This window comes from Bubalus kerabau, chromosome 9 (genome assembly GCF_029407905.1).
Source record: "Bubalus kerabau isolate K-KA32 ecotype Philippines breed swamp buffalo chromosome 9, PCC_UOA_SB_1v2, whole genome shotgun sequence".
Lineage (NCBI taxonomy): Eukaryota > Metazoa > Chordata > Mammalia > Artiodactyla > Bovidae > Bubalus > Bubalus kerabau.
In genome coordinates this window covers 103,605,922-103,716,841 of record NC_073632.1, presented here as the reverse complement: position 1 = coordinate 103,716,841, position 110,920 = coordinate 103,605,922, and the positions used below count along the sequence as shown (strand labels likewise).

The window sequence follows — 110,920 nt, the reverse complement described above, 5'->3', positions numbered from 1 at the left end:
CACCCTGATCTTAGATCACGGAGCTCACAGGAGTTGTTCTCAGTGTTGCCTCTCTCTATGCTATGCTTATCCGCTCAGTCATGTTCAACTCTTTGTGACCCCATGGACTGTAGCCCGCCAGGCTCCTCTGTCCATGGGATTCTCCAGGCAAGAATACTGGAGTGGGTTGCCATGCCCTCCTCCAGGGATCTTCCAGACCCAGGAATCGAACCCAGGTCTCCTGCATTGCAGGCGGATTCTTTACTCTCTGAGCCACAAGGGAAGCCCTGCCTCTCTGTACCCTTACCTTATTTTCTCTTCTCCCCAGTGCTTTAAACCCTGTGTGTGCATTCCATAGGCAGACATCAGGTGCATCCACTCTAATTCTGTGTGATTGAAGGAGCCCGGTTGTGGGGAGGTGGTAAAAATTGGGGTGAAACAAGGGCTCAAAAAGTATCATCTTCGAGTTGCAATTGGCAGTTTCAGAAGTTGGCCCAGGCCGTGTGCTAAGAAAATACGTATCTGGCCACGTTCCACCTGCCTTTGCCTGACCCCATCTCATACCCATGACTGAACAGTTACCCAAAGATATTTCAGGCTTGGTATTTTGTATTTCTGCTTTTTTTTCTGTCTAGTTTTTCTGAAAGACTGCATTACATTTATTCCAAATGCTAGTGGCTTAAAGCAACACTCACAGAGTGTTCTTCATAGTATCTGTGGGTCGGGAATCTGGAAGCAGCTTGGTGGGGTAAACACGTCCTCTGGCAGGTGGACTGAGGAGCCGCACCCCTCACAATCTACCCCCGTCTTGGCTCCGATACCCACTAGATATGGATGCTGCTACCAGACCAGGGCTCATTCATCCATTCAAGCCTGAATTATGCATTCAAGATTGAAAATGTCAAGTTGTTTAGACTGTGATGTGTGTAAGGGATTAAGCGATACAGTTTCGAAGGCAGGACACGGGTGGTAACAGAAGGATGTAAAGGCAGCACTGGGGCGTTTGGATTGGCTCTGAAGGCCAGAGGAGGGCACTAAACAGAAAGTGCGCCAGCTGATCCGCACGCGCTGTGCGGCACAAGAGAGACAACCCCAGCGGCGCTGTCAAAACAGTGGCAAGCAATACAGTCTTACAGGGGTTACGCTATAAAAGCAGAATTGCACTCTAGAAAGATGAATCGGATTGGATGGGGAGGGACTCAAGGCAGAGCGGCAGCGAGGAGGCTACTGACACAATCCAGGAGAGAAAGCATAAGGGCCTGGATGAGGGTTTCGGGAAAGAGGTAAATGCATAGAGGATACTGTGAGAATTAACAGAGTGTGGTATAGGGGTGATGGAAAAGAAGCTTTTATGGGGCCCCAAGATTAATCTTTGGGCTTACCGAAAGGCAGAGATTAAATTCAAGTGCCCCCAACCACTACAGCAGCCTATAGTTAGAGATACCTTCCATCTCTACAAAACAAACCAAAACCTCTCCAAACAAAAATGCACCCCAAACACCCTGAGAAGAGTCAGCAGAAACAAGACTTAGGCTCCTTAGTACTTTAGATATTAGATTATTAGATTCAAAATGTTAAATGATTATACATGATATGTTTAAAGAAGTAAAAATAGAATAAAAAATAATGATTTGATCAATAGCCAAAACAACTCATAAATGAAAGACACTACCATGGATAATAAAAGCTGAGTGGATAGTTAAAGAGCAGATTAGACATAGTAGAAGTGACAATTAGAGAACTAGAAGACTGGTCGGAAGAAGTTACCAAGATTGCAGAGCACGGACACAGAGAGGGAACACACTAAGAAGGAGAGCACCCCCGAGAGGGCCAAGTCGAGGCGCGGTCTTAACAACAGGAGCCGGAAAGAGAGCACCCACAAAAGGGCCAAGTCGAGGGGCGGTCTTAACAACAGGAGCCGGAAAGAGAGCACCTACAAAAGGGCCAAGTCGAGGGGCGGTCTTAACAACAGGAGCCGGAAAGAGAGCACCCACAAAAGGGCCAAGTCGAGGGGCGGTCTTAACAACAGGAGCCTTCCAGGGAGAATAATATCTCTAGACTTTGAGAGAAAATGACCTCAAGTCTAGAATTGTGTGCCTAGCAAAATTATCTTTTAAGAATCAAATCAAATAATGGTGTTTTCAGACAAATAAAAAGGAAACAAGGCACAAATAAGAGTAAATAGGAGTTAGGAAAAGAAGACACCATTGCATAAACAGCAAATATTAAAAGCAAAAGAAAATATTATGAATTATACAGTTATTTTATCTGTTCATCATAATTACTTGATCTCATAAATATAATGGTAATACATTTGAAAACTTACATGAAATAGATTCCTGGAAAACTATCTTACTAAACTTGACTCAGGGAGAAAGAGAAGGTCCAAATGGTCCTACTGAAACAATTATTAGAGGAATTTAATCAGTTGTTTAAAATCTTCCTGTAAAGAAAATAGCAAGGTCAGCCAATTTTATGAGCAAATTCTACATAACTTTCAAGGAAAAATTGTTCCTATCTTCTAGATAGAAAATGAGGAGCTGCTCCTCCAGAAGAATTCGATGAGGTTAATATAACCTTAATGTCAAAACTAGACAAAAATGAAGTGAGAAGAGAAAATTAAAGACATTATAATGGATAAACATTGATACAAAAATCCTAAGAAACATTAAAATACCAAATTCGGTCAAGCACAAAAACAAAAATATATCTTGTCCAAATATGCTCCATCCCAGGGATTCAGGGGGAGGTTTAACATTAGGATAAATATTGTCATTCAGTTGCTATGTCGTGTCCAACTCTTTCCAGCCCCACGGACTGCAGCCCACGAGGCTCCTCCATCCTTCACTATCTTCCAGATAAATATAATCTATCACATTACTAGATTAGAGGAGAAAGAACATATACTCTTCTTATCTGACTCAGAAAAAAGTATTAGATAAAACGTAATATCCCTTCATGTATTAAAAAGTCTTAAGAAACTCAAAACACAAGGCAGAGTCCATAAACTGATGAATATAAAGATCCTCTTGGAGTTACCCAGTTTTCCTGGGTCTCTCCCACAAACACATGCTATTAAATTTTTGCCTGATTTCCTCTTGTTTAAAAAAAAAAAATGAAAAACCCCACACAGCAAACACCTTCCTTGATTATGAAATATAAGAAGCATGGGGTTTCCATTCTCATCAGCTCTCTATACGGGCAGACTTGGCAACTAACCTTCATCTATTTCAGGCACTTGGCAATTCCTCGGCTGTCAGTTGCACTGCTTGTCATGTGAAAGGCAGTCTTCTCCCCGTATCTTAGTAACAAGACAACACAACTTCATCGCCCAAGTGATCCTCCTTTCTAAGATCCTATATAACACACAGCAGTCATCAATTTAATTTTGCTTTGTATATTCACATACAGTTACCATACTGGCTGTCAAATATTTTGAATAGTACTCCAGCTCTTACGCAAAACCTTGCAAAGCCCTGTGCCAGCATTATAATTCTCTCTCCTCTGGACATTTTCCATTATTCTCTAAATTTCAAAAAAAGTAGGTGGAGAGAGGAGAGGAGATAAAGTCAAATGTGCTTTTCCCCTATTCACGCTGCAGAATGTTTCAAGAAGTTGATGGTGGACATAACTTCAATTTCTGCATACTCTCCCTGGTATATCCAATTCCTGGTCGTTAAGTTCTCAATATTGTTCAATTCTATTTATGGTTCCCATTATCCATAAATCACCTGCGGCAATGAACCCCATGTGTATTGCTTTTACTGATGGAATTTGCCCACATGGAGGATCTGATTTTTTTTATATGCCTTCAAATTCATATGCCTTCTGCTTCTACAGACAGTTTTCTTAATATACATTTAAAATAAGAATAAAGTAATTGGCAAACATGATGTGAATTAGAGGAACTTTTTGTACAATACTTGCCTGTTTTTTTTGCTGATACTTGATGATTATGTCATTGTTTACAGTTGCTAAGGTGACCGTGTGAGAATATTCAGTTTTGGAATACTTCAAGTCCAAGTTTGTGGTTCATATCCTTTGTGAATCACTCCACTTATAAATAAAATTAATTTGACCCTGGGCCATTTCATCAGCTACACTTCTGGCAAGATAATACAAGTCTGTCGCATTCTAGAAATAATAAATAAGTTATTTATTGGCCAACCCACTGGAGAAAGTGACATTTCACTTACTTGTTTGGAAATAAAATCACTCTATCAGGAAATCAAAGTGGCACTGTGTCAGAAAAACTGAGTAACACCACACAACTGTTCAAAGAAAATCAAAATGAAGTCCCAAAGCCTCCAACTGTTGGTGGAAGTTTAAACTGTTACTTCAGCTTGGAAAGCAACTAGAGGCATTTGTCAAAACATTAAATACACATATTCTATTATTGACAAACAAGAAAGACATGCCCAGGCTAGATTTGAAAGAAAAACAAGAAAATATAGAGTTAGGAGAATAGGATTAATAACAAGTTCTCGCTTTTGAACTGTGGTGCTGGAGAAGGCTCTTGAGAGTCCCTTGAACTGCAAGGAGATCCAACCAATCAATCCTAAAGGAAATCAACCCTGAATATTCATTAGAAAGACTAATGCTGAAGCTGAAACTCCAATACTTTGGTCACCTGATGGGAAGAGCTGACTCATTGGAAAAGACCCTGATGCTGGGCAAGATTGAGGGCAGGAGGAGAAGGGGATGGCAGAGGATGAGATGGTTGGATGGCATCACCGACTCAGTGGATATGAGTTTGAGCAAGCTCTGGGAGTTGATGATGGACAGTTTCAGAAGTTGGCCCAGGCCGTGTGCTAAGAAAACACGTACCCTAGTCCATGGGGTCACAAAGAGTCGGACACGACTGAGGGACTGGAAAACAACAAAAACGGGACAGTAGAGCCTTAGGACAGAAACATTTAGGCAGATTCTTCAAGGTACCCCTTTTGGCACAAATCATCCCCACCCATTTTCCATTTTTTGTGTTTCCCAGGAGGCAGCACCTGATTGGCTTGGTTGGGTCACATGACTCCACCTCCCCACAAGAGGACAGGATGCCAAGCTTCTTCCCCAGACAGGGCAAGCACAGCCCCCACTGTATTTGCTTTTAAATAACAGCAGAAGACAAACATTTGAGGTGTTTTCTTAATACATCTCCATTTCCCCAAAGGAAAACAGGGATGCTATTATCAGAAAGAAAGAGAATGAAGGCTTCAGTTCAGTTCAGTCACTCAGTCTTGTCTGACTCTTTGCGACCCCAAGGACTGCAGCACGCCAGGCCTCCCTGTCCATCACCAACTCAAACTCATGTCCATTGAGTCGGTGATGCCATCCAACCATCTCATCCTCTGTCATCCCCTTCTCCTCCCGCCTTCAATGAATGAAGGGGCAGAAGAGCAAAACACACCAGATCAACCTGTGTTCTATGACAGCAGCTCCATGTCAGTCATCCGTCCAGAGAATCTATTCGTAGGTGTCACGGAGATGGTAAACAATATTTTTGTAATACTATTCTTAGTAGTAGTTAATACAAATAATAGGAATAAAAGACTGGTTCAAGATTGTAAATCCAGACCCCAGAATTCCAGGCAGCAAAGAAAATCAATGGATTGAAACGAGACTGACTCAGGGTGATGTCTCATACATGCTGGTAAGTGACTAGAGGATATTTCAAAAGAGTGTCGAAAGTATAAAAATGGTGATGTAAAAAAAAAAATGTTAAGATGTATATGGAACAGGGAAGCCTCACAAGGTTTGATAAGAAGATGACTTTATTTTTGTCTTCCACTCTTTAAAATGTCTGCAGTGAGATCAGGTCTTCTTCTGTCTCAGGGGGAAGACTCAGGCAGGGTTATGACTTCTGTGAACTCTCAGTCTCTGTCTCTCTGTGTGTGCCTGTCTGTCCATCTGTGTGTATTTCTTTCTCTCTCTCTCTCTGTCTCACACACACACACACACACACACACACACACGAGTGAGTGAAGTCTCTCAGTCATGTCCAACTCTTTGTGACCCCATGGACTGTAGCCCACCAGGCTCCTCTGTCCATGGGATTTTCCAGGCAGGAGTACTGGAGTGGGTTGACATTTCCTTCTCCAGGGGATCTTCCGACCCAGGGATCGAACCCAGGTCTCCTGCATTGTAGGCAGATGCGTTACCATCTGAGCCACAAGGGAAGTCCACACACATATACACACACCCTAATCAAAGCTTATGTATGTGTATGTATACCCGCACGCACAGTCTCTCAGTCATGTCCGACTCTTTGTGACCCCATGGACTGTAGCCTGCCAGGCTCCTCTGTCCATGGGATTTCCCAGCCAGAATACCCCTCCAGGGATCTTCCTGACCCAGGGATCAAACCCACCTCTCCCACAGCTTCTGCACTGGCCAGCAGATTCTTTACCACTGAGCCACCTGAAAAGCCCATGTATATATATAAAGTTGTTTAAAACAATGTGGAAGGACACAGTCTGTATCCACCAGGGGCCTGGAATTAGAAGATAATTTGTCTGAACAGACTACTTATAAAAGGGAGGGAAGAATTGGGGGAAAGAATGGGGTTTAACACAGGACCAACAAGAGCAGGGAACCATGGAGCGCCAGGGACCTGGAGAAGGTGGCTTTTGGAGTAGTCAACTTCTGGCATTTGGTGGAGATGCAACCAACCCACAGTGACCCAACAGGGAGGAAACGGGGAGGAGTAAAAACCGTGCCATCAGCACCTCCCACCCTCCAGCCTCCTCAAAGGCTGGAGAGTAAAGCAGTGGTCCCCACCTCCAGGATCTAGTGCCTGAGGTAGAGCAGACATAATAATAATAGAAATCAAGTGCACAAAAAATGGAATGTGCTTGAATCATCCTGATACCATCCCTCCCTCGCCCAGTCCGTGGAAAAACTGTCTTCCATGAAGCTGGTCCCTGGTGCTGAAAAGGTTGTGGATGGCTGCCCTACATTGCTCAGTAAGTGCTCACCAGTATTTAGAGCTAAGTAAATCTCAGTGACATGTATAGCTAAGCATAGGCCATTCAGGGCTCTACACGGGAGTGTGGCAGAGACAGCTGAAACCCACCCCCTGCTGTAGAAGAACAATGACCCCCAAAGATGTCCTCATCTCCTGAACCTGTGAATGTGACACCTTGCCGAGAGAAAACAGATCCTGCAGGTGTGATTAACTAAGAATCTTGCGATGTGAGAAATACTCTGGATTAGTTACTTGGGCCCAATGTGATTAAGAGGTCCTTAAAAATGGAAAAAGGAGGCAGAGAGTCAGAGAATGATGTATGACAGGGGAAGCAGAGATCAGAGTGATGCGACCATAAAACAGGGAATGTGCACAGCCTCTAGAGACTGAGAAAGATTATTCCATTGAGCTTCCAGAAGGAGTGAACCTCTGCCAAAACCCTGATCCTGAGACCCCCTTCCAGCTTCTCTGACCCCTGGGCCAGAGTGACTAGCTGAGTGACAAAGGGCCCAGACCCTGCAGGGCCCCACACCATCAAGGTCTGAAGCCCTGAAAATGGATACAGCTTCCAGTGTTGCGTCCTTGGCTTCCAACTTGCTCTTGGTTTCCAAGATTTTACATCCATCTTAAGTTCCCTGCTGCCTGCCTTTCAGACTTCAAGCTCTAGCATCACACATAGGCAACAGTTCCAGAAAGATCATTGCAGTAGCTCCCACAACTGCCTGTGGTCAAAGGTCAAATCTCTCTAACTGAGCCCTTACGATTTATGTATCTATATATCTATTACTCTATCTGTACGTATGTGTAGTTCTATATCTATAGATGGGCATCCATAAGTATACAGACAGATGCTAGACAGACAGACAGGGAGATACAGTTATCTCCCCTAGAGGGTCTGCTTCTCTGCTCAAACCCTGACTGACACAAGGGGCTTGTCAACAAGTCATTGTTAATATCGCTGTTGACATTATCCATCATAAAAGCCTTGGTTTTCTCAGGTTGTGCTCTATACTAGCCAAAGTGCTTAAAAAGAGTCATCTATTTCCTATTCTTAATAAGTAGCAAGGCAAATAACATCCCCCTTATACTACCAAGGCAATGGCACCCCACTCCAGTACTTTGCCTGGAAAAGCCCGTGGATGGAGGAGCCTGGTAGGCTGCAGTCCATGGGGTAGCTAAGAGTTGGGCACGACTGAGCGACTTCCCTTTCACTTTTCACTTTCATGCATTGGAGAAGGAAATGGCAACCCACTCCAGTGTTCTTGCCTGGAGAATCCCAGGGACGGGGGAGCCTGGTGGCTGCCGTCTGTGGGATCACACAGAGTCGGACACGACTGAAGTGACTTAGCAGCAGCAGCAGTATACTACCAATAGGAAAAGAACTTCGTAACAGAAGTCCCTTAACGAACAGTGTCTGACACACCCACCTTTCATCCGTGAAGGAAAGACAAGGAGGAATAACTATCTGGGCAAACAGGTCCCTCCCCCTTTTCTACCTTGAAGAGGTCACAGGGCCATCACAGCTCTGGGCCAGTTCAGGAACTCAGTAAGTAGGATGCCTTTATGTGCATAAGAACTAAATCCTTTGAATATTTTGCTGTGAAAGGGCTGACCTCCCTCTGCTTTGTTAGACAAAACTCTTGTGATTAGTTCTAACCAGGCTTGAACTGGGGATTACCTGGCCTTGGACAAGCTGAAAAGTGGAGCAAGTCCAAGCAAAGCATACCTTGAGGGGGTGATTTTTGCACAGAATTTTTCCTACTTGTTGGTTTAACCAACTCTTTAACGTCCCTGAAGGTCTAAGATAGACTTTCTAGAACACACACGCATTGCAGATCCTCCTTACACCCATACAAGTGGCATATGCTCAACGTAACAGCTGCCCTCAGCATCATCGATTGGGCGCTTGTCCCCGTGGTGGTGCTGCATATGGATCTCAATTCTTCTTTTCTGTAGGTCACCTGGATTTCTGTTTTGATGCCTCCTCCTATCAAGATGAAGGGTCATAATCTCAGTTGCTGCTGCTGCTGCTGCTAAGTCGCTTCAGTCGTGTCTGACTCTGTGCAACCCCAGAGACGGCAGGCCACCAGGCTCCTCTGTCCCTGGGATTCTCCAGGCAAGTAGACTGGAGTGGGTTGCCATTTCCTTCTCCAATGCGTGAAAGTGAAAAGTGAAAGTGAAGTCGCTCAGTTGTGTCCGACTCCTAGCGACCCCATGGACTGCAGCCTACCAGGCTCCTCTGTCCATGGGATTTTCCAGGCGAGAGTACTGGAGTGGGGTGATAATCTCAGTTAACTCCCCTCATTTCCCGAAGTTTAGGAAGATCGGAGGCTGCACCATCTATGGGAAGATGCCACCTGGCTGTTTCATCTAACCTCACGAGGGCCCACTGAGATGTCTCACATCCCTGACACACCATCCTTCATACTAGTGGGTCTTCCTGTGAGTTCTGCACCACACTTGGGACACAGGGACCACTTGGCTCCTCCAGCACGCCACAGGTGGGAGTGAAACAGGAGGGAAGTGGGCAGGCCACAGCCTTAAAAAGAATGATATAGCCGTAGGACATGACAAAAACTGGTTAGAACCAACTAGGTCCAAGATGGCAGAAGATTTGACTTCTAGGAGACCTTGAGCCTCATTGTAATACTTTAGCTAAATGACACTCCCCCCTCACCCCCAGTGCCATGACAGTTCTGAGCCTGACTATAGTAGGCCAATGCGGAAGGAAATGGCGCCCCACTCCAGTACTCTTGCCTGGAGAATCCCTTGGACAGAGGAGCCTGGTAGGCTACAGTCCATGGGGTCGCAGAGTCGGACACGACTGAGCAGCTGACACACACATAGTAACCAAAAAGTGGGCAGTGCCCCCTTTCTGGAAATCCCTGCTCCTTTCCCAAGAGAGTTGGAGACATTTTCCCACTCATTAGCCTGTAAAGTTACCCAGACCATAAAAACTAACCACGCCATACTTTGGGCTCTCTCACCTGAGATGGCCCACGCTTTGTCTGTGAAGTGTGTTTCTTTCTAAATAAATCTACTTTTTACCTATTACTTTGCCTCTCAATGAATTCTTTCTGCGACATCAAGAACCTGAGCTTAAGTCCAGACACCAGGTGTGTCAGAGCTCAATTAAAAGCCCGTGGTTCAAGTCCCAATCTGGATTGCATGCTTTCAGTAAGGGCAGATGGCAAACAATGACTGGAGATGAAAGCAAAAGATGGGCAAATGCATCTTAAATTATTTGCTGCCCCCAAGTCTTATGGAATTTTATTCTGTATGCTGTGTGTGTGTGTGTGTGTGTGTGTGTGTGTGTACACATGCTCAGTTGTGTCCGACTCTCTGTGGCCCATGGAATTTTCCAGGCAGGAATACTAGAGTGGGTTGCCATTTCCTGCTCCAGGGGATCTTTACTTACCTGCATTTGCAGGTCATCTCCTGCATTTGCAGACGGATCCTTTACCCACTGTGCCACCTGGGAAGCCCGTGCTTTACATGTCCCATACAAGATTTTGATTCCCTCCAGGCCATCAGCTGCGCCTTATAGCTCTACATGTCCTTACTGGTCAGCAGAGGACCAACCAATGCATTTTTAACTTTGACCATAATCCTGTGTAGATTACATATGCTTAGGTATGTCTGATGCTTTCACCATGCAAGGACCTGTGACTGGCAGAATACTCCAGATGTGGACCCCATGGTGAAGACTCATGTGCAAGAAATGTGCTGATTGTGAAAGTAGTTCTCCCAGGGCCAACTGGGAAGTGTGGAAGGCAAGACAGGGGTGGGGGGGCGGGCCAGCAAAGGCTCAGTCTCAAGCCATCACACACAGAGGCTCGCCGCAGCCTGATCCCTCAGAAGAACCTCGGAGGATAAATTACACCTCAGGGTGGTCCCACAGGAGCCATGGAGCTGGGTCTGTGAGTATCAGGGCTAAGCTGCTCCCGTAGCCAAAGGCAATCCTTTAAAAAGTGTCAGGAAGCCCACAGGCATGGAGGGAAAGGACCCAGGAGGATGTGAGCAGAGCCTGGGCACTGACCAGTGTAGGGCCCCCCACTGACCTGACAGGGGGAGCGAGAACTTCTGAAGGCAAGTACCAACAACGAAGCGCTCCACGGCTCAGTGGCTGTGAATGTAAGACAAACAGAGGGAAGAGAAGAAACTGCTTAAAACACTTCAGACAAGGGTGTGCACCCCTCCGGTTCACTGAGATCTTTTCATGTATCATGTCAGCAGTACTGTGACTTTTTGAGCCATGGATTCAAGCCAAGAATTTATCAACTAAAACTGCAAAATGTCACATAATGCAAATCATGGTTGTCAACACACACAATGTCAGCTGGCAGGTGCTAGGACACAAAGTAGAGAAAGAATTTTATCTGCAATTCAATTTACAGGAAATTGGAAATATTGATAGTATGTAAATAATATTTATTCATGCAAATATGCTACATAGTTTAAGAAAAAAAACTGGTCTCATAAAAAATTCCGGAATTCTTTTACAATATTTTATCTCTAATATTTTAAAGGAGCGCTTTTTCTAGATAACTTGGAAAAGTTGGAGAGAAGACTATTACTCCTAACTTTGAAACACCTTTTTCCTAATTTAGAACAATGGTTCTCAAACTGATATCAGGGTGCTTCCAGGTCAGCAGCAACAGGTCACCCGAAAGCCTGTTAGAAATAAAGGTTCTCAGGCCCCACCCCAGACCTGAAAAGTGAAAGTCTGTCATTCAGTCCTTGGGATTCTCCAGGCCGGACAGGATTGAGTAGCCTTTCCCTTCTCCTCGGAGAAGGCAATGGCAAGCCACTCCAGTACTCTTGCCTAGAAAATCCCATGGATGGAGGATCCTGGTATGCTGCAGGGGATCTTCCCAACTCAGGGATCGAACCCAGGTCTCCTGCATTGCAGGCAGATTCTTTACCAGCTGAGCCACCAAGGAAGCCCAGACCTACAGTCATAAATGCTGAGGGCTGGGAAAGCCTGTAGGGGGAGCTGTCACCCCCCACCATAAGTTTACCCCACTGCCTTATTATCGGGCTTCCCAGTTGGCACAGTGGTAAAGAATCTGCCTGCCGATGCAGGAGGCCCAAGAAACGCAGGTTCGATCCCTGGGTTGGGAAGATCCTCTCGAGGAGGAAACAGCAACCCACCCCAGTATTCTTGCCTGGAAAATTCCGTGGATAGAGGAGCCTGGCAGGTTACAATCCATGGGGTCACAAAGAGTCAGACACGACAGAGCACGCACACACATACTTAGTACTGGGTACATAAGCTGTTTCCAACACTTCACTATTTAAAAAAAAATATTTATTTGGCTGCATCTTCATTATGGCCTGGGGGTGGAGGGGGGAGTCTTTAGCTGCATTCCGCAGGCTCTAAGTTGCAGCATGTGGGATCTAGTTCCCTGACCAGGGATCGGAACCCAGGCCCCCAGCATTAGAAGTTCAGAGTCTCAGCCACTGGAAGTCCCCATTCCCCAATTTCGAACAGTGCGTCAGGAAGCATCCTTATGCTAGATTTTTTGTGCAATTAGTTGAGTAGATATTTCACAATCTCCCCTCTCCCTCTCTTTCTGCCTCTCTCAAACAGAAGCTTTAAAAATGAGGAAACTGTCTTGCCTCCGCGGCTTTCTCCCTCTCTTACTCACTCTATGCCAAACCCCAGAATACATGCCAGGAACACGGGCAGGAGGGGAACACAAAAATAAGAAAAGATGGTATTAAAAGCACTTGTTCCAAAGATTATATTAAGAACTCTAGCTTTTGATCCATCCCCTTGTATTTTCTTTTTTACCTCCTATGGAAAAATCTTGCCTGCCTCCCTGGAAAAGCAGCCCATAATTTTTCCTGAACTGAACCGCAACTGATCCTGTCCATTTCTGTTCAGAGTTTACGGATAGAACTCACAAGGGGGCAGAAAGAGCTACGTCCCCTTTTAGGGTAAAGCCAGGGAGAGGAAAAGGAACAGGGGGAAACTGAAGAGAGGAGAGGAGCAGAGCGTAAAAAGGGGTGGGAAAAGAGGTGGGGACCTTTCACAGGCTTGGGTCCTTAGGTGCAGAGCGAAGTAAAGTTGCCACCTGGTGCCCTCATCCCTGGAGCATCCGTTATACATACTTTACAGAGATACCCAGGCAATGTGTGCTTTCATAAATCCTCCAGCATTTTTTCTTTACAACCTCAAACAAAATTCCATTTCTGCTACTGTGGCTGCCGGCCATCATAAATACATCTCCAGTAATTTCAGCTCCTGATATTGGCAGTGTCCTTGGGCTGAACTTAATCTGAAAAGCTGAGGTTGCAATCTCCTCAGCAGTAGAAGTGTTTTCCCTTTGACCACATAATTGGGATAAAAAAGGTAACACCCATGGGAATATAAATGTGCCTCTGAAATTGAAAAAAAAAAAAAAGAAAGATTAAATGAATTATCCATAGGCCAGTGATACAAATTCATCCACATATTTTCCATTCTATTGTGTCACTTGCACCGCTAAACTGCCAACTGCACAGCTTCCCAGTAAACTTGCTGGGGCTATTATAAGTAAAATGTCAAGCGTTACCTGAGCAAGAATGTGAAAGTGACTAAAAATAATATTACTATGCTACCACCCTGTCTGCAGTGACGTCAATCGGCTGTAGATGGTGGCTTCACCTGCCACCTCTCCTCCTTGATACCCACCAGGCTCCCCCTGGGCCACCCCCCCAACCCCAGACCCCTCACTGTGCAGCTGCTGGTCCTGGAGATGCCGCCCCGCTCAGCTGCCACTGTCTCCGCCTTGCAGATCACCTTTCCGGGGCTGCCTGCTGGGGCCTCCGCCCACCGCAGGGGGGCTCAAGGTGGTCACTTCTGGGTTTATTCAACTCTGACACTGGATGCCTGTGTATCTCCTGCCTGTGCCCCCACCCACTCAGACCCCGAGTCCTGTGAAGATGGGGCCAGTGTCTTTGTCCCTGCTTTTTGGATGTGGGGGAGATTTCCCCCAGAGTCCTCAAGCCCTGGACTCACACACCTTCACGCTGTGAGTTTGCAGTTGCTTTCTGCCGGGTCAGGTGGAGTCTACTCACCACGTTGACGCTAGGCTTGGCCACGTGATGCATCTGGGCCAATCGGACATCAGCAGAAGGAGCCCAGGCCAGTCTGGCAGAGGACAACATATGATAGCATCTAATGGATGGCTCAGGAGGGAATCTACCCTAGACCAGTGGGAGGAGGTGAGTGATCATAAATGTCCATGTGTGGAGACCAGTGGCTAATTTACACATGAAAAGAACAGGGACTGTCCTAGTTTTCACACACTTTGCAACCTCTGCTTGTTGTTGTTCAGTCACTCAGTCGTGTCTCTTTGTGGTCCCATGGACTGCAGCACGCCAGACTTCTCTGTCCTTCTCAATATCCCAGAATTTGCTCAAACTCATGCCCATTGAGTCAGTGATGCTATCCAAAACCATCTCATCCTCTGTCGCCCCCTTCTCCTCCTGCCTTCCATCTTTCCCAGGATCAGAGTCTTTTCCAATAATTCAGCTCTTCGCATCAGGTGGACAAAGTACTGGAGCTTCAGCTTCAACATCAGTCCTTCCAGTGAATGCTCAGGGTTGGTTTTCTTAAGGATGGACTGGTTTGATCTCCTTGCAGTCCAAGGGACTCTCAAGAGTTTTCTCCAGCACTAGAGTTCAAAAAAATCAATTCTTTGGCGCTAAGCCTTCTTTATGGTCCAACTCTCACATCTATACATGACTACTGGAAAAACCATAGCTTTGACTAGATGGACCTTTGCTGGCAAAATGATGTCTCTATAATACTGTCTAGGTTTGTCACAGCGTTCCTTCCAAGAAGGAAGCATCTTTTAATTTCATGGCTTCAGTCACCATCCACAGTGATTTTAGAGCCCAGGAAGAGAAAATTCTGTCACCACTTCCACTTTTTCTCTCTCTATTTGCCATGAAGTGATGGGATCAGATACCATGATCTTAGTTTTTTGAATGTTGAGTTTTAAACTAGCTTTTTTACTCTTCTCTCACACCCTCATTCAGAGGCTCTTTAGTTCTTCACTTTCTGCCAATAGAGTGGTATCATCTGCATATCTGAGGTTGTTGATATTTCTCCTGGCAATCTTGAGTCCAGCTTGTGATTCATCCAGTCTGGCATTTCACATGATGTACTCTGCACATAAGTTAAATAAACAGGGTGACAGTATACAGCCTTGTCACACCCCTTTCCCAATTTTAAATCTCTACTTATACCCTTCCATATGTTATAGATACAGAATCTGTGCCTGTAGGCCCTGGTGAGATGGCGCCACACTTTTAAAAGTCACTTACTGACTTTACAGCTAATTAATTTGGAATTAGCAAACACCACACACCTGTGTTTGGGTATTCAGGTTGGAGTCACAACACTTCTGGAGTTAGGAATGCCCCATTCGGAACTCAGGGTCCCTGATGGAGTCTTTCTCAGGGCCTGAAAAACCCAACCTCTAACCAGGTCGGCTCTACGCCCCGAGGTGGCCAGGCGCAGGCCACACCTCCCACAAGCCGGCCTCACCCTCACAAGCAGCCAGGCCTCTCAAGAGCCGGCCACGCCTCCCAAGCGCTGGCCACACCCTCACAAGCTGGCCACGCCTCCCATGAGCTGGTTACCACCTCCCACAAGCCTGCCTGTGGGTACCTTCCTGCACCTGTACACACTGAGGACAAGGGCCATGGGCCAACCTGGGGAGCCTGCAGATTTCTTAGCCAGGCGGACTGGGCCATGTGATGGCAGAGGCGCTGCTGATAGGAGACTCATCCTATCAAATCCAGGGGCCTGGGTTCTTCCGGAGGAGCCTGGCATGCCATCAGACGTGGTGAACAATGGGTTTACCAGACACTGAGCTCCCCCTGGAGGCCAGTGGGCCTGAGGACCACTACCGGACCACTTCCGGATGACAAGAGAGCCCTGGACTGATGCACCTGAGGTACCAAGGCGGGCGGAGGTTTCATTCTCAGCTTCCCAGGAGTCTTAGCAGAAAGGTCACTGCTGGGCTGCAGGGAAGGAAAGCAGTGTTGAGGGTCACCTCGCAGGTGGGACCAAGGGAACAGTGTCTGCTCCTTGACTGCCCTGCTTTGCTGCCCTGCATTAATTATTTTAAAATCCCACATATGTCTTTCCCTACAGTTTAGTTTTAAACTGTTCTTGGGCAAGGATCACATGTTACACTTTTTAAAGCGCTAAGGAAAGTGCTATGAGCAATGTGAAATACATTTTGACTTGAATTAACATGAAAAGGAGGAACATACCCCAATATCTATTATTTTAAAATGATTAGAGATCAGGTCTCCACTGACAAGGTGAAGCAGAAAGCAGAGTTTCTCTATAGCAAAGTAGGTTTTTAAAATCCAGAGGATTCAAGTCTGCTGTGGGGAGCACACAGAGCTGAGTCTGAACGGCGAATACCTTCTGGGTGTTTCTGGCTCTGCCCTCGACTAACTGCTGGATGCTGGGAGAATGACTCCCTCACCCAGGCCCCAGTTGGGTCATCTCAACATGCACAATATTGGGGCCACTTTTAAAGGGAAAATGTGCTTCCCCCCCCCCCACAGTGGATTGCTTCATATTCTAGAATAACACATAAATATACACAATGATAAACACAGTGTAAATCATTTAAGACTTTCCTGATGGCTCAGATGGTAAAGAATCTGCCTGCAATGCAGGAGACCTGGGTTCGATCCCTAGGTCAGGAAGATCCCCTGGAGAAGGGAATGGCAACCCACTCCAGTATCCTTGTCTGGGAAACCCCATGGACAGAGGAGCCTGGTGGGTTACACTCCCTGGGGTCGCAGAGTCAGACACGACTGAGGGACTAACACACACAAAGCACCTGTTGTTGTTGTTCAGTCGCTAAGTGGTGTCTGTGTCTTTGGGACCCCATGGGCTGCAGCACACCAGGCTTCCAAACACACGTCTAAAACATTTTAAAAATAAACTGTAGCAACACCACAAGTCAGTAGAACTCAAACGGTAAAACCGACGTGAGAGAAAATGTTGTATTTCTGAACCACACTGCCTCTCGCCACGCCCCCTTAGCTCCAAGTGCAGTGTGGACGGCACAAACCTTTTATACCGGCTTGCTTCTACTGTAGTTGCTGCTGTTGAGTCGCTAAGTCGTGTCCTACTCTTTTGCAACCTAGTGAACTGTAGCCTGCCAGGCTCGTACTGTCCATGGGATTTCCTAGGCAAGAATACTGGAGTAGGTTTCCATTTCCTTCTCCAGGGAATGTTCCCCCAACCAGGGATCGAACCCGGGTCTCTTGCATTGGCGGGTGGATTCTTTACCGCTGAGCCACCAGTAGCTGCGTGAAAACCTTGTATGGGTGCAGGGAGCCTGAGTCTCATTGGGTCTCCTTTGGCCTCGCAGTAATACCTGGCACCAGCCTGACCAAAAGCACAAGAACAAATGAGAAAACAGTACAGTCAGGTCATGCTTAGAAGGGGGCCAGCCACGTAAGAAGTTACTGGGCCGTCCACCAGTAACTTCCCTGGTGGCTCAGAGGATAAAGCATCTGTCTACAATGCGGGAGACTTGGGTTCGATCCCTGGGTCAGGAAAATCCCCTGGAGAAGGAAATGGCAATCCACTCCAGAACTGTTGCCTGGAAAATCCCATAGACAAAGGAGTCTGGGAGGCTACAGCCCATGGGGTCGCAAAGAGTCAGACACGACTGAGCGACTCCACTATTCACTATCTCCACGTAATACAGACTATGCTCCTGTTTTAGATTGCCACTGAAGTCAAAACGAAGTCTTAATCTGATAGAGAATTCAGAGAGACTTTCCAAAATGTGTCATAAACGCTAGCTGGATAAATACTGGAATCAAAAACCTCTAACAATCCTTAAAGATTCTAAAGTCCCTTCCATTCAAATCTAACCCTGGGCCTCGGAAACATCAGTTGCAGCGCACAGACCTGCCACCAGAGGGAAGTACAGAGCCATCCCGGTAAAGAAGAGGCAGCCGGCAAGCCGCCGCCTCCACCATTTGTGGGAGCAAAGAGCTCGTTGGCAATTGCTCCTCCTTCTCTTCCCATGAGTCCCAAAGACAGGGTAGTTCAACCGAACTAAGCATGATGGGGCTCAAATAATACGAGTGCGTTCTTTTACTCAAATAAGAAGAGTTTTCTCTTTTTATTAGTTTTCTATTTATTTGTATCTATTGAACAAACTTTCGTCAAATGCCTACTATGTGCAAGAAAAAGATATGTGAGAAGAAAAAGTTATTCACAGAACTCTAAATACACTTCCAGCATAAGCCGAATTGATAGCTCTCAAGAGATTCTCTCCAGAGAAGGCAATGGCACCCCACTCCAGTACTCCAGTATTTTCCTGCCTGGAAAATCCCATGGACGGAAGAGCCTGGTAGGCTGCAGTCCATGAGGTCGCGAAGAGTTGGACACGACTCAGCGACTTCACTTTCAATTTTCACTTTCATGCATTGGAGAAGGCAATGGCAACCCACTCCAGTGTTCTTGCCTAGAGAATCCCAGGGACGTGGGAGCCTGGTGGGCTGCCTTCTCTGGGGTCGCACAGAGTCGGACACAACTGAAGCGACTTAGCAGCAGCAGCAGAGATTCTCTCTGCAAAATTCACTAGTTATGGTCTTCAAGGAGCATACAGAGTGTACAGTAGAAGGAGAAAATGATGCCTTGTTTGAAAATAACAAAGTACCACCACTGACATCATCGACTCAGTGGACCTGAGTTTGAGCAACCTCCAGGAGATGGTGAAGGACAGGGAAGCCTGGCGTGCTGCAGTCCATGGGTCGCAAAGAGTCAGACAGGACTTAGTAACTGAACAGCAAAGAATACCACGGGTGGCTGTACTCAGAAGAAAACGCCCTGCTTCCTGCCCACAGGGCCGATCTCTGTAGAAAATCACTGTTTCCAGCCATTCACTTAGGGAGCAGACAATTCTGGAACATCAAGCTGTGTGCTGGCAGCCCAAGTCCATGGGGTCACCAAGAATCAGACATGACTGAGCAACTGAGCCCACATGCACTCAGAATGTGCTAGATGTTTTTGGTATTGAAAAAGAAAGTGAAACTGGGTCCCCCTCCACAAGACTCCCTCATAACCTAGAGGAGTAAACAAAATTAATATGCAAGTCGAGAGAGAAGCAAGGACTAAATTGAGGGATGGGAAAATAAATGAAATAAGAGTTGGAAGGAAGGGAAAGACACTATTGTTAATTATGAGGGACGGGACCCTTGGAGGAGGCGCGGGAGGAAAGGAGAAACGGGGCAATCATACCTGAAATGCAGGCAGCTCAAGATGGTGTGAAGTGATGTGGCCTTATCAGATATATCTCTAAGACTATTTAAACTATCCTAGCAAAAAAAATTATATCCTCTGTGGAAGGGAAGTGTCCCAGGGCCTCGCTTTGCTGAAGAGTGAGGCTCAAAGGCACTGGGACCACCTCCCTGCCTCTCACCCCAGTCTGTTCTGCCCACAAGTGTGTGATGGCATCTCTACCTCCCACATCCTATGCCTTGGGCTTCCTGCTGCTGAGCTGAGCATGGGGTAGGAGGGGAAGGGAATGGTCCCCTAATTATTTGGAGGATTGAGCTTCTGTGCCCCCAGAAGCCACATCACCCGGGCTGCAGGTCACAGGAATCAGCTCCACTGACCTGCCAGCACCTGCCTGCAGCCTCTGTCTCTAGAAAAGTCCCCATAGTCATCCTGCTGGCGGCCTCCTCTCTCCACCCAGACTGCTCCACCCAGACCCTCTCGCCTCTCTCCAGCCACAAAAGGAAACCTCATCTCCTTTTTAGCACACGAGGAGTCACGCACTAGCTTGTTCTTCTGTGTGACCCTTGGGAAGATGGCTGATCCCGGATTCTGTAAATGACTCTGACCTTGACAGGAGTGTGTGCCCTGTGAAAGGAGCCAGGCAGAGAGGCCAGGGTGAAGAATCAAAATCTGTGTAGGGCTAGCCTGCTCCAAGAATGATGGCAAATCTAGTTTACGCACAAAGTTTTGCATCAGGAGAGAAATCCTACCCGTTGGGTAGGAAAATTTGATAATGTTTAAATTGTCAGAAATTATGGTTTTACTTCTATAAACTTGAACTTTCAATTCTCTTCTGACTATACATCCACCCATTCTTTTGAAAAAAAAAAACAAAAAATTGTGTATTTACAAAATGCCAGTCACCCTGCTGAGTCTGGACCTACAGAGAGAAATACAGCGTGGTCCCCATCCCGGAAAATGCAGCGGGTCAAGGAGGCAGTGAAGTGTGTTAGTCGCTCAGTCGTGTCCGACTCTTTGCAACCCCATGGGCTGTAGCCCACCAGGCTCCTATCCTTGGGGTCACTGGGGCCAGTAGAAATGAAGGCAGCACCCTGAGGACTTGGATAAGAAACATTTAAGGACAGACAATAGACGAAGGACCCCACACAAGTGAGTTGTGAATAACAGCTGTGGTATCCGAGGAAACCCCGCAGGGACCGAGAGGAAGGGACCAGGGGCTGCTTGTCAAACCTCCTGCATCTCTGTTTAGTAGTCAGGGGAAGGGGGGAAGTCACGCCTAACCAAATGACAAAACATGCCAAGGAATGGGTGGTATAAATAACAAAGACCTGGCTCATAATTTGGGCTTAGGGATAAGCAAAGCGTGTTCAAGAACCCGCAAAGCCGACAGCCTGGCTCCCCTGCAGAAAGATGGCCCAGGAAGCAGATCAGATTGGATAGTGGGTTAATCCACTCGGCTACCACAACAGACTACCCCAGACAACAGACGTTTGTTTTCTCTTGATTCCAGAGGCTCAAAGTCCAAGATCAAGGTGTCTACTTGCTTTCTCACAATGGCCTTGCTCCTTGGGGTGTAGGTGGCCGCTTTCTCCCTGTGAATTCACATGTTCAAACTGTGCACCCTTAGAAAAAGTCTGTAAAAAGTAATTAACTGCTGTCTGGGTAAATGCCACCTGTAGGTTATGTCTTTTTTTGTTGTTGTTTAACCTCACAAAGAAAAGTTTTTGATTTGTCTTCCACATCTCCTTTAGCAGAGAAATCCTTGTACAAACTAGATAATTTTGTAGAAATCAGCCCTAACCCCTCTACTTCTATGATGATTTATGGGAGTTAGGGATGTCAGTTTGCCGGGAGGATTCTGGAAAGACTCACAAAACCCAAAATCAGAAAACACGTGGGCCGGGACAGGCCACTGCCATGAGGGTCCCCACCTCGCGCCCGCCCTCTCTGTCCGCCTCACTCTGCTTTCCCCTTTGCAGACTGGCTCCCTCCTCTTCCCCAGAACACATGGGTGTCAGTGGTCCCTTGAAACACCCCTAATTTTCCCTCTCACAGTCCCTATGCCCATGAGGTGGTTTCTTCTCCTCAGATCATTTGCAAATTTCCTGGGAAACAACTCGGTCCTATTTTGGGTCTGGTGGTTATTCCTGGAGCGAGAATTGATTGTGGCCAGGAGCCGTGTGGAAAAACTCTTGGCCCAGCCAGACCCGACCAGCCACAGCAGCAGCCAGGTCAGAGAACAGCTGCTCCCGCCCAACCTGGGGCACGAGCCCCAAAGAACGGGATGGAAATGCTATCCCAGAATAGATGCCGACACAGACTAATTGGCCAGAGGCAACATTTATTTCAGATGATCTCACCTTTCAGTTGATAATCTCATGAATACTGCCATGTGGAAAAGGCTGGAAGAGAAGCTGTTTAACTCTCAGAACTGAGACCCTGTCCTAGTTCACTCCAGTTTCTCTTTTCCCGCACTGACATTGCTCTGTTCCTCTCACATTATTTCAATGAAGTTAGAAGGGATAGGCCACCCACTCCATTATTCTTGGGCTTCCCTTGTGGCTCAGCTGGTAAAGAATCGGCCTGCAATGCGAGAGACCTGGGTTCAATCCTTGGGTTGGGGAGATCCCCTGGAGAAGGGAAAGGCTACCCACTCCAGTATTCTGGCCTGGAGAATTCCAGGGACTGTATAGTTCATGGGGTCGCAAAGAATCAGACACAACTGAGCGACTTTCACCTTCAGATGGATGAGGCATGATGCTTTCAATATGCAACCTTAACACAGGGGCTTCATTTTAAATATTTAATAGATCCTCTCTATTTTGAAACTACTATAATGGGTGTAAATCTCTGCAAAGATAAACATAGTGGTGTCTGCCCTTGCTTCATGCCCGTCCTTATGTACAGCACACAAACTACACTGGCATGAAATGCTCCTTTTGCACCAAATCCCACTGACGCACGCAACAGCAGAGAGTATGAAATAACATGCGGGTAAATGGTAGCAGCCAAAACCAAATCAGGCTGCTCGGAGAACTTGAAGAAATTATTGATTTTGAACCTTAGTTTCTTTATTTAGAAAATCGGGAGTTGGGACCAGGTTATCTTTCAGGTTGCCACTAAACCCTAAATTCTGAAGGATCTTCTGAATGACTGTCATAGTTACTGACAGAAAAGTCTTAAGAAATCCCTGTGTTCCGTTGATCACCAATATGAATGGATTCAGCCAAAAAGGGGATCTTCACCAAGAAAAAAATTTTTTAATTAACGCTCTCAAGTTCTCAGAAGAAAGCAAATCATTCGTTCAAGCTTCTATTCTCTCTGAAAATGTTTCTTTCTGCAAAGGCGGGGAGCCCAGCCCTCCGCCTTCACGAGGGGCTTGTACCGGCCACCTGTGCACGCTATAAAAAGCAATCGCTCCAGAGCCACTTCCTACTGGACACGCAGGGGACCCGTGCACTGCTTTCCATTCACTGGTCTGCACTGTTCTTTTGGGTAAGAGTGGCCAACAGTCGATGGAAGCTTCTGCAATGAGAGATGCTGGGCGACCCGTTTTGGGCAAGTCACATTTGCTGAAAACAGACCCTTGTGGCATGAAGTTCTTTAGAATTCGGCAGGTCAGACCAAGTGCAGGGTGAAAGAGACAGAGAGAGAAAAGGAAGGAGCGAGAACTCGCAACTTTCTAGCCAGTTGGCAGATAGAGTGAGTCCCCGAGACAAAGGGCAGGCGCATGCGTGAAGCGCCTGAGTCCTCGGCTGGGAACAGCGCTTCTGACCGCACCGCCGCCCGGAATGACCAGCGTGGGTCCGGGCTGCTCAGGTCCATTGTGGTCGTGAGACTCTGAGCTCAGCTCCTGGCTCTCCTGGAGCTGCCCCAGCATGCCTGGTCCCCAGGCTCCGAGAGCACCCCCAGGGAAAAGCCGTGATGGGGTCCCCGCTGCAAAAAGCATGGTGAGTAGGGAGGCTTAAGCCTGAAGGTCCACTGGGAACTCAGATACTAAGGGGAGTCGAATATAGTAAGTCTTCCCCCCGCCAAAGGGGACTAAAAATAGACTCCAACTTAAAGGTCATTATTCAGAACAGTATATATTGGTTGACCCAAAATTGGTTTATGTAGCTATCTAGAAGAATATACTAATATGAAGGTCTGAAATAATCTCTACTGGAATGTTAAGCATGGTTAGTTTACATGTAAGAATTTTTGCTGATTGTGCATTTTCACTATTTATGTATTACCCATATTTTCTGTTTTTCTACAGCGAGCATATATTTCTTATTTTATTTTTAAAAGAGATATTTATTTAGAAATCTCGAACTAAAACTCTAGGGGGAGGAGGGGGCCATTTGTTGAGGCTCAGGGTTGGTATTGTATATCCTAACCCCCAAATCTACACCTCTCCTCATTATGTTGTTGGTGTCTTCTGCCCTTTCCTGTTTATTGTTTTTAGCTCTTCCTCTAAGTACTGGCGGTAGGTCGCACTAGATAGTGTGATAAAGGGCTCTCAAAGTGATTTTTTTTAATTCACTTTAAAAGAAACATTTAGCATAGAAGAGAAAAAGCAAGTCTTCACATTTTCAGGAACATAAATCTCTGAATTTAGCTTACAGTCAAGAACAGTCATAATAATGTGTACAGAGCACCAGCCCAGGCAGTAGGCATGATGTTAAATGATTGTGATTTGTCAATTTATTTACAAATGATGTTAAATTGAAATCAACAGTTGCTTGTTGATGCTAGATCAATTTAACACTTGTTCAGTGAAATGAAACTTCTGTTTATTCAAGGAGTGGATATCTTTCTTAAAGATGACTCTGTAGTGTTCACATGAAATGATATATCTTGGAGCAAAGGGAAGGAGAAGGGATAAGAGGTTTAAATTTAGACCACCTCAGCCAAATTTAAAGGGGCCGCAGGAGCACTTGACCTTGGCCCAGATTCAGGGCAGAAGTCCTTAGGGAGAAACTCAACCACCCCGTAAGAGACAAGGCTAAGGATTTGTGTCACCTCTTGGGACAGCAAGAGCGTGACTCCGTCTGAAGTAGACCCACCAGGAATCTTCCATCTCAGCTGGCCGGTGTTCTTGGAAACGAAGCTTTAGGGGTTGTTTCTTCTTTGTAACTGCACTTAGCAGCTGCCCTCTCCACATAGACACTTGTGCAGGTGACAAGCATGGATCAAATGCAGGCACGTGGAGGACCTTGGGCCAACCAAACAGAGGAGTCCATGGCTGGTGGAGAAGCCCAGCACAGACTCTGGACAGTGCAGTGAGGTCGCAGGTGTCAGGGGAGTACAGAGACGAGGCCTTCCCCATGGGGGCTTCTAGAAGAGATGCCCTGGGCCAGGTCTTGCAGGAAGCATAGGAGTTTGCCAGGCAGAGAAGGGACTTGCAGGCAGAGGAACATCCGGCCACAGACCTGGATGGAAGGTGTGTCCAGGATGTGCTGTTGGGATGCAGGGCCTGTGCTCCAGGTGAGGACTCACAGCTCTACTGCAGGAAAGTGGCGTGTACAGATCTGTGGTTTAAGTGACAACCTGAGGGATTTCCCTGCAGTCCAGTGGTCAGGACTTCACATTCCAATGCAAGGGGTGTGAGTTCAATCCCTTGGCCTAGGGATTGATCTAGGATCAATGATCCTAGGATCTAGGATCCTACCTGCCTCTCTTGGCCAAAAAACCAAAACAGGAAACAGAAAAGATATTATTAAAAAATTCAATACAGACTTTAAACATTGTCCACATAAAAAAAAAAATTTTTTTAAGTGACAATCCGGCAACAATAGAGAGCACGAGTTGGAGGGGGTGGAGAGCAATGACAGGAACACCTCCTGGTCTTAATGTTCCTGCAAAAAGAGGGGCAAGAAAGATGAGGGCCTGTGTGGGAGCCCAGAGGATGGGGCATTTTGTGGGACATTCTGGAGGCAGAAGTCAACAGGGCTCACTGTCAGGTGAGGAGGAGTGGATGTGGGAAATGGGCCACCGTGCATGCACAAAGCTTTTGAGGGGAAAAGGTTGAAAAATTGATTATTAGTTAATAACAAAACTTCTCATTTGCAAGAAAAGAAAGACCGGTTAGAGTTCAACTTTTTAAATCATAAAGCAAAAGTAGCCTAGGGCCTGTAATTTCAGGAGCATTAGTTCAAACAGGCTTCTTTTAAGAACCTTCTGGACGCTGTGGTCCCAATATTTGAGTGGAAGCAAAAGCGAGCTAAATTTTTGCTTTTCCTTCTTTGTCTCTAAACGGTTTTTTTGTCGCTGAGGATAATGACCTCAAAATTGCAACAGTATCAGATTCTGGAAGAAAAGACAGGGGGACCCCAGGGACACGTGGAAGCCTGTTTGCTTTGAAAGAGCTCATTCAGGTCACCAACCTGCAGCGGCAGCTCGTGTACCCAGCCCAGCCCTCACCCTCCACCCTCCATTCTCCACTGCCTGGGGGTCAGCATGGGGTGGAGGGGGGAGCCTTGCCCCTTCTGCTGTTTCTCTGTAATGATGAACTCTGGCTTTTCTCTTTATTGCCTAGTTTCTTTCCATTGTGTGTAGCCTTTATTAAAAACAAAGGCCACGATGGCTACAGGGAAAGCCAGTGGAAGCCACCAAGGAAAAGGTCTGATGTTCTGTCATCACCCCGGGCTGGGGCCCTCCTGGGGATCGTGAGCTGCCCTCCCAGCGCCGCCTGGTGCCCCCGCTGGTTGTAGCCAACCACCTTGGATCAGGCTGTGACACACCCGTTAGGCTTCACCACAAGCGAAGGCCACCATCCCAACGCTGGGTCTGGGGTTGCGCCTGGTCCTTGATCCCATTTCCAGCTTCATCAGCCAACATTCCACCAAAGAGGGCCTGACATCAGCCTTCTGTCTCTGCTTCTCGCAGCCGCCCTGTTGACTTGACTCTGGGAACTGGCTCCTGTGAGCCTGAGCATGTAGTCCCTTGGGGACACCCAGATCCAGCACTTCCCTCACTTCCTCCGATGTTTGGTGGCTTGCCGCCCACCCCATGACCCCAGATTCCATATTGTCAGTGACGATGACCTACAGAGGCATGGTGGTGGTCCTGCCAGGACCTGACTTCCTGTTAGCACACACCACAGCCCCTGAAACATCACTTCCGTATGAGTGAAGGCCTGAGATCGCAATGAGCACTGTTGCTGGGCGGTTTGTCTGACATCCAAGCATGGCTGGTGGGAACTCAGAGTCAGGCTATGGTGCTTCAGATGGATTGCTCTGCAAATCCACAAAGGGAAGAGCCCTTGGGCTGTGTCTTAGAAAAGAAGCCGTATTTCGTCAAAGGCTTTCTAACTTGTGATCCTAACTGATTTCATAGCAATGCCACGTGCCCTCAAAGAGGTGGTGCTGAGTGACCTGCGGGAAAGTCTCTGCTCCCTTCTCCTTGCCAATCCTCCAAACACAGAAAGCCCTGGGATTCCTGGTTGGGTGGACTTCAATCAGCAGGGCCCTCGTGGGTGTGGGACATGCCCTTTGTTGTTCAGTCTCTCAGACGTGCCTGGTTCTTTGCAAGCCCACAGACTGTAGCCCACCAGGCTCCTCTGTCCATGGGAACTCCCAGGCAAGAATACTGGAGTGGATTGCCATTTCCTTCTCCAGGGGATCTTCCCAACCCAGGGATCAAACCCGGGTCTCCTGCATTGGCAGGCGGATTCTTTACCACTGAACCACCTAGAAAGCCCAAGACATGCCCTTACACAGTTACAATCCTACAAAGGTAGTAATGCATCCGGGCCCTGCTGAGCCGCCCAAACCACCCACACTTCCACCTCCTCTGTAGGGAGCTGGCCCATATTCATGGATTCTGAATTATCCGCTCAAATCTAAGGGTTGGCCTGGTTCTCATGCCCAAACTGTAACATCATAGAAACAGGCTATGTGAGAAAGGCAGCCTTGCTCAGCAAAATCGCATCTCTGTACCCTCCACCCATACAACCCATTTCCTTCAGATGCATTTAAAATTACAAAATTTTTGCCCATTTGGAAACTTTCTTTCCAGTGGGGCACAGAATTAAGATAAGATTCAAAGTGTAACAGTCCTTTTGTTAACTTGTAACAAACATGCTCCAGGCTCTTCCTAACAGACAAACATGGGCGAAATGTGAAATAAGCAACCTGAAAGAAAACAGAATGTAATTCTTTTCCTCAGTAAGCTTTTCAAAAAGGTACACCTGCTAGCAGTCCAGAGTCTATAAAATCTCAAGCACATATACAGCATAGCCCTCAGTAAGTGCCCGGCACTGTTCTGAGCACTCTGGTTAAAAACAGTTCATCCAGGGATTTCCCTGGTGGTCCCGTGCTTAAGACTTTGCACTCCCAGTGCAGGGGGCATGCGTTCATTCCCTGGTCAGGGAACTAAGATATGCCTCATGCATGCGTGCTAAGTCCCTCCGGTTGTGTCCGACTCTTTTTGACCCCATGGACTGTAGCCTGCTGGGCTCCTCTGTCTGTGGGATTCTCCAGGCAAGAATACTGGAGTGAGTTGCCGTGCCCTCCTCCAGGGGATCTTCCTCCGCCAGGGATGGAACCTGCGTCTCATGTCTCCTGCATTGCCAGGTTCTTTATCACTAGTGCTACCTGGGAAGCCCAAGATATGACTCAGGTGCAGCAGGAAATTTAAAAAAAATAATAATCCAATACCCATAGTAACGCTGCGGGGATAGTTATCATTATTTCATTTTACATTTACATGTGAATCACTTCATAATTCAATAATAATTGTCACTGTTGCCATTTTACAAGTGAAAGAGAGAGGCGTGGGGGTGAAGTAACTTGCCCAAGGTCATGGCTACTCCGTGGAGAGCTGGATATGAACCCATTAAAGCACAGGCTCTGCTCTACAATCCTGGTCCTCTTTTAATGGTAAATAACAGAAGAAGTCGTCTATTATAAATTACTTTGTGACTCAGCAGAGGAAAAACAGAGGCATCTCAAAACTTCTCAACCAGTGTCCTCTGGAGTGACCCCCATGGGTCCTGCAGTAAGGGTCCTCCGTCCCACCTCACAGACCCAACCCCAGCCTCCCAGGCACCAGCCCACCTCGAGGTTCCCCCATCAGCCAAATCCACACCTCCCACGGCAGAGTTCCTTTTCTGGGCCCTGACTCCTTTTCCAAACAGCTGTGCTCTCAGCGTTGACCCTTGTGGGAGGTTAGAAGAATCTCTCTAAGGCACAACTGACCGAAGGCTTTGGTAAAGCGTTTGCCTTTTTAAAGAGAAGCTTCTCTGGTGAGTAGAAATACAGGCTATGTGGCAAAGAGAATAAAGAATTCAATTGGGACATCATTTTAAAACAAGCATTTTAATTGAGTTATCATTCACATGCTCGGTGGTTCAGCCATCGCCACTAACTCCAGAACATTCCCATCACCCAAATCAGAATCCCCAGACATCAGCAGGGAACCCCCATCCCATTCTTCCCACCTCCTGGCAAGCATTAATCTACTTCCTGCCTCTAGAGATTTGTCTATTCTAGACACTTCCTATCGGAGAAGGCAATGGCAACCCACTGCAGTACTCTTGCCTGGAGAATCTCATGGATGGAGGAGCCTGGTAGGCTACAGTCCACGGGATTGCAAAGAGTCGGACACGACTGAGTGGACTTCATGTCACAGACACTTTCTATAAATGGAATCGTATAACACGTGACCGGCTGCTCTCTCCTAGCACAATGTCTCCCGTGCGTATTGTAGCTACATAGTACTATGTTCCCTCTTACGGCTGAATATTATTTCATTGTGGGAATAGACCACATTTTGTTTATCCACTCATCAGTTGATGGACATTAGGTTGTTCTCTTTTTTTTTTTTTTCTTTTTTTGGTGATTGGGAATAATGCTGCTATGTACATTCACATACAAGTTTTTGTGTGGACATAGATTTTCGTTTCCCTTGGGTAGATACCTAGGAGCAGAATTGCTGGATCATAGGATGACAGAATGTAATATTTAAAATGGGAAATTTAGAAGAACCTATGAACTCATAGCATGTAGGTGGCTGCCCACAGCCATCCCAGCGCTTACAGCTGTGGGAGCTCAGGCAAAGCACGTGGCCTCCAAATTTCAGGTAGCTGTTTTGCTCTGTCTTTACTGTTACTCTTGTTTTGCATGTTAAATGTCTTTGGAAACACATTTGGCTCTCAGTTGTGTAGACAAACTAGGATGTATACATAAACGTGTTTATAAACAGTGCATTGTGAGGTTGCTGAGCTTTCATCCCCACAGTCCATGTCAGGCAGGGTGGCCATTGACGTGAACCATCCTGCATGCTGGTGTTGGGAATCAGGGCAGTTCAGTTCAGTCGCTCAGTCGTGTCCGACTCTCTGCGACCCCATGAATCGCAGCACTCCGGGCCTCCCTGTCCATCACCAACTCCCGGAGTTCACTCAGACTCATGTCCGTTGAGTCAGTGATGCCATCCAGCCATCTCATCCTCTGTCGTCCCGTTCTCCTTCTGCCCCCAATTCCTCCCAGCATCAGAGTCTTTTCCAATGAGTCAACTCTTCGGAATCAGGGCAGGCAGCCCCAAAATGTGCCTCAATGACATCTCGGTTATTTTGAATTCAAGTTACTTAAGAAATGGACAATGCAAGACGGAAACCCAACCCTGTGTTTCTTTGTCCTGCCAACTCCTCACAAATGCATTGCTTCTTGGTCTAAAAAGTATAAAAACTAAACCTGCTCTCATTTCTGTGGGACCTCTATGCCTGTGAATTAAAATGGGTTTTTATTTTCTCCTGTTAAACTGTCTTGTATCAATTTTACCATTAGTCCAGCCACAGGAACTGAAGAGGGCTAAGGGTGGGAGGGCCAGCACATCAGGGGATGGTTTGTTTATAGTGCCCTTTGAGGGTCTTTGCAAGTGTTACTGCAGTTTAGGTACCTTCTGCTAAGTCGCTTCAGTCGTGTCCAACTCTGTGTGACCCCATAGACGGCAGCCCACCAGGCTCCGGCGTCCCTGGGATTCTCCAGGCAAGAACACTGGAGTGGGTTGCCATTTCCTTCTCCTCTCCCTAAAACTGGTCTTGCTCACGATTTTGTTGCACTAACATATTCCTTGCTTCCATCATTCTCCTGATCCAGAACTTTCCATGTGTATAATATAATTTGAATCCTTAACCCCTTAGCCATCTGGCCATCCTTACTTTCCATTCTTACCTACGTTCTCACTCACCCACTGACTCCTGGACACCCTCCGATTTCCTGCCCCACTGCCTTTGCTAGAACTTCTCCCCCTACCAGCGCATGCCTCTCCCCACCCATGCCTGCCACCATCTGCATCATCTACCCCAACACCAGCCCAGATCAAAGGTCAGGTCACCCTTCCAGCAGGTTCTATCAGATCTGCTCCCACCAGCCCCAGCTCCATTCCAGAAATGACGTTTCCTCCCTGTGTTCCCATAGCAGTCACAGCATTCTTCTAGAACATTCTTTCTGTGTTGTGATTATTTGAATACATGTCTTGTTACCACACTGTGAGTTTGTTATTGTAACACTGTCCTTCATGATGTAGCATTGCTAGGGCCTTGCAGATAGTAGATATTTAAAGTTTTTTGAGTTGGAACAATTTGTACCCTTCAAAACAATGGGGTTTTCATAATATGTCCTTAAATAACAAGTATCACCATGCTACAAATCTGTAAAAATAAGAACTGTAAGTCCTGCATTCTGTTGTTAAGAGTCAGCTCATGTCAGCAGGCATACCTTGGTTGATTGCTGGTTATGTAAACTTGGGCAAATTCTGAATTCTCGGTGTTTCGATGTCCTTTTGGTAAAGATGGGAATAATAACTACCACCTCCGAGCGTAGCTAGGAGGAAAACAAATGGGACCATCTACACAATCCCCTGGGAAGGTGCCTGACCTGCAAGAAGTCTTCAGTAACTATTAACTGTTACTCACCCCAAGGGGAATTTCCACTGGACTCTGCCGAGAGAAGTCTGGAAAATGGCCCTTTGGGTGCCGCAGTTACCAACTCTGACCAGAAGAAGGCGCCCACCTCCAGAGCTGTAATCATTTAGAGTCCAGCTAGAGCCCCGCAATAGAGAATTCCGTCTGGGGGTGGCGGGTAGAGGTGTTTAGAAACATCAAGAAAGCCTCGGATTTTAAAGGTCACCACAAGGGCGCTTGGCAAGTCCCACTGCGCCTCCATCTCCACCCACCACCTGCTTAGAAATGGCAGTGGTGCTGAGGTGTGGGCCCAGGGACCCGCCAGGAAGAAGCTGGGTCTGAAGCTGAGGACACATACATATACTGGTTTTGAGATCATGATTTCTTCCAGGATTAGCTAAAGTGTATCTCATGCCCACAGCTTCCCTAATGAAGCTGGGTTTCCCTCTGCCGCTACTTTGCCTTTCTGGAAAGGGCAGCAGAAAAAGAATGACAAGATTTTGGGGAATCTTCCAAAGAGGCCTTGCCTGACCCCCAGAGCTGGATAGAGCAGACAGAGATGTGAGGTCGGACCTTCTTGGTTTGCAGAGTAGGTTTCCAGCATCTTCAGATTCACCCTACTTCCCCTCTTAGGAAAACCTGCTTTTAGGGAAAGAATAAATCACAGCCTGGAGGTTTAAATGAGTACGAGTGTCTTGTAATGTTATCTTTTATCAGGGGGCAGAAACCCTTTTGGATGGGAATGACTCTACAGGGTTGGCTTTTAGGCATAGCTGGGACACAGAACAGGTACTTCAGAGAAGAGAGCCCCCCCTCTTCACTCCCAACACCAGGCGGGTTAGAAGCCACTTCCTTTGTCCTTGTTCCAGTTCAGTCAGAAGGTTCTTCACGTACCTGCCACATGGTACTCTGGGGAGAGATGGCCCAGCCCACCAGCATATCTGGGGACCATTCGCCTCGATTTTGCCATCTGCCTCCCTTCGTTCATACACATGTGAACTCCTCATCGTCCCCATAAGTTCACCCAAAGCTAGAAAGCCATCCCCTACCCCCATCACTCTACCCTGCAGGGTCAGCGTGGTTGATGACCATGAACTTTCTGTTTGACCTTGGAATGAGTTTTTGCATGTGATTATCAGAGAGTGGGTCCAATATTTAGATTTCTACCTGTAGTGAGATCTCATGACACGGCTAGAAAGAACCACATCACTAAATGCTGAGCCTAGACTGGGAAGGCCTGGTCACTGGACACCAGGAAGACACGCAGTCCCCTCTGCTCCTGCACTAGCCGCCTGCAATTTGGGAATGGCAGGTCCCCCTTCCCTGCCAGAGATCCCTCAGTGCCTACAAAGTGGGAGGAAACAAAGTGTGTGTGCGTGCATGTTGTCCCTTCAGTTGTGTCCAACTCTGCGACTCCATGGACTGTAGCCCGCCAGGCTCCTCTGTCCATGGGATTCTCCAAGGAAGAACACTGGAGTGGGTTGCCATTTCCTCCTCCAGGGGAGCTTCCCGACCCAGGGATCAGACCCACATCTGCATTGGCAGGTGGGTTCTTTTCCACTGGCGCTGTCTAGGAAGCCCCCAACAGAGGGTGTGAGATTTTTATAAGCACAATAGATTGGAATAGAAGCCCCACACACACAATTAAAGCTGAAATGTGGCTAAAGTCTTTAATTGTGTGAATCACAACAAACTGGAAAATTCACTGAAGAGGTCAACAGGAGCTGGTTGGATGGCATCACCAACTCAGTGGACATGCGTGCGTGTGCACTTAGTCATATCCAGCTCTTTGCAACCCTTCTGGACTGTTGCCTGCCAGGCTCCTCTGTCCATGGGGTTTTCCAGACAAGAAGAATGGAGCGAGTTGAGTTTGAGATGGAGATGGTGAAGAACAGAGACGGCTGATGTGCTGCAGACCATGGGTCTCAAAGAGTCGGACACAACTTAGTGACTGAACAACGACAACAGTGTGGCATAAATCTGTGGCCTTTCTCAATAAAGTGCAAAACAAGACTCCTTCACACACATGCAGCTGGGTATCATTGAGAAAACACTGCTGCTACTGCTAAGTCACTTCAGTCGTGTCCGACTCTGTGTGACCCCATAGATGGCAGCCCACCAGGCTCCCCCGTCCCTGGGATTCTCCAGCAAGAACACTGGAGTGGGTTGCCATTTCCTTCTCCAATGCATGAAAGTGAAAAGTCAAAGTGAAGTCGCTCAGTCGTGTCTGACTCTTAGCGACCCCATGGACTGCAGCCTACCAGGCTCCTCTGCCCATGGGATTTTCCAGGCAAGAGTACTGGAGTGGGGTGCCATTGCCTTCTCCAAGAAAACCCTGGGGATCAGTATTTTGCAGAAATAAAACCAAAGTGCTGCTTATGGGTTGTTGAATTGCCACCTCTAAAAGAGGCTGTGTATACAACTTCAGCATCGGTGTCTCTAAATTGGGCCCAGGAATCAAGCCTCTTGACTGTATCAAATGGGCAGAAGACCTCTGGAGGGGTCATTGTGGGCAGAGCCTAGGCAGGGACTCAGAGACCCGGCCTGACTGCACAGAGAGGGTGGTGGGGCGGGGGAACTGGTGAGAAGCCCCCCTGCACCTGCTGTGCCACAGGAGAGGGTGCTCAGGCCAGCTCCACCCGACGGTCCAGGTGTGGAGGTGCGGCCTCCCCACCTCCCCTGCTCCAAGGACTTGGTGTTTCCTGAGGGTGGCACTTTCCTTACGAAGGGGCAAACCAGGGCAGCCCCCTCTCTTTGGGTTCTTTGCACATTTTGGCTTTAATGAAAGATATTTCTATGGACATCTTTTGCAAGAAGACTTTGTGGATGCCTGTTTTCCCTTCTCTCGAGTATATTTGTACAGATGGAAGTTCTGATTATGATATTGTAATTTGTGACATGTAGATTTGGTCCTTCAGATGAGTAATGCAGGACTTCCACTCACACGCTGTTTGGCAAAACTGATCTCAAGGACTTGTCTAGCAACACGGTGGCTGAGAAATTAGAGGAACATGTGGCTATTAATGTAGAGCTATTAAGAGTGAAGAAAGAATTGTTGTTGTTGTTGCTAAGTTGCATCCAACTCTTTGCAATCCCATGGACTGTAGCACACCAGGGTCCTCTGTCCTCCCAGAGTTTGCTCAAATTCATGCCCACTGAGTCAGTAATGCCATCCAACTATCCAATCCTCTGTCGTCCCTTTCTCCTCCTGCCCTCAATCTTTCCCAGCATCAGAGTCTTTTCAAATGAGTCAACTCTTTGCATCAGGTGGCCAAAGTATTGGAACATCAGCATCAGTCCTTCTAAGGAATATTCAGGGTTGATTTCCTTTAGGATTGACTGGTTTGATCTCCTTGCTGTCCAAGGGACTCTCAAGAATCTTCTCCATCACTACAGTTTGAAAGTATCAGTTCTTCAGCACTCAGCCTTCTTTATGGTCCAACTCTCACATCCCATGACTACTAAAAAACCATTTGACTGTATGGACCTTTGTCAGCAAAGTGAAGTCTCTGCGTTTAATACGCTGTCTAGGTTTGTTATAGCTTTCCTTCCAAGGGTTAGGGTTAGGCATTATGTTGGTGTAATCCCCACCATGCAACTGCATGTGGAAATTAAAATGATTACAAGTGAAAAATATAATTGAAAAAAATAAAAAGACAACCCCACTCTGCTTTGTTTCCGCAGCTTGGGAGCCTGACCGAGCGCTGCCCCTCGGTGCCAGCCACCGGACTGGGCAAGGTGTTCAGCAAGGCATGGCTCCCCGCCAGGTAAGTGAAGACCTCCCCACACCCCGCAGGGAACCGGAGTAGTCAGTGGGGAGCCTCTCTGAGCGGAGGTGCCGCCTGGTTCTCTTCTCATTTCGTAGCCTGTCACTAGGGGGTCTGTGTCTCCAGGGCACCATCCCTCCCACAACAGAATGGATCATGCTGGTCCACATGAAGGTGGACCAAGCAAAGGCCTCAGTTTACCCCCAGGCACCAGGAACCACAGGGGCAGAGTGTTGTTGGGCTGCTCATTGGCTCACCCCTGGGATCTTGGCATTATGTGGGTACCCTCCAAAAAGCACCAAAGAGCAGGAAACAAACAGTTCACCAAAGTGAAAGGTGGAGCTGAGACTGATGTTTAAATTCAATCTTTTCTTTGCTGAACTGGTCCGAGTTGGATGAGTGTCCATGTACCTCCTGGGATCTCACTCACCCCAGGAGGTAACCAGGGCAGAACAGCAGCAAGGAAGAACTCCTATTCTTAGGCATTTCCCATTCGATGCTGCTCCCCGTCACCACGTTGCACCATTTACCCTCCAGCTCTCCTTGGGAATGGATCCAATTTTTATCCCAACAAAAGTGGAGGAGGTTGAGTAACTCATCACAGGATGACAAGGACTGGGAGCCCAGTTCAGATCTGAGTGACGCCAGAGTCTCAGGGCTTCCCTAAAACTCTCTGCACAGAGTGAGTTTACAGGGACCTAAAGCAGCATGGCAGGACCCTGGGAAGATGACCAAACAGAGCCCGCCCCAGGCAGTGGACGGAACATGGCAAAGCCAGAGCACTCTCGGAGAAAGGAGGCCACCCCTGTGATTCCACAGTGGTGGCCTCCTTTATCCTAAGACCTCACGCTTGAGCACAGAGCCCCCATTCCAGGATGTCATGGACATAGAACTCACACCTACTGAAACACACGGAGAAGGTTCCCAACTCATGCTGGGGGCCAGGCTGCACTTGAGAGCCCCCGGGACCCCTGTAGAGTGCTCCCTCCCTTCCTCAGAGCCTCCCTGAATGTGAAAGCTTAGTTCTTGCAGACAGGTAGTTGCTGCTTTCACACATCTCCTGGAAGCTTTTGGGCGGAAGCCATAGCACTTGATGGAAGATAAAATTTTCCATCTGTTTCTAAAATCCCTCACTATCTCCTGTCGTTTAAGAATGAAGGTCACACAGCTACCATCCTGATGGGAGCCTTTGAGTTGTTAGGTTTGATATCATGACTTTTGTGAAAGGATGGTTTGGGGGACAGGGATCAGAGGGCAGGAGAGGCCTGAGGGGACACAGCAGACACAGCCCCGCCTCTATCCACTCAGCATCACCTGGAGGAGGTGCAGATCTCAGAAGTTTGCCCTGGCAACAAAGCCAGGTGCGGGGTGATCAGGATCCCGGGAGGGGAGGGGAGGCTGCCCAGAAGGGGCTGGGAGCAGAGCAGAACACTTAGGGGGCTTGCCTGAGGGTCACTGAGCTGGGTCAGCAACCCCGAGTCACAGACACGTGGGCTCACGGATGAGACACCACGTTGTCATTGTTCAGTCACCAAGTCGTGTCCAGCTCTTCCAACCCCATGGACTGCAGCATGCCAGGCTTCTTTGTCCCTCTCCATCTCCCAGAGTTTGCCCAAGTTCATGTCCATTGAATTGGTGATGCTGTCCAACCACCTCATCCTCTGTCACCCTCTTCTCCTTCTGCCTTCAGTGTTTCCCATCATCAGAGTCTTTTCCACAAAGACACCACAGGTGATGGCAGATTCTCTGGTAAAGTTATGGGAACTCATTGTCTCCATCAGGCAGATGAAGACGACTTTCCCAGGCTCTCCAAACATGGGGGAGAGTGGACTGAAATTGTAGGTGATGCACTTGGCCTACAGGAGAGCAAGGGTACCTGGGGGCGGGGCGGGGACCACAGCATGTGTTGCCTGGGAAGGCCACTCCTCACCCCTCCACTTGGGAGAAGATGCCGGAACCTCACAGGGTGGAGGAAGGTCAGCAGAAGCCCTTTGAGACTGTGGCTGGAGATGGTTAAATTCTGCTAGCTGGGTACCAAATATTTGAATCCACATATTATGATTTTAATCATCATCTTTAGTGGTTAAAACTTAGCATGAAGGTTTCAAAGAATATAGGGACTGTAATGGTAATATCCACAACAGGGAAGGATGAGAAAAATCAGGACTGAAAATCTGGTTAAGAGAAGAGACAATGATGGTGGGTGTTGAGTAAAACTCTCGAGTGGTTAAGCGTATTCCAGGAGATAAGTGAAAGTAAAGTGTGTCTGGCTTCACTAATGCAGACAGGTTACATACCTTTCCCGCCACATCAGCACCTGTTTCACCCATCGCTTTCAGGGGCTGCTTTCAGGAAAGAGAGCAGTTTCTTTCCTCCACTTACGGATCATCTATGACACGCAAGGCACTCTACTGCATTTCCTGCAGAGAGTATGGATAAATTCTGTTTGACTCAGCCAAGCTCATATCAAGCTTGAGGTCTGGAGGTGGTCCCATAGCCAGACCACCCAGCGTGCTCCTACTTAGATACTCTTAGAAGTACCTGTATGTCTTAAAGCTAAATATCTGGCCACAGGGCAAGATAACCATGTTTCTTTGGTAAGTCACTGGAAGCAGTGTGATTTGACTAATGAATCAGGTTGTTTATTGATCACAGAAAGCAGCACCTGGAAGTGTTAGTTGTCCAGTCATGTCTGACTCTTTGCGACCCCGTGAACTGTAGCCTGCCAGGTTCCCTTGTCCCCGGGATTCTCCAGGCAAGAATACTGGAGTGGATTGCCATTCCCTTCTCCAGGGGATCTTCCTGACCCAGGGATCAAACCTTGTCTCCTGCACTGCAGGTGGATTCTTTACCATCTGAGCCACAAGGGAAGGCCACTCCTGTAGCTACATTGTTTGCTCAAACTTCAACACAGATAACAGTAGCAATTAATTGTAATTATTATGGCTCAGATATGCAGATGACACCACCCTTATGGCAGAAAGTGAAGAGGAACTAAAAAGCCTCTTGATGAAAGTGAAAGTGGAGAGTGAAAAATTTGGCTTAAAGCTCAACATTCAGAAAACGAAGATCATTGCATCCGGTCCCATCACTTCATGGGAAATAGATGGGGAAACAGTGGAAACAGTATCAGAATTTATTTTGGGGGGCTCCAAAATCACTGAAGATGGTGACTGCAGCCATGAAATTAAAAGACGCTTACTCCTTGGAAGGAAAGTTATGACTAACCTAGATAGCATATTCAAAAGCAGAGACATTGCTTTGCCAACAAAGGTCCATCTAGTCAAGGCTATGGTTTTTCCTGTGGTCACGTATGGATGTGAGAGTTGGACTGTGAAGAAGGCTGAGGGCCGAAGAATTGATGCTTTTGAACTGTGGTGTTGGAGAAGACTCTTGAGAGTCCCTTGGACTGCAAGGAGATCCAACCAGTCTATTCTGAAGAAGATCAGCCCTGGGATTTCTTTGGAGGGAATGATGCTAAAGCTGAAACTCCAGTTCTTTGGCCACCTCATGCGAAGAATTGACTCATTGGAAAAGACTCTGATGCTGGGAAGGACTGGGGGCAGGAGAAGGGGACGACAGAGGATGAGATGGCAGGATGGCATCACTGACTTGATGGACGTGAGTCTGAGTGAACTCCGGGAGTTGGTGATGGACAGGGAGGCCTGGCGTGCTGTGATTCATGGGGTCACAAAGAGTCGGACACGACTGAGCAACTGAACTGAACTGATTATGGCTTCCAGGTTATCTTGCCAGTTGACCCCTGGGACCAGATGTTTAGGTTTAGGAGGTGCAGGTACCTCTAAGAGTATCTAAGCATGAGCACCCTGGATGGTCCAGCTGTGGAACCACCTCCAGACCTCAAACTTGATATGAGTGTGGCCAAATCAAACAGAATTTACCCATCCTCTTAGCAAGGGATGCAGTAGAGCACTGTGCATACAGTAGGAGATCCGTAAGTAGCTGAAATATCCGCCCTACTTATCAGGGTGACCACACCATTCAAATGCAAGTGACAATGTTCATATGACATTTACCAAGTCCTGTGTGAATCAGGCTAACCACATCTTCTGACCTGATTTAGCTCGGAATTGGTTTTTGTGTCTAATCTTAATAGCCTAGCTTCCAGGCTGTCAATCAAACCACAAATTTACTGAGCACCTTCTGTGTACCTGACACAGAGCTGGACGTGGGGGAGGTCGCAATGGATAAAACAAAGGCCCTGCTCTCGAAATGTTCCCAACATAGTGACAGGTGAACAAGTAACCACAGGAGAACAAGACAGGTGTTCGAGACAGAGCAAACTCCAAGGAAGCACCCCCTTGTGCCAAAGAGTCAGAGCTGGTTTCAGCTGGATGGAGAATGGATTCTGATAGACAAGAGAGAATTGGCCAGGCCGGAAGGGGCCACCGCAGGTACACAGGGACACGTCCTAAAGGGCTAGTAGCAGTGTGTCGTTTATACACTCATCAAGTCCCCATGGAATAGTGAATCCTAGTTAGGAGACATAAAGTCCTTTGGGAGTCTGATTTTTTTAAATGATGTCCCCAGCCCCCACAAAGCCACCCTTGGATCCTGTTTAGAAAATCCTCCTGTAAGATATTTAGAGTCTGGAGACCTGGCTTTATCTCCTCCTGTCAACATTTATCTTCTGTTCCTCACATTTCTGGGCCTTGGGTTGCCCATCTATAAATAGGGCTCACGGATTCCTGCCTGACTCACCAGGTATATAAGAATTAAAATCAAGCAAGGCCATGTAGGCAAAGAGTAGTCTAAACTCTAAACCATCTGAAAGCCATGTATGAATTTTAGAGAAAATATTAGAGAACTAATGATAACACAATGATAACTAATGATAACACAAGGTCTTCCCTTGTGGCTCAGCTGGTAAAGAATCTGCCTGCAATGTGGAAGACCTGGGTTTGATCCCTGGGTTGGGAAGATCCCCTGGAGAAGGGAAAGGCTACCCTCTCCGTTATTATGGCCTGGAGAATTCCAAAGGGGTTGCAAAGAGTCGGACATGACTGAGCGACTTTCGCACTTTCACACGATGATAACATCACAGGAGGAAAAGAGGCTCAGACCACAAGAGCCCTGAGAATCTCAAAAGCAGTGGCAGCCCTGCAGCATTTTAAGTCTGGGACTAGATCAAGCTCATGCACTTAAAAAATCCCCAGAGAGTTATGTGGAGGATGGAGGGGTTCAGAGAGTCAGGGGAATTCAGGTCTGAGACGAGGAAACCCGGAGAAACTATTGAGTTATGCAGGACAAGGCTTATACCCAGGCTTCAGGGGAAAACACCTTGAAACAGAGTGCCTGGAGAGAAAGAGGTGTGCCTATGCCTTTACTCAGGGCGGCTCCTAAAGCAGGCCACCCCAAGGTCCTGGGGAATAGAAGGCCCACGTCTCGGCTGCCTCTAAACCCCAGCCCCCTGAGACGCATAACCTCAAGCTCAGGCTTTCTACTGCTGAAATCAGTTTAAGAGCACTTTGTTCCTTTTGAAAAACCACCAGTCACTCAGAGAACCCCTAAATGCTTCATCGTTCTCCATTCCTTATGTCAGATCTAGAGAGAGATGGAGTTCAGGTCAGAGAGTTGGACTAGAGTAACCTGGTACCCGGCCCTTCCAGTGAGTGGTCCCTATGAGCATACTCACTCTGCTTCCATGAGAAACTTCTTTCTTCCCCTTCTTGAAGCAAAGTGGTGCTGGAGAAGACTTTTGAGAGTCCCTTAGACTGCAAGGAGATCAAACCAGTCAATCCTAAAGGAACTCAGTCCTGAATATTCATTGGAAGGACTGATACTGAAGCTGAAACTCCAATACTTTGGCCACCTGATGCAAAGAACTGACTCATTGGAAAAGACCCTGATGCTGGGAAGGATTGAAGGCAGGAGGAGAAGGGGACGACAGAGGATGAGATGGTTGGATGGCATCACTGACTCAATGGACATGAGTTCGAGCAAGCTCTGGGAGTTGGTGATGGACAGGGAGGCCAGGCATGCTGCAGTCCATGGGGTCACAAAGAGTCGGACACGACTGAACGGACTGACTTGAAGCATGCTCGCAAGCTTGCTTAGGCCAGGAGCTGACTCCGAGTCCAGCAGGGGCCTTCAATATACTATATAAGCCCCCAGGTCAGGGTCTAGGGCAGCGGCTCGGGTCTCATAAAGCGCTGGCAGCCAGCACTTTCACTGTGAGAAGCCGCCATCCGGCCCCACTGGGCTGGAAACTCATCACTACGTGGAAAGGCAAAGGGCAACGTTATTTCCATTCAGCATGTATTTGCTACATCACTGGTTTCCTATTTCAGCACGTTTAAAAAATTTCCCCTCAGGGGAGAGTGCTGAGGCGCCTTTGTTGTGAAGTATGGTTAACACGAGGTGCTTTTTTTTTCATGACGTCACTCAGAGTAGGTCTCTGTGTATAGGAAAACTAAAGCCTCTGTGACTGTACAGTCCTCTGGGATATCAAAGAAATGCAGAGAAGAGGGAAGGGATGGTTAAGGGGAAGAGCAGTGAAATGTGAGGGGAAAGAAAAAACAGTGTCTAGACCAACATCAAAATGTGGAAAAGTGCTTGGCGGGGGCAGCATTCTAAAAAAGAAACCTTACCTACTTCCTCTTGCTGGTCATGGCTTATCTATGTGTCCATAGTTTTTAAAGCTGAAATGAATAATTATCTGAAAGGTTTAGATCTGTTACTCTCAATATAGCCTGTAACATCAGATTTTAAATATTCAAATATTTTGCTCAAATCATCAGAGGCTCTGTATTAATGTTTTTATGTGCTCTAAAGCTGCAGGTGACTAAGGCTGAAATGAGGCCAGCAGTCAGAGCATTGCCCTCCTGTGTTTAAATAATTGCTTAGAATCACTTGACATTTAATAAAATGTTGGCTTTCTGGCTTTTTAAATAGCTGGCAGGGACGCTGGGCCCACATTCCTGTATGGTGCTGGTGGACCACCCCTTTGGACACAGCAAGACTTCTGCCATTTTTCCACAGACCCCCACTACTCCCTATTACACACCACAACCATTCACTGGCATTTGAGGGTGCAGCCTCAGGGTCAGGCAGTGAGGCAGGCTCTGCTGGGTGTAGCCAAAGTTGTCCTTTGTACTAGTGAGCTTCTGTCCCTCCAACATATGAAAATAACTAGGCATTTCCAAATAAACTCAGAGGCAACCAAAATACATTTATTTATCTCTTTTTAAACAATGTGGGTTTTTTAAATTTATTTAACCATAGTTGATTTACAATGTTGTGTTAGTTTCAGGCATACAGGTTCAGATTCTTTTCCATTATAGGTTATTACAAGATACTGAATATAGTACCCTGTGTTATACAGAAAATCCTTGTTATTTATTCTATATAAAGGGGTGAAAGTGAAAGAAAGTGAAGTTGCTCAATCGTGTCCGACTCTTTGCAGGCCCATGGACTGTAGCTTACCAGGCTCCTCCTTCCATGGGATTTTCCAGGCAAGAGTACTGGAGTGGGTTGCCATTTCCTTCTCCATATATAAAGTGGTATGTGTCAGTTAATAAACACAGAAGGGAGTTCTAGTTCCTGGGTCCTGTGGTTTGAGTCCCAGTTTCTCTACCCTTGGGCTTCCAGGGGCTCTCTATTTAGGGGCTTCGCCGGTGGCTCAGATGGTAGAGAATCCACCTACAATGCAGGAGACATCAGTTTGATGTCCCTGGCTAGGAAAGATCCCCTGAAGAAGGGGATGGCTACCCACTCCAGTATTCTTGCTTGGAGAATTCCATGGACAGAGGAGCCTGCCGGGCTACACTCTATAGGTGGCAAAGAGTCAGACACAGACAGACTAAGTGACTAACTCTTCTCTACCCTGGTTCCCTCCCTGAATAGTTAAGTAACCATCAACCAAGAGCTGGAAAGGCTCTACGGCACACACCCCCAGGCTTCACCCGGGGCCCCATCATTTTTGGACCGGAGCTTGTGCTGAGAGTAACTAAGTGAAGGCAGTGGGAGGTGTGGGGTGGGTGGAAAGGTCAGGAGGCAGAGTAGGGTTAACCAGCGGGAACTCTTCATCAGGGCGCTCCGTCAAAGATTCTTGCCACGTATCATTGATTTCTGGAGAATGCGGAGTATTGAAAATGTTCATGTTTGCTTTAAATAACAGAAATGTGTCCTTAAGACCCAGCACAGCTTTATCAGACAACACATCTGAATTAAACAGAAGGTTCGCTGTATAAAAGTTCTGCCTCCAAGAGTCAGTAGTGCCGCCTTTAGGATGGAAGGAATGTGAGCAAAATGTTAAAGCAACCGTAAAACAGGCCAAGCAGGCAGCCGTCTTGGTAGGCTAATTTCAGAGTCACACAGAAGAGCTGCGCACCTCGCCTTCTCTCCTTCCACGCACGCACGTAGGCACGTATGCACGCACGCACGCACGCACACTGAGGTCACCCATGTCTGCTGGAAGCTGAGTGAATGACCAGGAAGTGAGCAACCAACAGGAGCTGAGTGGTCCCAACCTCCTAAGAATCACAAGGAGAAGGTGCTGGAATCAAGTCCTGAGTTTCCACGGCCTGCGCCTTGCAGCTGGTGTTTACTCTCCACGCTGCAGAATCATGCTGTGCAGGAAAACCAGTGATTTGGAGTCGTAAGTTTAGATTTCACTGTAGGCTAAACCTGACCAACCGTTAGGGAAGACTTTTCCTAAGTCAGTCAGTCCGAGCTTCCCACCCGTGTGCCACACATGAGTGACAGCGATGCCACCTCACTGCCCCACTCGGCTCCCCCACACCCGGGGGCCCAGCCAGCCTGCGTGCGGCCTCAGTTCACCTCCTGATGACACGAAAAGGTTTGGGACGCATTGCCTTGGGTTAAAATTCTCGCAGAAATTCTCAACAGTTAGATTATAAGCATGTGTTCGCTATTCACTGACGCAGGACCAACATTTCTTGACTGATGATGCTTGATTGTAAATCCAGTTTTGAAGAAAAAAACAAACAGCAACTTGCAGTTAGCCTCTTCACTGTTTTCCCTCCTAATTTCCACCCCAGTTAAGCCAGACTCCTGGTGACATGCTGTTCTGAGCTGTGTCTCCTCACATCCTATCTGTCTACCGACCACTATCCCTTAGAGGCTCATTCCTACTCTCTTCCACCCAGGAAAGGCCTGGCGTCTGCAGTGTCCCTCCAGCAGCTGGACCTGCCCACCCAGCAGACAGAGTCTATCCTCCAGTGCCCCGTGGTGCTGACTCAGGGCCCTAAGACCAAGGAGAGGCACCTCTTCCTCTTCAGGGACTGGCTGGTCGTCGCCAAGCAGAGGTAAGTCACACGACTGGCACTGTCTTCCTGTCTGTGAAAAGGCACTTTCTTTCTGAGTCCCCACTGCCTGAAGGCATCTCAAAGAGAGCTCCCCCTTCATTTGACAAATGAGACCATGAGACTGGAGAGGCTGCCTGCCTCAGGCAACATCACAGGTGTACCAGGTCGAAAGCTAGTAGGGCGGTTAGGGTATAGGAGAGCCATCATTTAAAAAGAACTCAGTGAACGTGATCTGTTGGGTTGCTAAGAAGTGCTTAAAGTGTTCACAGCAACAAATTTGAAATCAGAAAGTTAGAAACTCAGTAATTAAGTTCATGTTAATTACCATGATAATCATATTTCTCTTTGGGGGAAATATGCAATTATACGTCTTCAACATTTCTATTAGATTAGGAGAGGCTACATCAAAAGAGGTGCAGTATTAATTTTCTGACTTGTAGGCTGAGTGCGTATCAGCAATGTGTCTTGATTTCTTTCCCATTCCCCAGAAGGAACACGTGCCTGTATGCTCCTTTGCCTCAATCTGCTCTGGGCAGAGAGGGAAGGAAAAAGACCAAGTCCCTCTACCCCACTCCTCACATGGAGCCTGTCCCTTCTCTCCTCCTCTCACCACAGTGTCTGATAGATTAGCTGCACTCGTGAGAAATGGGACCAATGGTCACCCAGCAACTAAGTAACTCTCTTCATCTCCTCTGGGAAGGGGCAGGAGGGTGCCCAAGAGGCTGGTAGTGGGTGAAGAATACCCCCGGCAGAGCCAGGAAGATGACCTGGACCAGCGGGGATAAACCACCCAGTGGGCAACACCCTGCCCCACCTTGCCACCTCCCTGCCCTACCCTCCTGTTCTTTGGTTTGAAGGGGTTCCTCTCCTCCTTCCAGATGGCCCACAAAACTTAAAGGGAATAAAAAACAACCTTTCCTGGGTAGGGAGAAGGGGGGCCCTGGCCTTGAGCAGTTTCCAAGGTGGCAGCCCAAACAAGGAATGGTGGCAGGAGCCGCTTGGCCAGGCCACCAGTTGGCTTTGGCTGCAAGAGGATATCTGATTCTGTATGAGGGACACAGCGGCCCTGAGGATGGGACCCAGGGCACCCGAGGTATGACCCCCTGACCACGAACGCACCTGAGCTCCAGTTCAATCCCAGGGCAGTGAGTACCTGGAGGAAAGTCACCTCGGAGCCTGCTCATTTGCCTTCTGGAAATGAGCTGTGCCTGCCGGCTTCTGCATCTTTTATTGCCACAGCAGAAATTCAGAGAGCACAAGACTCAAGTGTGTTACTGGGCCCGAGTGCCTGGGTAACACCCACCTCACTTTTGGAACTGAGCACCTGCCAGGCACATCATGCGTGTCAGCTGGCTTAATCCTCCCAACCCATTTCACAGATGAGGAAGGTAAAGCTCAGAGAGACTAAGTGCTTGTCACAAGTCCCCCGAGAGGAAGTAGCAGAAGCAAGCCTAACACTTGCACCCCATTTCTCAGAGGGCAGCACCCGGATCCTGGGGGGAAGCTCTCTGACTTGAGCTGCACTTCCCAGGGGCACATGCACATCAAATAGGATTCCACGGATTTTTCAGAAAGAAAAGGGTTCGGGGGATGTGTGACAGCCTTCCGCAAATTCCACACTGGCAAAGGAAAGTTGGGATGGGGCTGCTGAACATAGACCTTAGAGACTTGTGGGATCATTCTTCAGGGAAAGCGTGGGTCCCCAGGGGGAAGTTCTGACGTCCACAGTCAGCTCAGGGTCTTCATGCAAAGTGCAGGCCAGAGCCGTGGAAAAGATTTGAGAGACCCGGGGTCACCTGTGCCGCAGTGGAGGGAAAGACCCTCCTTTGCATGGATGATGACTGGGTGGGGGCGGGGGGTAGGGGCATTGTACTTCTGTCTTATAAGAAGAAAAGCATTTGCAAATTTTTTATACTTTCATTTAATTTCCCTTGAAAAGTTCTATTTTAAGCTTTGGGGGAAAACGTGCCCGTTTTAAAGAGCTTCTCACACCTACCCACCATGATTAATTTTCTTAGATGCTTAGAGATTTCAAAGAATTCAAAACGTATGTGGCATCCTCCCCTCATATTCCTCCCCAGGGAAGTGTTGTTTTCAGAGCCCTGAGAAATCCCCCGAGGCACAAACAGCAGCTGGGGAAGTCCTGCCCAGCACATCCCGAGAAAGTGAAGCGGCCCCTTCCTGCCTGGTCCGCACAGAGCGCTGTGCAGGCTGCTGAATCATTCCTCGCTTTCATTCAAACAAACACCTCAAGTCCTTCCTCAAAAGTCCTTCCTCGCTCCTGCCCGCAGTCAGGGAGAAACCCCGAAGATGCGCACGGGGTGTGGGCATCTGTTCACAAGGACAGTCCGCCACACGGGCTCTGCACCAAGAGGGGCGCTGTGGATCGGCTGCAGGCACCTGGTCACAGCATCCTGAGACCTTGCCAAACCCAACCATGTGGTCTCCCCGGCTGCAGGGCTGCAGCCAAGCCCGGACCTGAGCCTTCACACACTGCTTAGAAAGGGTGACACAGGAACCCTCTTCCTCTTCCCAAAGGAGTCAGGCTGACAGCAGTTGCTGAGTAGGTGGATCAGATGTCCACACACTCCCATGGCCCAGCCCTCAAACCCACTGCGTCGTCTCCTCTAATGGACCTTGTGCTTCTGTCCCAGCTGTTCCTGCCAAACTGGGAGGCTGCACCCCTCTTCCCGTGGCCAGCTCTAACCCAGGCTTAGGGACACAGCTCTGTGCACAATCAAAGCATATGCTCTGGAACTGCACTGTTCTATATGCCTCAGTTTTCTCATCTGTAAAGTGGGGATAAAAAAGCACCTCCCTCATAGAGTAGCTTGGGGTGGGGATCTAAAGGGTGGCTACATGCACAGAGCTTAGAATGGTCCTGGCACTCATGTTAAGCCAGAAGTCCCCAATCTTTTTGGCACCAGGGGCTGATTTTGTGGGAATGGTTTCAGGATGATTCTCATAAGGAGCGCACACAACCTGGATGGCTCGTAAGCCCGGTTCACAGTAGGGTTTGCGCTCCTTTGAGAATCTAATGCCCCCGCTGATTTGACAGGAGGCGGGGCTCGGGCAGCAGCTGTAAATACAGATGCAGCTTTAGTCGCCAGCCACTCACCTCCTGCCATGTGGCCACGGACAGGTAGTGATCCATGACCCAGGGGACGGGGACCCCTGTGTAAAGCATTTGCTATGAAGAACAGTCACTTTCTCAAGTGCTTTCCAGGAAGGACTCTGAGGCCCCACCTTTGGCCCAGAGAGAGCAGAGAAGAAAGCTCATAGCTCTCACTAGCCTGGAAGTGAATTGTTAATAATTAATAATTAACTAACTAGTCACTACTGGCATTGTAGAGGGTGTGCTCTGCCTGAGTCATTCTGCTGTGTCTGGTGGTGATAGAGTCCAAGCTCTCAGGCTGTTTATAATTTGATAGGAGAGGTACGGTGGACAGAAGGGAAGGAATGATGACTGATTCTTGAGTCTGCTTTAGTTTGGATTGTTGTTTTTAATTCAAAGAGTGCAACTCCTCTATGTTTGGAAAATGTAGTCAATTTATCTAATTTAGTTTAGAGCAGAATGTTCTACTAAGTTTTTAGGATATAGTTGGTACCATGTTCAACCATGCATAATGAGCTATTTTAAAGAAATTTTACTATATTTTTACAGGGTTTGATATCTGATTTTTAGAACCGTGAGCCGCATGGTTACTTTCCGATCAGTGTGATTAGCATCAGTGAGTGAAAATCTATAACAGTCTATTGCAATCTATTGGCAAGAACACGCCCTTTGCCTCCACAGCCAAAGGGAAATGTTTTCAGTTGCATTTTACTATAAATAGTGTGAGACACAAAGAAGTTAAGTGTATTTCATAACATGCCCAGTTGTTTTGAAATGTCCTTAACCCAGAGCAATAGCAGTTCACGGTTGGTAATAACCACCCCCAGGACTGGCTGCAGAGCCTGGGGTGAAATGAAAATGTGGGGTGCTCGGTTCAAAGAGCAGAAAATGAAGCCTAGCACAGGGGTCTTCTGAGCACGGGGTCACCACACAGGCCACGTTTGTTCGTGGGGCTGGCTCTGGCTGTCCCCCTTATGGAGTTGATGTATTTTAATATTGACGTTAATGTATTAACACACTTAAGGTGCTTCCAAGCTCAAGGCCTTTACTTGACATATTTACAAGCATTTACCAATACCTAACAGGATTTCCCTGTAGCTCAAACGGTAAAGAATCTGCCTGCAATGCAGGGGACCAGGGTTCGATCCCTGGGTTGGGAAGATCCTCGGGAGAAGGTTATGGCAGCCCACTCCAGTCTTCTTGCCTGGAGAATCCCATGGCTAGAGCAGCCTGGTGGGCTACAGTCCATGGGGTCGCAAAGAGTCAGACACGACTGAAACGACTTAGCACACAAGGACCCAACGTGCTGAGTGTTGCGAACATAGTATGTGCTTGCTTTGGGGCTTCCCCTGTGGCTCAGCTGGTAAAGAATCTGCCTGCAATGCGGGAGACCTGGGTTCGATTCCTAGGTTGGGAAGATCCCCTGGAGAAATGAAAGGCTACCCACTCCAGTATTCTGGCCTGGAGAATTCCACGGACTGTATAGTCCATGGGGTTGCAAAGAGTCAGACACGACTGAGTGACTTTCACTTCCTGCCAGTCATTGTACTGAGTCCTTCACTTCGAGTAACTCACTTCATTCTCAAAAAATTCCTATCAGATAGGAACTGACATCTTGTCACTCATCACTGTCTGTTCGTAGAAGGGAATCGACAAGTCCAGCCTGCACATGAAAGGAGAAAAATTAAACTTCAGCTTTTGGAGGGGGATATGCTAAAGGACTCACGAACATGTTCATGAGAGTCATATCAACATGCAGGCTGCGGGGACTTCCCTACTGGCCAGTGGTTAAGGACCACCTTGCAAAACAGGGGATGTGAGTTCGATCCCTGTCTAGGCAACTAAGATCCCACAGGCTTCTGGGCAACTGAGCCCGCGTGCCACATCGAAGATCCCACATGCCACAACTAAGACTCAACACAGCCAAGTAAATAAATAAATATTTAAAACAAATATATAGATAGATACATTGATAGATAGATTGTGTATAAAACCATGAGATTAGTTAAAATAACCATAATAGTGAGTGTCCAGAAAAAAAAAGAAGGGGACTCAGAACTGAGCTCCGCAATGCTACAACATGCAAAGGTTCCTTTTCTGCTCTCTAGATAGGAAGCCAGGCATTTCCCAAGGTCACCAAGTCCATGGGTAATGGAGCTGGACCCAGGCCCCAGGCACTCGGGTTTCAGAGCCTGCACTCTTCACTGCTTGGCTGCTCTGAAGGAAAACCACAAAAGGCCCAAGTTCAGTAAATGAACAGACGAATGGAGATCTGTAAACTGATATTTGCCATTTGGCCTGGTGTTAATGATACCCGTGAAAATTATCATTTCTTCTTGGGTTCTTGGCCTTGATGTGCCTGGCACCAGATGATGGTGCCCATCATGGAACCACTCATTGGTCGACACGTTTCTTTGCTGAGCATCTCTGTATATCAAACGCCGTTCCAGGCACTTAGGATAAAATAGACAAAAAGCCCTGCTCTTGTGGGGCTTATATTCTAGCAAGAGGAGACGGAAAGTAGACAAAACATAATAAATGATCTAGAGATTCCCTGGTGGCTCAGACAGTAAAGAGTCTGCGTGCAATGCGAGAGACCCAGGTTCAATCCCTGGGTAGAGAAGATCCCCTGGAGAAAGAAATGGCAACCCACTCCAGTATTCTTGCCTGGAAAAGCCCATGGGTGGAGGAGCCTGGTGGGCTACAGTCCATGGGGTTACAAAGAGTCAGACACAACTGAGCACCTTCACTTTCAGTATGTTGGAAAGTGGTATGTGTGAATCTCCCTGCAATTCAGGAGACCCCGGTTTAATTCCCAGGTTGGGAAGATCCCCTGGAGAAGGGATAGGCTACCCACCCCAGTATTCTTGGATTTCCCTGGTGGCTCAGATGGTAAAGAATCTGCCTGCAATGAGGGAGACCTGGGTTTGGCCCCTGGGTTGGGAAGATCCCCTAGAGGAGGGCATGGCAACCCACTCCAGTATTCTTGCCTGGAGAATTCCATGCACAGAGGAGCCTGGAGGGTCATAGTCCATGCGGTTGCAAAGAGGGACTGAGCACACACACATAAAGGCTATGGGGCTTCCCAGGTAGCACAGTGGTAAAGAACCTGCCTGCCAAGCAGGACACTCGGGTTTGATCCCTGGGTTGGGAAGATCCCTTGGAGAAGGGAATGGCAACCCACTCCAGTATTCTTGCCTGGAGAATCCCATGGACAGAGGATTGTCCTTGTGGGGTTGCAAAGAGTTGGACACGACTGAGTGACTGAGCATGCATGAGTGCATAAAGGCTATAGTTAAGGCTTGTGCGGGGCTGCCCCAGTGGCTCAGCAATAAAGAATCCACTTGACGATGCAGGAGACGAAAGAAACTCAGGTTCAATCCCTGGGTCAGGAAGATCCCCTGGAGGAGGGAAATGGCAACCCACTCCAGGACAAAGGAGCCTGGCGGGCTACAGTCCTTGGGGTCACAAGAGTGAGACATGACTGAAGCGACTAAGCAAGGCTTGTTCCCTGACTCTCCTTGTTGCCCCGGCTTTCAGCTTCCCTACTGGCTACTTCTAAAGAGATGACCCTTGTCCCTCTATTGCACCCATCTCCACTTAGCCTGTGTCAAATTTAATCAACATCTGGCATTTACTTGCCCATCACTTTGCACCTCTTGGTGTGTTTAGTCACCTGCCACAGCTGTGTGCGTGTGTGTGGTCCATGCCTGCACTTTCACACCTGCTTGGGTCACAGGGCTCAAATACTACCTCACAGGGACCGTTTGTCAAGTGAAAGATGACTCTAATTAACCTTGTTGAAAATTAAACTCTGGCTTATTTCTGGCATGTTTCCGAAAAGGAAAGCTGACGACAAGTTTCATTTTACTTATTTGGTCTGAGATCATTTTTTTCTTTGGAGAAGGCAATGGCACCCCACTCCAGTACTCTTGCCTGGAAAATCCCACGGACAGAGGAGCCTGGTAGGCTGCAGTCCATAGGGTCGCTGGGAGTCGGACACAACTGAGCGACTTCCCTTTCACTTTTCACTTTCATGCCTTGGAGAAGGAAATGGCAACCCACTCCAGTGTTCTTGCCTGGAGAATCCCAGGGACGGGGGAGCCTGGGGGGCTGCAGTCTGTGGGGTCGCACAGAGTCGGACACAACTGAAGCGACTTAGCAGCAGCAGCAGCATTTTTTTCTTGGGGTCTTCAGCTTCACTGAAAGAGAGATTTCCATCCATAGGAAGAGGAGATGATCCTCATGGCTTAAGTGAACCCTGGTGAGGGGAAAAAAAAAATGTTAGGAAAATTGTTTATATAATCTTTCTAAGTGTTTCTGATATGAGTGGTGTTCTCCATTTTAACTATCAGAAACTCTGGTATGACTGTTTCCGTAAAGGATCCTACCAGATAGTCTCCATCTCTGACTGGGGGGTCTGTCTTGAGGAACTGGCCTGGATTCATGATCAGTACAGGGTGTCTGGGTTTCTTTTCACAAGAGGGTCAGTCCCAAGCTGAAAAAAACTCAGCCTGCTGGGAAGAGGCAATTAGGGAGCCAGGGCATGACCCAGAGGGTTGGACACAGACTAAAAACCCAACCCTGGCTGAGCAGTTACAGTGAGATGAACTCTACAGCCTTTATAGAGCACCTAATTTTATCTTTACAGTCACCCTGTACCTCAGGAGCTGTATTAGTCAGCTAATGCCACAGAAATGACACAGAACAGATCATCTCAAAATGCGATAGCTTACAAAAACAAGTGTTTGCTTCTTGCTCATACAGCTGTAAGTCACCTAGCATTTGAAGGCTGCAGCCAGGCTCAGCTGAGTGTGGGTGCCCGCCACAGGTTAAGTTCACGCCATCCCCAGTGTCTCTTCTTCCGGGACACTCAGAGCTTGTGCTTCTAGTGGTAACGTGGAGGTGCAAGAGGGCACACCCAGTCTCACAGGCATGCTTCAGGCCTTTGCTTGCCTCTTGTACACTAACCACCTGTCCCAACAAGTCCAACGGCCAAGGCCAAAGTCAAGGGTCAGGGACAAGACACTGCCCTCCAGGAGGCCGAGTCAGGAGTGTGGATGTGTGGCACTGCTATGGGAGCGAAGACTGGGACCAATAAGCAAATCCAGCATGGGTGCCACTGTTACAGTCGTCTTAGGGATGAGGCTCTACCAGGGGAGGGTGGAAGGCTTGCCCAGTGGCCCGCTAACGTTCAGTGGGGACGCTGACATTCCAATCCAAGCAGACAAACCCCAGAGCCCACAGTTATTCAGGACAGCTCAAAGGGGACCGGGCAGATGCTCCTGTGGGGCAGGAAGGACACATTAAAGGTCAGACACAGGGTGGGAAAGTCCAGGGGAAGGAGCAGGCTAGGATCAGCCTAAGAGGACTCCCGCGCATGCCCGTCTTGTATCCACCTGTACAGATCGCTTCCCACAGGCTTGTTTGTAGAGGTGTCTCTTCTAGGCCAGGGGGTGGAATCACAAATTGGCACACTTCTATCCCCAAATAAGGAAGATACTCTCCAAATCATTTCATAATTTCAGTAGCTGTATCTCCTTATATTTTTCTATCATTTAAAATAGTATGTAATGAGCAAAACAAAACACCCCTTTATAAATAAACAGGTCGATAGATAAATAAAAGTTTAAGAATATAACTGTAGTATCTTCCTAGTGCTTGAGAATTGGTTCATGGGAAGTTTTTCTGTTACACTTTGGATATGTTTGAATTTATTTTTAAGTATATATATATATATATATATATGCTATATATACTTGAACATATATACATATATTTTCATCGAATTCCAAAATTTTTTCCATTTCCAAAAAGCAAATTTAAACTTTGAGAATTTTGATCAGAAGCTAAAAATCTACCTTATTGCCATGTCTAAGATAGGAATAAACTTCAGTTATTTTAAAAACTATTTTCTACTATTGTAACCAATTATTGAATGTATTGGGTCAGAAAATGATAACTTCAATATAGCTTATTTTTTAATGTTTAATAACTGCTTATCCCTGGTGGCTCAGTAGTGAAGAATCCACCTGCAATGCAGGAGATGCAGGTTCAATCTCTGGGTTGGGGCGATCCCCTGGAGTAGGAAATGGCAACCCACTCCAGTATTCTTGCCTGGGAAATCTCATGGACAAAGGAGCCTGGGAGGCTACAGTCCATGGGGTTGCAAAGAGTCAGAGACATGACTTAGTGACTCAACAAGAAGAAGTTGGGCTAGAAAGTAATAAATTCAAGATAGCTTATTTTTTAATATTTAATAACTGCTTATAACAAGAACAAGGTAAGTATAAAGATTGGTGAGAGGAGTTTTTTTCCATCTAAACTTTTTAACATTTTGGTTTTCTGTTATAGCAAAGTGGCTCCAATTTGGGGCAATATTTCTTAAAGTTTCAGTGAAATACAGTCAGTTGTGTTCTTTTATCAATTGCCTTCTTATTTCTGACCAAACCGTAAGAGGCTAATAGATTGTGAAACAGCGATTCAAAGAAAGTACCATCAAAGGAGAAATGACAATCCTGTTTTAACCCCAAAATAGATCAAGTTGTGACTCCTTCACATAGAGGTGACGCAACACTACTGCTTTCATGGAAACAAGGGATTCCCATGACTGACGCGGTTGCGCGGTTGGCATACGCCTCTCGTTCATTGTGAAACGTCTACCTTCATTTCTATCCAGCTGCAGATAATTGCACATACTCATTTTGTCTTTGTTTTCAAAATCTTTAAATATAACTCTAGTAAAATTTCCAACCATATTATTAAGATAAATTTGCTATTTAAAAATGGGATTTCTTGTTTCATTATTAGATATAAAATTTTTAAACTAGTTCATGTTATATAATATTTTATATCTTGTGTGTGTGTTTTACTCGCTTCAGTCTTGTCCGACTGTTTGTGACCCCGTGGACTATAGCCCACCAGGCTCCTCTGCCCATGGAATTCTCCAGGCAAGAATACTGGAGCGGGTTGCCATTCCCTTCTCCAGGGGATCTTCCCAACCCAGGGATTGAACCCCAGTCTCCTGCATTGCAGACAGATTCTTTACCGTCTGAGCCACCAGGGAAGCCCCTTTACATCTTAAATGTGATTATTAGAAAATAATGCTCACAATACATCAATCAAAATGTAGAAAAGCAATTTTTAAAAACATCTAAATAAGTAGAAGAATTAGAAAGTTGAGTTGGAAATAAACAGAAATTTTTAAATGTCAAAATAAAGGTAAGAAAATATCTGGTTTGCAATAGAAAATAAAAACATTAAAATATAGGAATAAATCTAAGAAAACTGCTCAAGAGAAAGTTACTGCAGTACACTCGTTACTGCAGGAGCAAAGTGGAGGCGGGAGGAAAGCTGGTGACACGTCGCATGATGGGACCCATGCTTAGAAATGTGGGTCCCGGGGCAGCTCTGATGGGAACCACCTGGTGATATAATTCAGCAAGCTGAGTGTGCCTTCTCCATCTGGGCGGTAAGCTTCCGTCTCTGCAAGTTACCTAGCAATGCTTCGCATTGTCACAGACCATCGTGCCCGATGCTGATACGTGTGTATAGATTTACTATCAGTAGTTTCCAGTTTTCTCATTTTCACAGAAATAAAATTTTCCTCAACTGTGCTAGTTAACAATGAATCCAATTGAAATCACTTTACTAAAAATCCCATCCTTAAAAATTTTTGTTTTCTAATGTTACATGGAATGTCAAACCCCTTTCTGTAAAATGTATAGCTAGTAGGGTAAAAAATAATAATAATAATAATAGGCTATTTTCTTTCCTGCCACTGTGCAGTGACATTCTTTGCAGGAGCCTCGTCATGTTCCAGTTTGGTGCTTGGAGGTCATTATCCAACATAATTTGCTTTGTCCTCTTTTCTTGGGAGATGAGTGCTGAGCCAGCAGGGTGGGCTTGCCTCCTTTGAGTGAGGCTGCTGGGTTTGGTGGTGGGCGGCATGGAGTTCTGAAGCGAGTGGCGGCTCTGGAGACAGTTTCAGTCCCTCTCGGGTCATTTCTGGGCTCTGTCGTCCTGGGTTCCCTCACCTGCAAGATGACGTAATCAAGCTCCCTGCCTGCCAAGTCGCTTCAGTCATGTCCGACTCTGTGCGACCCCATGGACTGCAGCCTACCAGGCTTCTCTGTCCATGGGATTCTCCAGGCAAGAACTCTGGAGTGGGTTGCCATTTCCTTCTCCATCAAGCTCCCTGGTAGACTCTTAATAAAGATGTGATGCTACTATGTCACCTCCTTGGCGCTCAACAGATACTAGTTTTTTTCCTTAACTATTGCTGGAAAAATGGGACTTCCCTGGTGGCTCAATGGTAAAGAATCTGACTGCCAGTGCAGGGGACATGGGTTCAATCCCTGGTCAGGGAAGATCCCATGTATTGCGGAGCAACCAAGCCCTTGTGCCACAACTATTGAGGCTGTGCTCTGAAGCCCAGGAGCCACAGCTACTGAGCCCTAGTGCCCTAGAGCCCGAGCTCCAAACAGGAGAGGCCACCACCATGAGAAACCCACGCACCACAACTAGCAAAAAGCCCAGGCAGCAACAAAGACCCAGTACAGCCAAACATAAATAAATAAAATTATAAAAAATGGGATGAATTTGTAGAATAGTGTGTGGAGGATTTAAGTATGAATACTTCTGAAATCTTGTAAATTTGGTTTGTTTGTTTTTTTCTTAAGTCATGGAATCCCTTGTCCCAGGTCTATTTTTCACGGGAATTTGTGAGTGTAATATGGGCTTCCCTCATAGCTCAGTTAGTAAAGAATCCACCTGCAATACAGGAGACCCGGGTTTGACCCCTGGGTTGCGAAGATCCCCTGGAGAAGGGATAGGCTACCCACTCCAGTATTCTTGGGCTTCCCTGGCGGCTCAGCTGGGTAAAGAATCTGCCTGCAATGCAGGAGACCTGGGTTTAATCCCTGGGTTGGGAAGATCCCCTGGGGAAGGGAAAGGCTACCCACTCCAGTATTCTGGCGTGGAAAATTCCATGGACTGTATAGTCCATGGGGTTGCAAAGAGTCAAACAAGACTGAGCGACTTTCACTTCCCTTCACTTCTGAATGTAAGGATAAGGGAAAGCTAAAGGGTGGACACCCCCATCACAGAGTGGGGACCAGGAGAGCAGCCCCAGGGGGTCAGCACCGAGGGCCCCCCACTCCCCTTCCCTCTTTCTTGAGTCTCTGTGGTACTGTTGGCAACAGGAATGAGGCATGAGGGTTATGTTTTTTAACAGGAAAGGAAAAACAACAAGACCCTTAAGAGTGTGTCTTCCTTTTTGATGGAGACCATTATGCTAACCATTTGAGCCAGAAGAGAAAGTCAGAAGGTCTCTTCCTTTCTGTTTGCACCGCAGCACTTGGTGCAGAGGGGACTCCCCCGTGACCAGTCTCCTGGGCAGGCCACCTTCCCACTGGCGGATGTGGGCAGTTACGTAGCCCAGCGTCACAGAGGGACCACCTCCTGTGATGCACAGGGTGGGACAGGCCGTGAATTGAGATGGAGTGGGGGCAGGGGTGGGGAAGGAAGACGGGCTATTTAAAGTGTCTTTCGGGCTTGGTGTGTCCCGTACGCACCAGTAGAGCGTGACCTGAATGGCCTCTGCCAGGTGTCCAGTCCTGTGCTGCATTGACCCCGGTCCAGCTTCTGTTCTCTTGACCCAATGGACACTCGCTGCCCACCTCCACCTCCAGAGAGAAATTAAAACAGACAAACTCCTTCCGCAGAGAGAAATCTCTGCTGGGCCACGAAACCTTCCAGGTGCCTTCCAGTGCCCAGATGCCACTGCTCCTGAGTTCGCTCGCTGTGGATTGAAGGATGCAATAAGAGCTAACATTCTACTGTTTTGATTCTCTGCCAGGCACTGGGCTAACGTTTTTTTATATTATTTATGTAATTTGATCCACGTAGCAGCCCACCACTGGTACGTTTATTCTCACTTTGAAGGTAGGGTAGCTGATGCTCGGGTGGCTGACTTCCTTGCCTGGAACGACAGCTTGGGGAAGCAGTGAAGTGCGGATTTGAAGCGGGGTTTGCCCACAACCAAGCCTGTGCTTTGAATGGCTCCATGGGGGCGGCGTAGGTCTGGGCCCAGGTGTGTTGTCACTAGTTAATTTAGGCTTTCTTGATACACTAGCGAAAAAAATTGCAAAAAAAATTTACGGGAAAACTATGAACACTTGGTCACAGGAGGCTATAACCCAGTTTTACCAAGGGAATCTGGCTACAGAGGCCATCTAAACTTGCCTTCCCCTCCTCCTCATTCTAGAGCCCACGGGTTCTCTAGTAGCATCGTTGAATTCTTGGCAATTCAAAAGTCCTGGAAGAGCATCCATCTTTTAATTGTTCCGGGTTAATATTTACACATTGCAGGTCTCTGTTTATTTTTACTAAGTGCCAAGTATTTTTATTTTCTGCCAAACTACGAGCCTCAGAATGCTGTACTCTGTAACCCCAGGGAAGACCCAGAGCATGGCCAGAAGGAGGGGAAAGGCAAAGCGAGGGCCATGCCATCTTTGCCGGTTGAATCCCATTGTCTCTGCAAGAACTTCAGCTTCCTCTACCAGTATTCACTGGAGTGAGTTTGACTTGCAAACTTATACCAAGCCGACAAATAATAGAAGTGAGCAAATGAAATAATAGAGGAACTTGAAACTCTTCATCCTCCACTTAGATCATGCCTCTCCTGGACACTCATTTAGAGTATGTGTACTGACTCAGCGGTAAAGAATCCACCTGCCGATGCAGGAGACTTGAGTCCGATCCCTGAGTTGGAAAGATCCCCTGAAGAAGGAAATGGCCACCCACTCCAGTATTCGTGCCTAGAGAATCCCATGGATAGAGGAGCCTGGCGGGCTACAGCCCATGGGGTCGCAGAAGAGTCCCCCATGACCTAGTGACTAAGCAACAATACACACAAAGTCAAGACAGAGGCTCCTCTTCAGGGAGGGGCTGAACAGTGTGGCTCAGACAAGAGCAAAATGTCCTCCTTTCCTTTGTGAGTGTGTGTGTGTGCTCAGTCACTCAGTTGTGTCTGACTCTTGGAACCGCACGAACCATAACCTGCCAGGCTCCTCTGTCCATGGGATTCTCCAGGCAAGAATACTGGAATGGGTTGCCATTTCCTCCTTCAAGGGATTTTCCCCACCCAGGGATCGAACCCACGTCTCCTGCATCACAGGCAGATTCTTTACCCCTGAGCCTCCTGGAATGCCCCCTTCTTCACTTCCTTCCCCCCAAATCCATTCAGTGCTCCAAACCATGAAACCAACCGCTGCCTGGTCTCCCTTGTCTGCCCAGCCCCATCTCATCCTCCAGACCTTGAAGACTGATCCCAACACAGCTCCTCACTCACCTCTCTCCCATCATTTCCAAACCTCAGTGTCAGACATCTGAGCTAATTAAACCACCAATCACATCACACCACTCCTGCCGAAAGCCCAGCACCTCCGTGTGGCCTTAAGGACACTCTGCTCTCCGGTCTGATGGCCTCTGCCTGTCCGCCCCCACCCCACTGTTTCGGGATACTTACAGTTTCCAAAACACCCCGTGACTCCCATTCCCGGGCCTTTATCCTTGCTGACTGCTCCACCACAAGTCCCCTCGTCTTCCTATAATTGTGCTGGACCACAGGCACCTCCTTGGTGGGGTGAGCGTTAGTCGTCCTGGACCCCCCAAAGCAGAAGCTCAGCAGAAGCTCCCCCCACCCCCAGATAAATAGAGAAGTGCCCACCCAGTAGGAGGATTTGGGAGTGTCAGTCTCTCAGTCGTGTCCAACTCTGCGACCCATGGACTGTAGCCCACCAGGCTCTTCTGGCCATGGGATTTCCCAGGCAAGAATACTGGAGTGGGTTGCCATTCCCTTCTCCAGGGGATCTTTCCCACCCAGGGATCCAACCCAGGTCTTCTGCATGGCAGGCAGATTCTTTACCATCTGAGCTACAGGGAAGTCCCTATCCCACGAAGTCTCTTTTCAGCCAGAACATTTCAGAACGGCAGTACAGGGCAGTGCCATGATCAAGGGCAGCATCATGGTCAAGGGCAGAAGCTGGGCCCAAGTTCGGCCCCAACTCTGCCCAGGGAGCTCCTCGGCAGAGTGTGGGGAGTAACAGAACCACAGCACAGAGTGGCAGGAAGGTTAGGAGAGACGGCTGTGCCAGAACAGTGGGGAAAACGCCTGGATCCATGTGGCTCTTATTTTATTTCTTTATTTCCCCTTAATCTCTCTCAAATCAAAATCCAGCTTGAGAAGTGCTTTCCTTTTCCCTGGGAAGAAGCCAGATGTCCGCTTCCCCAGGGGAACAGGCTTAATGACCGAGAGATGGGCGTTTGGTCCGGAGGGTCAGAGGGTGGGCGGCCACAGAGTGGTGGGCTCTGCATTCTGAAGGCCTGGAAAACCCATGGTTTACCACGGAAACCATGACAGGACTTTAGATTAACACCCGCCCTCCCTTCCTCCCCCGGGGCCCCCTCGAGTGAAAGGACAGAGGCTCCCAGCGCCCTCGGAGAGAAGCCCACTCTGCGGTTTGGCTTTTCCTGTCCTCCCACTCGCTGCAGAGTGGGCCGAGCTGCTGTTGCTCAGGGACCACTTCCCTCGGAGCTCTCAGGCAGCAGAACCTGCAAGGCCAGCGCCTCTGACGGGGCCCCTGAGGCCCAGCAGAAGCCAAAGACACTTTCTGTGTCCGCCAACACCGCTCCCTTCTCTTCTGAGTCCAGGAATCTCACCTCCAGTTGCTTTTGAGAAAAAAAAAAAAAAAGCCCCCATGGCAGCATCATTGCCCCGCAAAAACCACATCTTCAAAGGAACTATGGTCCTACTTTGATAAACACCAAAAGGTGCCCTAAGAGCCATAGATCTGGGAAATGTTTCCTTTAAGCACAGACCATAAACTGCATCTTTGTGCGCAGTGATCCCTGAAGGTTTCAGCGTTAGAATCCTGTCCATTTCCCTTCCTCGGCTCTTCTCAAATCAGCTCTTCACACCCTTCTCTGCCTCTCGAGTGCTGGCCCAAAAGGAAGCTCCCATGGAGATCAGTGGTAGTTCCACAGACCAGACAGGACCTTATTTGACCTGAGCTGGAGGCATAAAGTGGTTAATTTGATTCCCAAAGCAAGAAGTTGCTATCGCAAATAAATTAATGACTCATTCTCATGGATGGGCTTGAAGGCACTGGGAATGGATTAATGTTTTTTATTATCAACAAGCTTTTGTTAAACTTAACCCTGTGCCAGACACTATGCTGGTCCCTGGGTGCTCTGTCCATTCCATCTGGAAGGGCAGTTGATCTAAATAAATAACAAGAGTTCAGGTCTCAAAAATCAGCTGGACTCAGAATCCTATTCAGTGTACGCTTTGAAAGCTGTCCTGTAGTTGTTGAAATTGAAACTTCGGTGTTTATTCAGGGAGATGGTGTTGTCTGTGCAGAAGGCAAAAGATCGATTTGGCGTCAAAAGACCCAGGTTTCTGTCTCAGCTCTCCTGTGTGTTAGCCATCAGGTTTTAGCAAAGTCCTTGCACCTTGGTTTCCTCATGAGAGCACCTCCTCGGTGAATCAGAGCTGGAATTAAATGAGACAGTGTGTGCAAAGCGTACCTTGCAAACTCAGCTTCAACACAGGCTGATTCTTTCATAGGGTTTACACATGAAGTCATTAAAGCTTTACAGAGTCGTGTTTAAAAGTTGTTTTATAGGAAAGCTGGCAATGCTTCCAAGCATGTTCACAGACTCAGTAGATTTCAAGGTTGAACAATAACATTCCAACCCAAACAACCAAATTCTGGGCAGCCAAAATTCAAGGAGGAAATGATAAGAAGATAGGAAAAATGTGGAAATGATTTTTTTTTAAAAAAAAGGAAGGATGTGAGACAGAGGGACAAGAGAAAGGATGTATATGTGGTTGCATCTGACTCTTTGTGACCCCATGGACTGTAGCCCCCTGGGGTCCTCTGTCCTTGGGATTCTCCAGACAAGAATACTGGAGTGGGTTCCCATGCCCTCCTCCAGGGAATCTCCCCAACCCAGGGATCATCCCTTACGTCTCTTGCGGTGGCAGGTGGGTCCTTTACCACTAGCACCACCTGGGAAGCCTAAGAAAAGATGGGAGGGAAGTGTAGTAGGCAGGAGAAAGGCCAGGGAGAAATCCAGCCTCCCCGAGCAGAGGATGGGCACCTAGAAGAAGTGAGGGATGTAGAGGCTGGGGTACCCTATGGCTTCATGCAGGAAGGGAACCATGGTTCCTCAACCCAATAAGATCTTTGCCATCTCAGTTTCTTGCATTTGCTCCTTCCTTTCTCTGGAACATTCTTCCAACCTCAGCCAGTCACTCCCCTCACTCGTAACAATACCCTCATTCCACCGCTAAAGTCTTCAGTTCTTGGCTGAATTGTCTCTTTTGCAGAGATGTCTTCTCTACCACTTTACCTGACATCACTTGACTAAATGAATGAGTAAATGGCAGGAAAAAGTTGCATAAGCAGATGGAGAGCCTGGGGTCTTGGATGCTGAATTTCAAGTAGTTTAGCACCTACTACTGTGATCAGCATTGCTGTTACTTTTTAACAAAGTGTCAGATATCTTCATAAATAATTAAGAATTCAAATACCCATAGATTGAAGAAAAAACAAGTCTGATGCAGTCTTTTCATCTCCAATGAGCTCCAGTGAAGGTAGAGGTTTTGTTTATTCCCTGACACATCAACACTTAGTATAGTTCCTGACATATGGCTGGCACTTATAAAAAATTGACTGAACAGAGGAAGTTTAGTTCAGTTCAATTCAGTTCAGTCACTCAGTCATGTCCGACTCTTTGCAACCCCATGGACCACAGCACTCCAGGCCTCCCTGCCCATCACCAACTCCCGGAATTTACCCAAATTCATGTCCATTGAGTTGGCAATGCCATCAAACCATCTCATCATCTCTCGTCCCCTTCTACTGCCTTCAATCTTTCCCAGCATCAGGGTCTTTTCCAATGAGTCAGCTCTTTGCATCAGGTGGCCAAAGTATTGGAGTTTCAGCTTCAACATCAGTCCTTCCAATGAACACCCAGGACTGATCTCCTTTAGGATGGACTGGTTGGATCTCCTTGTTTTAGTAAAACATTGTGGCACTTTGGCCCCAGTCGGTTGCTTCTGCTATTCCTTTTCTAACTTCACGAGGAAATCACAGCAGAGTCGATGCCAAAGTTGAGTGGCTGGGATAGAGCTAGAACCAGGAGCCAGCCACCCTGTTCCCTCTCATGTCACTTAACTACTGCTTGTGTGACCAGGGGCCAAGCAGAGCCCTGCATCAATAATGTCAATGTAGCTTTTCCTTTCTTCAGATGACTTTGATCCCTTCAGAGGATCACAGTGTACTCACAGATTAATTAAAATTACTGTTAGCACTAAATTTTTATCATCTAAATTTAGACATCATTTTATTTACATTTTCTTTGTTGAATTGCTTTTATCCCCTTTTTTTTTTTTTTTTCCTCTTGTGAAAAGAAGGAAAAAGCAACAGAAAAGCACTTCGTGGGATGTTAGAGCTGCCTCATACCTGGCAACAAAAACAATTTGCCTTTTGTGAAAATGTGAGACGGTTCTGGAGAAGATAATAAATGATACTCCATCAAAATATGTCTCACCAAAATTCACCCTTTACCATGTTTGGTTTTGTTTTTAATTATCCTTTCTCTCTCTTCCCTACCACAACCCTTGAGGAATTTCTGTGCTGGATTCTTAACTCTTGAGTCTTTGCAAATTTGAAATCTTCAGGAGTGTTACAGTGTTATGTGTACATATCTCATTTCCTGCTTTCGACTAGAACTTTGATTTTGTTCGGGAATCTGCTCCACCCACTAAGCCCATGTTTCTTAAAAAAAAAAAAAAACTTAGCTGTTTGTTTATTGTAGGCTGCACCACGCCACATGCAGGTCTTAGTTCACTGACCAGGGATCGAACTCATGCCCCTTGTACTGGAAGCACAGTCTTAACCACTGGACTGCCAGGGAAGCTCCAAGCCCATATGTCTAAGAGGAAGCTGAACCACCCTCAGTTTAATTGGGGTGGACTTGACCAGTCTAAAGCCTTTCTCTCCTTTTTGTGAGTGACTGGCCCGAGGATAGACATACAGGCATGTGACTCGACTTTGCTTTATGAGATGAGGCATCTGGTTAAAGATACCTCTAGATGCTTTACCAGAAGCCTCTCGAAAACACCAAACGGCTCCATAGGGATAGTCCCATAAGCAGTATCATCTGTGGCAAACAACCTTTTCTAAAACTATATTCAGAATCCAAATCACAATAGGAAACAAGTTACCAAAAGGGGCAGTTAGTAAATATAAACAATATTTTCACATCAAAAACTGGAGGACATAAACCAATCTAAACATATTTAAAATACAAGGAAACACTGTGAAGGGAAAATATAGATTAAAAATTCAGTTTATACAAGTGAAATAAAAATAATGGATATGAAGCCTCAAAAGGTAGGCTTAATAGAAAGTTACATACAGTTGAAAGAAAGATTAATGAATTAGAATGTAGAACTAAGGAAATCACTTAGCATGTGGTTCAGAAAGAAAATGTGAAGTAGAAAAGGTACAGGATAGAATGAGAAAGGCTAACATGCCTAATTAGAGTTCTAGAACAAGAAGATAAAGAAAAAATTAGAGACTGTAGTCAGCCAATAAGTGTCTGAAATTTTTCCACAAGAGAGAAAAAATATGAGTCTTCAAGTTGTATGAGTCAACTGAATCCAGGGTAGTATATGGTTGTAAAACTGCAGAATATCAAAGGTAAAGAGAAAAATCAGAAAGTTATTTTAAAAGAAAACAGATAAGTTACAAAGGAATAATTAAACTGACAGTGGATTTCTAAGAAGCAATAATAGATGCCAGGACCATAAATAATAGCTTTTATAATAAATACTCAGGGAAAACCAGTTATTGTCACAGGAATCTTGTTTCCAGCTAAATTACCATTCAAAGTTAAAAGTTAAATACAGATAATTTCAGACATATAAAGTCTAACAGTTGAGCCCCCACAGAGTCTTGCTGACAAAAATTACTGAAAGGTATACTTCAGCAAGAAGGATATTGAATCCAAGAGGAAAGATGGAGCTCCCAAAACACACTAGTGGGCAAAGAAATCCATCAAATGCACTGTCGAGTCTAAATAGTTACTGACTGTACAGATAATTATTATAGCTAACTGAGCGTGTGAAACTAAAGTCAAGATGGACCCCGTATAACAGATGATAATATCATAAAAGATGGAAGAGAAGCTCAGATGTTAAGTCATTTTTGACTTGTTCAAGAAAAGAATAGACATACCAATCATCTCTAGATTTCGTTAGAAAAACATAAGGCCAAGTTTAAATTTTAAGAGGTAGTGGATGACAGCTAAAATAATTTTTTAATGTATGGTTTCCAAACAATTATACAGGGAAATAAGGAAGTAAAAGAAAATCTAATCCATTCAGTATCAGCCAGGAAGGGAGGAGCAAAAGAAGCAGAGCTACAAGATGCAGACAGGAGCTGTAGTTATTCCTCAAATTCAGCCACAGTCCCACCCAAATATCATGTAACCTGAAGACTGAACTGGAAAGTTGGTTTCCAATAACACCATTCAAAGTCTTAAAGAGAAGGACAGAGAAGTAATATGTTAGCATATGCACACAGAAGGAGCACATAAAAAATAGACATAGTTCCAACAGCCCCCTCTCCCTCTAACTGGTTGAGACATAGAAACTTCCTTCCCCCACAGCTCATTCTGTGCTTCCTCCAGCCTCAGCCAGCCTTCCTTCAGGCTTCAGCTGATTGAAGTTCTCTATCTGGTGCAGTGACTCAGCCTCTCATTCCAAAGGGGTCTGGATCCTCACTGCCCTCTCTCTCTCTTTTTTTTTTTTAAGTTGCTATAGTTTTCCACTGGACATAGAAGTACTAAAGAACAACTCCAAATGCTCTGGGTTCCAAATAGAGTTCCCCCCCACCCCTGTGGTGTTGAGCAAACGAATTTCCTCTCAGTGACTGACCCAGCCCAGCCTGGAAGGGGTAATGGGGCTACCACATGATTCTTGTGAAATCAGATGTGTGGAGTTTTTCCGCCAGCTGGGCACCTAGAGTTCACATCAATCCTGACAATAACTGGAATTAGTGCAGACTGAAGCTCAGTCAGTAAAGAATCTCTGCCTGCAATGCAGAAGACCTGGGTTTGATCCCTGGGTCAGGAAGATCCCCTGGAGAAGGAAATGACCCACTCCAGTATTCTTGCCTGGAGAATCCCATGGACAGAGGAGCCTGGGTTGCAAAGAGTCAGACATGACTACGCATTCACATGCACAGATGAGAAGGTCCACGGGACGAGATCCAAACGAGTCCTGAGCACAGAAGCATGTGTCTCTGTGGGGTTGGGATGCACCATCCACCCAGCTTGTGGGTGTGCTCACCAACCTGTAAACTTTCCAGACGCCATACTTTTGAGGGTTTTCTGGAGGCTTCATCATATAGGTATGATCGATCACTATCTCAAGCTCCATCTTCCTCCCCTTCTCAGTGGATGAAAGCGTGAGCCCGAAAGCTCCATGTTTCTGATTATGGCTTAGTCTTTCTGGTGACCAGTATCCCCAGAAGCTATCCTGGAGTCCACCCAAAGTGACTTGAGACACTCCTATCACCCAGGAAATTCCAAGGAACTCTGTCGGGAGCCAGGATCAAAGACTGAGAGTTAAAATGTCTCCTAAATGCTCTTAGCACTTAAGAAATTACAAAGATGTCAGAAGCTGTGTGCCAGGAACTGGGAGCAGAGACCTAGAGACAGATTTTCAACAATTCTTTTCCTTTCGGTTCTGTGGCACCTGGCACCCCCTCTGGTCAGACAGCCATCTCAAGTGCCAATTCAGCCGGTCCCCTGGGGACACATTCCTCCCTTATAACACAATCTCCTAGAATGCCTTAAGTTTTGGGGCAAGAGGAAGAAGCAAGAGAGTCTAGACGTGTTATCAGATGTAGTCTTGAGATTCCTGGCCCATGGGTACTGGCTAAGGCAGAAACAGCGTGGCTTGAAGAAACCCAGTGGACTAGCACAATCGTGTCCATTAACTGAGAAGGTGAATCCAGTTCACTTGGCTCTCCTTTTCTCCCCAGCTACATAGGCATTCCCCACGTTGCTTCACCAGCCTCGCCTAATGAGACCTTGTAGGTGATCCACATTTTTAATTATATCTCCCTAGCCTGGGGCATTGGGAGCTTTGACCTCTCTGAATTTCTCAGCCTCTCACCAGACAGCGTAGCCATCCAGGCTACCAGCTCATCTCGGCAGAGAGAGGACCTCTCGTGGCACAGTCCCTTACTCTGAGGATACAGAAGCTTGTCCTCGGAGTAGCAGGGCTGTCCTTCCAGGAGTTGGGGAAAGCAGCTCTTCCAGGGCCCCGAGCTGCCCATCAGTTGAAGACACAGCACAACATATTGAGTCCACTCTACCCGGTCTCGTCACCCTGAGTGAGACAAGACCTCGGGCACTTCAGAGAGCTTGGCCACACCACCCGGCACGCACAGGCCCCTCCCGGAAAGGCCCTGCCCTTGTGCTCCTCCAACTGGACTCCGTTGCTTTAACAACCACATAGCAAGTGTAGCCGCAAACAAGATGGTAGTCTCCTAGGTCACTTCTGACACCCATGTCACTACTTTGCAATCATATTTCACAGTTTATGCTTTCATCTCCTGTCTTGGCAAAAATAGAAACAAAGTCCAAAAAAAAAAAAATCCAAGGGCTGATCTGGTGGGCATTAAACACCCTACTCTGTCTCCCAGGAGAAAAAAGCACTGACCATTGATTGATTCACATTTTCCTTCGTGTGAGCAGAAAATGTAACATCTTGCTGGGTTGAAGTGTCCTTGTGCCCTGCCATCAAGTGAGTTTGTAGAAAAGGGAGAAGTCATATATTTGGCTTGTAGTTTGCATAGTCACCTACAGGGAAGCCAAAACGAGGCAGACAAACACGGAGCCAGGCTGCCTCCATCATGACGAAATGGGAAAACACCGGCAGGTGTCGGCAGGGGGTAAAGCAGGAGCTGTGAGAGCAGCTGTCAGGTGTAGGCAGCATAGCTTTTAAAGTTTCAAATCGTAGAGGAATCGGGCTGTCTCTGGAGTGTGAGCGCTGTCCCAGTGTGTCTTGTTGACAGGCCAGAGATGCGCTTCTTGCAGTGTGTGCTAAGTCACTTCAGTCGTGTCTGACTCTCTGCGACCCCATGGACTGTAGCCCGCCAGGCTCTCTGTCCATGAGATTCTCCAGGCAAGAATACTGGAGTGGGTTGCCATGCCCTCCTCCAGGGGATCTTCCAGACCTGGGGACCGAACCCACATCTCCTGCATTGGCAGGCAGGTTCTTTACCACTAGCGCCACCTGGTAAGTCCTGTGCTTCTTGCAAAGAGCATGCCAAGACAATCTTCCTTGGCAAAAAAACGTGCTGGGGGAGAAGATGCTGAAGACAGCCGTTATATCAAAGTCTGGTCCTTCGTGTGCTCCGGCTCTCACAAAAATAGGTTTAGGAGGAAGACGCCAATGTCTGTTTTCTCCCCAAGATCAGTCTGTGATCTCCCAGTGAGGGTGACATCTTTAAGGAGAATGAATTTACACGATGATTTAAAAAAAAAATCACAGAAAAATTCAGGGCAGCATCTTCCTTGGGACCTCAGGGTGCTGCCAGCCTCCTGCCCTGAATCTCTGCATGCAGATAACCAGAGGTACCCTGGTGGCAATGTGAGAGATGGGAACTAAATGCAACCATAGTTCTTGTTTATTATTTCAAGCAGAAAATTGTTGCAAATATATATATTTAGGACTGACAGGTCAGCCTGCCCCACAGAGTAACTGGACTTGGTCCAGATGGCCAGCACAAGGCCTTATGTTAATCCCTGGAAAAATGAGAGAACTGCTACAGTGACCTTGTCCCTGCCCTCTGTCCTCCACCTCTCCCTCCACACCAGTCAGAAGCCCTCCCCACGCCTGCTATCATCCAAGTTTGCTGTTCTGTGTTAGCACTGCCATGTGCCTCTGAGAGGCTTGAAATGTTTTGAAAATATGCTGAGGTTAAGTGATATTTATGGGCCTGTGTTTTGCGCTGGCTATTATTCTTATTATTCCGTTGCGAGCTACATCCAGATAAAGTGGTCCTCCCCTCCTAAATCAGGGACAGTGAGGACCACTGCCCACCCTTGGCTCTCAACTTCACGCGCCCCCCCCCCCGCCAAAGCCATGGTTCTTTTCTGCCCCCAGTTCTCCTGGTGAATTGCAGCTAGGAGCTTCATAGAAAAACAGAGCTTGATAAGGGTCCAGAAGTCCAGACATATCTTGCTTTTAGGGTGAGTGTTTCCTGCATGTCCAGAATGTGTTTTCTCCCATGCCTTACAATAATTATGTTGTGGTACATGGAGTGGCCACTAAGATTGAAAGGGAGACTTTCAAGCTTGTTCTTGTCAAGAGGGAATGTCTTAACACTAGACCGTGCTTTATTCATCCTTCAAAGTGCCTGCCAGATTCCAGTTCTTTTTGCAATTTTTTTCTTTTCATTATTAAGTGCCTACTATCTGCCTGGCCTTAAGCGTTTCTTTTGATCTACCGTGTGGTGCTTTTTATTTATACTAACAACACAGCTGGGATTCTCTTAAAATGAGGCAGGAGGAAATGTCGTTTGACATGTCCTGCTGACTTTTGGCGCTTGCCATAGAGAGCGATGAAGACAAAAATCTCCATCTGTTATCATGGCTTTTATTATCAAAACCCTTGGCTACTGAGAATGTCATTGTATGAGTTGGGGGCTGAGATGGGGATGGCACCCACTCAACTCTACTAAAGACGCTGTATCTCTGGTTCTGTGCCAAACCTCCAACACAAACCTACTCTCCGCTTGGAACTGGGGACCTGGGGGAATCTCAAGGCATATGTGCCAGTGGGTGCCTTGTCGAATCAGACCCACTGACAGCTGCTTCCTCAGAGATGATCCACAGAAAGTTTTGCTAGTGCTCAGTCTTTCTGAGTACTGTCTGGATACTGGATGGCCGGCTAACCAAATGACAGGGATGGATAACAAAGAAGGTGAGAGGACCCCGCCTCTGAACTGGGGCTGCTCAGGTCTTACGAGGCCGCTGGCTTAACCTGAAGCACGTCCACAGTAGCACTCCCGAGTCAAACAGAGAAGACAAACCAGATTCTCTCTTGCTTTTATGCAGGTCTTCCACGAGCTACAGATTCAAACAGAAGCTGCCGCTCTCTGAGTTGGGGGTGGTCTCCTGTGACAGCGAGGAAGAGCTGGACAAAGATGAGGCTGGCCGCCTCACCCCCAGGGGAGGAAACACCATCTTCTTTACGATGGCCTCGAAGCCTTGTGTCACCGAGTTTCCGTAAGTGCCACCAAGTTCAGCAACAGGTTTTCAACCCTAAGATCCACAGGAAGGCCCTGGTCTTTTAATAAACTCACAGCTGATACAGCAAATCAGAATGTGAAAATTTGTCCCCTCCAGAAGCATCCAGGGGCGATCTGCATTATTATTGGCAGAGGGCTGCCTCAGAGTCTGTTTTGGCTTTTTCCTGCATTTCATCCAAAGCAGTTGCTTTTAAAGAAATAAGGTTGTGAGCAAAGATGAGAAAGGAAGAGAGACAGCTGAGTGCTGGTCATTCACTACCGATTCGAGGACTCAGGCTACCAGTTAGGTTTATTTCCCTCAAAAAGATTTATTACACAAATAATAGTACTTCTTTTCCTTAAAGCATGTTTGTGAGCCGGGAGCCCCATGAGTGAGTGTATCACATAGGAGGTTCGGTGAGGGAACAAAAGCGGATCGCTGTCCCAGTCTTTCATGAGAAGACTCAGAGCAAGCTTAGTTTTCTGCTCACAGCAGGGTTGATGGGGGTGTTAATTTCCTTATTACACACCATCCTCTCCAAATGCCTTTATGAGTCACGGGATTCTCACATATATCAAAGTGCTGCGAGGATTATGATACAAGCATAAGCATTATTATGACTGTTCCTTCTTGACATTGGGAACGAGTGTCCATGTCAGCTGTGTCCAAGAGACTGAAGCCTCAGGAAGGGCAAGACTCGTTCCTTCCTGTGGGCCTAGAAGGTAACCTAGAAAAGGTCCACTTTGTTTCCCACATGCTCCACGTGTCTCCCACGTGCTCCACGTGTCTGTCTCCCACGTGCTCCACGTGTCTGTCCCCCGCGTGCTCCACGTGTCTGTCCCCCGCGTGCTCCACGTGTCTCCTGTGTGCTCCACGTGTCTCCCACATGCCCCGTTGACCCTCACAATCCACACGCAGTGCTGGGTGTCCTTGAATCATCACCCCACACAGAATCAGGTAGCCCAGCCCACGGTTTGCTGTTGGCCTCTGAGCCTGGCACATGATAGCACTCAAAAAATTAGTGTTGAAGTGAATTGGATCGTCGTGTTCTTCTCTCTACACCATCTTCATCTGCGCTCACCATCCAAACTCAGCTGTTCCCTCGGTTGGCTGGCAGGAGCCATCTGACTTAGAGACCCAGGTGAACGGCGCTCAGGGCCGATGGGGTAAGTAAAGTCTCAGGCTTTATACACACCTTCACCAAAACCAGATTTCGAATAAGGAACTCTGGACACCTGGAGAGAGCTTGTGTGTGGGACCCTCAGCGCTCAACAGCAGTCTGTCCTTCCTTGTCTGGATGGTGCCTGACTCAGGTTCTGACTCAGGTTCGCCTGCCTGAGAAGCCTGCACGTGTGGTCAGTCACTTCAGTTGTGTCCGACTCTCTGCAACCCCATGGATGGTAGCCCACCAGGATGCTGCGTCCATGGGGATTCTCCAGGCAAGAATACTGGAGCGGGTTGCCATTTCCTCCTCCAGGGGATCTTCCAGACCCAGGGATCAAACCTGGGTCTGTTAACGTCTCCTGCATGGGCAGGCAGGTACTTTACCCTCATGTCGTCTGGGAAGCCCAAGCTCTGTGGGACTTGGAAATGGCTGGAATCCGAAGCCGAGGAGACCTCAGTTAGAATCCCGGGCCTGTCTTATCCTGCCTATTTTCTGTGGCAGATCCTCCCACATTCCCCAGCCTTGGTTCCCTCACCTGGACAGGAGATGACCTTAGCTGCTGGTCGGAATCGTGAGGACGGGGAAGGGGTTGCTACACACGCAGTTTGGAGGATTGAGAAATGAGGCTGCTCAGATGACATCCTGCACACTCGGCAGGCGCCTGGGTACCTACGCCAGCCTCTCATTGTTTTTTCTCGGTGGGGAAAATCTGAGTCAGGGAATAGGGGCTTCGTTGCCAGGATGGTTGATAAGATTGGAATCATCCTTCAAAGCGTCTGATCTCAGCCACTCGGAGATGACTTCAGAAACTTTCTAACAAACCTCCCTACTTGTTTCAGCTTGTTCTGGCAAACCACTTAGTGGCCCAGTATGGAGTCTGGGTGTGTGATATAGAGCAGGCACACACCTGCAAAAGGGTCAAGAAGAGGGTTCCCTTTGCAGCCTTGGAAGGGACTGTTTGCACCCAAGAGTACAGGCACGTAAGGGCAGAGAGGTCCACTGGGCATCTCTGTAAGGGAACTGGATCCTGCCAACTTTGTAGCCAGAGGCTCGGGGCTTGGGCAGGAAATGGCTGGTGTTACGTCACCCTCCTTTACTTGCTACAGTCCTCTAGAAAAGTGGCTTATGTCTTATCCTTGCAGGAGGTAACTGTGGTCCTATAAACTTTACAGGAGCATCCCACATGTATAAGGTAGGAGCCAAATGTTTCTGGCACACAACCTTGGGAGGAGTCGTCAGAGAATACTAACAGCCAGCAGCTACTTCGCGCTCACTACTCACCCAGCTCTGTTGTAATCACTTGACATACAATAAATCACCCACTTCCCTTCTGACACACAAGCCCGAGTCTCAGATGAGGTAAGAGTCTTTCAAACCAGGCTTCACAGATGGATTTTCTTTTTCCAAAATAGTTTCCTCTAAGTCACACACAAAACTGTTTCTCTTACTAATGTTGGAAGTCCCATGCCATCCTCTATCAGGTGACCATGAGGTCCTCTGTGTCACGCTGGACTAGGTGCCCGAGGATGGACGTGTCCTTCCACCAGCTCCTGCAGTGTGGTCACCGGGATATTATGGAATCTTACCTGCTCTCTTTCGTTTGCCCAGAAGAACTCTATTTATTGATGTAATACCCCTGTGGGTCAACCTGCAAATGCAATGCTTCTTTTTATGAAAAGGAAGTTTCCAGATACCATGTTGTTATGAAAATTGAATGAGGAAATACACGGAAGCCTCCTAGCCCAGAGTCTGCCACATAGCTATGCTCAATGAAAGTCAAGGATTCACAGCAGTAATATAGAGGGACTTTCCAACCAAAGGAAACAGTGTATGCGAAGGGAGAGGCTGAGTGATCAGAAAATTACAAGGATGTACTGGTCAGCTCCGGCTGTGTAACAAAGTGCCCCAGGCTGCAGGACGCAAACAACAGAGAGTTACTGTTGCACAGTTCTGGAGGCTTGAAGGTCAAGATCAAGGTGTTGGCAGGGTGGCTCCTTCTGAGGGCTGAGGGTCTGCAGTGGGAGAGTTGATGAGGGGCGGGGCAGGCCAAACAAACAGATAAGACAAAATGACCAGAGACCAAATCCCTAAGGGCATTAGAAGATGCTCAGCGACTATCAATATGTCATCGGTACTGGGCTAAGGAAATTCACAGGTAGATAAGGTGTGACCTCTGACCCCAAGGAGCTGTAAGCCTGGTGAAGTCAGGCCCTGATGAGATCATCCTAGTGGTGGGTTGAGTTGACAGTGAGGATGACGGGGAGCACCAGGAAGGAGCGCCTCACCCAGTGCTTGCCTGGTGTGGACCAGAGAGACAGGGTGAGGACACCCCGAAGTCCTGAAGCAACAGAGTCCTCAGGGCTGGGCCAGAATCGGGCTGTCCCCCTGCTGTGGGGGAACAAGCAGCCACAGAGGCTAGGCTTTGCTGCAAGCCGTGCTGGTCCCTTCAGGAGTGTGTGCTGCTCTGTGCTCACACCCTCACATGCACTGCCCCAACTCTGCAAGAGGCACACCCGGACACCCAGGGATAATCGAGCTGGATCTGGTAGGAGGACACAGCCATGGATGTGAGAAGTGAAACATGGAGGCAAATTGATGGGTCTCAAGAAGGAATCCTAGAAAACCTAGACAGCGAATTAAAAAGCAGAAACCTCACTTGGTCAACAAAGGTCAGTCTAGTCAAAGCTATGGTTTTTCCAGTAGTCATGTATGGATGTGAGAGTTGGGCCATAAAGAAAGCTGAGTGCCGAAGAATTGATGCTTTTGAACTGTGGTGTTGGAGAAGACTCTTGAGAGTCCCTTGGACTGCAAGGAGAGCCAACCAGTCCATCCTAAAGGAGATCAGTCCTGAATATTCATTGGAAGGACTAATGCTGAAGCTGAAGCTCCAATACTTTAGCCACCTGATGCGAAGAGCCGACTCACTGGAAAAGTCCCTAATGCTGGGAAAGATTGAGTGCAAGAGGAGAAGGGGACAACAGAGGATGAGATGGTTGGAAGGCATCACCAATTCAATGGACATGAGTTTGAGCAAATTCCAGGAGATAGTGAAGGACAAGAAAGCCTGGCATGCTGCAGTCCATGGAGTCGAAAAGAGTCGGACATGACTTAGTGCCTAAACAACAACAAAGAAAGAATCAGGTGGGATGGTGGGCACGTCTTGGTTTCCTGAGGCTGCAGTTACAGATCAGCACAGACCTGGTGGCTTGAAACAACAGATATTTATCTTCTCGCTGTTCTGGAGGCCAGAGTCCAAAGCTGCAGCATCAGCGGGGTGGATTGCATCTGCAAACTCGGGAAGAGCCGCTCCAGCTGCCTTCCTGACTCTGGGGAGGCGGGCGGTCCTTGGTGTTCCAGGCATGAGTTCAGCCTCTGCCTCCGTCCTCACACGGCCTCTCTTATGAGGACGCCCTTCACTGGATTTAGGGCCCACCCTACTCTGGGGTGATCTCACCTCCAAAACCCTTCACCTGAATTACATTTGCAGAGACTGTTTTCCGTACGAGCTCACCTGCACAGGTGCAGGGGGTTAGGACTTAGACTGCTGGGAGAGGGGCCACAGTTCAACCCACTGCAGGCAATTAACCTCAAGTCCAGAAAAGGGGGGTAGCATTTGCTTTCCTGTTGCTTTTTTTTAACCTTTTATTTTGTATTGGGATACAGACGATTAACACACAGCATTGTGATAATTTCAGGTGAACACCAAAGGGACTCAGCCATACCTGTACAGGTATCCATTCTCCCGCAAACTCGCCTCCCACCCAGGCAGTCACATGACATTGAGCAGAGCTTCATGGAAACGGGGAGGATTTGGGTTGGGGGGCCAGTAGCATCTGAGCTGAGCCTTGCAGGGAGAGGCAGGCTGGACCTTCGAGAGGAGGGAAGGCAGTTTCAACAGAGGGAAGAGAAGTGAGGACTCAGAGACAGAGCACCGTCCCGCACAGAGCAGCAGCCATGCTGGAGGAGGGGTGACCTGGCTCCTGCCTCCGTCTTTCTTGCTGTTTCGTAAGTTCCCTCCATCACAGCCACGGCCACTACCGCAACCCGACACTGAGCTCAGCCACGTGGTGGGAGGTATCAGTGAGAAATGCCCCCTCCCCGTCCCCACGGGGCAATGCCCGCTTGGCCTGCCCTGGACCGCTCTGCTCCAGGTCCCCCACAAACGTTTGTGCTCAGTCACAAGTGTCCAAAGAAACCTGGGTGACCTGCAGAATAAGCATCTCCTGGCACCCCAGCTTGACGAGGTACTTCGATAGTGAAAAGGTGTTATTTGTATTGAGAAAAATAACCCTTGGTATTTGAAGGAGAAGACTACAAAAACTCCATGAGGTTTTAAGGAAAAGAGGGTAACGATTCCCACCTGGTGATTGTGGCAAGGCACTTATTGGCTAGTCTGCAAAACGCCTAGCCCGTAGGAAGACCCTGGCAGTGGCAGGAAAGCAACCACCGGCAGAGTCTGGAAGACTGTCTTGGGCTCTCACTTGTTGTTGAGTCTGTTCGCTAGAAAGGCTTTAGGGACACTGGCCCCGTACGAGGCAGAGTGGGGCGCATTGGGTGGAAAGTCACCATGTGACCTCACTATGAAAGGGCTCAGCTGTCAGCCTGAGGGATCGTTGCTTTATCCTCCAGCTAAGGGGAAGCTCTGGAGAAGGAAACGGCAACCCACTCCAGTATTCTTGTCTAGAGAATCCTGTGGACAGAGGAGCCTGGTGGGCTGCTGTCTATGGGGTCGCACAGAGTCAGATATGACTAAAGCGACATAGCATGCATGCATGCATTGGAGAAGGAAATGACAACCCACTTCAGTATTCTTGCCTGGAGAATCCCAGGGACTGTGGAGCCTGGTGGGCTTCCATCTATGGGGTGGCACAGAGTCAGACACGACTGAAGCAACTTAGCAGCAGCAGCAGCAAGGAAAAGCTGCCTACATGCTTAGTCGTGTCCGACTCTTGGCAACCCTTTGGACTGTAACCGTCCAGGCTGTGTCCATGGGGTTTTTCTAGGCAAGAATACTGGAGCAGGTTGCCATTTCCTCCTCCAAGGGATCTTCCCGACCCAGGGATTGAACAATGTGTCCCCTGTGTTTCCTGCATTGCTAGGCAGAGTCTTCACCACTGAGCCTTAGGGGAAGCCCAAGGGAAAGCTAGTCCTTAACCATCAGCAAGGTCAGTGTTTTGTGCTAGATTAAAACAACAAAATGGGAAAGACTAGAGATCTTTTCAAGAAAATTAGAGATACTAAGGGAACATTTCATGCAAAGATGGGCTAAATAAAGGACAGAAATGTCATGGACCTAACAGAAGCAGAAGATATTAAGAAGAGATGGCAAGAATACATAGAAGAACTGTACAAAAAAGAGCTTCACGACCCAGACAATCACAATGGTGTGATCATTTACCTAGAGCCAGACATCCTAGAATGTGAAGTCAAGTGGGCCTTAGAAAGCATCACTACGAACAAAGCTAGTAGAGGTGATGGAATTCCAGTTGAGCTATTTCAAATCCTGAAAGATGATGCTGTGAAAGTGCTGCACTCAATATGCCAGCAGATTTGGAAAACTCAGCAGTGGCCACAGGACTGGAAAAGGTCAGTTTTCATTCCAATCCCAAAGAAAGGCAATGCCAAAGAATGCTCAAACTACCACACATTTGCACTCATCTCACACGCTAGTAAAGTAATGCTCAAAATTCTCCAAGCCAGGCTTCAGCAGTACATGAACCATGAACTTCCTGATGTTCAAGCTGGTTTTAGAAAAGGCAGAGGAACCAGAGATCAAATTGCCAACATCCGCTGGATCATCAAAAAAGCAAGACAGTTCCAGAAAAACATTTATTTCTGCTTTATTGACTATGCCAAAGCCTTGGACTGTGTGGATCACAATAAACTGTGGAAAATTCTGAAAGAGATGGGAATACCAGACCACCTGACCTGGCTCTTGAGAAACCTATATGCAGGTCAGGAAGCAACAGTTAGAACTGGACATGGAACAACAGACTGGTTCCAAATAGGAAAAGGAGTACGTCAAAGCTGTATATTGTCACCCTGCTTATTAACTTATATGCAGAGTACATCATGAGAAACGCTGGGCTGGAAGAAGCACAAGCTGGAATCAAGATTGCCGGGAGAAATATCAATCACCTCAGATATGCAGATGACACCACCCTTATGGCAGAAAGTGAAGAGGAACTCAAAAGCCTCTTGATTAAAGTGAAAGAGGAGAGTGAAAAAGTTGACTTAAAGCTCAGCATTCAGAAAAAGAAGATCATGGCATCTGGTCCCATCACTTCATGGCAGATAGATGGGGAAACAGTGGAAACAGTGTCAGACTTTATTTTGGGGGGCTCCAAAAGCACTGCAGATGGTGATTGCAGCCATGAAATTAAAAGATGCTTACTCCTTGGAGGGAAAGTTATAACCAACCTAGATAGCATATTCAAAAGCAGAGACATTACTTTGCCAACAAAGGTCCATCTAGTCAAGGCTATGGTTTTTCCAGTGGTCACGTATGGATGTGAGAGTTGGACTGTAAAGAAAGCTGAGCGCCAAAGAATTGATGCTTTTGAACTGTGGTGTTGGAGAAGACTCTTGAGAGTCTCTTGGACTGCAAGGAGATCCAACCAGTCCATCCTAAAGGAGATCAGCCCTGGGTGTTCATTGGAAGGACTGATGCTGAAGCTGAAACTCCAATACTTTGGCCACCTCATGCAAAGAGTTAACTCATTGGAAAAGACCCTGATGCTGGGAAGGATTGGGGCAGGAGGAGAAGGAGCGACAGAGGATGAGATGGCTGGATGGCATCACTGACTCGATGGATGTGAGTTTGAGTGAACTCCAGGAGTTGGTGTTGGACAGGGAGACCTGGCGAGCTGCGATTCATGGGGTTGCAAAGAGTCAGACACGACTGAACTGAACTGAAAACAAAGCAAAGGGCTAACAGTTGTCTGATGCTCTGGGGCAGGCTCAGTGAGTGTTAGGTCGCAGGCCTCTTTTTCTGCTCCCTTCAGGGTAATTCAGGACTATCCAGAATGTTATTATCTAACTAACTGGAGACACATTTCTTTTGCCAGCAAAAGATAGGGTTGATACAGTTTTTAGAAAGTTGTGTTTGCGAGATGAGCCATCCGTCCTGGCTGTCAAGAGAATCCTTTTCAACCAGTCATTTAGCTGCTAGTCATTTTGTAACCCACTTGAGCTCTTACTGTTAAAATTTTGTTAATTTCTTAATTTAAAAAAAAAAAAAAAAGACTTGTAAAAAGGAAAAAACCCCCCATTGAGTCAGATTGAGTTAACTCTGCCCTGGGCATTTCCATCCCTTGACACTGAGCTTCTTAGCAACAGCCAGGGGTGGGGCTTTTTGGCAAATGCTGTTTATTCACCTTTGAAAGGAGACACTCATTGCAAGCAAATTTAAAAGGAAATTCCTGTAAAAGCTTTTTTTTTTTTTTTTCAGTGATAGTCTTTAGTTTTTTTCACTTGCCCATAACTTTCTGGAAAATTCTACTTTGGGCTGAATCTTCTCATTATTGTTTTCAGTATAAATTTGTTTTGTTTTTCATTAATGGAAAGTTCGAGGGGTGAGGGGAAATCCCTTCAGTAGCTTTTGAGTTATAAGATTATGAAAAATTTATTTTTTCCAATTAAAAGAAATCTTTGGACTTTTTCTTCATCAAAGCTTTTGCCGGTGAGGACTGCTATTAGACTCTAAGCAGTGGTTTGCAACACTGGCTTCAGCTTGGAACTCCTTGAGGGGCTTCTAAAGGTATGGATACCTGAGTCCAAAGATTCCAGAGAAGTTGACCTGGGTCCAGCCGGTGCCCTGGGATCATTCCAAGGGCCCCTAGGTGGCTCTGACATCCAGGCAGCCTTGAGCAGCGCTGTTCTAAGACACAGCCACCCCGACAGGCAACCTCGAAAAAGGATGCAGCGGTCTGCAGATTCCAGAAGGGAGAGCCAGTTCTCACTCAGAGTAGTTTTCTTCCTGTTAAGAAAAAACTAGTTATACTATGTGAAACATACAGCTCTGAGGAAGACTTGAAGGAATGAAAGCCTTTGTTTTCCCCCATAGCATCACTAATGACCACGGGCACGGCACCCCACTTCCTGTTGGATGGGGGGAGGCGGGCTCATTCATTAAAACTAGCAGTGAGGAATCCCCCGAGCAGCTTCAGACAAGGTATTTCTCTCCGGGCTTGTGGGCACCAGTGGATGAGAGAGGGGCTCCGGGGGACCAGCCAAAAGGCTTCCTGGCCCTGTGGCCACCTCCTCCCTCTGTTCAGGGAGCTCTGCCTGAGCTCTTGTAAATATTTTCTATAGAGTCTGTCTACTGGGGCAGCCGAAATAGACTTCTCTCCACTGGTCACGCTATTAGTGGGACTTTCAAGGCAGACCGCAGAGAAAACCAGACTCAGTACTGTGTAGGAAGTACCTTCTCCCTTCCCATAAAGGCCCCCAGGTGGGAACTTGACCCCGCTTCCTCCTCCTCCCTCCTGACTCCAGGCCAACACTTGGATGAACCCAGCTAGTGATTCTGCCACCACGTGAGGACCTCCATCAGCTTCAGCTGCAGAGTCAAGGCCACGCATGCTCTATACTCACAATGTCCCTTAGAGGAATTTATTTTTTCCACCAGCCTTAACTGGATGCCCCTACATGCCAGGCAATGTGGAGAGAGTATTGCTTTTGTAATGAAACACAGCCCCCTGCCCTGACAGAGACAGAAGCAAAGCACTGCCTGAACTGTCCGCCAGGGCCTTCCTATCAGCCTTGTTTGAGCATCAGTCACCTACAAGTCCTAAGGAAGGGTTTTGATCACCGTGAAGTGTTAACATGCTGACTTTAGAATAACTATAATTTTGTACCAAGTCAAATAGCAGCACAGAGTAGATTAACAATATAGACAAGTGTTTGTGACAAATTCCCAATAAATATGGCTGCACGCATGTTCACTCAGTTGTGTCCAACTCCTTGCAACAACCCCACAGACTGTAGCCCACCAGGCTCCTCTGTGCATGGGATTTCCCAGACAAGAATACTGGAGTGGGTTGCCATTTCCTCCTCCAGGGGATCTTCCTAACCCAGGGATCGGATCCATGCCTCCCGTGGCTCCTGCATCGGCAGGCAGTCTCTACCACTGGGCCACCTGGGAAACCCCATAAATATGGAGGAACAACTTAAAACAAGTTATCAGTCACTTAAAGTCTGTGTAATAGGAAGTGACCACCATTTATCTGTTGAGCCACAGACCCCTGGAGACCCGTTGAGAGACACCAGGCAGGCTCCCCAGGAAGACAGTGGGAGACCCTCTGCTGTTTGACAGTCGCAACCATGCCACAGGGGTCCCCACGTTCCTCAGGGGAGACTCGGGCTCCTGTGTTACTCTGGGTCCCAGATTTGGCTTCTTTTTCAGGGGAAGAAGTAAATTCCTTTCTTGAGGAAAAAAAGCAGTACCGGAAATATTTATATGTTTTATTCATTTAATGAATTCTGAGCAAAATTTGTAATCTCCATGTCCAGAGATGATTGCTGAGATACCGTAGAAGCTCCCTTCCTTCCTTAACGTCTTTCAACCCACCATGACTAAAACCAACCAAACAGGCAAAAGTAATGCAGGAAGGCAAACGAACCACAAAATCAAAACCCACAGGAAGGGAGGTATCCCGCTCAGGACTCGAAGGACACAGGCGGCCTGCACCCGGGTTGCTCGTGCCGACCTCTGCCTGGAGGACTCTTGCCTGCAGGAGTCGATGTCTTCCATCTTTGGCCATTCTCGTTGACAGTTCCAGTTGCAGGATTTCCATGTTACGTTGTCCCACTGTTTTTTCCTGGGTGGACCTTGCATGTTTTCTTTTTGAAACCCTGTCTGCTCCTCCCTCCACGGCCAGCAGGAAGGTAGCACCTCCTACAGCGATGGCTCCAGCCCTTTTCTGGAGCGAGGAGAAGGCCACGGGAGCCCCTCTGGCTGGCTCCAGAAGCACTCCGCTGTGGAGGATGAGCAAAGATCGGCTAGACAGATTTGGGAGGCGTTCTCTCAGGCTCAAGTGTTGAATAGATTCCATAGCACAGTCGTTGAGTTTGTAAATTAATTCCCGTTGTTGGATTTAGGCAAACATCCTCTATCCTGCTCTCAGAGTCCCTAGTTATCTACAGAATTCCCCTCCTCAGTTAAGAAATGCCTCACATATTTATCTGGTAGCCTGGCTTTTTCTGTGAAATGCTTCCAATTAGAGAAAATGGGAACTCAGTGACTTTTGTTTAAGGAAGTCCCATCTGCCTGATAACATTCAGGAGAGTTGGAGAAGGAGAAGGAAGAGAAGAACCGCCAGAATTTCCTCTTCGGTGATTATTTCTGAATAAGAACTTGAGCAATCTCACTCAAGAAGGTGGGGTTTTCATCCCAGTTAACTGACGCCCCTCTGGAGAGCCAGAGCCAGCTTACAAGCCCCCCCCCACCACCACCACCCCGCCCTGGGCCCTCCGGACTCCCCGCCCCTCTCCCAGCCCCTCACCTCCAGTGACTCAGGCTTGAGCGTCTGCTGCTTCAGAGCCACTTGCTTTCTTCTTCCCTTTGTCGTTATCTGTAGACTTTAACATCAGGCAGAGAGCTGATGCTAACTCCTTGACAGGGAAACAAACGCAGACATCCTTCCTGTCAGTGAAATATATGTCTATGGATTTACACACACATGAATCCATATGCCAAATCCTTAACTCGAATGAAGTACCTTAGAACATGACGGTGTCTTGAGAGGCCTGGTGTGAGGTGATTTGGCTAAAATGAGGCTGTTGGGATGCTCTGTGACACAGTAAGAGCCAGTGTCGTTATGGGAAGAGGAGGTTAGGACACCCAGAGAGACCCCAGGGACGTGCACAGCAGAGGAAAGGCCACGTGAGGGCATCGCGGGAAGGTGGCCGCTCTGCTAGCCAAGGAGCGAGGCCTCAGAGAAACCAACCTGCAGACACCTCCATCTTGGCCTGCTAGGCTCTGTGCTTAGTCGCTCAGTGGTGTCTGACTCTTTGCGAGCCTGTGGACTGTAGCCCGCCAGGCTCCTCTGTCCTTGGGATTCTGCAGGCAAGAATACTGGAGTGGGTTGCTATTTCCTCCTCCAGGGCATCTTCCTGACCCAGGGATTGAACCCAGGTCTCCCACGTTGCAGGCAGATTCTTTACCGTCTGAGCCACCAGGCAAGTTCTAGCCTCTAGAACTGTGAAAAATACATTTCAGTTGTTAAGCCACCCAGTCTGTGGTGTTTTGTCGTGGCAGCACTAGCAGACCTGTGTGTGTGTGTGTGTGTGTGTGTGCTCGTGCACACGCAGGCACATGAGTGTAATAGGTAAAATCTGAGTGGTTTGTTGCGAGGCACAGCCTTCTGGTTTAATTACTCCTAGATGCTGAATCACACGAGTATGTTGCCCAGTAGAGGCCCTTTCGAGACTGTGGCGTGAGAAGGCCCATTCCCCACCCCCGCCCCGGCTCCACCCTCCTGTCCACAAAACCCTAGTGGAGCTGGGGCTCCCCTCCTTCCACTGAAGAACCAGACTGTCTCCACAAGAGCTAGGTTTGAGTTCCCACCATCAGAGCCGAGATTATGAATGCTGTCAGCAGTTACTGACTTGGAAAACTGAAGTGATGGGAATGGAACACAATACATGCTCCTTGAGCCTGGGAACCATGTCCTTTTCCCAAACTTTTCAACACCCAGTTAAGCACTTCGCCCACTGACTGACTATAAATAATATCAGAAGTAAATTTACAGAAGTAGTTCAATTCCTGGAGCCCTCAGAGACAATTGTTCTTTTCTGGAATTTGTTTCAACATATTATTCAAAGTTCTGGATACTTTAGCCTTCAGTTTTGCATCTGAAAGCTTCCTGATATATAATCTGTATCCATGGGTACTGATATTTTTTTTTAGCATCCTTCACTGGTTGATTTTTATTTTACTTCTCTACAGTCTGCTTTAAATTTTGTTATCATGAAAAATGCATCACACTCAGTGTGAGAAATACCATATCAGTAGTTCGTGTTTATTGTTGTTATTTAGTACCTAAGTCATGTCGACTCTTTGGCAACCCCATGGACTGTAACCCACCAGGCTCCTCTGTCCATGGGATTCTCCAGGCAGGAATACTGGAGTGGGTTGCCATTTCCTTCTCCAGGGGATCTTCCCAACCCAGGAATCGAACTTGTGTCTCCTTGCATCTCCTGCATTGCAGGCAGGTTCTTTACCTCTGAGCTACCAGAGAAGTCCCAATAGGTCATGAAGCTGCTTTAAAATGAAGACTCCCACTGAGAAAGAGGTTAAATCAGTGCTTTTTAAAATCAGTACTGGCAATGCAACGCAGAACTGGCCCTGTGGCCCTTATGCAGAAGTCACGAGAACAGTTGCTGGAGTCCCTGTTGGTCTCAGGCTTCTATTCCTGAGTAAAAACCACCCCAAAACACAGTCTCTTACACAACAGCAGTTTCTGATATTCCTGACTGTATTGGCTGGAGCTCCTTTGCTGGTTTCACGTGTCCTCACTCAGATGACACCCTTCAGCTGGAGAGTCCCTGCAGTCTGCGAGTGGGTGCTGGCTGGGCAGGGCGGCTGGCCGCTCCTCCACGCAGCCTCTCATCCTCTAGGAGGCGAGCGTGGCTGCCCACACGGCCATCTCAGAGACGCATGCAGGAGAGCAAAAGTTGGAGCTTCTGGGCAACTGCAGACCCAGGCTTCAGAAAGCACATGACATCCCTTTTGTCACACCCTACAGGGCAGAGCATGTTGTGAGAGCAGCTCAGCTTCAGTGGGTGAGGAAGTAGATGCCATCGCTTGCTGGGAGCAGCTATACAGAATCCGTGGCCACTTTTGATCAACCGCAAGATAGCAGCAGATCCTAAGTCACCCCAGCTCCCTCCCTCTGCGAGCAGAAAAGGGTGGGTCAGGACAGTGGTTCTCTGAGACTGGTGTTCTTCTGAGAAGGGAAACGGACCCAGCCCTGCCCGGGAATGCACCTGCTTTTTCGAAGCTTGTCCAGGGCTGGGATTGCAGAAAAGGATCCAGGTGTAGAATTAACAGATGAGTTTACCCCAAAAGCTGTTGCTAAGATCTCTGGACCTCAAGTTTGGCTGCCTATTGCAATTCTCTGTAGAATTTTTTTTTTTAATACCAATGTCTGGATCCCATCTTCAGAAATGACAGTTTCACTGGTTGGTATAAGAAGTGGCTTTGGTATTGGGGATTTTTAAAAGCTCCCCCAGGGGATTCTAGTGTGCAGCTAAGTGTGCAAAGGACTGCTGCTTAAACTTGAAACTGCCTTTTCTTGTATGGCAAGAAAGATTCAACTAACATTTATGTATTCTATCTACCCGATCATTTGTGATGTGTAAGAGAAAGGACAATGTTTTATACACACACACACACACAGAGCATGTTCTGGTAGATAGCAGTAAAGGAAGCTCTCCTTCAAGTGTTTAGGAATTTGCAGAAGGGCGTCTGTGGATAGCCCAGCCCTCCTAATGAGGAACAGACACCCTGTGGGCAAACAGCCGACTCCAAGGTTCAGAACAAGCCAGTGTCACTTGCGGTCCATTTGGTTTCCTTAACCCAGGGCCGCTGGAAGTGAGTCACCAACAGGTGACTACCACATTTAAGTGAAAAAAGTAAAATCAGCAAAGCTTCTGTTTCGTTCGATTTTAGGCCTCTAGGTGAATCAACAGTGGCTGTTATCTCTCTGGCGGTCTATTAAAGGTTCTTGGGATTATTCTGGATACGAGAGGTTGCACAATTCCTTTGGAGTAGCCCCTGCCCCAGAGTCTCATCTGGAAGAACAACATCGAGCATAGCAACAAGGATCCGAGATACATTCACTACCTGACAAAGCAGAAGTGTCACTTCTGACCGGGGAAGCTGTCATTTTTCTCATTCTTACAGACAAACATTTGTGAACTTCCTACTGGGCCCCCTGGGGGATGTCTCAGGGTGTCAGAATGAATTTCTCTGTTGTAAGGACCTGTAGGCTCATTTCAGGGGCAAGACAAATGCTTGCAAGCCAGCAAAGTGCTGGGATTGTGGAATAGCCCAGTGATTATAAAGATGTCACCAATGCCCAGGATGCAGGAGTAAACACATTTGCTTTTGCCTGACACTTCTCTCGGAGGCTTCCCAAGTATGGTCTGCAGCCCAGTCTGGGACTGTTGGGGGATGTATGGTTCCTGGGCCTTTCCCCAGACCCGCTGAGTCAGAGGCGCTAGGTTCAAGGCCCATAGTCAGGGTTTTAATGTGTCCTCCAGGTGATGCTGGGCTGAGCTGATAGCTCAGCTGGTAGCTCAGCTGATAAAGAATCGGCCTGCAATGCAGGAGACCCTGGTTTGATTCCTGGGTCAGGAGGATCCGCTGGAGAAGGGATAGGCTACCCACTCCAGTATTCTTGGGCTTCCCTGGTGGCTCAGACAGTAAACAATTGGCCTAAAAAAAAAAAGAATTGGCCTGCAATGCGGGAGACCTGGGTTCAATCCCTGGGCTGGGAAGAACCTCCAGAGGAGGCTATGGCAACCCATGGAGAAGGAAATGGCAATCCACAACAGTCTTCTTGCCTGGAGAATTCCTGGCAGGCTACAGTCCCTGGGATCACAGAGTCAGACATGACTAACACACACCAGGTGATGCTGCTAAGTGCTCAAATTTGAGCAACACTATTTGGCAAAATTTGGGGGGAAAAAACGTTGCTTTTTGAGATTTACTGAACTTCTCACAAAAGATACATCTCAAAGAAATGGCATTTGGGCTCAGTTTTGCCATCAACATATATAAAATTTAGGACAGATACAAGAACAGTTTTTTAAAAATATATGGTTATTAGCATTTTGTATAATGTTTTATGGCCCAAAGGCAGGAGGCAAAACCTTGGGATTCTTTTATCTGTAGGAAAAACCCAGGAGTCATGGGCTGCAAACAACACAGCAGAGCCCTGGTTCAGTTCATCCACTCCCAGAAGGGGAGAGCTAAGCAATTAAGAATATCAACAGTGTGTACTGGTGACCACACACTCTCCCATGGCTTAGTGTAAATTTGTTCTTCTTTCAATCCATTTTCTCATCCCCCTTCCTCTAAGGGAGGTTATCAGGCTTACCAGAAGCATCATGGATTCCTCTTGACCCCTCTGCCCAAAGGCTTTTGCTGTTTAGTCACTCAATCGTGTCCGACTCTTTGTGACCCCATGACTGTAGCCCATCAGGCTCCTCTGTCCTTGAGATTTCCCAGGCAAGAATACTGGAGTGCATTGACATTTCCTACTCCATCTGAGCAACATCCCGAGATCTAAATCAGAACCAGTCTGGACTGGAGCATCCGAGAGGCTCCCATTACCAAGGGAAAAGAGGCACTCATGGTCCTGGCCACTAAGCGGTGGTCGGTGGCTGAACCTGAAAACGGGGAGACCAAGCCACCCTTCGATCACAGAGCCCTCATCACTGAAAGCCTCGCTAAGACTAGGTTGGAGCTCACATAGAAACCCCTGCCTCTTGTGGGAGCTTCGACCACACTGCCCTACCTACGGCCACAGCACCCTGAACCCCCAGCCCCGGGAGCCGACGCCACCTTCAGAGGCCTTTCCCGGGAGACTTTCTCGGGAGACACCAAATAAGGCATAGTGTCTGAGAAAAGGACCACACAGATTCAAAGTGACAAATACTTTTTAAAAATTTAAGCAGGGAGGTAAAAACCCTGGATAATTTTTTTCACATGACAAATGAAAAAAGCATTGCGTTTAAAAAAAAAAGAAAACTAGAAGAAATATCTCTTTAAAAGGTATTTTGGAAACTTAGGCTAACTAAACATTTTTCCACAGTTACTACTTTTTTAGTTCGGTTTTGTTTGTTTTTTTTAAAATGCCGCACATGAATTTTGCAGACTGCTAACAAAGAACCTCAATTGTCATAATTTTCTCTGTTTTTCTTCAAAAAATCTGCTGAATTATGCTGTAGTTAAATGATGCTCAGGGTTGCCAACTTATCCTTTTTTGACATCGTGTTTTCTTTGTGCAATTTTGGGGGCCAAAAATACAATCACAAAGGAAGGCTTCTTTAGTTCTTAAAGTGATCTATGCAAGTAAGTTGGAGCGTTGCCTTGCCTATGACATGGAGCTGGTTATATCATCAGCAATTCACAGATTCTAATCTCCTAATCTCAAGATAGTTTATTTCTAATTCTTTATTGTGATCTCAATAAGTGGGGAAGGCAGTTTAAAAAGAACATTTTGTTCTAGCCTTTCTTATTTTTCAAGCCAGCTTTCTGAAAACACTGAGTTCTTCAAATGTTATTTTATGCTGAGGTGATTTTGTATTCCAATACAAAGATTAATTATCACGAAGATCTGGGAGACAGATTTAAAATATATATGTGTCCACCGCAAAAATGCAGGCATTTTGTGGACACAGCAAATCGTCCTGCAAGACACAGTAACACCTGCAGTACTAGGCACGCTGTGGCCCGGCGGACCTCGGGCTGTTCAGGTAACTGCTGAGCCATAGCAGAGTTAAGGTTTGGCTGGAGGACAGCCTTTTTCCTACCAGGAAGAAGAATGACCCTAAAGGATGTGGACTGGATTTCCTCTGCCCCAGCCCAAATCCCCACCTAGCCTCTATCCCGAGCACCCTCCACGAGCCCTGGGCTAGGAGAAGCTGGGACATCTCTTCCCACCCCATCCATGCACCCACAGACTTTCATGGATGTTTCTTAGAGGAGAAGCAGGCAAGGAGTTTTACTGTAAGTTCACTACAACCACGGTCATCTAATAAAAGGAATTTAGCACAGCCGAGTGCTCTGCAGGTCAGTGAATCCCATGCCCTCAGTTAAAGATGAGACCTGAGCCCAGTCTGGCTGGAGGACTTCGGACAGTGGAGAGTTCACAGCAGAGAGAGGAAAAGCCTTGGACCATGGTTGACTCCACTGCGCCCTGGTCCTTGATTCTAAGTCCTGGTGTCCAGGCCTCAGCTGCACAGAATGGAACCTGATCCCTGGGGCCAGTTCAGTTCAGTTGCTCAGGCGTGTCCGACTCTTTATGACCCCATGAATCGCAGCATGCCAGGCCTCCCTGTCCATCAGCAACTCCCAGAGTTTACTCAAACTCATGTTCATTGAGTTGGTGATGCCATCCAACCATCTCATCCTCTGCCACCGCCTTCTCCGTTTGCCTTCAGTCTTTTCCAGCATCAGGATCTTTTCCAATAAGTCGATTTTTCAAAGTAAGTGGCCAGAGTATTGGAGCTTCAGCTTCAGCATCAGTCCTTCCAATGAATATTCAGAGTTGATTTCCTTTAGGATTGACCAGTTTGATCTCCTTGCTGTCCAAGGGACTAAAAGTGCAGTGTACTTTCTAGGGAATAACAAGATTCTGTGGCTAAAACATGACAGGTTGGGGAGGGGGGCTCATAGAGAAAAGGCTCAATTATTTAAAAATTTTTTTATTTGTAACTTGAACTTTCTAGAAGGTCAGGGTATCCATCAGTCATCAGGCACTGCCGTGATGTAAAAGTCCTCGAGGAAATTGTGACCTCTTTGGGAAAAGACTCCTCCATGCAGGAAGTATGCCTTACATGTATGTTCAGTCGTGTCTGACTCTTTGCGTACCTATGGACTGTAGCCCACCAGGCTCCTCTGTCTATGGGACTCCCCAAGCAAAAATACTGGAGTGGGTTGCCATTTCCTCCTCCAGGGGATCTTCCCAACCCAGGGATCAAACCCATATCTCCTGTGTCTCCTGCATTGCAGGCGGATTCTTTACCACGGCGCCACCTGGGAAGCCCTGGGAAGCCCTAGTACGTAGTTGCTGCTGCTAAGTCACTTCAGTCGTGTCTGACTCTGTGCAACCCTGTAGACAGCAGCCCACCAGCCTCCCCCGTCCCTGGGATTCTCCAGGCAAGAACACTGGAGTGGGTTGCCATTTGTTTCTCCAATGCAGAAAAGTGAAAAGTGAAAGTGAAGTTGCTCAGTCATGTCCCACTCTTAGCAACCCCATGGACTGCAGCCTACCAGGCTCCTCCATCCATGGGATTTTCCAGGCAAGAGTATTGGAGTGGGGTGCCATTGCCTTCTCCAGAAGTAGTTGATATCACTCTAATTAAGAAACTCAGGGCTCTGGGTCACAGAGAGAAAGGAAGAGTGAGCTTAGAATGGAAAGACTGGTTCTCAAGTGGCCGTTTCCATGGCAAGATGGGTAACACTGCACAGTCCATATGGAAAATATGGGGTGAATGACTCGTTCGTAAGTCTTGGTCACAGCTGTCAGGACTGGAGTAGTAACAGCCTTCATGAAGGGGTGTCCAGAGTCAGCCTGGAGCAGCAGGAAGAAACCTGAGTGCTCTCAGTAACACCCAAAAATACTCACTCAGCTTAGAAATCACAGACTCCATCACGAAGTTTATTGCCTTTAGACGTTCGTCCCAGTAAAAACAGAACCAGTTCTTGGGAGAAAAAATCATTTGTGACCATGAGCTAAGTAATAAACATCCTAACACGAGAATCATCTTTACAATGTGTTTCTTCAACCCAGCTGCCTGTCTTGCCTGTTTCTGCTTCTTGTTGTTCAGTCGCTCAGTCATATCTGACTCTTTGTGACCCCATGGACTGCAGCACGCCAGGCCTCCCTGTCTATTTCTGCTTGCTAGCAAAAGCTGTTTAAGTTCCTTTCCATGTTCTGAAAACTCTTGTCATGCAGGGTAAGAACATGCTTTCTGAAAGAAATTATAAGGCTATGGAGAGAGTGAAAATGATCTTTTCTTTTTTGGTTGTTTTTTGACAGTGAGGTGAAAGTCGCTCAGTGGTGCCCAGCTCTTTGCTCCTCCATGGACTATACAGTCCATGGAATTCTTCAGGCCAGAATACTGGCGTGGGTAGCCTTTTCCTCCTACAGGGGATCTTCCCAACCCAGGGATCAAACTCAGGTTTCCCACATTGCAGGTGGATTCTTTACCAGCTGAGCCACAAGGGAAGCCCTTCCAAATTTCACAATGTATTCACAGATGTTTCAACTCTTGTCCAGAGACCCCGCAGTCAAACTTACTCTGAGATTTTCAGAATCAGCGGTGTAGGACCTGGCCCTTCCTACTTGGTTTCCACAGTGGGAGCCACATGTCGAGCAGGGCAGCACCCACGGTGGGCGAGGTGGTCATCTCCTCTGTCACCACCAGGACCACCTGCTGATGCAGCTTTCCATCAGTTACACAACTTACCTGCTGTTCAGATGATGACCGTCAGACTCTTCCAGGGGCTTGGAAAACGGCCCTTCCCACTTGGTTCTCCCATCAACCGTCCAGTCTGTAAGAAGAGCCAAAAGACATTACTGCTCTGCAATTGCCAGGGCTCCAACTCACTCTTCTTTTGACATGTGGGAGTGTGTGTGCTCAGTGCTGTCTGACTCTTTGCAATTCCATGGACTGTAGCCTGCCAGGCTCCTCTGTCCATGGGATTCTCCAGACAAGAATACTGGAGCAGATTGCCATTTCCTACTCCAGGGAATTTTCCTGATTCAGGAATCAAACCTGCATCTCGTGTGTCTCCTGAATTGGCAGATGGATTCCTTACCACTGCGCCACTTGGGAAGCCCCTTCTTTTGACATACTTACTACTAACTTCACTAAAATAGGATGTTGTTGGCTGATAGAAGAATTATAGACAAGTGAAAAATGCTAATCTGTCTATGGAACTGTTTCTGTAGGTCACTGAGCCTTTGGTGCTATGTATTTTTTTAAAGATGATGTAAATTGTATTCTGGTGGTTTAGCCGCTAAGTCGTGTACAACTCTTTCGACCCCATGGACTGCAGCCTGCCAGGCTCCTCTGTCCATGGGATTTTCCAGGCAAGAATACTGGAGTGGGTCTCCATTTCCTTCTCCAAGGGACCTTCCCAACCCAGGAATCAAACCTAGGTCTCCTGCATTGAAGGCAGGTTATTTACCAACTGAGCTATGAGGGAAGCCCCTCAAATTGTATTCAACTGATTATTACTAATGAAACTGACAGAAGGAGATTTTGAAGTTTCAGGACAATGTCCTAAATCTGACTCTGTCTACTAGGTAAGAGCTCCCCATAGGGATGCACCTGGACTCGTCTGGTCTATATTGGTATAATAGGTCTAGACATCTCGTTTCCACTGATAAATGAAGCCCTTGAAGGATTATCCTTAAGGGAAATCATGGAAAGACTACTGGCCTTAGTATCCAGAGACCCAGGTTCAATGGAGTGGACTTGGGTAAGTGAACTGACACATGGAGCCCCAGGTGACTCAGCTATAAGACAGGGAGGGTGACTACTCAGTGTTGTTCTAAAAATGATGTCAGATGAGGTGTCTGAAAATGCCTAGGACGACACAGTGCACGTAGTAGGTGTTCAATAAGCGTCTCACCAGCCCTCTCTTTAGCCTTGAACTGTTAGAATGCAGAGCTGATGATGGATGTCATGCAAGAACGATGCCTGCTGAGAAGGGTCTTGGTCTGTTTTGGAGGTGGGAGGTGTGGGGGCAGCAGGGGTTGAACAGAAGAAGTTGGAAGCCCCCATATTCCAGGAGAGAATGGGATTTACAACAGGGAAGGTTTACAGGAGAGGGGACAGGTCTCACTCTGACATAGCCAGGAGCCTTCTGCTGAATCAGGGAATGGCTTCCTCAGGAGTAAGAATGCCCTCAGAAAGTGAAGACTTCAAGAACAATGTCGAAGAGACAATTTGGAAGGGGTGCTGCAAAGATAAAAACATCAGCATATGAGCAGAATGTTAAATTCATTGCTCACTTAAAACCCATTCAGCCCTGATTCAGGGTCAATAAATATCTGTGTCTAGTCCCATAATTCAGTCTCCAAAAAAAGAAGAGGAAAAAAGTGGAGAAGAAGGAGAAAACAGAATTGAATATAATTTATAGCATTTGCATTTTAAGTATTTCCTTCCTTTTAAAAAGGCCCAGAGTTATCACAACATAATTAACAAACACACTATTCTGTTTTTTCAAGAGTTGTTACTGAAACACATAATGGACTTGCTCATATGTGTTTCTTACAATAACAGATTCACTAATTCATAGTAAATTTAAAGACATGATCCTCTACATGAAAACATATATATAACCCCCCAGCAACAATCAAATTTCATTTAAAAATTCACAGTTTTAAATGGCACATCCAAAGAGAAATAGCACTTCTCTTATATCCAGCTTCCTCATTTTTCATATGTCGATGGCTGAGTTTAGAGTTTATATATAGAAGGGACATTTGTGTCATTAGGAGAACTGAGGATAAGTGTAGTGAAGTGACCACCATAATGGACACAAGACTCGGAAGTGGAGGGAAGGGGGTAAAGACCACCCTGGGAAGCTGCCAGCACAGGCATCGTGGGAAACGTGGAGAATCACAGTGCTGCAGATGAAAGTGAGCAGGAGAGAATCTTGTCCTCCTTCCAAGACTTGTCGAGCCACTAACAGACAACATGCAATGAGGAGCGATGAACCATCAGACAGTGCACCTTGGCAAGGATTTGCATTTGAAAATGGCTATGGAGAAGGCAATGGCACCCCACTCCAGTGCTCTTGCCTGGAAAATGCCATGGACGGAGGAGCCTGGTGGGCTGCAGTCCATGGGGTCTCGGGGAATCGGACACGACTGAGCGACTTCACTTTCACTTTTCACTTTTATGCATTGGAGAAGGAAATGGCAACCCACTCCAGTGTTCTTGCCTGGGAAATTCCATGGACAGAGAAGCCTGGGGGGCTACAGTCCACAGGGTCACTAAGAGTCGGACACGACTGAATCGATTTAGCAGCAGCAGCAGGTGGTGCTAGTGGTAAAGAACCTTCCTGACAATGCAGGAGATTTAAGAGGCATGGGTTCAATCCCTTGGTCAGGAAGATCTCTTAGAGGAGGGCATGGCAACCCATTCCACTCTTCTTGCCAGAATTTCCAGGTCAGAGGAGCCTAGTGGGCCACAGTCCATAGAGATGCAGAGTCAGACATGACTTAGCAACTGAACAACTACAACAGCCAGATCAAGAGATGGAGCCCTCCTTGGAGTCAAGAGATAGACCCTCTCTGACCCCCTCAGAGCCACTGCCCAGCCCTACAGAAATGCCATGCTGGCTTCTAATAACACAGATTACTTTTGCTATTTGGGGGCTTTGCATGCAAGGTACACTCTTTTGCGTCTGGCCTCTTTAACTCAACATTATTTTCTGAAACCCAGTCATGTTGTTGAACATAGTTGTAGACTGTTCATTCTCAGGGCTCTGTAGGACTCCACTGTGTGAAAATTTGCCACGCTGTATGTATCCATTCTGTTGTCAGGGTATTTGAGTCATTTCATATATAGCCTAAGCCATAGGAAAGACCAGAGATTCTCTTTTATCCAGAAGGTCAGGTCCGCAAATGAAATTCACCATCTCCTTTCTACTTTCAAATGTCCGATCAAAGGAAATCATTTTCCTCCCATGTCAGAATTAGAGCTGATCTGACTATGACTTAAGTACTGAGTTAAGGAAGAGGTTAACATGTGGACAGCCTGCTCTGGTGGACTCGTCATAATCCCAAAGGAAACTGACCTGACTTTGGATGATGACTGCATTTCGAAAGAGGCAGCTTGTCTTGGCTTTCTTGGAGGGACCACATCCCTCAGCTAGAGGGTGCTTATCAATGTACGGATGAACAGAGGAGAAGGTGGGAGGGTGGGGAGACCGCACCCAAACAGGATACCAAAATAAAGGGCACCTGAAATGATCACTTTAGAAAATACGGTGATGTTTACGTACAGAATAACACAATTTCTTACTCACACATCCCACCTGTGACATGAATCAGAGCCTTCACCTGTGGCCATGTGCCATCTTTTCCACTCTCGGTGGTTTACAGATGTTGGACTTTGAAGTTGAAGAAGAAGAAAAAAAAGAACCAGAGCTGCCCTAAAAGAAATGAGGAAGTGAGAGCTCTGCCGTGTCTGGCCCGGGCGACAGCCCATGATGCTCTTTCCGGTCTCAGTAACATTCTGAATTTCCACCTGCCCGCCCCCTCTCCCTTATAACGCAGAACACGTGAAGTTAGAGCCATTCAGTCTCCTCACTCACGCTGGATTAGTAGGAGCAGAGTGTCATGTTATTTTTCCAATTTTCCACAGTTCACGGGAGGTAAAAGAAGTCTGGCTGGAGGCCCTCCGAGGGTAAGTACCATAAATCGGCCTGACACGACAGTCAGCTGCCGGGCGGGGTCACTGGGCTTTGAGATCGTATCCAACAAAAACAGGTTTCACCGTGCAATATGCAACATGTAGTGTTATGAAGAGTAAACTCAGACGGCTTTGCTTTCATGGGAAGCCAGCGCTTCGGGGCTCTAGGAATTCTGTACGTGTTATCTTTGTTTTATGTCTGCCTTAAGCCGCGTCCTGGGGAGCCACTGTTTTGCCTTTTCAGGTTTCATGAGAAAATCTGTGCAAAGCCCTTAACACAGTGCCCTGGCACATAGGGAACTCTCCTCCCAAAATGCTAGTTGTCATGGTAGCTGTTACTCAGATTATCTCCTGATGGGAACTTAATAAATGAAAAGCAAAGTTTGGCGTGATGAAGATGTCAGGTTTAAAGCTTTCAGAAAGTAGTGTGTTCAGATGCTGTGTTTAATAGCGTAAGACATCTGGTAACACATAACTGACTTTAAATGAACACTTTTCTAACTAGTAGTTTCAGACTTTGTCTTTTGTCAGAGTGGGGCTGAAATTGGCCATTGCATTCCGTAGTTCCCTCCTCACTCTTTCCCGAATGATTTTTCGTAGACAGAGCCAAGGCCACACAGGAGCAAAATTCATCCCTGGACCGTCAGCCCGAACTCCAATGAAGTTGACAAGCAGCTGCCATGCTGTATGTGCCCTGCTTACACTTACTGCCTCGGATTTTCTCATGGCAAGGGTCAAAGATGTTTACCTAACTTGACTTTTTTTCTCTTGTAGTCAAAAACACTAAATGCCTGTGATATGGAGACATTAATTGAATGTCAATCAGAGGTAAGAAAGCTGTTTTTCAAACTTTTTATCTGCACTGTGAGATAGAAAACTGTTTTAATTGAATATCATGCATGTTGTTCAGTTATCAGAATAGAAAATCAACATGATAAGTTGTAGTAAACACTAATATTAATTGAGATCTTGTGTCATGATAAGATATTAATATTGATTCTGAAAAAAATTAATGGACAACTAACTGTTGATATGAATAAAATGGTGAATATATTTCGTGGGGAAAGACTGGTCAGATTTCTTCTATCATTAATTTTAATTAAATATATTTTTAGGGTAATATCAAGGAACATCCTTTGTTGGCATCATGTGAGAGTGAAGATAATATTTGCCAGCTAATTGGTGAGTTTTGAAAATACACTGATCTTTTATGTAAATGCTAACAACCAGTGTTCTTGGTTTGCCAAACCACAGTGCTTTACTAGGGATTTTTTTTTTTCGAAGTGTTCTCTTAAAGACCACAGAACATTAACACTTGCGTGGCAGGAAGGTCCGGCTCACTAGACAGCAAGTGCTCTGAGAGAAAAGATCCTCCCCAAGTCAACCTCTCCCCCATCCAGAGGGGTCTTAGTGGGGTTACAGATCTCCTGGCCACTTCTGTTCTGACAACTAAAGTGTGCATATGTTTCCACTCTCACCCTCCTCTACTGGAGAATGATTCTAAGAGCACACGAAGCAACTGTTGCTGTCTTAAATCCCAAAGAACCCGCCGTTCTGTCAATTTTTTCCACAATTCATTGCGTTGTAATGTAACTCTGACCCAGTTCTCTTGAACTATAAGGACAAGCCAGTTCTCTATCCATCCTCTTCATTGGCCGGTATAAAAAGTATAGAAACATGTGCTAATGCATTTAGAAAGTATAGCTTTTTTTTTTAAATTAGAAAAAAAAAAGAAAGGAGAGAGAGGAAAACAGAGAAAGAAGTAAACTCATGAGTGGTTATACCCATTGTGCAGACATCTTCAGGATTTTGCAAGGACAGATTATCCTGGAAATTTTTTCCTGAGCATTTCCAATTGCCAGGGCTAGGTTCTAACCTCCCCGCCCTTGCCTAACACATCCACCGGGAAAACCCTGCTGCTGACTGCAGACGGACTAGCTCCCTCTAGTGGTGGGTGCTAGCGCGGCCGCTGAGGTTTAACAGCCCGCCCCGCCTAGAGCCTTCAAAATGGTTTTGAGCAAGTCACTTCCTGTAAGTTTCGTTTTCTTCACTAGTCAGAGGAGGAATTAAAATAATCTGTTTCACATCAGAAATAGCCACCAACTATCCACCGTGGTTATTAAGGTCAATATGTTAAGATGGTTGTTTATGACCTGCCTAGTTGGGCTTTGCTCATTTTGTATAGCAAACAGCTGGTAAAGAGTAAAAACAGGAAAGGTGGAGACTTTGTGGAACCTTGGTGTTGCTGTTGAGGGGCTGGTTGCCCTGGTAACAATGTGGTTGTTTTTTGGGTTGATTTTTCTAGATTAAGGTTCACACCCTTTGCTTCCTCAGTTTTTCGAAACTGTTTCTCCCACATGGCAAACCATAAATGACAATATCTGTTGTCTTATGTGGATCCTTCCTTGCTTATCAGTATGTTAATCTAATTTCTCTTTGCCTTGTTTGCTTGGCCGTAGAAATCAAGAAGAGAAAGAAGGTGTCTAACTGGCTCCTTCTCATGAGAAGGCTTTCTTCTTCATCAGATGTTTCTGCAGCTTCGGAGCCAGAATTGAAGACATCCCTTTTCGATCAGCCCTTGTCAGCCATCTGCAGTGACAACACGCTCCCGGGACCCATTCAGGTAGGCACACGTTCACCCAGAACCTACTTCAGTTTTCTGTGAAATGTCCTCTGGAAACCTGAGTGGCTTTCTCATGCTAAACTTGTTGGGGTGGGGTTTTCCGTTTTTTCCCCACGTTTGGAAATGGTGTTCCCACCTAAGAATGCAGTCAGGAGGACACATGGTGGCTTACATTCTAGAAATTAGTTGTATTTGCCAATGAGCTCAGGTCAGTGGTCCCTCCATCCTTCTGACTTAATGGAGTGAAGAAGGCTGAAAATGTGTAGCTTCTGAAAAACCAACAGATTCATGAAGTTTGTGATCAGACATCCAGTGTTTACATGGAATGACTTGAGAGGAGGGAGGCCCAAAATCATTTTAGGCTGTGCAAATTCCAGCTTTCCCAACATACCTGCTCTTAGAAAAACGGCAGTGTCAAGAGAGACGGTTGAAAAGCAACCGGACTGAAAGGAACCAGACTGGGATTAATAGTCTCGTTAAGACTGTCTTAGTATCCTGGAGAACTAACTTTAATGGAGAGGATATTGTACAGCAGGTAAAGTTAGCTACTGTTGATGTCCACTATTTAAATTCTTTCTCCTACCGAAATAACAGATTTTTCCTCTATTGGTAGCATCAAAGTGTGTCTTCAAACCACGGGTAACCATTTCCTATTTCTATACCCCTTTCCTTTAGGATATTCTCACTATTCTATGCCTGAAAGGCCCTTCCACTGAAGGAATATTCAGGAAAGCAGCCAACGAGAAAGCCCGCAAAGAGCTGAAGGAGGAGCTCAGCTCCGGAAGCGTGGTGGACCTGAGAAGCCTCCCTGTGCACCTCCTGGCGGTGGTCCTCAAGGTGAGTCCCCAGCACCCGTGCCAAACAACAAGCTGACGGGCTCTGACACACTTACTCTCAGGGGACGAGAAACAGGCTCTTCGCCCCACACAGCAAAGGCAACTGATCGTGGAGTCGAACTGTTTTAGTTAAGCCTTCATTTATTTGTATCAGCATCTTTGTTTCTGTGATCCCAGATTCCAACCAAAAAGTGTTGCCCTAAAGTCTTCCCAGATTTCTCTGAGAACAGGCGCTGGGACCGTCCCACAGCCCAGTCCGTTCCCCTGAGTCTGGTGGCCCCTTGGCTGGTGGCCTTAACCGTGCCCGTTGTTAGGAAAGTTGCTGAGAGGCAAGTTGGGGGCAGACTTCAGGCTCCCTGGATGCAGGCAGGAAGGGGTGATGAGCACAGACTCCTGAGAGGGATCGAATGAGACGGAAGTTAGGATGGCAGCACGTTATGTAACATGAACTGTCCCCTTCCTCCCTCCAGGACTTCCTCAGAAGTATTCCACTGAAGCTCCTGTCCTGTGACCTGTTTGAGGAGTGGATGGGTGCCCTGGCCAAGCAGAGCGAGGAGGACCGGATCGAGGCCCTGAAACAGTAAGTCACCCGTGCAGCCTCCGCCCGGGGTTCCTCACTGAACTGTCAGAGTGTTTCACGTATGTTGCAATGTTGAAGGAATTCAAGTGGAATCGCTCACCTACTCCTAGAATACAAATCTAAAGGTACCCTGGAAATGTTTAAGAAGTAGCTTTTTTTTTTAGCCAAATGAAAGGAGGCACCTCTGTCAAAAGGTAGAAAGTGAACTTCAGTACTCACAAATCCCAACAGGTAGGGAGTCTAAAAATATAAGTAGTTCAAGAAGGTATGAAACAAAGTCACAGATGAAAGCCTTGGAGCAGGCTAACTAGCCACATGTAGGAACCTGGGGTCTTCTTCACCTGTTCACATTGATGCTGTGCAAAACAATGATTCTCCCATAAAACATTCCTTAGTAAACAGTCTGCAAGGGCTTGTTTGTTGACAAAATTCCATAGTGTATTTATTTCATATTCTTATAACCAACCAAAATGAAAACTCGATAAAAATAAATTCCAACACAACAGAAACAATACCAAGTAGAAATGAAAGTGTGACCTGTTAGTGCCTAGAAAATCTTACACACCTAACTTCACAATATCAGCACTTTTGCCAAGTCCTATGAAAGTGTGTCTATATATGATTGTCTCACATGGCTAAGTATTATCAATGACATATTGAACTGAAGGCATTAGTATGTCTGTCCCAAAATAAGAATCCTGAGATTACAGTAAACTTCTGCTTATAGACACAAAGGTCTTTCTTAACAGTATCTTATGAGAAATGAATGATCCTTATGTTAGAACCACCATTTCTTTTTTTGAAAATATGAGGCTTTATAATTCTAATTTATTAGTCATTGTACCAATGTTGCCCTTTTAGTGCTGACCTCATTATTTTTATGAACATGCTCTTCTAAACTGATTTATTCTTCATAAAACTTTCTCAGAATGGTATAAAAATGTGTCTTCTTCATTTGATGAGCACAGTTCAAAAAAAGGCAAATGATTGTATTCTTTAGAAAAACCAGTCTTGCAGTATTAGAAGCAGAAAGACATTCTATATGGCTAAATGGTTTCTCAACAAAATGATTTTCAAAATGTATTAAAGTTTACTGCAGGAGTTAATGATTCGTAATCTAAGATCTGTGTAAAGAGTAAATGGCCATGTTACTGGTGTCAGGATCATAGAGGCCAGTTTTCTAGGGCTTCAAGCTCTTGTGGTTCATTGATTCATTCCGTGTCAGTTGCCACTGCATGTATCTGAATGAACCTTTCACAATGTTTCTTGTGAAAACAGACCTTCCTCATTTTAAAGGAAGCCTGGGTCAGGCAGCAACTTTCAACTTGCTCCCCTCAAGCTAGATAGGCCATGAACCTCCCCTAAAACCAGCTTCCCCACCTCCATTCCAGGGTTGCAGATAAGCTCCCACGGCCCAACCACCTGCTGCTCAAGCATCTGGTCTCCGTGCTCCACGTGATCAGCAAGAACTCCGAGGTCAACCGGATGGACGCCAGCAATCTCGCCATCTGCATTGGGCCCAACGTGCTGAGCCCGGAAAACGAGCACAATCTATCACTGGAAGCCCGGAGAGACCTGAACGATAAGGTTTGTGCTCAGCTTTTTCTGAGAAACTCGACATCTGCTTGTCATAGCCAAGCAGTGAGGTCTGCTGTGGCCCCAGGTCCACTATCTGGGTGCACCCACTGGATGAGACCTGGTAAAGCCAGGTCATCCTACGAGACAGAGGACGTGATGCCCATCTCTCCACCACCGTTTCCAGAATGGAAAGGCCCTTTCACTTTGCTCTTTTTTGTGCATCACGCTCTGTCAGTTCAGCTACCAATCCGGGCAACTCCTTTAATGAACATTTTGGTTACTTTAATACATTTTTTAAATTTACAAAGTTAAAAGGCATAATCTCAAAAATAATTTTCACAAAGGTGATTGTTATCAATTTTCTGAATGCTCCTCTCAGACACAGTAAGCATCTGTTATGTCAATTTTGAAAGTAAAAATGTTGGTTGCTCAGTCGTGTCTGACTCTTTGTGACCCCATGGACTGTAGCCCACAAGGCTCCTCTGTCCATGGAATTCTCCAGGCAAGAACACTGGAGTGGGTAGCCATTCTCTTCTCCAGGGGATGTTCCCAACCCAGGGATCGAACCCAGGTCTCCTGCCTTGCAGGCAGATTCTTTACCACCTGTGCCACCAGGGAAGCCCATGTTGGCACCTCCCTAACTGCTGACCCTCCCTATGTCCCCGTTGGTAACCTTCTTCCTTTAAAAATAAATAAAGATCTCATTAAGCTGACAAGCTGTTAACTTCTCCTCACAGGTTAAGACACTGGTGGAATTCCTCATCGATAACTGCTTTGAAATATTTGGGGAAGACTTTCCAGCACATTCCAGAGTTGCTTCTGATGACTCCCTGGAACACACGGACAGTTCAGGTATGGAATGTGTTCTCAGTGGACTCTGACTGTGGGGTTAAGTCCATGCCTGGCTACAAATCCAGCCCAGTAACGTACAGCACCCCAGGTATCTGAAGAAGTTACCAACACACATCACCAAATCAGAGCAGACACAGTCTGTAGGGAAGTCATCAAGCAGGCAAACTTTTCTCTTGACTTTTCCTACACTATTTCCTCAGGCTGCACCTTCCCCTTCTTATTCTAAATCATGAAGAATTGCTCCTTTTACAGAGTAATCTTTGGCTAGAGGGTTGGGGTAAGAAACTTTTGTTTCCACAGAATGGAATATGGGTCTAATGTGGGTCTGTTAAAATAGGGATGAAAATGAAAGTGTTAGTTTCTCAGTCCTGTCCACCTCTTTGCAACCCCATGGACTATAGCCCGCCAGGCTCCTGTGTTCATGGAATTCTCCAGGCAAGAATACTGGAGTGGGTAGCCATTCCTTTCTCCAGGGGATCTTCCCAACCCAGGAATCGAACCCACGTCTCCTGCCTTGAAGACAGGTTCTTTACTGTCTGAACCACCAAAATGGGGATGGATCCAATGAAAAGAGCCATCCAAAGGATCAGCTGTTAAATCTAAGATCAATAAATTTTCAGTGGAGTGCTGTTTTCTCTCTTTTCTCTTTTTTTCTCGCCCTCTCTCTCTCTCAACCTCTCTCTCTTCATTTTCCTACTTATCTTCTCCAGCTCAAAATAGTAGACATTGAAAGAAACAAAACTTGAACGTGGCCAGTTTCTTTCATAACAAGCCCCAAATTAGCTTAGCTTCACCGAATTCCCTAGTGCCATACTTGATGTTAGTAGGGTGGATGGTGCTAAAGTGAATTTCTAAAAGGAACTGAACAAAAACTCAACTGTCCCTTACCTTCCCCCAGACATGTCGACCCTGCAGAACGACTCAGCCTATGACAGCAACGACCCTGACCACGACGTGGAGCCTGCGGGCTCCCCAGGCTCGCAGCCCCCAGGGCCCCTGGAACTGGCGGCTGGCGGCGTGGAACCTAGAGCCCCGCTGCGCCCTTGGGAGCCCGTAGTCAACACCACGGCCAGAATGAAGGGCTTCCTCGGGCAACCTGACCGGAGGTACTCGGACCCCAGCACCACATCCTCCCCGGAGTGCCTCGAGGGCAGAAGAGCAAACCCGAAACTCACGCGAAGCGAGGACGACTTCACCGCCGTGGCCCCGGCAGCCTCCTGCTTTGCCGGCGAGGAAGCCGAGGACCCATTTCCAGAGGAGGTGTTTCCTGCAGCCGAAGGCCGGGCCCAGAGGCCCCAAGACCTGGGGGAGCAGAGCCCGACTCAGGGCTCGGTGTCACCGTGCGCACGGGTCCCCAAAGCCGCCTCCAGCGGCTCTCTGGACACTTTCTCTGACAGCTCGCCCCTGGCATCTCCTTCCAGCCCCAAAAGAAACTTCTTCACCAGACACCAGTCTTTCACCAAGGCTGAGAAAAGCAAGCCCAACAGAGAAATTAAAAAGCACTCCATGTCATTCTCCTTCGCCTCTCACCAAAGAGTGCTGACCAAAACGCGCAGCTTTGGAGCCACGAAGTCCAAGGGCTGCCCCCGAGACCAAGAGAAGCGAGGTTCCAAGAAAGAAAGCCAGCTCGCCGGCCGGATCGTCCAAGAAAGCTCGTCGGACACCCCCGGCCAAGCCGTGCTGGGCTTTAACTCGGGGGCCTACGCCCTCTCGGTGGAGGATGTGTTCCGGCTGGTGGATCAGAGGCACCCCGGCCGCCCCCCCTCTTACGAGGAGGCCGTGCGGCTCCAGGCACTGGAGCTCGCGCCCCGCGGGGGCCAGACAGTGGGCAGCCTGAGGGCCCGCGTGCTGAGCCTGGACGCGGGGCTCCTGCCTCCCCTCCCTGCCCACTCCCACGGGGACTCAAGAAACATCCGCGGGCCGGAGCCCCTGGACGGGCTCCGACGGGGGCTGGGGACCGAGATCTGGAGGCAGAGCCTGCCCGACTGCACCCCTAAGGACACGGCAGGACGGGTGATGGTCCCCGGGACATCCGAGCTGCAGCGGCTGAGAACCGTGTCGCAGCAGAAGGGCAGGCAGGCCGTCCTGGCCCAGCGGTGTAGCCAGCCGGTGTTTGATGCCGAACAGCTCCGATTCGCTAAGGAATCCTACATCTAGCGCCGGGCCCCTCTGTACACGAGAATTGCCTTTAGACTCTTGTTTTCCAAAAAGTCGTGAATAAGCTCCTCTGGAAAGTTGTGTTGAGACCTCCTCCAAGAGGACAGCCACACAGCTTCACACCAGCCCTCTGTGCGCCTGATTTGTACAACGTGTAGCACGTGTATAAAACGCGTTCTAGACAAGGCATTGGGTACACATATGCAGATGCATGTATATATTTGTGAACTTGCGCCAAACTGCATTGCTGTTCTTTGCCTCCTGAAGTTTTGTTTTGTTTTTTTTTTTCAGTGGTTACTGTCTAAAAATAATGTTTTCTTTTTTTGGCATTGCTTCAAAGGGCATGCCAAGTGTCTTATTTTCCACAAACTCCATTTAGGAGAAAAGGTCTAAGTCTCCGTTAGGAGTTTCCTCTGATAAGCCGCTTTGTGATCACCTCAGTAGGATGGAAGGAACAGACTGCAGGAGTAGAGTTCAGTGTTTGAAGTTATCAAAGGGCATTATAAACTCCAGCAAAATAAAAAAAAAAAAAAAAAGGTTGTTGTTAACAATGCATGAAAAATATGTCAATGTGTCTGTCCTTTAACTGTCTAATTTGAAATTTGGGTAAGTTAGTGAAAATGCATTATATTGTGCATCATTAACTGATGTCAAGCACTTTGAGTTTCTTTGTAGTTCAATAGTGTCTTCTCCGATAGTGTGGAGGAAATTACTTCATACGCATTGGGGCGTTCATATGTAAAATTTCAATATTCTCTCACTACAATAAATTGCCTTCCTTATTTCAAAGTAAACATGTTCATTCTTTACTGATATGTTGCCTCTGCTCCCTCAGTTCATAGAAACCCACCAGAAAAATCATTCACACGTTGGTTCATTCAACCAGCATTTATTACGTCTGCCCAAAATGCAGGAGACCTGGGTTTGATCCCAGGGTTGGAAAGATCCCCTTGAGAAGGAAATGGCAACCCCACTCCAGTACTCTTGCCTGGAAAATCCTGTGGACGGAGGAGCCTGGTAGGCTACAGTCCATGGGGTCTCAGAGAGTCAGACACTACTGAGCGACTTCACTTTCACTTTCACCCTGGTGGTACAGTGGCTAAGAGTCCACCTGCCAATGCAGGGGACATAAGTTCGATCCCTGGTCTGGGAAGATCCCACATGTTTCGGAGCAACTAAACCCGTGCACCACAACTACTGAGCCTGTGCTCTGGAGCCCATGCTCTGCAACAACAGAAGCCACGGCAGTGAGAAGCCCACACACAGCAACTGGAGGTAGCCTGTGTTCTCCGCAACCAGAGAAAGCCTGCGTGCGTAACCATAAATATAAATAAATTTTAAAGAAACAAGCATTTATTGACTACATTATTCTCCTTGAATAATGAGACAAGGAGATCAAACCAGTCAATGCTAAAGGAAATCAACACTGAACATTCATTGGAAGGACTGATGCTGAAGCTGAAGCTCCAATACTTTGGCCACCTGATGTGAAGAGCTGACTCATAGGAGAAGACCCTGATGCTGGGAAAAATTGAAGGCAGGAGGAGAAGGGGGAGACAGAAGATGAGATGGTTGGATGGCATCACCGATGCAATGGACATGAAATTGGGCAAATTTTGGGAGATGGTGAGGGGCAGAGACCTGGCGTGCTGCAGTCCCTGGGGTTGCAGGGTCAGACATGACTGAAGGACAACTCCATTGTTCTAGACTGATAGGCAGAGCAAGATGTGGATCTCATGTTTAAAAAAAAGAGACAAGCCCTGTTCTCTCTACAAATTTGCAAAACCTTAATAATGTACCTTCTTTAAGCCATTTTTGGGCAAACTCAGAGGCTAGCAAATTTAGTGTACAAATACCAGTATTTCCTGGTTTTAGTGACTTCAAGTTTTCAGTACTTTCAAAAATGGTATTTTTATGATGCTCAGTTTGCTTGATTATTAGCAAACACAGTGGTAAAACATCATACATTAGAACATTCATGCTCAATGATTAAGATATTTATCTGGTATCTTTGATACTGGACTTTGATTTTCCTTACTTCATCAATTTTTCATAAAACACTGCATGTTTTTGACATGTTAAAGAAGGGTTTTTGTGTTGGCTAGCTACCAGGTGGTGAAGACCTAGTCTTTTGAGAAGTGATTTATTAGTAACGTGCGTCATCTGGTCCCATCACTTCATGGGAAATAGATGGGGAAACAGTGGAAACAGTGTCAGACTTTATTTTTTGGGGGCTCCAAAATCACTGCAGGTGGTGACTTTAACCATGAAATTCAAAGACGCTTACTCCTTGGAAGGAAAGTTATGACCAACCTAGATAGCATATTCAAAAGCAGAGACATTACTTTGCCAACAAAGGTCCGTCTAGTCAAGGCTATGGTTTTTCCTGTGGTCATGTATGGATATGAGAGTTGGACTGTGAAGAAGCCTGAGCGCTGAAGAATTGATGCTTTTGAACTGTGGTGTTGGAGAAGACTCTTGAGAGTCCCTTGGACTGCAAGGAGATCCAACCAGTCCATTCTGAAGGAGATCAACCCTGGGATTTCTTTGGAAGGAATGATGCTAAAGCTGAAACTCCAGTACTTTGGCCACCTCATGCAAAGAGTTGACTCATTGGAAAAGACCCTGATGCTGGGAGGGATTGGGGGCAGAAGGAGAAGGGGACGACAGAGAATGAGATGGCTGGATGGCATCACCGATTCAATGGATGTGAATTTGAGTGAACTCTGGGAGTTAGTGATGGACAGGGAGGCCTGGCGTGCTGCGATTCATGGGGTCACAAAGAGTCAGACACGACTGAGCGACTGAACTGAACTGAACTGATACACAGTTTACAATGTTCTCATCCAGACTGCTCAGATCTGTTAATCCTGTTCAGATTTATTAGTGTCATTTAAATACCTTATTGAGCACCACCAATCATGCATAAATTTCAACCAGTAGACATTCCCCTTCTAACCACTGACTTAAGAAAAGCAATCCCTTTCCCATAATTGGACACTTAACAGTGGTAGTTGGGACTTGCCTGGTGGCTCAGACAGTAAAGGCAGTTTTCAGCACCTTTCAGTTCAGTGCTAAATATTTCAGGATTGAAAGAAAAATCCTCCGTCGTGTTTTTAGCAACTTCTCATTGAGAATCAGAGTTTTCATCAATAGATGACTAACACGATAAGCTAGGTAAGCTCCTATCTATTCTGCCTTACCATTGACCTGACCTTCATGCGACCCAACTCAGATCACGAAAACTCTACCCCAGTTTCCTTATTTTACCAAAGCAGGAGTAAGACTGAAAGTCTTCTATTGCATGCAAACAGTCTAGTTTATTGACAAACATTGATGAGCTTCTTGTAGTCAAAAAGCTACTGTATTTGCATAGTGGAGAAGAAGGTATGATGTGTGTATTAGTCACTCAGTTGTGTCTGACTCTTTTTGATCCCATGGACTGTAGCCCGCCAGGCTCCTCTGTCCATGGAATTCTCCAGGCGAGAATACTGAAGTGGGTTTTCATCTCCTCCATGAGATCTTCCCAACCCAGGGATCGAACCTGGGTCTCCCACGTTGCAAGCAGATTCTTTACCAAGCCACCCAATGCACCATGTGGTATTCTCACTTCTAACCATGAAGTCCACTCACTTTTGAAAATAGGAAAGCCCTACCTGGTCTCCAGGCATGGTCGTAGGTTAGAGCTGCCATAACCAAGTATCACAAATGAGTAGCTGACACAACAGAAGTGTACAATCTCACAGTTCTAGAGCCTAGACCTGAAACCAAGGTGTCAACAGAGGGCTTGTGCTTGCATTGAGATTTGGATAATATTAAAAAATGATACAATAGACAAGGACCCAGAACAGCACAGTGCTGTCCTCCATGGACCCTGTAAGGGCCACACAGTCATACATGGGTCTGACACTCTAATGCAAGGTGAATGGTAAAACCAAGTTGGAAGCCATGGCCTACGTTGGGGCTTTCAACCTGAATCCAGGTCTGACACCCACTTCCGAGCCACTGGACCTCTCCATCACCCAGGGTAACCCTGCGTGGGTCAGCTTGGGAGGGATCCTGACCCTCTTACCAAGGGAAGAGGTGGGGAAGCACGTGTATCTCACGTGCCTGTTGGTAGGTACTGGCATTCGTGCATTGGAATCTGGCTGAACAGACAGAATTTCTTCCTCTTGAGGAAGGTAGGAGGTTTTCTCTCCTCCTACAAAGAAGGGGACGGGTGGGCTTCCGAATGCATCCAAATGAATTTCTGAATGCATGGTACACCGATTACCTGCCATCATGCCCTGTGCCCAGCACCACTCAGGACTTGGTCCAGAACCTGTGGTTGTTAACCAAGCTGGGGGCTGGCCCTAGAACTGAACAAACACACAATCGCCTGCGAGCTCAAACCCAGCAAAAATAACCTATGTCACCCAGGGTCTTACAGCGTTGGAGTGGCAGCCGTGGCTTGTATGCTAATAAAGCAGATAATAGTTATTGACCGCAGTGCTTCCCATGGCTGAGCATGAAAACACCAAAAGGGCGGTCAGCACTGTTTACCCTAATGCACTATTAAAAGAATACATTCTAGCTAAAGTTTCCTGATTATGATCTCACAGGAAGGACTGCCAATGCATGCTTTCCTCCTTAAGGGTCAAGTGCTGGAAGTGATGGAAAGCCACATCAGATGAGATCTCACATATTTTGAGTTTCTTTCTTAATTGACTTATGTAAGATCGTAATGCTTTATTTACAAAGGGAAAATTACTGAGGAATCGGAGTATAAACATTTTGCTAGAGGCAAAAGTAAATCACTTTTTGGCATGGTATTTTAAATGTCTGCATCATGTCCTCTGGACAAATGAAATGTGAATGAGGAACCACCAATGGAATGAAGAGTTACCCTCTTCCTATTACAGGCTTCAAAGAGAGACCAGATGAGACTAGCAAACCTGAAGAATCCAACAGCTCGCCAGAAAAAGAAAACACAGAATGATCATATCTCTAGGAAAAGAAAGACAATTGTGTTGGCACAAGAATATGTGAGCCAGATTCACAGGGCCCGAGTCCACAGCCCAAATGGGCGACCAGGGATCAGTTTCCAAACTATCTGAGCATCAGTTTCTCCCCCTGTAAAATGAAGATAGTCATAGCACTGCAGCAGTTTCGGAATGCACCTCACAGCAAACCCACATCACAGCATAGCAGAGGTCTGTATAACGCAGCTTAAAATCCAGAAGGTGTAAAAGAAAATGACAAGCTAACACCGTCAAGATAAAAAATGTCTATATGAATAAAACACCATAAACAAAATCAAAAGACAAAGGAGAAACTTGGAAAAACATTTACATCTTATATAACAGAAAAAGAACTAATTTCCATAATAAATACAGTTCCCATAGTTTGGTAAGGAAAAGAAACAAAATCAAATTCTTTTCTTGGAGTATAGTTGCTGTACAATGTTGTGTCGATTTCTACTGAACAGCAAAGTGAATCAGCCACACGTGTATATGTATCTATATACCCCCCTTCCTTGGATTTCCTTCCCATTTAGGTCATTACAGAGCTCTGAGTAGAGTTCCCTGTGCTGTATAGAAGGTTTTCATTAGTTATCTATTTTATCCACAGTACTGTGTATGTGCCAGTCCCCATCTCGAAAGTCATCCCACACTCCCTTCCCCTCTTGGTGGCCATGTGTTTGTTCTCTACAGCTGTGTCTCTATTTCTAATTTGCAAATAAGTTCATCTATACCATTTTTCTAGGTCCCACATGTATGTGTTAATATATATTTGTTTTTCTCTTTCTAACTTCCTTCACTCTGTTTAACAGTCTCCAAGTGCATCCACATCTACAAATGGCACACATTTAAAATTCAGTTTTTAAATATGATGAGTGATATGATCATAGAAAAGAATAAATGGCCTTTAAACATTTGAAAAGATGCTTAATCTCACTCTTTTTTTTTAAGCTACACTAAGACACTATTTCGGAGAAGGCAAAGGCACCCCACTCCAGTACTCTTGCCTGGAAAATCCCATGGACGGAGGGGCCTGGTAGGCTGCAGTCCATGGGGTCGCTAGGAGTCGGACACGACTGAGCGACTTCACTTTCACTTTTCACTTTCCTGCATTGGAGAAGGAAATGGCAACCCACTCCAGTGTTCTTGCCTGGAGAATCCCAGGGACGGGGAGCCTGGTGGGCTGCCGTCTATGGGGTCGCACAGAGTCGGACACGACTGAAGCGACTTAGCAGCAGCAGCAGCAAGACACTCTTTCTCCCATTGAGTAGGCAAAACTCTAAAAGTTTAATGACACAGTATGTTGGTGAGGTTGTAGGGGAACTAGTGATTCATGCATTCTTGTTGGAAGTGAAAACTGATATGACCCCTATGGAGCACAGTTTGGCAGTAAGTATTAAAATTACAAGTGCATAAATAATTTTTCTGACCAGTTCTGCTTCTAGGGATATACTTCATAAATAAGTTCTTAGGCATGCAAAATTATATGTGAATATTTTTAGCATTGTTTATAATGATATAAATGTTTGGTTAGAGAATAAGTTATGAATAATTAATATATGGCACATGCACACAGCTATAAAAATTTCTTTCACCTACTGATACAAAACCATCTCCAAGATATATCCAGTAGAAAAAACAGCATGTAACAGGTCGGTATGTACACTATGCTATAATTTATCTTTAAAAGAAGGAATTAATAGTAGTAGCTTACACATTGGGGTGGGGAATGCAAACTGAGATGATGGAGCCAAAAATAAGCAGAAGACATTTCAGTAATACATTTTCATATTTTTGGTGTTTGAATGATATAACTCTATTGCTGCTGCTGCTAAGTCACTTCAGTCAAGCAGACTCTGTGCGACCCCATAGACGGCAGCCTACCAGGTTCCCCCGTCCCTGGGATTCTCCAGGCAAGAACACTGGAGTGGGTTGCCATTTCCTTCTCCAATGCAGGAAAGTGAAAAGTGAAATTGAAGTCGCTCAGTCGTCTCCGACTCTTAGCGACCCCATGGACTGCAGCCCACCAGGCTCCTCCGTCCATGGGATTTTCCAGGCAAGAGTACTGGAGTGGGGTGCCATTGCCTTCTGCAATAACTCTATTACTTATTCAAATATTAAATAGAAAGTAATGCTGCTGCTGCTGCCAAGTCGCTTAGTTGTGTCTGACTCTTTGTGCCCCATGGACTGTAGCCCACCAGGCTCCTCTGTTCATGAGATTCTCCAGGCAAGAATACTGGAGTGGGTTGCCATTCCCATCTCCAGGGGATCTTCCCAACCCAGGGATAACCTGAACCTCTTAGGTCTCCCGCATTGGCAGGTGGGTTCTTTACCCCTAGCGCCACCTAGGAAGCCCATCCGGTGCTCAACTAGTTTTCTCCGTGAACATAAAATGTAGATTGTGAGTGTGTCAGTCTCTCAGTCATGTCCAACTCTGTGACCCCATGGACTGTAGCCCACCAGGCTCCTCTGTCCAATATTTCCCATAAACTCATTTGTTATATTATTTGTTTCCCATAAACTCAAGTAAAGAACCCTATATATCTTCAGATTCACAGGGAAGATTTTTAGACTTCTGAAACAATGTGATTATTTTGCTGTTTGGATAACGAATGTTTTTTAGAAATGTAATTTGAACTATGCAGTTCAGCCTTTTGTTACATAGTTAAGTATCAGAAATCATGAAAGGTGATCATTTAACTTTGCTTAGATAATCAACACATGTGAGCTCAAGTATGAGTAAGGGCTCTTCCTTTGAATTGGGCTTCCCTTGTGGCTCAAATGGTAAAGAGTCCACCTGCAATGCAGGAGACCTGGGTTCAATCCCTGGATCGGGAAGATCCCTTGGAGAAAGGAATGGCAACCCACTCCAGTATTCTTGCCTGAAAAATCCCATGGACTGAGGAGCCTGGTAGGCTACAGTCCAAAGGGTTACAAAAAGTCAGACATGACTGAGCAACCAATACTTTCTTCTTCCTTTGAATTAGCAGTTTCATTTTTCTTACTGTGAAATTTTAACATTAATGTCAAACTTAGTGTAACAATCATTTAGGATATCAGCAAGTTCAAGATGACAAAATTGCCCTTTTGGGGAACACTATCAAATTTCAGTTAAAAGGGTTCCTAGGCCCAAGTCCAACCTGTGTGTGGTAGAGGCTTCCCCACACCAACTAACAAGTCTTGGAACATCAGTTGAGTATCCTATGACTCAACTCAATTCTGACACTATTTACCTGGAGATAACCTAGATTCCATACTTTAAGGGAAAGTCCTACAAGACCCCTCCATCCCATGT

The 110,920-nt window shown here is 47.0% G+C and overlaps 1 protein-coding gene across 1 annotated transcript; it reads left to right on the top strand.

Moving 5' to 3' along the window:
* The first annotated feature begins 22,993 nt into the window (after positions 1–22,993).
* Positions 22,994–103,410, top strand: TAGAP (T cell activation RhoGTPase activating protein). The gene is made up of 14 exons (XM_055536126.1): positions 22,994–23,173; positions 34,795–34,877; positions 44,009–44,167; positions 69,492–69,662; positions 93,952–93,993; positions 94,600–94,684; positions 94,774–94,827; positions 95,115–95,181; positions 96,459–96,622; positions 97,298–97,459; positions 97,929–98,038; positions 99,430–99,625; positions 100,354–100,468; positions 101,367–103,410. The coding sequence occupies exons 1-14, from the start codon at positions 23,102–23,104 to the stop codon at positions 102,623–102,625; spliced, it is 2,739 nt and encodes a 912-aa protein (XP_055392101.1). The 5' UTR covers positions 22,994–23,101; the 3' UTR covers positions 102,626–103,410.
* The last annotated feature ends 7,510 nt before the right edge of the window (positions 103,411–110,920 follow it).

What these genes read in the sequence shown, in the direction of transcription:
- TAGAP (XM_055536126.1), top strand. Translation starts at nt 23,102, where the DNA reads ATGCCTGGTCCCCAGGCTCCGAGAGCACCCCCAGGGAAAAGCCGTGAT. An exon ending in CTGGTCGTCGCCAAGCAGAG is followed by an intron (nt 44,168 to 69,491) that starts GTAAGTCACACG and finishes GCTTTTATGCAG; the next exon opens with GTCTTCCACGAGCTACAGAT. An exon ending in TAATATTTGCCAGCTAATTG is followed by an intron (nt 95,182 to 96,458) that starts GTGAGTTTTGAA and finishes GCTTGGCCGTAG; the next exon opens with AAATCAAGAAGAGAAAGAAG.